At 38.8% G+C, this 144,179-nt stretch overlaps 1 protein-coding gene across 1 annotated transcript; it reads left to right on the top strand.

Moving 5' to 3' along the window:
* The first annotated feature begins 40,765 nt into the window (after nucleotides 1-40,765).
* On the top strand, nucleotides 40,766-121,736 carry ptprr (protein tyrosine phosphatase receptor type R). Its single transcript, XM_020535789.2, has 11 exons — nucleotides 40,766-40,883; nucleotides 41,119-41,204; nucleotides 46,685-46,933; nucleotides 94,834-95,011; nucleotides 104,718-104,802; nucleotides 109,482-109,561; nucleotides 110,157-110,294; nucleotides 110,891-111,001; nucleotides 113,732-113,889; nucleotides 114,912-115,025; nucleotides 118,872-121,736. The coding sequence occupies exons 3-11, from the start codon at nucleotides 46,797-46,799 to the stop codon at nucleotides 118,978-118,980; spliced, it is 1,110 nt and encodes a 369-aa protein (XP_020391378.1). The 5' UTR covers nucleotides 40,766-40,883; nucleotides 41,119-41,204; nucleotides 46,685-46,796; the 3' UTR covers nucleotides 118,981-121,736.
* Nucleotides 121,737-144,179: the final 22,443 nt, after the last annotated feature.

Raw genomic sequence — 144,179 nt, 5'->3', positions numbered from 1 at the left:
CTAAATGAGGAACATGAGTGACTACAGACATGAGCTGCCTTGCCACTCAGTTCCTAAGTATTCAGGTTGAAAGGCTGTTTGAAAATTTGCATTTTTTTCATTATTAATTTATTAATCATACCTATTCCTAGCAGTCTAGAGACCCAACATGTACTGCCAAGGTGATGAATTTATCAAAATTGCATTTTCCACTCAATTTCTTACATTGCATCTAATCCTACATAATGGAAATGGAGAAATATTTTGAAGAAATTTGGCACCTTTTAAACATTGTGCACTTTCATTTTTTTTCTTGAGACCATTTAACTGCATAATATGTAATATTTACTGCAAAGTTGAATTATTTTGTAATTCACTAGTGTTGAAATTCATATTAAAATTATAATTTTCTTTTAATAAAACTGTTTCCATTATATTATCACTTCAATACAAATGTTTATTTTGAACATATAATTGATTGCTGGATAGAATATTGGATGGCTTTCCCTGAATTCCAGCAGTTCAAGAATGCCCTTCAGTTATAGCACTGTCTGAACTTGTGCAATTAAACACTACTGTCAGGAATGATTGCTGTGCAAGAGTCTGCATGCTTAACATGACCTGTTAATCTGACACATTCACTCCTCAGGCAAAACTTAGTCAACGAACAAAACATAATAATCCTTTGAAAGGCAGTGCATTTTGAAACTATTATAATAATAATATATATGCTCATGCAAGTGTTATGGTGAAGTGAATTTCAATCTATTCTGGGCGCCACAGATTGAATTGTCTAACAATGTTTTATGTTATTACAAATGACTGTTGACAAATCCATCCTTTTGATGTATCACCATTTCTGAACCATATAATCTAAACATTGTCGTTTTTTAATGCTGTGCCTGCTGAACTGAAACTAGGACTGGAAGTACTCTCATAGTTTCACATTATTGCCAACGCTTTCAATTGAAATGGTAAACTTCTCATTTCTCATTTTTGACATTTATGATCTTACTTTTCAAAGCTAACAATATTAGCATTTATGTGAATCATGTCAAATTGTACACATGAATCACTATTATGGATAGAGCAGTTGATGACGAGCCTTCTTGACTGGTCAGTACTTGTACAAATTCTTTAACATCATGTGCTTCTGTTTTTGAAGCATCTTTACTAATTGTATCTCTTTTTCTGTGGAATATTTGGTAAACATGGGGAAATATTTCCTGATGGCTTTCTGACCTTAGTGCAGATGTGACACTTTCAAAATTGCAGGTTTGAAATGTCCATTTATCCTCCCATTTTTCCATTCAAGTCCATCAGAATGAGTTTGCCTCCCACAGATATGCTGTGCAGCATGTTCTTTCTTGCTGCTAACTTTGCAATTACATACATGATTACGAAAGTGTCAGGGCCATTATCAAGTTAAATCAACTTTTGCATTGACGTAGATGCAAAAATGGCACATCATTGGGAAAACAATTGCATTCTCAATAAGGCTCTGAGGTATGATTGCTTTCAGGGTGCTGTCTCACACTAATCAGAATTTCCCAAAATATGATGTAGAAATTCAGCCTAAGTGTCAGAGGTCTAGCAATTTTCACCTTATTTCTTTGTCTGCCTTTGTCTTTCATTGCCCTCTGTGCTTTTGATCATAATCTGACCAAAAATTCAGCTACTTATAACGAGCTATTGAAGTTAACCAATTATTTCAAATAAAAGTAAAGTATTGCAGATGCTGGAAATCTGAAATAAAAACAGGAAGTTATGAAGAAAGTCAGCAGTTCTGGCAGAATCAGTGGAGTGAGAAATAAAGTTGACATTTTGAATCTGATTCTCCTTCAGTTCCAAAAAGAGTCACTTCAGATTCGAAATGTTAACTCTGTTTTTCTCTCCACAAATGCTGTCAAAACTGCTGAGTTAGTCCAGCAGTTTCATTTTTCTTTCTTTCAGTCAATTACCTCAGTTACCTTTGTGTACTCTCCTTGGGAAAGAATATGACGAATCAATGGCCCACCTAATTGCCAACACACAAAGCACGTGCAGTGAAAGGAAGTACAGGCTTTCACTTTGTCAAATTTACTTTGGCCAATAAGGTAGGAGCTATCTGAAAATAGAGGAGATCTACCACAGAAGTGTAATTTCATATTTGATGCACTGAAGGAAGTCTTAAGATGAATTATGGCTGACTAAATGCTCCTTTTGATGGTAACCAAGGATTGTCAGTTATGCACTTGCACTGCTTAACTGATAATGTTGAGTCACATTGAAACTGCCGTTAAGGATAAATAAAATGCAATTCAAATGATGTGACATTTCCTGGGAGCAGCACAATTCAGAGACAATACCATTCATAGCTCGAGAAAGCCTTGTCCAACAGTCAAGACTATAATCTCCCTGCTGCAGCTGAGAAATCCTGCTTACTGTGAGAGTCAAATGATGCGGAGGATGGATTGTTCCTCTTGCTCACAAAATACCACAGAACTCCAGGAGCAGATGTTCCAAGCTCTTTCACGAAACAGTAACTTTCACACCATGTACCAGGGAATAATTAGTTTTACTTCTGTCTTGTTCAGGCTTGCCTGTTTCAGAATATTCAGTCTGCATTGAGTTCTGGTTCTGTTGCATACAATTATTTCAGCAATAAGAAAAAATGAAACAACTCTTACATTTGTATGGAAATATATTACGTTGAAATTTCTGTAAATGTTTCCCACAATTAGCTTATTTTCCATAGTTTTAGGCAAAAGTTCTTTTTGTGTTTGTTGAAAAATGAATGTTATTCAGGTATTCACATCCATTGGTTCCATATTGAGAGCTAAGTAACTTACCTTATTCGTTGCAAGTCATACGTTAGTATTGATATCCCTGATTGCAGCTGGGCAAGTAACGTCCTGAAGGCAAACCATTTTTCAAGTGTGGATCCTAAAGAGCAGAACATTAGAACATACGACATAGAAGTTAGAGCAAGTCATATGGCCCATCACAACTGATGTTTTAATTTAATCCCACCTTCTTGCACTATCCTTCTTTGCTTTAACCACCATAAAATCCAAAAATCAATTGTTACTTCTCTTGAATATATCCAATGGTCTCTTATTTGACATACAAACATTTATTGTCTGCTTCATACATGGGGAAAGGAAACCTCTTGTTAGTCCATATCTGGATGATTGATCTGGTTTGTATCCTGATGGTGAGTGACATAGGAAAGTGGTAAGTGATAGACGTTACCAAGGTTAGAATAGATGATTTGGGTGATGGATTAGAAAGGTGAAACGTTAACTCTATTTATTTTTCCATAGATACTGCCTGTCCTGCTGAATATTTCCTCTTTTTATTTCAGATTTCGAGTATCCTTAAAGTTCTGCTTTGCTGCAGCACTCAGGTCAAGTCACAATTTCTATGGGTGCAGCCACAATGACACTCAAGAGGCCCTTCCTAACACCAACCTGGAAGCATTATCACTACAATTAGCACAGAATGGAAAGGAGAAGGCCCATGGTCGGATTCTCAGGGCATCTATGACTGTTAGAAATGCTGCCTTCCCACCTTATCCTCAACTTGAGAGTTTTATTTTAAACTTCATGAAATTGAAGATTAAACTGAGATTCAATAAAGCATAGTATACTAATAGTACCAAAACATTTCAAAATTTATAATCAGCATATTTTAATCATAACAATCGAAGCTTTGATACCATACATCAGTAACAATCCTTTTTTTTTTGTCCCCTAATGTATTCGTCTTAATGGCTAATGACCAGCTACAGTAGCAGGGTCAAAAGCAATTCACAGTTATCTTTGGTAAGAGGAGGGATCAAACAGTGAACAGAAAATCCAGATGCTTCTTTGACCTTTCAATAGCCTCACTTTCTCAAAAAAAATGTTCTTCTACTTCTAATAGGATCATGGTACAACATTTTTCTAGCTTCCTACCAAAAGAAGTTTCAGAGCTCTAATTTGATTGTCTCACTAGCAACAGGAGTCCCATAGTTTTCCAATCTCAGAGAAATGGAAAGCAGTGTATACCTCTAACTAAAAGGATCATTTCTTCTTTTCACATTAATTTTATTATTTACAGAGGCACACCTCTAAAATAGAAAGGATCCGATACAAAATATTTTTATGACCATGATAGTAGATATGAAATAGATCTATGCACTGTCAGGAAATGACTTCAGGAAGTCCTGAACAAGAGGAGAGAAGCAATCATATGGAATTGGCTCAATTGAAATGAAGGTCAATGTTCTGTAGCGGGATGATAAAAATGGGATAGGGCCAGGCATTTGGCTAGCAATAATCTCTGGATCATCATTGTGCTGTAATAAATTTTGCAGCTCCTATTGACTCCATACTCAGGGAAGCATATTTCACAATGTCCATCTTCATTTTAAAGGGCTGACCGTGGTCTAATTATGGTTATGCTGCCTATGGAACACACATTAAGGGTCTAGGCCTGAAACGTCAGCCTTCCTGCTCCTCTGATGCTGCTTGGCCTGCTGTGTTCATCCAGCTGTACACCTTGTTATCTCTGACATGATGTCAGTTGTGTTTAGAGAAAATCAATTTGGTACAGAGGGCATGAAACAGACATCCTTTCTTGTATTTGCATATACAAAGAGTCTAACATCTGGTTTCAGTGCAGATCCGAAATGTTTTTTGAATCTATATCATAAGGTGTTAGGTCTGTCTCTATGAATGAAACACAGTATAGATCATCACAGGAAGTGATGTAATGTCATGGTATTTTGTTTTTTTCTCTCTCACGACCTGCCTCATAGAAAGTTGAATCTACAGTAAGATGTTTGTCAAATGAAGTGAATGTTTTCCGTACCTCAGCAGACTTTTAAAATATTCTTTAGAAGCACAATGAGATGAAGAATATTTTAAAACCAATGTGATGAATTGTGCAGTTCTGATCCAGAAATGTTATAAAACATGTGCCAACTGCCTAAATGGATGTATTTGCAACAATTTTGTTTCAGTAATAGAGCAAAATCAAATTCCTAAGCAATTTTTCAAAGGCTTATTGCACCTGTAAGACAACTGAGTCTGTGCTATGAATCAAAAACATTGTTACTTTCAAAATCCTCTACATAATTTTGTTCTATCAGTAAACCTCTAACTTTCAGCTACCTCACTGCTTTATCTGATCAACATCTTTAATCTCATTTCCGTTTTTTCGTTCCCCTCTAATTACATACCCTGCTTTTCTTAAAACACTGACTCATGCTCAGCTACAGCTCCCCAGGCACACGTTTTATTCCAGTCTTTCACCCAACCAAACACTCTTTATGTGTGGGTCTAGCCAAATTTGTCGGTAAGATAATTCTTTCTTTTATTTTAAGATATTTTCTAATAAATATTTTCCTTCATAAAAATAACCTGTCATAACCAGTAAATGATTTCACGTTGGCCTAACCGATTTTCATAGGACGCATTATTGTTTCCTGAGAATGTTAAAGATCTGTGTGTAAATTGACCAGAAGAGGTATATTATGAATGAGCTGTCTAGATTTACTTTCTGTAAATTTCATTTGCCAGTAGTTTTAATAGAACTGTTACTGAGCTTACATGTAACAGCACAGGATTGTTATTAAAGGAGCCACGTACAAATATCTCTTGGGTAAAATTATGTAAGATACCTATGGCGTGGGCTTGTAACCAATAGTAGGAAGGAAGTAGTAGGTGTTACCAAAGCTGTGGGCTCACAATCTGCAAAGGTGGGGAGTAATTCAAAAATATAATGAGGTCTTCTTCGGCCCAATACTCATATGTATGATACAATGATAATCCTTAGTAGATAAATCGTAGTCTTAAATATAGAGCAGATGTGACTTTTTTTGGGCATCCATTCAGCCTTTTGCCTATAGCTTGCTAAATAGTTCAAGCTTTTCTTGAATGATTTTAGCCATAGCGCTGCAGGACATGTAATTTCAGGAGGAGATGAAACCACATGCAAACAATGTACAAATTGGTTCATTTATATGAATTGCAGGGGCGTGACGGTACATTACTAAAATAAGGTGCCAATGCACTTAAGCAAATGAAGCACAATGTGGGAAAAAATGAGGCTATGTACTTTGGCAGGGAGAATAGACGAACTTAATGTAATTAATAGCATTGAATTCACTGACCTGATACCAAGTATAGAGGGACTGTCTTACGAGGAGAAGTTGAGTTGATTGAGCCTGTACTCATTGGAATTTGGAAGAATGAAAGTGACCTTATTCAACCATGAAATATTTTTGGGGACTTAACAGGGTAGATTCAGAAAGATTGTTTCCCCTTGTAGGAGAGTCTAGGACCAGACGGCATAATCTCAGAATAAGAGGTTTCATGTTTAAAACAGAGATGAAGAGGAATTTCATCTCTTCAAGGGTTGTGAATCTATGGAATTCCTTACATAGAGGGCTGTTGAGACTGGTCATTAACTATGTTTAAAGCTTAGATCGACAGAATTTTAATCTGTAAGAGAATCAAAGGGTGTTGGTGTTAAGACAGAAAAGTGGAGTTGAGAATTATCAGATCAGCCATGATCTCATTGAATGACAAAACAAACTTAATGGTTACAAGTTTGAGATTGAATGACATTGCCTCAGTATCATCAGTCTCCTGTCCCTCCTTGAATTCATGCTCCCAAAGATTGCAGTTCGTGGGCACATAAAGGAGAAAAGAACGTGTAGGGTTATAAAACAAAGACAGAAAACAGGGTTAATGTTTCTGGAGGAGGGTCACAAGACTCAAAATATTTATTCTGTACTCTCTTCACTGATGCTGCCAGACCTTCTGAGATTCTCTAGTAATTTCTGTTTTCATTCACAATTCCAGCATTGGCAGTTCTCTGTTTTATTTAAGTGTAGGTTTGTGATAAGGCAAGGAGAGGAAAGCTAGATATCCATGCTTACATCATCAACAACTCACATGTCATATAGGGTCTTGAAATGTGCAATCAGTAAGATGAAAAAATGGATGGGATAGGAGCATAGGATTACCTTCCATGATTTGAGTCCCACTGCTGGCCATGGTTGCAGCTGCTCCACTGATGCTCAGCATTGTCTGCACCATGGGGCTGATTACATGCCTGCTCCCCATTGGTTAGGTTTTGATCTCAATGGTAATGTGCCACCTCATCTTGCAAACTCTGCTGGCATTGTCATCCCTGATGCATTTGAGGAAGAAAGAAATTAATAAAGTTCAATTAAAATAGAACAGGTCACATTTGCATAGCACAATTCGCCACCTCAAAACGCTCCAAAATCTCTTTGCTGCCAATGAAGTATTTTGAAGTATAGTCACTTGAAATGTTGAAAACTCAAAGAAATCCCCATGCAATAGGGTTATCAGGCTTGCTTTGTTATTTACAAAGTCCTTGGCTTCCGACTTCTTACCTTATAAACAATCACAAGTTACTCTGTTAAAAAAGAACTTCAGCATAAAAAAGGAAAGGGATAGATAGGGAATTGAAAGGATGGAAATCTTGTTGGCAAAGAGCTAACATGTTCACGTGAACAAGTCAGAATTGAGCTAGTCTGGTTTTAAGTGAGTAACTGTTGCCTGTTTTGCCTTCTACCATTGAAACAATGGATGAGGGGGGTATGTCATTAGAAAAAGGTCTTCTCTCTTTTAAAGTGGTGGTAAAGTTTGTAGTCTTGAGCACCGTTCATTTCTTTTTTTCATTTTAGGCTCATTTTCTTTTTCCTGTGTTAGTTATTTACAAAAGGCTTCAACAACTTCAAATCAGATTCCATTATAGGGTAAATTTCTAGTCCATTGGTAAAAATTATACCTACAGTGACTAATCCAGTGACTAATACAGTCACTAATAAAAGTTACATTTTAAAATTTCATATTAAATTGTGCCAGATTCATGCTTTGCGGCTCACTGCATCAAAATGTGATTGTGGATAAACAAGATTTTCCATTTTGTAACACAGTGATCCACATGTAAGTTAGGATGAGCACAGATTTAATCAGCCATAGCTGGAGAAATAAATACTATTGCCATGATAATTGGCAACATCAACATATCCAGTCATTGCCAGAAATGCATGTTCAAAAAATGTTATTTGTTTTCTTCCTCTATTCTGAGTAATTTTTCTTGTCATTATTTGGGATCTGATTAGGAAAAAAATTTTTATGGTGTCTAGGTGAGGAGACAATTTGATTTGTGATAGCATGACTATGGGAAAATAAACTTCTCACAATAACATGCACTCTGGTGAAAAGGCAGATACTGTACCATTGGTTTGATTTCTGATTGTGATTTAATGTTTGCAGCAATCAACTTTAAAAATTGTCGTTACATTCCTGTCCTTTATCTCCAAAAGGGAAGACTGAAATCGCTTAAAACTTATAAACATTTCTTTAAATCGGAAGTTTTGAGATGCAGCACAGTAACTTATTTCCACAGCAATGAAAATGGACAGAAGGCTGTAGAAAACAAGTTCTGCTAGACAATAGAAAGATTGGAAAGATGGATTTGGTAAATAGTGGGCATGCTGAGCAGAAGGGTCTGATAACTAACAGCTGTAGTGGACAGATGAATTTGATAAATAACAGTTACACTTGACAGACAGAACTGGAAATAACAGTCATACAGGACAGATCAGCCTGGTGAGTAACAGTCATACTGAGCAAACCAATAAGAATCATACGAGACAGACAGGTCTGTTACGTAACAATCATGCTGCACAAGTAAATCTGGTTGATAACAGTCATACTGAACAGAGAGGACTGGAAATAATAGTCAGACTGAGCAGAAGTGTCTGATAAAAGCAAACATACTGGGCTGAACAGAGGATCTGGTAAGAAAAAAATAGTCATAATGAACAGACAGATCTGCAATATAACAATCACACAAAACAGAAGGGCATGAAAAATAACAGTCATACTGAACCATTGGTGTGCTAAATAACAGACATAGTGGGGAAATTTAGTAATTACTAGTTGGACTCCAGAAAGGGATTTTATAAATAACACACAGACAACGGAAAAGTATGATTAAACAGCAATCATTCTGGGCAGAGGGAGTTGTGGGAGGAGTCCAGTTAACGTCACAGATTAAGGTGAAAGATCTGATAAATTAAAGAACAAATAGCTCAATAACTGAAAAGACCACAAGATATAAAAGCATAATTAGATAATTTGGGCCATCCAGCCTGTTGGTAACCTTTGATCCCCTTAATAATCAGGAACCTATCTATCACTGTATTAAGTACAGTCCACGACTTGGCTTCTCAGCCTTCAGCAGCAATGAGGGCGGCACGGTGGCTCAGTGGTTAGCACTGCTGCCTCACAGCGCCAGGGACCTGGGTTCAATCCCACCCTTGGGTGACTGTCTGTGTGGAATTTGCACATTCTCCCCGTGTCTGCATGGGTTTCCTCTGGGTACTCCGGTTTCCTCCTACAATCCGAAGATGTATAGGTTAAGTGGATTGGCCATGCTAAATTGCCCATAGTGTTTGGGGATGTGTAGATTGGGTGGGTTATAGGGGGATGGGTCTGGGTGGGATGCTTTGAGGTTTGGTGTGGACTTGTTGGGCCGAAGGGCCTGTTTCCACACTGTAGGGATTCTATGACTCAATGAGTTCCACAGATTCAGCAGCTAAGAACAGAGGAAATTCCTCCTCATCTCAGTTCTAAAGGGGCCTTCAATCTGAGACTGTGCCCTTGGGTCCTAGTCTCTCCTGACAGTGAAAGCATCTTCCGAATGAATACTCGATTCAGGTGTCTCAGTGTTCTGTAAGTTTCAATGAGATCCCCTCTCATCCTTCTAAACTTCGAGTACATACTGAGAATCATCAACCATAGGGATTGTAATCAGGTCAGCCAGGTAGACCTCATAGAATATAAGTTCCCTGATTGGGGCTGTTAACCTGATCCAATCAGGGAACCCTAGCTGACAGATATAAACAGGAGAGTCAGATGTTTTGTTCACTCTGAGAGCTGGCTCTGAGGAAGCCGGACAAGTATCAATTACCGTGCACATGTGAATAAAGGGCAATTTGGTGACAGGATACTCTGTCAAATTATTTCATTAACTGCCCTTCATATGAGGTTCAAGAGCTCTAATAAAAGTCTGAATATATGAGGGTAGAGAATATTACAAGTAAAATTTCCTACCAACACTTGACAGCAAAGGTACATAGGAAAAAATGTTTTATTCAATAGATCTGCACTCCTGTGATTTGAAACTTGCAGTTTCAACATGACAAGAGTAAGACACCATGTTGCAGGGTATATTCTCCTATTCACTCCCAAAGCTGGTAGAATATTCGACAATATTCTTTGAACTAAAACTAACAGATAGCATACTTATCAGTGAGATATGTTGCACAGAAATAAAATATTTAAGTAACTACCAGAACAGTAAGTGATATAATGCTTTATAGTTCAAAAAAAACTCTCAAAATGTTCTTTCTCAACTGCCTTTGAATTGAGATTTTGATGGAATGTTTGCTCAGCAATTGATATCCACATATCTAGTGACTCTAGGCTGCTTCCAATGCAAATAGACTATCAAAACAAGGAGCAGAAAAGTCTTTTGATTTCTTTCAAGAATCTGTCTACCAGCAGGCAACCTCGTCCATTGATGAACATTCATAGGAAGATAGTAGATAGGCTTATGATGGGCTATTATTAGACGCATCACAGCTAGATAAGCAGGTGTACTTAATATGATCATCCACTCAGTTTACCTCTGCTCCTTTGGGCCCTTTCAAATCATCGATCTTTTTTTTATCCTAGTGTCATGTTCTCTCAAAAGGCTTGTCCATTTCATTCCATTGTCAGTTCATGGTTTATGATCAGTGATGAATAGATGCTTCCTTCCGATTTATCTTCCCACACTGTGAACCAGAATTTGTACAATATTCAATTTATTTGAAAATGAGCTGTTGGTATATCAGAGATTAGATAATGAAGGATTGCAGTGTAAATTAATTGAAGTTGTTACGCAATAATATCACTGCTGCGATTAGCAGATTGAAATTGTATTTTGGTATGTGTCTCTGAGATAACATTCAGAAATTATTACAATACTTCTGGAGACACAAGAGGCTAAATTTTCACTTGCTAACCGGATTGAGAATGGATGCAAGTGAGCATTGACAATTAGATTCCCAAAGGGTGTTACTGGATCCTGATAGTCCAGAACTCACAGCTATTGACGCAGGGACCGGTGGAGTGGGAAGGTAACCGGGTATCCAGGTACCTGCAATTGCTATTGAGCTCATAGAATCTGGTGACAAGCCTCAGTTGCCCAGGTTAAAATTTTGAAAAAGGTGGCACAGGAAATACATGATGTGATGTCTGGACACATCAGGATGCAGCTGGTGTGAAAGCAGCAGGGAGCCATAAGTGGTAAGCTATTGAGTCATAGAGTCATACAGCACAAAAACAGGCCCTTCAGCCCAACTCGTCCATGCTGACCAGGTTTCCTAAACTGAACTAGTCCCATTTGCCTTTGTTTGGCTCTTAGTCCTCTGAACACTTCCTATCAATGTGCCTGTCCAAATGTTTTTTAAATGTTGTAATTGCACCCGTCTGTACCACTTCCTCTGGCAACTTGTTCCATAAATGTATCACTGTCTGTGTGAAAAAGTTGCCCGTCAGGCCCCTTTTAAGTCTTTCCCCTGTCATCTTAAACCTATACTGTCTACTTTTGAACTCTCCTACCCTGGGAAAAATACCTTGGTACTCAGCGTATCTACACCCCACATGATTTTATAAATCTCTGTAATGTTACCCCTTAGCCTGCTACTCTTCAGGGAAAAGAGTCCCGCCTATCCAGCCTTTCCTTATGACTCAAACTTTCCAGCCTTAGTAACATCTTTGTAAATCCTTCTTGCACCATTTCCAGTTTATTAACATCTTTCCTATAGCAGGTTGACCAGATTTGCATGCAGTACTCCAAATGTGGCCTTACCAATATATTGCATAGCTGTAACATGACATCCTAACTGAAAACTCTGGCCAATAATGGCAAGTGTGCCAAATGCCTTCTTCATCACCCTGTTTACCATTGGTCAATATATTTAAGACATGGGGAAGAATTTTAAGCTGCTGCACTAGTTTTATCAACTCATTGGTGCTGAAAGATTTTTACTTGTGAGCAGTGAGTGCTGGATTCCTGAGGGGGCATGCAGCAACTGGTATCACTTAGGCAATAGGAGGTAGCAAAGCATTGGACAGCGTATTGATAAGGAGCTCCACTCGAGACATTGGCTTAAGATTTAGAGGGGGCCAGAGGAGCACAGGCAGCTGAACAGGGAGCTGACAGGGGAAGGATTGTGACCCAAGTCATCGGCTGAACTGTCCATGAATCAACTGCATTAAAATTGACAGATCTCCAGAGCTATAGAAGGCTGTAGATCTCCAGGAATATTGTCTTGAACTTTTGTGCTCAGATCCTCAACAGCCTTCATCCTCAGTCCCCATTGAAGTTCCCTGGCAGCATCAATAAAGGTCATTATTGTCCTGAATTTCTATGCATCCAGATTGTTCGAGAGATCAGTTGCACCTTGGTTGATACCTTGCAGTTGGGATCTCATGTATAGATGACCCATTCCAGAGAACAGAAAAATGACATTCATTTTGAGACAGATGTGCCAGTGTAGGCATAGAGGGTATTGGAATTTGCTGCCATTGATGGAGTCCTTCAAGCCTGTTGGTTAATTAATTGTACCCATGTTGTGATCAAAATATGAACAGACCAGTGAGCCAGACTGCTCAATGGAAAATGTTTTCACTCGCTGAATATCTGTCAATTCTGTGAAGCAGACATCCATCTACAAAATTCCCAGTGCTGACATCCAGGCTTAGTGGATGGTTACTGAGTGACGAGAGTAATCACCACGTTTAAGAAGGTTAACCACTTACCCTTGCTGTTCATTGGCATTTCCATCTTGTGGTTCATCATTCACTAGAAATACAACTGACCAGTCACCTTAATGAAGTTGCTGCAAAAGCAAGTCAGATGTTGGGTATTGTGTAATCAGTGACTAACCTCCTGACTTCCCAAAGTCTTTTCATCATTTTGAGTCCAAGTCTCCACCTGTCTGAATGAATCCAGCTCTATCAACGCTTAAGAAACTTTCTAACACTGAAGATAAAGCAACCAACTTGATCAGGAACACATCTATCATCTTAAATATTCTTTCCCTCTACCATTAGTACACAATAGTTACCATATGTACCTATCTATTAGATACCTATAGCCCACTAATGCCTTTTTTGACAATATTTCCCAAACCAGTGACCTCTATCTAAGTGCCTCTCCAGGTCACATACTAATCTGATTTGGAATTATATCACTGTTCCTCCAATATTACCAGATCAAAACTCATGGTCTAATAGAATGTAAGTATACGTTCATCACATAGACTCTAATGGTTAAGGAAGGCCTATCACCATCACCACCAACACGACCATCCCAATGATGAGTACTGACGGGCCATAAATATTGGCCTTATGATCAATGTTCACATTCCATTAATGAATTGGGAAAAAATTGTTTAATTTTTGTAAAACATCATAGAAACAATTAAGAATTTTTAGTTATTCATGTATAGAGATAAACATTTGCAAGCCTTTAGAAGAAAGTAGGGGGAAAGATTACACAGGAAGCAGTGAAATTCTGATTATGATCCTTGGGTCTTTTAATGAGTGAATTATGGCCTATTGAACACAAGGCTGTTTAACTTGTACCTATTTAGAGCTCGAATTTATTTTCACGCATGCATGAATTTCCATATTTTGGCCAAATGCTATAACCTTTAATCTTCACTCAGATGCAATATTTTCTACAGGAATAATGATGCAAAGAAAATGTTCTCAAACTCTTTGAAGTTGGAAACCTGAATTAATAATTAGCCTTATAAATCTGGCAGGCTTTAATAAATAATATGGTAAACAGATATTGAAGTAACCAACATAATGGATGACATGGATGGCATGTCTAAAATACATTTGAAATATTATCCTCAGATCAGGAGAAAGCTTTGATGAGGATTTTGCATGATGTGAGAGATTGAAACTGATACAATATAATTTCTGTTGATTTGAGATGAGAAATTATGCAATGTAATAGTTACAGAAGTGACTGAATACCCACTTCCCACAAGAAAAATCATTTCTCCAAACTATGCTGGATAAATCTCTGTTGAACTTGCCAACCAAGCTGTTACTCTTTCACTGCCCAATCTCCCCTACCATGTGCCTTCCCGCACTGCCAAATCAAACAGACCCACACCATCTAGTACATAGTCACTTTATATTTCTGATATAAGTGATTCCATTTAGCTATTGGCATACTGAATCAAACAGGAAATCTCCTTTCATGGTCCAGAACAGCAGAAGTAGGCTATTCAATCCATCAAGTCAACCTTCAGTGCGATCGTGGTTAATCTGATAGTCCGAAGTGGAGCAAACCTGAGGGTGATTGGTGGCAGCAGAACTTCCGGATACAAACGTGAGGAGCGGGACCCAGATTGAGGTCATTCAGAGCAGCAGCAGGAGATGAGTAGAGCGAAGCAAACCTGAATTGGGAGACCATTGGATCCAAGGCAAAGTTGGAAAAATAGATCCAAAATTGGCTTTGAAATAGGAATCAAAGGGTGATCGTGGACAGTTGTCTTTGTAATTAGAAGCCTGTGACCAACGGTGCACCTAGAAATCGGTGCTGGGACCCTTGCTGTTGTATTAATTAAGAACTTGGATGTGAATGTCAATGGTATGATTTGTAAGTTTGCAGATGACACAAAAATTGGTTGTGTTGTTGATAGTGAGCAGGTAGGCCTCAGGCTACAGTCTGGTATTGATCAGCTGGTAAATTGAGCACAGCAATGACAGATGAAATTTAATCCCATTAAGTACAAGGTGATGCAATTTGAGAGGTCTAATAATGGAAGAATATGCACAATGAATGGTAGCTCCCTTGGGAGTACTGAGAAACAAAGGGCCCTTGGTGTACAAGTACATGGATTCCTGAAGGTATTTGCACAAGGCAGTGAGAAAAGCATACAGATGCTTTCCTTCATTAGCTGGAGCTTAGAATATAGGAGCAAGGAAATCTTGTCACAACTTTATTAAACATAGGTTAGGCCACAAATAATGTGGCGACCACAGCTATACACAGTACTCTATCAGAAGAATGTGAGTGCAGTGGAGAGAGTACAGAGGAGATTCACCAGGATGTTGCCTGGGATGAAAAGTCTCAGTTATGAAGAGAGACTGAATAGGCTGAACTTGTTTACCTTGGAGCAGAAGAGGCTAAGAAGAGATCCGAGTGAAGTATGCAGAATTATGAGAGGAATAGACGGAGTAGATTGTGAGAATCTCTTCCACTTGGCAGATATGTCTAAAACTAGAAGGCATAAGTTTAAGGTCAGGAGCAAGTAGCTTAGAGGAGATCTGAGAAAAAAAACCTATTTCACCCAGACAGTGGTAGAAATACAGAATGTGTTGCCTGAGAGGGTGGTGAAGGCAAGTACTCTCGCGACATTTAAGAAGCATCTGAATGAGTGTTTAAAATGTTGGGGCAGAGTAGGCTATGCACTAAGTGCAGGCAGTTGGGATTGGTGTAGTTTGGTGTTTGTTAGTCAGCATTGACATGGTAGGCCGAAGGCCCTGTTTCTGTGCTGTATGACTCTATGACTCCTCAACTCCACTTTCTTTCCCTTTCCCCATAACCCTTGATTCCCTTACTGATTAATAATCAAACAAATAAGGACACACTTAGATTGAAAATAATGTCTTACAAGTTTTTTTTGGTCTATTTAAGTTGTTTTGAAAACTTTTAATTCAGGGTAATGTTTAAACTTAGGGACAGATCTTGAATTTCCATGATAGTATATAACACATGATCATGCATGAACAACCTGTTTGCTTCTCTTCCAATCTTTATTTCTAGTTATTTTAATGCAACCTCCATAGACTGTGGAGTGCACATTCTTGAGATGTGGACATTGTTGGTAAGGCCACAACTGATTTGTCATCTCAAGATGCCCTTGAAATGGTGGTGGTGATTTGCCTTCTGAACTACTGCTGTCCTTATGGTGAAGGAGCTTCCAGCGTGCTGTTCAATATGGAGTCCCAGGATTTTGACCAAGCAATGACTGTGGAATGGTGATACAAATACAGGATGCTATGTGGATTGGAAGGCTACCTGGTATCATTAGGAGTCTCATACATCTGCTGCCCTTGTTACTAGATTTGGGAAGAGCTATTGAAAAGGCCTTGATGAGTTCCTGCACTGCACATTTAAGATAGCCCATAGTGCAGCTTTATTGTTTGTCAGTGCATGTTTAAGGCTATTTCTGAACATTTACGGCATTAAATATTATTTGTGTTGCAATATTAGATTCTGAACTTTATTTTGTCTGAGAAAATATATGAAAGATTGTTCTTTCGAAACAAGGCATTATTGTGTTTTGTGCTTATTAAGATGAGACACTTTAGAAACAGGTAATAGAAAACTTGCATCTCAGATCACATATGCATGCATGTATATTTCTAATCAATTTCTAAGAGCATATACAAAAAAAATTTCTAAATGTATTGCTAGTGAGTGAATATTACCACCAAAAGATAATCTTATATTTAAAACTTTTGTAAATGCGGATGTTTTTAAGGGGTGGCTGTCAGTTACATTAAAAAACCTTCAAGTCCCTTTGCCAGACCCCATACGTTTTGTGCAAAACTAATGTTGTTTATTCTACTGATTGTTCAGAAATTAGCATGTGATCATTTTGAGTGCTAGAATATATGTTATTGGTTTCATTCTAAAATTACATTGAACACACAATTTTCTCTGTTTTTACAACAAATTCAATTGCACCTGATGTAAAGTTTTGGAAAGATTCATATGTTCTATGGTTGATGTTGTTTTCAGGAAGCTATGCAAAAAAAAGGAAGTTGCTTTTGTGGTTGCAACACATACTTCCAGTTACAGAAGATTGTCTAATCACCCATACATAAATTATAATTATAAAAGGTGGGTGGGTGATTTATGAAGATAATCTCTCAAAGGTCTGAATGTGTTCCTGCGACTCAAAACCATTCAGCTGATAAAATTTTTGAGAAAAGGAAACTATGAGATTAAAAATAAATTAGGTAAAAACTGTTCATGTTTTCAAGAGGCCGCTAACAGGATGCAAGATATCTATCAAACTTAATGGGAAACTTATTGAAACATGTAAAACTGGTCATTCAATGATGGAATAGAGAGATAATAAGGTATAGTGTAGGAAGATGTAGATGTTTAATAATAGTAACAAATAAAATATTGTCTCGTATGAATTAGATAATTACCAAATTTTCCAAAATATCAGAATTACATCTGAAAAAAATTAATTTTCATCAAATTAAAGCAATTTTTCACAAACTTGCTCATGGACTGCAAATATTTAACCCCTACACGACTCATTCCTCCAAGACATTCCAGCTAATGCAGTTAATTAAAACAGATTTTTCTTTTAGTTTCTGAAGTTTTTAGTCACAGACAGTTTTTAACAATTGCTGACACCTCAGGTTTGCTTTGTGCAACAGAAATCATATTTCTGTCCGCCATTGAATCAGGATGCTCTTGGTCATTTTGGCATGAGATTCCTCCATTTATTGCAAGTCATTGTTTGGATAGCTGGTTTACGATGCAGAGTAACCCAACAGCACAGGTTCAATTCCCACATGAGCTGAGGTAACCATGAAGGTCTCATTTTCTCAACATCGCCCCTGACATGAGGCATAGTGACCCTCAGGTTAAACTCACCACTGGCAGCCCGGAGAGAGCAGACCGATGGTCCCGTGGAATTATGGCGCCTTTACCTTTTATCTATTGATTGCAAGTGAAACAGATTTAAGTGCTATCAGTGATGTGAGTCCATATGTATTAATAATATCACAGAACTGAATATTTTGAAGCTGCTTGTCCTTCCATTCGAAGCCATGATGTCACACTACATAAAAAGTGTATTCTCCATCGCTGGGTTGCAAAGGGTGGAATGTAAAGCAATTCAGGTGCTTTTTAGATTTCAAAGTTGTCATAACCTAACCCAAATCCTAACACTAACTCTAACCCCAGACCTAACCCTAACCCTATTCCTAAGCCTTGTGTCATTTGCATTCTCTGAGGAGTTGTGAATCACATTCCAATATTAAACGTAATGCTCAGTAAATCAGGTCATTTTTTTCTCAGAAGCAACCAGTGGGTTTTGAGACATTTTATGCAAGATATAATGCACATGTGAGGAACAGCAAAGATGGCCAAAGTTATATATCAGGCTTATTCTCAATCCCACTGAATCTTATTTTGAAAGCAGAACTGAGAGTTTCGTTTGTATACAGAACATTGAATCAATTTTTCAATACAAAGAATGCTTTTGCCTACTTTGCACTGAAGTAAACAGAAAGCAATGAAAGGTAATAATGGCCCACTGGGTTTCATGTTCCTGGGACTGCAGACCCAATCAGAGGCTGGCACTGTTCTGCAAGTGAGGATTTGGGAAGATGCCTCCATTTTGTGGACGCATCTGCAGAAGTGTTTAGTTTTATAAAACAAATAAGGATGGTTAGTGTGGCTGTAGCTGGGGCCCATTGATGTTTGTAGCTCTGTTTGGTATTGTGGAGATGACAGGTGAACTGAAATGTGTGCCCTTTAGCCAGCAAACAGCAGGCCATATCCTGGGCTTTGGGCTAATGGGAGGACTGTTCCTACTGTCATTCCCATTCTGTCCACAATTGGACAGTTACAAATGCAAAATGGCTACCCACTACTGCTGGATAGGTAGTGGTTGCCTTTTCTACCCCACGTGCAGCAAGACTGGCCTGAGGTGCAAAAGCATCAGCAAATCAGCATGATGCCCCTTTTCAAATTTTCCTCTCGGTCCTGCCTTCAAGTCACAGGCTCCAAAAGGCTCTGCCGAGCTAGTCTAGCCCAGGTGACTGACCAATGCAATAGTCGGGAGTGTAAAGTGCTTCCTTGCAGTGTTGAGTTTATTGCTGGGATCAATTCAAGTCATACATTACTGTTTCAGTAAACTGCACTGAGTGTTCGTACGTGAACCAGAAGAAGAAAACAGTGAGTTAATCAATTAAAATATAAGCTGTCCATCATAAAAACTACCACCTTAATGACATCTTTTTGCAATTGACTTGAAAATGTTGTGGTCTAACTTGTACATTTGCATTATTGATTTTCGTCCGTTGATCGGTGGTGATACACTAGTTTAATTTCTTTTATATTATGTATTGGAAAAGACAATGTGGAAATCAGTGTTACAGCTGTGCTACTATTAGCCACCATGTATTTCCATGAGGTAAAAAGTAAGGGGGCAGGCTGAATACTTAGAACTGATGGGTTGACCATTGCCCAGCATGTGTGCACATAAACCTGCATTTCTTAAAACATGACTCAATGTGCCCTGAGAGATATGGATTGTTTTCATTGTGATGTCTTGTTTTCATATGGGCCGAATCTAAAGTACACTTCAAGGAATGATCTTGTTTGCACAGGGAAGTTCGGTTATGAACTGTTACTCATTCTGATAAGTAAAAGTCAAGTGTACCAGTGGAACAAGAGTTGTGGTTAACTCAATTGCACCAATGTTATGTGAAAGGTGAAAACCTTTCAATATTATTATCAAATCATCTCTGTTTCCTTTTACCTACCAAATGAAAATAAATTTTATTGACGATCATCATGATATGAAACATTGGGTTGTACGTGAATCTTTAAACATGGCAAATAGAACCTAATCCTGAGGGGCCGAAGAACTAAACTTTTGTCAAAGCAGGTTAAGATTGGACCTAGTGTAAATCATGAGACCAAACCTTGAACTCGTTACTGGGCTGGCTTTATTGCAGAAATAGGTATCTCCTACACCCCACAGTTTTCATGGAGTTGGGCCAGATTTTCAAGGACTCGTACTTCACAGCCCCTCAGACTTGTCATGACCCACTGTCTGGAAACCTCCTGCTGATTATCACGTAACTTCCTCCCTTGGCTGATGAATCAGTGCTCTTCCATGTTGAACAACATTTGGAGGAAGGACAGAGGGTGGCAAGGGAGCAAAATGGACTTTGAGTGAGGTATTTCAATGTCCGCTACCAAGAGTGACTTGGCAGCAGAGCTAGTGATTGAGCTGATTGGGTCTAAAGAATGTAGCTGCTGGACTGGGTCTGCAGCAGGTGGTGAGGGTAACCAACAAGAGGGAGAAACATATTTGAACTCATTCTTACTAATCTGCCAGCTGCAGATGCATCTGTCCATGACAGTATCGGTAAGAGTGACTATTGCACAGTCCTTGTGGAGACGAAGTCCCACCTTCACATTGAGATTATCCTCCATCGTGTTGTGTGGCACTATCACTATGCTAAATGAGACAGACAGCGAACAGCTCTAGCAACTCAAGACTGGGCATTCATGAGGTGCTGTGAGCCATCAACAGCAGCAGAATTGTACTCCAGCACAATCGGCAACCTCATGGCCCAGTATATTCCCCCACTCAACACTAGTTCAATAGTATGCAGGAGGGCATGCCAAGAGCTGCACTATCTGAAAATGATATGTCAACATGCTGAAGCTTGAATGGACTACTTGCATTCCAAGCAGCATAAGCAGCAAACGAAGGAGCTAAGTGATCCCACCATCAATGGATCAGATCAAAGTTCTGCAGTTGCCATATCCAGTTATGAATGATGGTAGACAATGAAATAATTCACTGAAAGAGGAAGTTCCACAAATATCTCTCAATGATGGAAGAATCCAACTCATCAGTTTAAAAGATAAAATGGAAGCATCTGCAACAATCTTCAGCCATAAGTGTCAAGTAGACGATCTATCTTTGTCTCCTCCAGTGGACCCCAGATGCCAGTCTTCAGCCAATATGATTCACACCAAGTGATATCAAGAAATGCTTTGTGACATTGGATACTAAATGGCTCTGGGCCCTGACACCATTCCTGCAAGACTTGTGCTCCAGAACTTGCCACTCCCCTAGCCAAGCTCTTCTGGTACAATAACAACACTGGCATCTACAAAAAACATAGAAAATTTCCCAGATATACACTTTGCACAAAAATCAGGACAAATTCAATGCCACCAATTACACCCCATCAATCTACTCTCGATAATCAATAAAGTGATGGAAGGTGTCATCAACAGTGCTGTCCAGCAGTACCTGCTCAAAAGTAACCTCTCATTGATGCCCAGTTTGTGTTCTGCCAGGGTCACTCAACTCCTAACCTTATTAAAACCTTGATTCAAACATGGACAAAAGTGTTAAATTCTAAAAATGAGGATAAGAGTGACAGCCCTTGACATGAAGGGCACATTTGAAGAGAATGGCATCAAAGAGCTATAGCAAAGCTTGAGTCAATGGGTATCAGGGAGCAAACTCTCTACTAGTTGGAGTCATACCTTGCATGCAGGAAGATGGCTGTGGCTATTGGAGATCAGTCATCTCAGCTCCAGGACATCTCTGCAGGAGTTCCTCAGGCTAGTGTCCTAGGCACAACCATCATCAGCAACTTCATCAATGACCTTCCCTCCATCATGAGGTCAGAAGTGGGGATGTTCACCAATGATTGCAAATTGTTCAGCATCACTTGCAACTGCTCAGATACTGAAGCAGTCCGTGTTCAAATGCAACAAGCTTCGGACAATACCCAGGCTTGTGCGGAAAATGGCAGGTAATATCCATGCCACACAAATGCCAGGCTATGATCATTTCTAATAAGAGAAACCTAACCGCCATCCCTTGAAATTCAATGGTGTTACCAACGCTGAATCACCTGTACCTTGTTATAGAGTCATTGAGTCATAGAGTCATACACCACAGAAACAAACCCTTTGGTCCAATCAGTCCATGCTGACCATAATCCCAGACTAAACTAGTTCCACATGCCTATGCTTGGCCCATATCCTTCTAAACACTTCTTATTCATTTACTTAACTAAATGTTTTTTAAACATTGTAACTGTACTCACACCCACGACTTCCTCTGGAAGTTTATTTCACATACAAACTATTCTCTGTGTAAAACAAAATGCCTCTCTTGTCTTTTTTAAATCTTTCTCTTGTCACCTTAAAAATATGCCCCCTAGGCTTGAAATCCCCCACCCTAGACAAAAGATACCTGCCATTCACCTTATCTATATCCCTCACTATTTTGTTAACATCTATAAGGTCACATCTCAACCTCCTATCCTCCAGCCTATACAACCGATGTTTTAGGTAGGCTCACAATGCCATTAGGAGAGGGTTTCAAGAAATAATGGTGAAGGACAGGATCTTGAAGGGTAAAGCTTGAGGAAGTTATTGAGATGTTGCAGGGGATGGTGGGATGGAGTCATAGAGTGATTTGTATGCAAAACTGAGACATTGACTTAACAGAAGCCACTACAGGTCAGTAAACAACAAATAATTGGACTATTTTTGAGGCATTCAAGGCATCCCTCTTTCTAGGGATTAAGCCTCCTGTATAAACAAGTTGGGACTTAATGTTGTATCAAAGTTAGAAATCAAGTTACCCTGTGAAGAGTACATGTCTTTAGGAGAAACGATCTTCTTGTAGAGCTTCTTATTGCTTCCACCCCGAATCAACAACACTTACTACCAATACTTACTGCAACACCACAAGATAAATGACCCAATTTTTTTTTCCCAAAGATGGATGAGCTGCTTGCGGAGGAAAGTGAGACAACAGCTGTCAATGCCAATCCTGGCTCCAGATTTGGACCGCAATTTTTTTTAATTTAATGTAATTAAAATGTCAATTAGATATCCTCGTCTCACGCTTGTTCTTACCCTTCAGCATGTCTTCTCCTAATGTTCTTTCTTCTAACAATAACTTATAATTGTTGTGCACTTTATTTACTATTTACTTATTGCACGTTAGTATTATTGTGTTTCTTCCATTTCATTTCCTCAACATCTCCAAAATTGCTAAACAAGCCTGTATGTACCTGAATTGAAACAGCTTTGTCAGAAACAACAAGGGTTTCCACTATATGCATGTTCAGGTGATGTGTGAAGCCTAGAATGGTGTCATTGACAGATTCTCTAACTCAGCCACAATATTTTGACAGTCAGACTCAGACATGAGGTTAGAAAATAAAATATGATCAGAGTAGCTGGCAGCTTGCTTGATATAAATCCTGTTGAAACAGCATTATCTCTGATGTGGGATTTTGGTGAGATTTATTTTCAACAGTCAACGTACTTCATAGTTTGAAGCCTTAGTTCATCATTCTGAAGCCAAACTTATAAGCATGAATTCACGGCATTACAACTGTGATAAATACACCAAACATGCAGCTATTAAAGCTGTCTATTCTTAACACAGATGACACCAGGTGCAACAATAATAACCTTGGCCAATTTTCTCCCTTCTCTTCCTGAAGGTAAAGCCTTCTCGTTAGATTATGTATCCATGGGTGGTAGCCATCAGCTAATAACTTCCAAGATGGCCACTTTTGATATGTAAAGCAGTGTAATCAATGGGCCTGATCTGTTCGACAATGGGATCATCACCATTCAGTTTGATCCTGTCTGCTGACACAATGAGGTGTCAAGGCTTTTGTGTGCTTGCTGGCAAGCTGCTGAGAGATCCCCACTGCCTCTTCCATTCAGCAAACAGCAGTATCACGGCCACCCTTAGAATCAAGACTACAGGGACAAAGTCCTTCCCAGCAAGAAGACGGCAGTGCCATGGCAGGGGGATGGGGGTGTGGGTGTAAGTTATGGCTCCTGGTGAAAGAAACCCCCTCCCCAGACTCCCAGGATTCTTCAAGGACCCAGACCTAGGTAAGTGATGTGATAATGAAGATGTATTCTTGGGTTGGTTATCATGGAGAGAGAAGGTTAGGATTCAGCAGAAAGGGCAGGGAGCAGACTCTCAGTGGCCGTCTATTGCCTAATGTCTAGTGGATGCTGGAGGGATTTCAAAGCCCCACAACACACGCTCAAATCCCTCCATCCCACCTTAATGGAGCTGACAATGTGGCCACAATGTAACACTTATCATATCAGGGTAGGGTCAGAAATTCAAACCACCTGTAGTGCCCCTCCTCCCGAGGTGAACGAAGTTGCCCCATCCTCGATCCAAGAACAATGCCCCCCATCCCCAACTCAAGCACAGCAGATTCTTAAGAGGTCTAGGACCCAGTTATTAGGCCCTAAAGTAACTCTCTGTTCCAAACTCTAATCGCGCTTGCCACACATGATAGGCCTCTCTGGGGCTTGATTAATCCCAGTAGCAGTGAGCCAAGAATGTTTAGGTGATATTTAATTGACCATCCTCGAGCCAGATATCCAAATGTAGCAAGGCTTGAACAATATTCAGGCTTGGGCTGATGAGTGGCAAGTAACATTTGTGCCACACAAATGCCAGGCAATTACCATCACCAATAAGAGAAAATCAAACCACCACTCCTTGACATTCAATGGCATTACCATCACTGATCTCCTATTATCAACATCCCAGGGGATTACCATCAGAAACTGAACTGGACTAGCCATATAAGTACATTGGTTAGAAGAGCAGGTAAGAGGCTAAGAATATTTCAGTGAGTAACTTACCTCCTGACTCTACAAAGCCTGGCCACTATCTTCAAGGCACAAATCAGGAGTATAATAGAATGTTCTCCACTTGTCTGGAAATGTGCAACTCCAGCAACACTCAAGAACCTTGATACCTTCCAGGACAAAAGAGCCTGGTTGATTGGCACCACATTCACAAGCATTCACCTCCTCTAACACCAAAGCTCAGTAGCAGCCATTTGCACTATCTACAAGATGCACTATCAGAATTCACTAAGGCTCCTTAGACATCACTTTCCAAATCAATGGCCACTTCCAACTAGAAGGACAAAAACAGCAGATACATAGGAACATCACCAGCTGCAAGTACCCCTCTAAGCCACTCACCATCCTGACTTGGAAATATATCGCCATTCCTTCAGTGTCACTGAGTAAAAATCTTGCAATTCCCTCCCTAAGGGCATTGTGGGTCAGGCCATAGCACATGGATTGCAGTGGTTCAAAAAGGCAGCTCACCATCATCTTCTCAAGGAAAACTAGAGATGGGCAATAAATGCCTGCCCAGCCAATGACATCCATGCCCCATGAGTGAATAAAAAAATAACTTAAATGCTTCAAATAGTGGTGGAGCTGGATGGTCTACAATGGGCCCTTCTGCTAGGAACTTAATTCTTGCAGAGAAAAGAAGGCATCAGGGTTTAGATACACCATGATCCCAACTAATTAAATGTCCTTCCTGCTTCCAATCTAATGGAGCAGACAATTCTATACATAAAAGCTGCTGCTTATTTTTCATAGCTGTCTATATATTATGTAAATCACAGAGTATAAATTGATCCAGTATATAAGAAATCCCTAAAAATTATGTTTTTGCATATATTTGGTAGATAAGGTGACAGCTCTCGCCCATTGTGTTATGATGTGCTGTATTCACATCAGTAATCAATTCCAAACTTTCATCTCACAAATGCACAACTTCCCTACCTGCACCACATTGAGTGCAAAGGAATGAGCTGTTGGTACAGGCTGCACTGCGAAGACATGCAGCGGGTTAAGACGCACTCACTCCTTGTATCAGATGCTGATGATATTTCCAAATGGTGACCTCCCAAATACATGTAGATGGAACATTTTAGACTTGGTGTAGAAGTTGGCTCTTGTCTCAGGAGTGATTAATCAAGATTTAAAAGGTTGTCTCATATGCTGACATCTATGGAAAATGATTGATCTTATTAACCTTGTACAAGTGTAACATTTTCACAACTTTTTAGAGTCAGGTATTAAGTATTTGTAAAATGTGAGAAAAACACTAATAAAACATCTGAAGCAAAAAACATAGGGCAATAGCTCACGTAGACTCATTTGAAGTTGAACGTTGCCTAATTCAATGCTATTTGATGGAAAGCCAAGATCAGAAGCAACTTTGGTCTTCAAGCAAACTATTCATGTCATGAGTTGACATCTGATCACTGCGAAGATAGTCTGTCAGTGGCAGTAAATGATGCTTTCAGTTGCCATGTATTTGCTATATTCACAATTGTGCATCTCAGTTAGTTGGCCATATCAAATTTTATTAGCCAGATGACAGCTGTTTGGCTTAGGTTGCAAATCAGTAGATCACGATTCCTAAAATAAGACAAGAGCACCAGAAATTCAGCTTGATTTTATTTTCTGTAGCTAATGTTTGAACATGGAACTGTGTATCTCGATAGAATCCAGTCATAAGAAAGGAAAAGAACAATGCATTTATCTTTCATGTCCCCAGGATGTTTAAAAATGCATTGCTTGCTAATAATTACTGAATTGTAGCCATTGCAAATATTGTGGAGAATATGTGTCCACAAAAAAAAAGCTGAGATTAATGAAAAGGTAAGTTAATTGTATTGATTTTGATTACCTCAGATCTACAACACACTAACAGGCCATTCAACCCAATTGACCTACATCAGTTCAATGCACCACGTAAACCTCCTGCACTCCCCTACTGCAAACTCTATTAATTAAACCCTTCTAAACATTTCATCCCAAGTGCCCATCCATTCTTTTAAATGCACCTGTGACAATTGCCTCATCTGTTCCTGATGATAGCATATCTCACATTCTGAGTACATTTGAGGTATTTTTGATTTATTAGAGGGCATTTTATATTAATGGTTTCTAATTTTAGACCCCTTTAAAGTGGAAAAAAATTCTCCATGTCAGCCCAATCATTATCATAAAGACACTATCACCTCAACACTTAGCTTTTTATTCCTTTCCAAGAAGCCAATTAAAACAAATGTCAGTCTTTGCTAATACCACATAAAATCTCAGCTCTGGTATTATTCTCATGAATCTTTTTTGCACCATTACTAATGCTTCAATATGCACTTTATAATTTTGAGCCCAGAACAGTCCACAGTACTCTACGTTATATATAACCAAACTTCTGTACAGGTATAACATGAATTTTTTGCAAGATTGTCGATATATTATACAGAAGAAGAGATTAAGTTAGAGTGAAATTGATGACAGAGACAGATACAGATAGAGAACAATAAATATAGAGACAAAGAAGCCTGCAGTCAAATGAGGCAAGAGCATATTCAAACATGAATTTAGAGCTTTGCTTAGTGAAAATCTGAAAATTTTGGAAATACTTAACAGCACTCATAAAGATGGAAAGCCAGCATGGAATTTTCCCATTTTTTTTTAGAAGCGTGATGGCTTCTTTGGAATATTGTAGCAGACCACAGACAGAATGATCAGAGAGGCATCCAGGTGAGGAATTAAAATGACAAGAGACAGGAAGCTGAGGTCGCACTTGCAGAATAAGCTGTTCAAGAAAACCACAGCCCAATCCATGTTTGGGCTTTCCAATGTGGAGAAGACAACATCATGAGCAGCAAATAGATGATACTAAATCAAAGATGTGCAGCTTAGGTGGATTGGCCATGCTAAATTGCCCGTAGTGTTCAGGGGGTGTGTAGCTTAGGTGGGTTATAGGGGGATGGGTCTGGGTGGGATGCTTCAAGGGTCAGTGTGGACTCGTTGGGATGAAGGGCCTGTTTCCACATGTATGATTCTATGATTCTCTCATAAATTGAAAGAAGTACAGTAAATCACTGTTTCACTTGGAAAGATTGAATTTTTCAAACTATTTTTCCCTCTGGTGAGCAGATTTGTGGTCAAAAAAGTAGGTGTGAAGGTGAATGCATGAATTTATAATAAGTAAAGCACCAATGTGCTTGTGCATAACTAAAAGTTAGAAAGGTGAGAGTTATCAGTTATTTCTGAATGACAGAGATGGGGGGAGAAAGAAAACTATTTTCTTCTGATTTTTTTGTTTTGAGATTGAATTTTGAAAATTTAAACTAAACGCTCTTCAAGAAAATCAGGAATGAAAAAAAGAGTCAAAAATGAAGTCTTCCCAGTCAGGACAACATCAACAGAATCAATGGAAAGGGCCTATCTTTGTTGTCTCTTCAGTAAGTGCTTAGGTTGCATATGAATGTACTTTTTTGAACGTAGATTGCTCAATGACAGCTATGTCCATGTGGCTCATTTTTACAAAGGAAATATTAAACTGGCATCAGTCCCTCTATTTTCATATTCAAAGAGCAATAATATCTGTTTTATGTACTGGTTTACAGGCAACTTCTGCTATCACCACTACAGTGCAGATTGCATGATCAGTTTGTGCTGTCTGCTACTTTGGATGCCATGGTATCCATTCTGTTTGTGAAAAAAAAAGCACCATGTAATGTCTGGGCCAGTGGCTGATGCAATGAACTATCCTGTGTTTTCCAAACTCGATGTGCACTGTACTTTTCATTGCACCACAGAGCTCAGGGCATTGAAATGCAGTGAACTATAACCTGCAGAGGGCACTGTACACTCTTTGATCTGTTGCTATAGCGCAGTTTTACTTTGGGAGAAGTGACTAACCATCAGAGGGAACAATCTGCTCTTTTGGCTAATTTAACACATTTAATCTGAACGGGAGAGATTAAAGTATTGCTCCACATTTCAAAATGTATCATCCCATGTGCTCTGTAAACTGGAAAAGAATATACAATGGCAAGTCAACTTGTAAGGAGAGACATGGCAAAAAGCACTTTTGTTGAAGCCGTTTCAAAGTCTTAGAGACACACTCGGTGTCTGAGTTGCATCTGAACTGGAAACGTCCTAAACATGGGTGAACCCTAATAAGCCAGGTCAGATAGTAGCAAAGTGTGACATTCCCAACCCATTCAATCCCTCAGAAACTGGTCTACTACTCAGCAGTAGGTCTCACTTTACCTCACTGTGGCATACTGTGTACTATGTGCAGGCAAGTACTGGGTTCCAGCTTAAGCTAAGGGGCAAAGTTTAATCATATCCCGGTACTGGCTTCACATGGCTGCAGCTTATAGGCGACAATATAATGAAATTATTTTTAAAAAGTAAGAAAAAAATCTTGATTATCATTTGTGTGACCAAAAGATAAAATTCCGTTCCGCTCATCTTGTAACTGACAGCTACAAATACATTTTCATGGCAGACGTTGTTAGCGCACAAAACTGCAAGTATACTGAAGTACTTCATACGTCATCTCCAGTTTATTTTTGTACCGCAAGACCTCTGGGTCAGCAGCGTTACAGAATTTTAATTAGGAGTAAATGTAATGAGGGATACATTCACAATGCAGTTCTAGTACAAATTCAACCTGGATCAGGAAACTGAAGGGCATTACTTGGCTTCAGTTTAGAGTCAGTTTGAGCTGTCATGCCAAAAGGCTAGCAATAGTGGAAAGTTAGTTGCTTAGCAGCCCCTAGTCTGGGTGTGTCTCCTGTTATCAACCTGTTTTACAGCATTTTTTCAGGTATGCATTATTTCAATGCAAAGCCAGTTTAAGCATAGAAGAGAAATGTCACCAGTGTTGAGCGCTGCATTGGGATGCTATGCATCATCCTCATAAATAGTTGGCCCACAACAGCAGAGAAGCTGACATTTGAGAGCAAGGCAAGCTGTGTAAATGATAGGCGTTATTCATTTTTCCAGCAATCAGGAAAGCAGCTGTATAAACATCACATGTCTTCTGTGTTCCTAATATATAATGGAACTTCTTGCACTGGACAGACTGCAAATTGTATTTTATTTAAATGGGGCAAGTAAATTGAATCTCACCAAAAAAACTGTGTACTTGTGGTTTATAACTGTATGACACTACACATGGGCATTTTTCCCAAAATGTTCTCAGGAATCACCTGAATTGACTTTAAAGGGGAAATTTCAACCTGAACAGGTCAATGGGGCTTGCAAAAGGGCAGCAAAGTAAAATACCTGAAATTTACAGTACAATGGAAAACTGGCAGCAATCTGCCATTTCCTGCTTTCAACTGCTTGGTAACCATACAATTGGATGCATGCAGGAATGGGAGAGATGATGTGACAGTCATGATGTATAAATATCTTATTATTAGTTATTTTAAGTGGGATTTTGGAAATTAAATCCATGCTCATGGGATTTGCAGTTTTGTGGAACATAGTAGTAAAATCAAAGCAAGGAGACAATGGGATTTGAAGAGTCTATAGGTGTCATGCAAGAAACCCTTTGAATACTGAGACGCTATACCCATTTCCTTTCCTGGGTGAAAGTCTTTTGCTCACATGCCTAGTTCTGAGAATGTGGTTTTATTGTTTTGGAGGTCATTTCTATTACATTAAATTTAGTACCCTCTTCATTTCCCAGATGTCAGCTTTCAGTTCTATATGGGTGCTGCTAATGCAGTTTATCCTTGAACCTTAGATGAAGAAAATTGGGACTAACGATAGCAATAGTACCAGCAGCAAGAGCAGCAAGTTCAGCCTTCTCATAAATATCTGTCACTCTGCAGAAGCAAGAGTGGAGCTTGTAGCAGGTGAGACCCTCAATACTTATAGGCAAATGATTAAACAAGACAAAAGCTGAGTTCCAACATGTATTCAGTGCTGGCCATATCTGATGCTCCAAGCAAATGACTCCTACTTTTTCTATGGATGTAGACAGCATGGTGATGACCTGTTACATCATGGCATTCATGCTAGAGATGAGCCATTCCAATCTCTTTCCAAACATGTACTTGTCTCTCTCCAAACGTTCCGCTGGGAACATTGGCAAGACCTGATAAACTTTATGCTGATTTTGCTGCATAATTAGATGCTTCATTGATGAAGGGACTTAACATCAGAGTCCAGTTGAGCGGATCTTGAAATATTCTGCCTATTCTGCTATCTCTCCTATTCACATGTAATGTCTGGGATTCCATGTGAGAATGCACTTGCAAGATCATTTGGTATGACAAGTGATTTGCAAGAGCAGGCTTTAGAAGGCAGAGTGAGGAGGGTTGCTTTTGATACACCAGGATATAATTAGATATATCATTCTGCTTACCTTTCCTGACTTGATTAGAATGAAAACTTCTGAGTACTTTTTTTTATTTGTGCCATAGGTTTTATTGCTTAGACCATCCCTAACTGCCTAGAGATGTTGATTTTGACCTGCCTCCTTGAATCCTTGCAGATCTTATGGTGTAGGGACACCCACAGTGTTGTTAGGGACAACACTGTGTTCCTGGATTTTGATCCGCTGACAGTGAATGAAATGACAAAGTTCCAAGACAAGATGGTGTGTGGCTTTGTGGGGGTTCTCCCAGGTAATGGGTATAGACATTGTAACACTGTAATCCTGCTATTCTCCTCCTCAGTGACTAGAAGCCAGGCTTTTCTGTTTTCTATGGCAATTTTCTTCTTCCCAGCATTGGAGAACTTTAACAAGGATAGAAAATCCCTTTAGAAAGAAAACCTGAGAAAATACTTTTTATTAGCAAATTGCAGATGAGGAAAGGCATTTAGTAATCTCTCTTACTCTATCAAAAAAAACCTAAGGAAGTTTAGGCATCTATTGTTTAAATCCAGGCCATCTCACACAAGAGAACATCAGTCCCACTAATGCACACGAGTAGAGTTGAAACTGGCTTCTTCAAAGGCAAAAACACAAAATGTGTCTGCAGTTTGGGACATAATCCACAGAGAGTGACTTGCAGTTGAATAGCAGTCATCAATCCCCACTCCTTCACCTGTTACTTTTGTAGCAACAAGATCATAGTCCTGTCAATTTTGACGTGCCTGAAGAGTTATTGTTTGAAGTTCCCTTTACATCTTTAGGTAGGACATTCCATGGGACTCTCTTTCTCTTTCCAAATAACTGCTTGATTTACATCTGCAGGTAGCTTGCGTTCTAGCAGCCGTCTTCTAAAAAAGTAACATACTTTGGAATGATAATTTTAAAATGTCTGCAGTACTTTGGGCTTCTGGCCTGTGGTCATGGCAAAATGCTAATTACATTAGGAAAGAAAATTTTCATTTTCCAACCTCCAGCATCATCTCTTAGGGAGACAAAATTAAACTGCTGTTTTCCAACATTGTGAATCATTACTGTTCTGTTTGCGCAACTATACAATGCTTCAAGTTTCAACCTAGCAGAGTACTTTCTATGTCATTAAACAGAAATGGATCATTACGGCATGTCGTCATGCCCACTCACCTTAAACAGTCAAGAAACATTGAAATTGGATGCAAATGCAGAGGGCGTGCTAAAAGATGACTAAAAAGCACATATCTGAAAATTTTGGATTCTTGATCCAGGCTCCACTTCTGCTTGTGGGTCAATGTGATTAAACCAATACTCAGGATCTGAAATTGCTAGCTTTGTTAGTTTTAGTGAAATCAATATGAGTAAAATATGTGCAATAAAGTACAAATGTGTGTTTTATATTGCTGTGTTCCTTCCTCATCACAAAAAGTGTAGCATACTAGGGCAGAAAATAAGTAGAAAAAAGAAAATTTTGTTTAGTAGAGAGATTAACATTGGCAATGTTATTTCAGATAGTGTAGTGAAAGCAAGAGCAGGTAAGTGCATTGGAATCTTTTTAGGATGCAGCTAAGTGTAGTGATGAGAAAATTGTAAGTTTTTATGGAATATTTGAGATAGATGGACTCCCTGATCTGTATTTTGCGAAACAGAAGTTCTCTTTTTTTTCTTTTCACAAGAGATTTTCTCCCCCCTCACTGCAGTCATCTGTTTGATAAATTATGTAGAAACATAAAAAATGGGAGCAGGTGTAGGCCATTCAGCCCTGTGAGCGGATTCCGCTATTCAACATGATCATGGCTGATTATCCACCTCAGTACCTTGTTCCTGTTTTCGCACCATACCCTCTGGTTGCTTTAGCCCTAAGAACTATATCTATCTCCTTCTTAAAAACATACAATATTTTGGTCTCACCATGTGGCAGAGACTGCCATATGCTCACCACTCTCTGGGTGAAGAAATTTCTCTTCGCCTCAGTCTAAAATGGCCTACCCTGTATTCTTAGACTATGTTTTGGACTCCTTGGGCAATAGGAACATCCTTCCTATGTTTATCCTGTCTAGTTACGTTAGAATTTTATAGATTTCTATGAGATTCCCTGCTCAGTCTTCTAAATGCCTTTGAATATAATCCTAACTGACCCAGTTTCTCTTCATACATCAGTTCTGACATCCCAGGAATCAGTCTGATAAACCTTTGTTACACTCCCTCCATAGAGAAAACATCCTTCCTCAGATAAGGAGACCAAAACTGCACGCTATACTCCAGGTGTGGTCTCACCACAGTCCTGTATAATTCCAGCAGGACATCCATGCTCCTGTACTCAAATCCTCTCGCAATGAAGGCCAACATACCATTTGCCTTCTCACTACCCACTTCCCCTGCATGCTGCTTTTAGCAACTGGTGTACAAATATATCCACCTCCCCCTGTTCCACTTTATCACTATTCAGATAATAATCCCACTTTCTGTTTTTGTTGCCTAAGTGGATAACCTGACATTTATCCACATTATACTTCATCTGTTATATATATTTTGATTTTCCAGTCATAATGCACCATCAAGATTTAGCATTAATAATTTAGCATATGATAGTTTCAGTTTGAAAATGCTTCATTTTTGTAGGGGTTAGTATTATTCTTCTATTACTAATCTGTGACTATTATTGAAAGACATAAATAATAGTTCAATATTTCATATTTCTCTTCAGTTTCTAGGTAAAACAATAATGTCGCCAGAAAATGTTTCTGTAATGCCTTGTTTACAATATGATACAACAACACTTGGAAAAATACAATATTCAGAAATTGTTCAGGTAAAACAAATGAACAAGTAAAAGATTTTTGATAGAGAACTTGTAATACATTGGTTGATTTGCATATTAAATGAAACAATTTTACAATTAAAATAATAAAATGGTCAAGGTCATAAAAGTCCTATTCAACATCTACTAGCTAAGACTTTGAAAGTAATAACACAGTGCGGAGAATTTCTGATGGTTCATTTTCCTACCAGGGGAAAGGTTTGGGGAACAGAAGTCCATCCGGCTACTCTGCAGCTTTTTCAGTCTCCAAGGAATGTCAAGTGACTGGAGATAGCCTTTCATCCAGTTGAAGCTCCAGTCCAAGACAGCTGTTGGCCAATTTAATTGGTGTACAGCTGTATAGAGTCAACTATGGCCATTGCTGGGTTTAAAAGCAAACCCCACAGTCAAAGTGTTCGAGACTCGTAGCACCAGGATGTCTGGGGCCTTGCAGTGAGGAGGAGTGGATATGAAGCTGGGGTCAAAGGAACAGGACAGTCAGGTTAGTGATTTTAAAGGTCAAAAAAAGAGGGAGCACCCATATATTTATGTATGTATATCCATGCAAACGCACACATGCACTCACAAGCACACACATATACGTGCCTCTAATCAGCCTGGAGAAGGTCGTGGTGAATTCCTTCCCTCAACCGCTGCAGTCCTTGAAAACACCCACAAATCTGTGAGAAAAGAATTTCTAGGATTTTGGGCCAATGACAATGAAGCAATGGTGATACAGTTGAAAACCAGAATGATGTGTGATTTGGAGGGCAACCTGTGCCTTCTGCACTTGTCCTTCTAGTAGTAGAGATCACAGGTTTGGAAGGTGCTGCTAAGGAGCGTTGGTGAGGCTCTTTAATGCATCTTGTAGATAATACATACTACTGCCTCCATGTATCAGTGGTAAAAGGAGTGAATGTTGGAAGTGGTGAGGAGGTGACAATCAATTGTTGGCTATTTAGTCCTGAATGGTGTCAAGCTTCTTGAGTGTTTTTGGAGGTACATCTATCCAAGCAAGCAGAGAGTATTCACCCACCCCTCTGATTTGTGCCTTGTAAATGGTACTCAGGCATTGGAGAGACAGGAGGTGAGTACCTCACCACAGAATTCCTAATCTTTGACCTGCTCCTGTGTCTGGTATGTGCATGGCTGGTCCAGTTCTGTTTCTGGGTTTGTCAAAACAATGAATTCGAATCACGCTTATTTAATTTATGCTTACTTGTCATTGGTATGCATTTATACTCTGGACTCAATGATATGTCCTTAAAGGACTTTTTTCCACTTCTACACTTTTCTTAAGTACTAATACCCTGATCAACTTGCTTAAACTTTTAACTTGTTGCTTTAAATTTGACCCTTTGTATATCTGATACTCGTTTATCCCCAGACAAGCTACTTCATGGTCACTATATCAATGAAATGTCACCACTTCTATATCCAAGGTTACTATCTGATTCACTTGTTATTTATTTACCTCTATAAAGAAAAAGTGATGCTTAACTAAAACATGATGAAAATGTCCCAGTGCTGCAAGGGTTCAATTTTACATCCAAAATAAGCAATCACTGGTGACTTTCTCACCCTTCACTACAAGACTGTCTGCAACTATTTGGATTAATTTCAGCAGTTCTCTATGACCTTTTAAGTTTATTTCTTCCCCTAAAGTGTTTTATGTAAGAGTGAACATTAGAAAGATTTGGGATTCATGCAATCTGGCAGACAGTGTGAGATTATATTCCTTTTTTCATTTCTTCAAAATGCAGCCAAGGTAATTAGCAACTGTATTTAAAACTGAAGTTTAAAATGATTAGAATATTTGTTAATTTAAAAAAATGCACAAGTAATCCAAATAATATTGACCCAAATCATTCGTGTTTAGGTATAAATTAGGTAAATGTGATGGATTATATTACTTCAAATTAAATAATCCTTCCCAACATCATTGGAAAATTTAGGATGGGAACAATTCTTTAATGTCACTATAAGTCTTTGAAAGATTGCTTTGGCTGTCACAGTAACATACCACAGATGAACTACCAAACACCCTTGCCTGCTTATTCTGTTAAGGGTGGAATGTTAATGATTTGGCACCCCACGCCACATATTACTTGTTTAACCACTGAGGTCATGGGAATCTGTTGAATAATGTACCAAATGATTCACTATAACTGCCATTGGACCAAAAAATCTCTTAGAGATGTACTGCAGAGAAACAGACCCTTTGGTCCAACTCATCCATGGCATTGTTTCTCTGTTTGTCTGTTCTGATCCTCTGATTTCTCCTTTCACCATGTGGCAAAATTCAAGTGCTTTCCCCGCCACTAGCTTATCTTAAAAAAAAAGAATAAGTATTACTAAGATGCCACAACCTACAAATATGATTCTACAAGTTGGAAGTGTTTATCAAATATTGCCTTATGGTCTTTTTCTTACATTTAAAAAAAAGGTCATAAGATATGAGTATCGCCTGCAACTACAGCCTTTTTGTCCTTAGTTGCCTTTGGAAGGTGGTGATGAGCTGCCTCCTTCAACCATTGCCATTTAGCTGGTGTGGGCATATACACAGTGGTGTTGGAAATGGAGTTCCAGAATTTGGGTCCACTGACATTGAAGCAACAGTGATATGGTTCAAAATCAGGATGATGTATCACTTGGAGGGGACACCCACGTGCTTGTACTTCAAAGTGTCTACCTCCCTTGTCCTTTGACATAGGAGAGGCCACAGATTGCATAGCATCCCTACGATGTGGAAGCAGGCCATTCAGCCTATTGAGTCCACACTGATCCTGCAAAGGGCATCCCACACAAACACACCCCCCTACCCTATTCCTGTAACCGTACATATCCCATGGCCAATCCACCTAACCTTCTTTGAACTGTAGGAGGGAACAGAGTAGCCAGAGGAAACCTATGCAGACATAGGGAGAATGGGGAAACTCCACACAGACAATCACCCGAGGGTGGAATTGAACCTGTGTCCCTGGCGCCGTGAGGCAACAGTGCTAACCACTGACCCATTATGCCACACCAGGTCCAGATGTGGCCTCCTCTACATCGGGGAAACCAAGCGGAGGCTTGGGGACTGCTTTGCGGAACACCTACGCTCGGTTCGCACTAAACAACTGCACCTCCCAGTCGCGAACCATTTCAACTCCACCTCCCATTCCTTAGATGACATGTCCATCCTGGGCCTCCTGCAGTGCGACAACGATGTCACCTGAAGGTTGCAGGAACAGCACCTCATATTTCACTTGAGAACCCTGTAGCCCAATGGTATCAATGTGGACTTCACAAGTTTCAAAATCTCCCCTCCCCCTACCGCATCCCAAAACCAGCCCAGCTTGTCCCCACCTCCCTAACCTGTTCTTCCTCCCACCTATCCCCTCCTCCCACCTCAAGCCCTACCCCCATCTCCTACCTACTAGCCTCATCCCGCCCTCTTGACCTGTCCGTCCTCCCTGGACTGACCTATCCCCTCCCTAACTCCCCACCTACACTCACCTTTACTGGCTCCACCCCCACCTCTTTGACCTGTCTGTGTCCTCTCCACCTATCTTCCCCATTATCCATCTTCTATCCGCCTCCCCCTCTCTCTCTATTTATTTCAGAACCCCCTTCCCCTCCCCCATTTCTGAAGAAAGGTCTAGGCCCGAAACCTCAGCCTTCCTGCTCCTCTGATGCTGCTTGGCCTGCTGTGTTCATCCAGCTCTACATCTTGTTATCTCAGATTCTCCAGCATCTGCAGTTCCTACTATCTCTGAAACCATAACTATCTTCCTGATTGTGTCACTAGATAGCATCTTCCACCACTTAGATAATAACTAGCAGTAGAACAGCAATTGGCCGGTTTGGATTTGTCTAGCAATCAAGCATGTAAGAGTTAAACAATTTTTCTGCTTCAGTTTAAAAAAAAAGTGCCCTATATCTCCAGGTGATTTATTTGACCTGGCTTTAAACTGAGAAGCAGCAAGAAATGCAGAAGCACTTCTTATAGCCTCAAAAGGCAGTAGATTTGGCCGGTGAAATGGTTTTGTTGAACAAAATGCAATATTCAGCACTAACATAGAATCAATCATTTGTTATAAATGTTCAGAACTGCATCTGGAAGATATTTTTGAGTGTTGGGCAATTTCAGCTGAAATGATAACCCAGCCAATTCTTTTTTCCTTTATTCATTCACAGGATGAGGGTATTGCTGGCTAGACAGCATTTGTTACCCATCCCTAATCACCCAGAGGGCAGTTAAGAGTCAACCACATTGCTGAGGGTCTGGAGTCACATGTAGGTCAGACCAGGTAAGGATGGCAGTTTCCTTCCCTGAGGATTATTAGTGAACCAGATGGGTTTTTTCCCACAATCAACAATGGATTCATGGTCATCATTAGATTCTTAATTCTAGATATTTATTGAATTCAAATTTCACCATCTGCTATGGCGGGATTTGAACCTGGGTCCCAGGATGTTTCCTGGGTCTCTGGGTTAACAGTCCAGTGATAATACCACAAGGCCATCACTTCTCCTTATCATCCCAGACAAGATCAAATCTGAAGAATGTTCCCAACCCAAAACGGCAATATTCCTGCTCCTCTGATGCCACCTGGTCTGCTGTGTTCCTCCAGCTTCACACTTTGTTATCACTGACTCCAGCATCTGCAGTTCTTGCTATCTCAAATCAGTTTTTGCCTTGCACCGTGCACCTTTGGGGGCCCCATGCTGGGTCCATATGCACCTGGGAAAAAATGGAAGCCAGTTTTTGTTTCAATTACGTTGAACTTGATTGCAATTATTGCAAAAATGGGGAATAGATTGGAGACACTGGTTAATGATAATCACAGCAATCCGCATACTCGGAATAATTTGTTCACATAACAGAAGAAAAATATTGGGGGTGGTGCAAGGGGCCAGAACTGGTCAAAGGGAGGATTAAGCACCAGTATGATTCTCCCTAGGTCCTGCATTCCCAAGAAATTACTCTGTGCTCCAAGATAATATCGGAATGCAGTGAAGTTGATTTATGTTTTATCTCATTAAATACTACCATGCTTATTTTTCCTCCAAAGGATTGGTCCAGAAGATAACCGTTTTCATGACTCAGTTGTTAATCGCTTCATGATTGACCGTGCTGAGTTGGAACAAATTGATTGGTGTCTTTCTTCCCTTGCTTTCTCATCTGAACTCTCTCCTTCCCTTTGCTCCTTGTACTTTGGAGACTTCTTTCGCTTTCACAAGAAACTGCACCCAGGAGTTGAGTCAAAAACTGAAAAAGCTGATCTCTGATATGTGAATCAGAGGAGCCAATCAGTGATGTCTACACAATTAGATGCAGTAATGCAGTTCAGCCACTAACTACAAAGTGAAAAAGTAAGAAATGCCCTATCTTGACAGAGTGCCAATTCAACCAGTTCTGCATGAAACAAAATTTACTGAACATATCTCAGACAAATTCCAAACCAATATAATGTATGGCAGTCATGACCGTATCAGGTTAAGTGATAGCAATTGCATTCTGATGTGTTTTAATGTTGTTAAATGTCTGGACCTTTGTTCCAATTTTGCAATCAAACATGTTTACTGAGTATAGTCATAGAGTCATAACGTCATACGGCATAGAAACAGACTCATCAGCCTAAGCAATCCATGTCGACCATGTTCCCAAACTAAACTAGTCCCACCTATTTGAACTTAGCCCATATCCCTCCAAACTGCTCTATTTATGAACTTATCCAAATGTCTTTTAAACATTGTAACTGTACCTGCAACCACCACTTTCTCTGGCAGTTCATTCCACACATGAAACACTCTCTGTGTAAAAAAAGTTGCCTTTCATGTCTTTTTTTGTTCATTTTTCTCCCCCTAACAATATGCCTCCTAGTTTTGAACTCCTCCACCCTAGGGAAAAGACCCTTGTCATTCATCTTATTTATGCCCCTTATGATTTTATAAACATCAATAAGGTCACCACTCAATCTCCTACGCTCTAAAGAAAAAAGCCCCAGCCTCTCCAGTGTATTTTTATAACTCAAACCCTCCATTCCTGACAACATGCTGGTAATTATTTTCTGAACTCTCTCCAGTTTAACAATGTCCTTCCCATAACAATAATAAAACTTAGTAAGGCTTATGCTGAATCACTCTGTGATTATGTGACTATGTGTTTTTGTTTTGTTAACAAAATGGAAGAAAGAAATTAGGGATAGTAGGAACTGCAGATGCTGGAGAATCTGAGATAACAATGTGTAGAGCTGGATGAACACAGCAGGCCAAGCAGCATCAAAGGAGCAGGAAGGCTGAGGTTTCGGACATAGACCCACTCTCAACCAGAGCTTGAGCTGACAGCAAGATGCAAAGGTGATTTTATCCATTTTCAGATAATTGGAAGAAATCCAAATGGAAGATCTGAAAGAAATTCATTTCTTTCTCAAATAAAACTAGAACACATTTCCTTATTCCCAGTCACACAAAGTACATGCTGATTTTACAAATTGAGTTATATATTAAGAAAGATTTGCAATGTAAATATTTCAACTGAGGTGCACCTTCAACTCCAAATGCTGAGCTTCATATATTTTCCTTCAAAATCAAGAAACATTATGGGTTAACTATATGTTGCACATGGTTAGTATAAAAACATGTTTCCAGTATGAGAAATATTCTTAAGCGTTGCAGTTAAGCGCCATATTTCTATATGTAAGTTATGTTGGTTTCTTAATTTAAAAGAGGAAACTTATATCTTAAACTAAATGTTTCTGAGTCATAAACTGGTGGTTTGGTGTTTGTGTTTTTTTTTTAAATACATCAATAAATGTGTAAAGCTAACACACTTGGCAACTGATTCACATGGGCATTCAAAATGTTGCAACATCCTAAAATAGATGTATTAGGCTTTTCCACCAATATTTCACCTTTCTTTTGCTTTGAACATTTAATGTGACCCTTTGTTTCACCTTTTCAGCTTGCAAATGAAGTAGAATGATAAAAGTGCGTAGGCCCGTGTGTAGGTGGTGTGGGAGGAAGCAGCAGTGAGAAGTAACTCTCTGCTGATAAGCAGCGAAGCAGCTTCCTGTACATTCAGGAAAATGTAGCAGTGTACATTATAGGCAGGGATTACCACAGAGTGAGAGAGAGAGAGAGTGAAAAGGGGAAAAAATACCAATTTTCTGCTGAATATTTTAACTTTAACTGTAGGTGAGTACATAGAGCAGCAAACAGAGAATACAAGGGGGGCAGAAATTTGGCTTTGCCTTGAGTGGGTTTAAACTTGAGAAGTTGTGCAGTTGAACTGGTTTCAAAGTCCAATTTTGCTGCTCCTGTGAGCATTGCAGTGTGAAGTGTGCCGATGGAATTGTGAAACTCTTTAAAGTACATGCCTGTTCCTGCCCTTTTTCTGCCTCATTCTATTGTGTACTCTCTGCACTTTTAGAAATAAACTTCATGGACTCGGTTTGAGCAACAGTCAGCTGCTGCCATGCTGGTGTAAAACACATTTTAAATACATTCTTTTTGTTGGTAAGTAGCTTTTTGAACTATTTCCTCTTTTCATTTGATTAAAATGATGTAGCACTTTGCTTTATAACAGTGATAGAAGAATGATTACTTGTATCGTAATTATATGTTAAGAAAATAGAGTAAGATTAATCCAACATAATTTGAGAAAAGACAAATATAACTGCATTTTCTTTTGTAGAATGTAACAAGTTTATTCACTTGTTTATCTGTCTGGTATCATCTGAATGGAGCAGAATTTGCTGGGACGAAATTCTCAGATTCATAAATAGATTTTTATACTGAATGCAACAGAATGTACAAATGACTTTAATTATAGTTTTTTTTTTCAAACTATATGCCCACTGATAAAAGTAGATCCACTGCGTTGTTACTAACTTCCTTTGTGAACTGATAGAACTGCTTTGCTCTGAAAATTGTTTAAGCATTCTGAGGCTTTTTTATCAAAGGCAGACCAATGAAGGAGGGCCATATGGATGAAATGTTTTTTTTCTCTGCTTTCACCTTTGGTGTAATTTAACAACAGACTATTTCTAGATTTGCTTTAAACATGATTGCATTCATATCAAAAATAAGCCTTATGTAGGATTGAAACTTTTAAAACTCATGCTTAAAGTTACCGTAATTAAATTAAATTTGAATATATTTATAAAAGGAACAGACGGTTGAAGTATAAGTACTTTCTCTTAAGTTATGACCAGTATGAACAATATATCCATTATGATATGTTTATCTACAATATGTTAATAATTTTCACAAGACGCTATCTCCTAGTTTATGAGACTGAAAAATGGAGGATTATACAATGGTAAACTGAAATTCAAATGAACTAGTTGTTAGTCAAGAATAGATACACACTTTCCTATCTTCTGTTTCAACATCTTGCTTATGTTTAACACTAGCAAGCATTCATGATCATTGCCATAAGCTTGGTAGAATTAAAATTTGCTATCGATAATCAATTTGTACAACATTCCGGATACACTCATCCTATGGGAGACAGTCCAGCTCCGAGAGACTCCAAAAAATCCTTTCCAATTACCATGATGAATTATAATCTTGCACACAGTTTTGTTTCTAGAATGGTCAACCCCTTTTAAGTAAGTACGGAATATTCTCTTAGGGAAACGGCGTGTAAAATCCAAAATCTTTTTAATTTCATCATACTATCCATTTGCAATGAAATTCTTCCAGCTGTAAATTCCTGTTAAATGAAGAACAGCTGCTTGATTTTTATTCCTTTCTAAGTGTCAGCTATAAATGACCAAATGCTATATCATGCTTAGAAAAGAGCAACAAGTCCAATTGCAAGTGTGAACAGGGATAATCAATAAGAGTATTGGAAAAATTGTTTTATACAATATAGACTAGCCAATTAAGATAACATCACTGATACATGTAAAATATTACATGGCTTTAAATATTACCATTAGTGACCTCAGATAAGACTGGGGGTGTGTAAGCAGTGGGTATCAAACAAACAATATGAATCTAACTTGAAACTTATATAAAACAAAAAAGAGTGATAAGAAATTCAGAATAAGCAATAGCATTAATTATCCACATTATGAGAGGCTGAAAATGTAACTGAATGCAATAAGAGTGGAAAGATAACTTTTGATGGCATTTTCATGTTCTTATTTTCCGTTACATTATTATGATCTTAGTTGGATGTAGTGCAAAGGAATACTAGTAATGGAGCAATTGTATAGTCTATTTGTTTCAGAGATACAGCATTTGTGTGCCTTTTATTAAGCTGTCCCACGTTACATGACTTGAATCATACACGTGATGTGCACAGAATAGTGCCAGATTTTATTTCAGTATTGAATAGAATATTTAACTTTGCAGTAAAACAAGCTACAGTGATCAATCACACATCCAGCCTGACCATACTGATGTTGAATTTTCAATTCTGTTCAATGTTTTTAATTACCATCTCCATTAGATCAAAAAACCTATAGATCTACATATACATGTTGATATACGTGTCTCATTCACAAAACATACTAGAAACTAAATATTGTTTTAAGACTTGAGCTTTGCAGGAGTATCTCCTTTTTCTCTGTTAGAGTAACTATTGTGGTGGTTTAAAATGCCTCAAATGTTATTTCATTGCTCTTTTCTCTTTATTTCACATTTTCTTTACTCTAAAGGTAATATCCAACTTCAAAAATACATGCAATCTAACAATCATTCTTATCCTGAATTATGGCATGTCTTTAGAACATTCTCTTGCAAGATGACTATTAATGTATGAATCCTGTAATAAACCTTTTTCCACGAAAGCAATTTACAAGACTTTGTGTGCAAATGAATCTGCTTTTGATCTGTGCATCACAAAATATACAAAAAGATCTATTGCCAGAGATTTATGGACTAATATAGTACACAAAGTGATAGTTTGGCTCATTGTGCCAAAGAGCTAATCACTTAGCCCCACTCCCTTGTTCTTTCTGCAAAACCGTATATTTTCTCTTTCAAGTATTTATCCTGTTCCGTTAAAAACCACCACTAAATCTTCTTCCATCTCCACTTCAGCTGGTGTATTCCCGATCACAACTACTCATTGCATAAAGAAACGTTTCCTAATATTGCCCCAGCTTCCTTTGCCATACACCTTAGATCTGGGTCCCCTGATTGTCAACCCTTCCATGAAGTTTCTGCTGTTCATGATCTCGAACAACTTTAGCAAACCATCTCTTCAACATTTTTCTTCTAACGAGAACATCTCCAATTTCTTCACACAAGTGAAGCTCTTCACTTTGGTACCATAAGGCATGAATATCCTTCCCAATGTATGGTGTTGTTAAAAATTACCATAACACCCATTTTTTTTGTACTCCATGTTTTGATTAAAAGCCATGGATGCTATTCACTTTTTTTAACATCTTTCTCAAGTTGTCTTGCCACTTCCAAAAATTTGTGCATGTACAGGTATCTCAATTCCTGTATTGCCCTCCAAATCCCACCACCCCACACATGCATTCCATCATTTTCTTTGTGTTACTTCTCCTTTGATATCAAAATTAATCAGTTCACACTTCTCTGCATAAAATTTCACCAGCCACTTGCCCAATCTTTTCACAAGCCTGGCTATATCCTCTTGTCTGTTTGAGTTTCCTTATTATTTACTGGATTTGTAAGTTCCATGTTATCTACAAATTTTTAAATTATGATCTGTATACTAAGGCATTAACAATTATCTAAAAGGGCAGTGATCTTGGTACTGACCCCTGAGAAATATAATTTAATCTTTCCTTTGACATTAACAACTCCCTGGTGGCTTTAGTTTATTAGCCCATGCTTTACTGTGTACTAATTAATAGTGGTAATGTCACTGGACTAGTAATTCAAAACCCAAAACGTGGAGACATTGATTCAAGTCACACCACGATGAATGGTAAAAATTGAATCCAATACAAATCTGGAATAAAAAGCTAGCTTTATGGTGACCACTACTGATGTTTGTAAAACCTCATCCAGTTCATTAATGTCCTTTAAGGGAAGGAATCTGTATTCTGGCCTATATGTGATTGTAGATCCACAGTAATGCAGTTGACTCTTAACTACCCACTGGGGCAATGACTGTTGGCTCAGGCAGCAATGCTATGTCCTATGAATGAATATTCAAATAAAGCTAAAATTTAGAGAACTCTACTATCAACATGTTAATTGGTGTGCCCTATTATATTGAAGAATAGTGATTCACCCACACTAATATATATTTCAAAATCCAATTTATACACAAAAACCTACTTGAATCCTGATTGCTCACAGGTTTGTGATTCCCTACCTTTCGCCAAATTTTAAGTAACCTGCCAATATTCACAATAAAAGTCAAATACTTTGACGAAACACCAAGTAGTAACTGGTGTCTATGGGAGTTAGTACATTCAGGAGACAACAAGGCAAGTGAAAATAGGACAGGAGAAAAGTAAAATTCCCCAGTTTTAACTAAAAACATATATTTGTTATGTCAGGAATTAATTTTATCCACTAATTTTCCAACACCTACTTAAACCTCATGACTACTGACATTTTAGATCTTGAAAAAAATAATTAATTTGTGAAACAAAATATAAAGGCTCTGCCCAGGACCATAAGAAACTACAGAAGGTTGTGTGCACAGCCCAGACCATCAGAGAAGCCAACCTTCCATCCATGGACTCCATTTACACGCTCACTGCTGCAAAAAGGCTGCCAACATCATCAAAGACCCATCGCAACCCAGTAATGCTCTCTTATAGCCTCTTCCGTCAGGCAGAAGATACGAAGCTTGAACACACGCACCAGCAGGTTCAGGAACAGCTTCTTCCTGGCTGTTATTGGCCTGATGTATGGACTCTCTAACTTCACTAGTGCTGATCTTGCTAGTGTTGCTCTTGCCCAGCGCACGCCCTGTGCCACGTAACCTGTACACCTCTGTCAAAGTTTTCTTTTCCACCCTATGATCTGTATGTCCTTGCTTACTATGATCTGCCTGTACTGCTCGTAAACAAATCTTTTCACTGTGCTTAGATACACATGACGGTAAATAAGTCAAATCAACATCCTGGTAGATTTTTTCTGTACCCACTCCAGACCCTCCATATCCTTCTGGTAGTGTGGAGACCAGAACTGTGCACAATATTCCAAATGTGGCCTAACTAATGTTCTACACAGCTGCAGCATGACTTGACAATTTTTGTACGTTATGCCCCAACCAGTGAGTTTTGTTCTCCTTTTGATGCAATTCCATTTCAACATAAATTGAACACCAACTGTAATGCACTACAAAGACATTGCAGTCAGGAAACAAAAAGAATATAGAAATTGTGCTGCTTTTAACCATATCACTAAATAAGTAGTAGTTGTGCTCTCCACCATTGCACATCGCAGTTTAAAATTAAGAATGTCTTCAATTACTGAAATCCATATCAGACATTCCAAATTTTTACTCTACATTCAAGGTTACTTTATAAAAGCCAAAACAATACAAATATAATCTTGTAGAAGGCTGGTTAACCATAGTAGCTTATCAAATAACGTCTGTAACTAACTATATGACTAACATTTATTGAATCACTTTGAATAAAATCTTGAAATCCTGAATCACCCAAACCTGATCCCTTTCATCAAACTTTAGGTAAAGGAATTGCAGGAGGCAGGAGAAGCTTATGCAAACTTGATATTTTTAAGTTTATATTTTGCTTTGTTGAAATTTCAGCATTAACATTAAAGATTATGACATGTTTGTTTCAATATCTGTATTCAGTGAGCAGCTTGGAAGAATTATTGCTAGCTTATGCAATAATTGCACAATAGCCTTTAAGGAAGATATAACAAAGTATTGTTTTAAAAGGTATTATAATTGTATGGATATAGATATCCTCAAAGATATTAAATATTCCGCACACTAAACTGCAATTTGACTTGGAACTTTGTGATGAGTATGCAATGTTTTTCACCACAACAAATTTTTCATTTCTAATAATTTACAGATGAATTGCCATTTAAGGGTGCCTTTGCATCCAAACTAGCCACAGCATCGTGGAGCCAGCAGGTAGTCTCATCGCAGGCCTGCTTTGTTCTGAAGTATATGCAGCACACAGCATGGTACAACCTGGGCTAGCTTCCATTCCAGCATATACTGCGAGCTGCCAAGGTCAACATACAACAGAGAGCATGGACCCTTCATCAACATTTTCCACATCATTCAAATCAGTGAAACACACACGTCTTCAGGAAAGGTGAGATTGGAATGACTCAGCAGCAGAGGAATCACTTTTGTATAGAACAATTTCATTCGATAGAATAGATATGAAATAAATTTTTGAACATTTAGAGTTGAAACAATGTGTGGAAATGATATAATAGAACTTTTGTATGGTAAATATTTGCGATCATGAACTTTTATGGAAGAAATTCTTGATAATAATTCCTGTTATCATCTGAAACTCCCAAACAACATAAGAATTGAAATTTTGAAATCAATATCAATTCTATTGGTCCTGTGAAGATGCTATGAGTTTGCCTGTTGAATGGGCAAACTATGTTAGATCCCCACTCTATGCTCATTTAGATAATGTCATTCCAAGAAAAAGTAGAGAAACAATGTGGGGGAGAAGCAGATTTGTTGGTGAAACTGTGTGACTCTCACAGGAATCAGCCTATAATGCTGTCTAGCCCAGGGAATTGAGATAACTCTGTGTAGGGATACTTTGAATTACTTTACCCCCTACAACTTGGCTTCTGCGTCACAGAAGAGAAAGATTAGCCAGGGTTCTGCTGCTGGTTGCAACTGGAAGCTGACTTGTGGATTTCTAGCTAGGATCTGGCTTGTCGGTGATTCCCTCCATGGCAACAAAGTATGCTGATTCGCATCCTGCTGATTTCTTTCCATCTGCTGTGTAGTTCATTTGATATCATTAGCATCCGTCTCTGTTGAAGAATTATGGGATAAACAGACAAAATGAAATAATTTGTCCCAAGACCTTAGAACTCCCCAGGAGCTCCATCAGGCCTCTTTATTTGTTAACTTAGTACATCTTACATGTTTGCAAATTAGCAAAACTGTTCGCTGCAATGACAACAAAACATTTCTGTCAATGCTAGTCACTTTCCTGTCGACTGGATAAGGCAAGGATACATGGAACTCTGTTACTATTTGCACATAGAAATATTTGATGATCTCCACAATATCCCTTTTAACAGTAAGCTTTGGGCAGCATCAGTGCAACCTGTGAAGTGGTCCTCCACTCAGGAGACAGGGAGCTGCTATATTTAGTGGAGATGCATTGAAAAATAAGGAACATGGTCAAGCATAAAAGAACAGGGGCTGTGTGGGTGTTGTACTTGTTCCAAGTTTCCTTGATCTTCTATGTCAAATATTTACTTAGTACCTCAATTTTGAATGCGTGCAGGTACAAGTATGCTTCCTTTGCTGACTCCTGCCCCTCGTAACTGTACTGATAATAGAGAATGCTGAGAAATTATTTTCAGTTCTTGACTTGTCCTATTGCAAAACTGCAGCACCTATTTTCCTTCAGTCTCTGAGAGGTGCTGTTGACACTGAGAACCCAACATGCATACTTGATTAACCTGCCACATAGGAAGGACATCACAAAGGACATGTAGACCTGGAATTAGCAGTGGCCAAAACTACTTGCAATATGCAATAGAATATAAGAATATATTTATAGAAAAGTATACATAATATAGAATACAATAGAAACATGACAATAAATGAAAACACAGCCATGAAGTCTATGCACTATTCAATCAGAAAAAAAAGTTTCAGCTGCCAGCATTTAGTAATTTTAAACCTTCCTTTTCATATGACAACATGCTTTTGTTTATGGTGTTCAGACAATGGATCCACATTTAACCAAAAACGCACCAGTCATGGAACCGATAGGATCGTGATTTCACCCTTTGTTAAAATCAGATCTGATGGGAAATTGGACCTCAGTCTGCACTTCACAGTTTCCTGTCAGGTGAAATAGTTAAAACGGCTCCAAAATATTTTGTTGAAATTCTTTCAAAGTGAACATTTGGTGCTTATTTCCATGAAGTGGTTCTTGGTTAGAAAACCTACCCTCCTTTATATATTGGTCTTCTATTGGGACGAAAAGACTATTTCTACCACTTTGCAGCTTCCTGGTTGAAATTGGGTTGTGAATGAGTCAAAATTTCCACCGTATTAAACTCTTCAAAACCATTGAGATCACAGGCACCCGCAACCCTATAGTCATAATTTCATCAATCTTCCTCATGACCAGTGCCTCAAGCTAAATATGAAAGTGTGGAACTTTGATGCAATGTTAGACCAGGTGCAAAATTTCCCTTGCTTCAGTAAGTAGGACAGCTTTTTCTTTACCTTCCACATTCCACTGCTTCCATCTCCATCACTCTTCTCCTGGTCAGAATCTAATCCATAGATTTATGACCTACAAATTAAGTCCCTCAAATTGTCAGAAATGTTTAACAGGTGAGGCAGCATCTGTGTAGAGGAAATGTCACTTTCAACTAGATTTTCACCAAGTTGGCTACTGGTCCCTTTCTAAATTCCTGACCACGTTCTCAGGCTTTCCAGTTTTGGGGTGTGCCTTTTATAGGTTTGATGGATATGGGCTGGATGGGTCATGAACCCTTACCCAGCACTCATAAACTGCATTGCAGAAATATGCATGTTCTACTCTGCACATGCCCAAAGGTGGAATTGAACCGGGGTCCCTGCCACTGTGAGGCAGCAGTGCTAACCACTGAGCCACTGTGCTGCCCCAATTCAATTTTTTGAACGAAAATACTTCCTGTTGACAGGCAAAAACTCAGGGACAGTATCCATTTGTGGCTTACTAAAGAAGTTGAGGATAGTGTTATATTTAAAGAAGGGATTTAATAACTTTGCAAAGAATAGTAATAACTCTAAGGATTGGGTGTGCTTTTGAAACCAGCAAAAGTGCATTAAATATTGACTGAAAAAAAGGAATCTGAGAGTAACTGAGCGATGAACCATGGAGAAAGGGGAGGGACAGTACAGTACTGTCTTGTTTGGCTGGGCCCAAGGGACTACCACAAAAGGAGGCACCCACCTTTCTTCCTATTTTTTACCACAAATTGAGAAAGTAGCAAGTTGGTCACTCACATTCCATTATCCTTTTCCCACTGTATTACAGCAGGAGAAGCAGAAACAAGTTTTAGAAATGTTATTTGCAGCTCAATAGCTCTAATGGCAAGCAAGCTGGCTGACACCTTGACCACCTACCATAATATTGCGCCAGCTCAGAGATGGGTGAGAAGATACTGGGCTAGCCACATATTTTACATACCACCTACCCCTCCACCTTCAAATCTGGTGGGGGATAGGGCATAAAATTTCCCTGTAGATTTGCTGCTGATACGAAGCTAAATGCGAATGTAAGTTGTGAGGTGGACATAAAGAGGCTGCACTGAGATATAAACAGATTAATTCAGTAAGCAACAAATGGCAAACGGAATATAATGCTGGAAGTGTGAAGTCATAAGAATGGAAAATCAGAATGTTAATCTTTATTAAATTTCCCATTACCTCTCTCAGCTCTGAGGCAAACAATCCCCACTTCTCAACCCCTGTGATAGAAGAAAGTGTTTCCTGCCCCATCCCAATGAACAATGTTCAGTGGGGCAGAATATCACAGCTCAGTCTGATTCAATATGTATATATTTAGCCCTAACAGAATATCTAACATGAGATCCCAGTTTTCTTATTTACTAACTTCTAAATCTGAGGTGCTGGGACTAATTGAATTGCCCAATCAGTTCTCCACTAGGATCATCATTGTCAATACTGACCTAATCTGGTACTGATCGAATCAAGTCCTTCTGCTCTGCAGCTTGATGAGCTAGGTCAGAAGTCACATGACACCAGGTTATGGTCCAACAGGTTTATTTGGAATCACACAAGCTTTCAGAGTGCAGCCCCTTCGTCAGGTGCAGTGAGAGAGGAAAACACGCAGACACAGTTTACAGGCAGAGAGATCAAATGATCATACAACTGGTGTGAGTGGAGAGGCAGATAATAAGTCTCTGCAGGTGATCAAGAATGTTAGACAGTAAGTAAAGTATTTGTAAAGTCAATGTTAGTGCTGTGCTGTCATGACAATCAGGCAGAGCGATGGGAATATACAAAAGGTGACATCTCAGGTCATATACTGAATTGTAGGTGTGAGACCTTGTTCAGAATCTGTCTCAGAGTTTTAACCTGGATTCAGGCTGGTTTTATTCAGAAAGTTGGAATTTATAAAATGCCACAATACTGAATGTAACTACAAATTGTGTGCTTTTTTCCAAAAAAAGAATGTGAGGGGAGAGAGAGAGAATGAGAGTGTGTGTGTGTGTATGTGTGCATGTATGAAAGTGTGTGTGTGTGTGTATATGTGTGAGTAAGTGTGAGAGAGTGTAATAAGTAATTCAAAACTTTACCAACTAATTAAGGTAGAGAGATCATAACAGTTTATCAAGGTGATGGTGTCAAAACAAGAAAGTAAGGAAGATTTTACAGCTACAGAGCAGTGTGGTGGGGTCAGCTGTAGCACAATATGAGCCCAAGATCACTGTTGAGGCTGTTTTCATGGGCACGGAACTTGGCTATCAGTCCCTGCTTGGTGATTTTGCATTGTTATGTAATTCCGAGTCTGCCTCGGAGGACACTTACCTAAAGATCCGAGGCTGAATGCCCTTGAACGCTGGAGGGTTCCCCAACTGGGAGGAAACATTCCTGTCTGGCGATTGTTGCATGGTGTCCATTCATCCATTGTTTTACCATCTGCATGGTTTCACCAATATACCATACATTAAGGCATCCTTGCCTGCAGCATATAAGGTGGACAAAATTGGCCGAGTCACATGAGTATCTGCCGTGTACATAACATGTGATGGTAGTATCCATGTCAATGATCTGGCATGTCTTGCAGAGGTTGCCATGACAGGGTTGTGTGGTGTTGTGGTCGATGTTGTCCTGAAGGCTGGATAGCTTGCTGCGAGCAATGGTCTGTTTAAGCTAATGTGGCCGTTTGAAGGCGAGAAGTGGGGGCGTAGGGAAAATCTTGACGAGATGCTCATCCTCATGGATGACATGTTGAAGGCTGTGAAGAACATGGCATAGTTTCTCTGCTCCAGGGAACTACTGGACGACGAAGTGTACTGTACCAATTGTATACTGTGTCTGTCTTCTGAGGAGGTTGTTGCAGTTTTTCGCTAAGGCACATTGGAACTGGCGATCGATGGGTTGAACATCATATTGTGTTCTAATGAGGGCATCTTTCAAAACCTTCAGGTGCCCGTCACGTTCCTCCTCATCTGAGCAGATCCTGTGTATGCGCAGGCCTCGTTTGTAGGGTATGGCTTCTTTAATATGTTTGGGGTGGAAGCTAGAGATGTGCAGCATCGTGAGGTTATCCATGGACTTGCAGTAGAGTGAGGTACTGAGGTGTGTGTACCTGATGGAGATGTGTGTGTGTGTCGTCAGTGATGATGAACATCTCACCAAGATCTTGCTACGCCTCCACTTCTCACCTTTAAACAACCACTAAACCTTAAACAGACCATTGTTTGCATCAAACTACCCAGCCTTCAGGACAACATCGACCACAATACCACACAACCCTGTCATGGCAACCTCTGCAAGACGTGTCAGATCATTGATTTGGATACAATTATCAGACGTGGGAAGACCACCCACCACATACACGGCAGACACTCATGTGACTCGGCCAATGATGCCCACCTCATATGCTGCAGGCAAGGATGCCCCGATGCACAGTATATTGACGCGACCATGCAGATGCTACTACAATGGACGAATGGATGCCACGCAACAATCACCAGACAGCAATGTTCCCTCCCAGTTAGGGAACAATTCAGCAGTCAAGGGCATTCAGCCTTTGATCTTCAGGTAAGCATCCTCCAAGGCAGACTCCGAATTACATAACAATGCAGAGTCGCCGAGCAGATACTGATAGCCATGTTTCATACCCATGAAGACGGCCTCACCAGTGATCTTGGGATTGCAGTACAGGTGACCCCACCACACTGTTCTGTATCTGTAAAATCTTCCTTACTTTCCTGTTTTGACAGCATCACCTTGATAAATTGCTGTGATCTCTCCAACTTAATTAGTTGGTGCAGTTTTGAATTGCTTATTACACTGTCTCACGCACACTCTTTCACACACACACACACACTCTTTCACACACATACATACACACACACACTCTCATCCACACACACTCACACACAGACCCTTTCTCACTCACACACTCTCTCAAACGTACACACACACATTCTCTCTCTCAAGCGCGCGCACACATACACACACACTCGCACTCTCACACACACACACACGCACAAATACACATAAATCTATGGGGTGAATCATTTCATTCAAGATATTGTTTATTTGCAGATACATTCTATTTTGTTCAAAAACACAAATTGTAGTCACAGTCAGTCAGTGTGGCATGTTATGCTTTCTGAATGTGTGGCTTACTGAATAAAACCAGCCTGAGTCCAGGTTAAAACTTGAGACAGATTCTGAACAAGGTCTCACACCTACAATTCAGTATCTGACCTGAGATGTCACCTTTTGTATATTCCTGTGGCTCTGCCTGATTGTCATGACAGCACAGCACTGACATTGACTTTACAAGTACTTTGCTTATCATCTAACACTTTTGGTCACCTGCAGTGACATCTTCTGACACTCCACTTACACTAGTTGTATGATCTGTCTATAACTGTGTCTATGTGCTTTCGTCTCTCTCTACCCCTTCAAAGAGGCTACGCTCTGAAAGCTTGTGTGATTTCAAGTAATCCTGTTGAACTATAACCTGGTGTCAACTGACTTCTGACTTTATCCACCCAGTCCAACACAGGCACCTCCACTTAATGAGCTGAGCCTTTTTTGACATTTTTTAAAATTCTGATAGAGTCCAAGGTGAATTTTCAAAGAACAGCAATAAGTTTATGAAAAGTCTTCCTCACTTCTGAACATTACTGTAATTTGACCCTGAATCTGGGTGCTTGAGGCACATATTAGATACATCACAGATTTCAGCTAAGTGAGATTGCTCCAATTATGAAGGCTTCTTGAGATGTGTTAGAAAAGAAACTAATATCTGGCTGAATGTGTTATTTACTGTTGTCACTCTCCATTCTAATCCAGGTTTCAGTTCAACCATAGGTTCCAATAGTTAACAATTGAGATTATATCTGTGCCTCCCTTGGGTAAACCTCCTAGTCAACATTGTAATAGGCACTTCAAATAGGATGTATTTGTTTTCAAAGTATTAGTCTTCAAATGCTATACGTTAATAATACAGCATTTCAACAAACACAGTTATTAACTAATCAAACAGCAAAAAGATGTCAGATTACAATTTAAGGGAATTTACCATGATGCATATCTCAAAAAGATTGGCTCGATTATCTTTTGATATGTAATCTTTTGACTGTCAAAAAGTGGTGCATTTAACATAGCTAGATTAGCTCATGTTTTAATTTATCATTCTAAAATAATTTCCAATCTGAAAAACAATTTTGATCCCACATTTGGTTTTCCATACAGTAGAACGACATGAGAATCTATAGACATGAACTCCTGCAAGGGTGAGAAAGAGTGTAGTTTAGAGTAGACATCACTAATGTCAAAAAGTTATAAAGTCAGAACTACAAAACAAATACCTCAAGATAACTGATTCTGACACTTGGGAGTTCTATAGAAAACAAGGGAAAAAGCAGTGGTGTCCAATTTTTTTTTAAAAGTCGGATCCACCTGACTGATATTTTTAATGGGCAACCCTTTCAGTTGACTGTTGGTGACTGCAGCTATGGACTCACAGCCATTTTACGTTTAGCAGGAGGAGGGGCCTTGTGTGATCCATCATGGCCATCCCCCTACCTGGTCTGAGCCCACATGATCCAGGACAATGTGGGCTGCCCATATAGCCTACCAGAAGTTCCAGTAGCATATGGATGGGTTCTTAATAGCTAGCTCCTTTAACTGCAGATCATTAATAGCAATGGGCTGCTCATTGTTTGCCAATCAAACCCGCACTTCCTGCCTTGAAATGCCTTGGGGTTGGGATTGAAAGGGGAACTGGTATGGAGGCAGGTGTGCAAAATTGAACACCTATTTACCTCTGATCTGGAGTCCGACCACTTTTAAAGATTCCGCACATGAGTTCAGCTTCCATGTATTTGCTAATGCCATCTATCTCTTCCTCTTCGCAAACTCTCAGGATCCCTGTATGAGATCTGTGCTGTGACATTATTTATCTGAAATCCTGTTTTGGAACACTCATAGTTTCCACTAGCTATATCCTAGACGGGCGGAAATCATCAGCTTGGATCCTACCTCAAACTACTTTTTCGATATTGATTCCATCTTCCTTGCAATCATCTCAGGCTGAATTAAATCATCCATGAACTCTGTACCCAAAATAAAATGAGATGAACTCTATTTCCTCCTTTGTAACATTTCTGTCCTCCAGACTCATTCCAACTCCTCTTTCATTGAAACCCTATTTTTCTTTGTTACCTCCAAACTTAATTCCTTAATTAATTAATACATAATCTCTAACATCTACCTTCTTTGTAAATCATAGAATTCCTGCAGTGCAGAAAGAGGCCATTCGGCCCATTGAGTCCATACCAACCCTCCAAAGAGCATCTAAACCGGACCCACCCCCATACCCTATCCTTGTAATCCTGCATTTCCCATGGCTAATCCATCTCATCTGTACATCCCTGGACACTACGGGGCAATTTAGTATGGCTAATTCAGCTAACTTGCACATTTTGGACTGTGGGAGGAAACTGGACCACCATGCAGACATGGGGAGAACATTGCAAACTCCCCACAGTCACCACATAGTTTCTCCACACAGAACCCGGGTCCATGGTGCTGTGATAGTAGGAACTGCAGATGCTGGAGAATCTGAGATAACAAGGTGTAGAGCTGGATGAACACAGCAGGCCAAGCAGCATCAGAGGAGCAGGAAGGCTGACGTTTCGGGCTTCTTTCTTTTACTTGAAAGCGTACTTTAAACCATAAAGACTAAATACATCATTGGTATACATAAATAGACATTATTAATAATATCCATAGACATATAAAAATGAATTAATCCAGACATTAAAATAATTAATAATATTCTGTCTTATTGACTTGTTTTTATCAAATATGCACTTTTTATTTAAACTTTGGCACTTGATTTAAAATCATTCATTTCTCCCGCTCCCCACCCCCGTAAAATTATTTTGCTCACCTCTTTACCAATCCAGAAATGAGTCAGCAGACTCCAGTTTTGTTTTGCGTCATTCCTGATGAACATGTGATGCATTTAGTTTTCTAGTTCCTGTAACAGTCACAGTGGGTTGCTGTGCAGATCTGACCATCTCTAAGCATGGGCAGTGAAGATTTCTCGAAAAAAAAGCTATTCCTTTGCTGGTGCTTTTAATACTAGTCTTCTGACTTCAGCAACAAACAGACAAGCCCTGATCCAGATGTGTTGTGATCTTTAACTTCTGTGCAGAAATTATTAAATAGCTCTGATGTTTTGCATTATTGCTATAACCCTCAGAAAATCTGTACATAAATCAAAAGATAATACATTTTCAAAGCCCTGCACATATTTACCTGGACTACAAAAATACATGTATTTCTATAGAATGCGAACTTAGTAAACCATCCCAAAATCCTTCAGGTGCTTTATTAAACAAAATTTGACATTGAACCCTCTAAGGAAATGTTATGACAAGTAAGGTCAGTTTATAGGATTTCTTATGGAAATAGACAGAGGTAGAGAAGCAAAGAGGATGGGAATTCTAAAATTTAGAACTTAGTGAACTGTGGGTATAGCTACCAATTGTGGAACAATTAAAATTAGGGATACACAAACAGCCAGAATCAGAGGAACACAGAGATCTTGCAGAGTTTCAAAATTGAAGGAAGGGGCAATGTCATAGAAGGCTTTTAAAACAGAATTGAGAAATTTGAAATTAAAGTGATGCATGTCTCAGATATAATGTGAGTATAGCGATGGTGGGAAAGTAAGATTTCGTATGATATAGAATATGGAGAGCAGAGTTTTGGCTAAGCTCAAGTTTGTAGACAGTGTGACATAGAAGGTTAACCCAGAGATTATTGGAATAATGGAATTGAAGGATAACAAGGATTATGAAATAAATGCACTGCAGTACACGTTTCAAGAAATATAAGGAAATTGATTAAAATGACTATTTTTGTGTATGGGTTTATTGCAATTAGGATTGCATTATTCATTGAAGTTAGGTTTTGTTTGATAGATGTATGCGAATGCTGAAAGAAAAATATAAAGGAAGTATGCAAAGAAAGTACCATGATTGGATCAGATAGACGGTTGTAACATGGAGTATGCACTGTCGCAGCTTAAATTAAGTGCTCCTCCTGCGAGCTAGAATGATTCAATATCAAAAAGCAGGTTTAAAAAGAAAGACTACATTGTTTAAAAGTGGTGTTCACAACCTCAGATCATCTCAAAGCATTTTATGAAATAATTTGTGAAATTTCATCCCTATTGTGTTACAAAATATGGTAGGCAATTTCCACATAGAAAGCCCTCACAAACAGCAATGTGATAATGAGCAGATAATCTTTGCTTTGTGATATTGGCAAAATATTAGCCATTACACCAGTGAGAATTCATCAGTACTCTTTGAATAGGTCCAAGGGTGTTTTATGGTCATCTGAGAAGACGGTCATTGAAAACTCAGTGAGTTTGTGTAATCATATCAGAGTGTCAGCTGAGGGAGGTTGAGGCAAGCCTAGCTCCTTTGTATAAAGAACACTTTAGAACATAGTGGGAAGGTATCTTGTGTTATTTATTTCTCTTGAAACATAAATAGATTCAAACATGGTTTGCAATTTCATTAAATTCGATGGTCAGTGGTATGTTCCCTGCCCAAACTCTACAAGCAACAGAATAAACTGTTATAAGAATATTAACAACAAGAAACTAAATTTATTATCTGAGGGACCTGGATACAGGAATTTATTTCATTTTTATTGTAAGGCAGTTCACAATTCATTCCTGGTAAGTGAAAAGCTGCTCTACTGACTGTATAGGATGAGTTACTCAGCCAGTCAGCAGCATGAAAATACACCGACCAGTACCTTTGCAGGAGTTATTATGGTCGCCCCAATGACATTATCATTTTTAGAGGTTTCAACAGAAACAACCAAGCATTTGCACTTCTATGAATGTGCATCTTATGGGCTAGATTTAAAGCATATTTGTTGACCCTCTATGCTTTTTGCTGACAGTAACAGGATACTGTCTAGGTGGCCAGACAATGCAACAGGCATCTTTGACAGCACACCCTTATGTGCTCTGCTATAGATCACTTTTTCAAGATCCTCCTCAGAATTCTCTACAGCAGTATGTGTCTGCCACCTCTGTCTGTGGGTAGCTGGAACATGAACCATCTTTTATCGTTTGTCTGGCTGCAGCCCACTACCATACCAATGAGAAATCACAATCTGATCCCAATTCCATATTAATCTCCCAATGTTTCTGATTGTTTAACAAGTTTAACCAACATAGGTTAGCCAAACCAGCACAAACTAAGAATCAAGGCTAAACTTTTCCTCATCTGTGTAAATCAGAGTCAAACATTTCAGTTATTCACCAGTAACTGTTAAGGTAGTTATTTATTGGAAATTGTTTTGTGTGCTTCACAGCAATGTTGCAATGGTACAGAATTCTTTCACAAACAACCAGCATTCTTTCACAATTTTTGATCCTAAACTGGAACCAAACACATATCTCAGAGATGGAGGGTTGTCTTTCATTCTTTTTCAAGGAGAAAGGCATGCACAAGCCTGCTCAAGGAAATATTATGACAAGCCCCAAGGTGTCTGACATTAGCAAGAATCTGTCAGCAGTGGATAAATTTATTAATTTCGGTAGCTCACTATCTCAAGCTGCCTATAGCTATAACAAGACACATGCAAAAATGATCAAAGCAATTGCAATCTTTGGCAGACTTCAGCGGCCATCTTCTTGAAACTTACAACACTTGGAGTGCATAGGCCAAAGTCATGCCAAGAACTCACTTTCATTTGAGCTGCAATTGGAAGCTTCTGAAGCTTAGATGGAAGAACAAAATATGAAATACTGAGGTGCTCAACCAAGTTGACATCCCAAGTGTCTTCACCATATTGAAACAATTGCAACTGGTCATGTAACCAGAATCCACGACACTGGCTTACCAAGAGCATGAGTCTCAGGTGTACTGGAAATGCCAAAAAACAAATCTCAGAAGTTTTGAATTAACTCGAAGTCCTACGAAAAAGTCACTCAGAATCATAACCAGACACTTAAAACTAAGAAAAAGAAGCAGTGGGTCTTCCTTCAAAACCAAATGCATATCAAAGGCAGAGAGAAAATGCAAGTAGCGGAAATTCTGAGTCAACAACTCATCCACGACTCAACTGTCTGACAGTATCTTATCCTATTTACCTCCAAAATCTCAATACAAGGATTAGTCTCAGCATCATCTATGTTCCCACCAGATCCTAGCAAGCTTCTCAAATGATGAACGTGGTCATCTTGGCTTTACAGATTCAACAAGAATGGAAGAGAAGGATAATTAAAAAGTAACATATTTTAAAACAGTTTTTTTTTAGTTTTAAGCACCTCACCTCTAATCAGCTTAACCTCAAGAACTATCAGCAGACATCAGTCAGTCCACCCACACATGTCAGGACATATGGCACAAACTTAATCACCACAATGTTGGGTTTGGTATGTGGTTAATGAGCACATGACTCAACATATCCGCATTAATCTTGTTATTGCAGAACATTTAATGGTAACATTTCCCTTTCAAATTACAAAATGTTCCACTTCAGTGCAGACACCAAGGATATCTTAACACATGCTTCCAGCGACAAATTACTCAAACTGATGGGCCTGACAGTATTGAAGCTATGGAAAATAAATGCAACAAGGACCTACTTTAGGCATTCACAAATTTTGGGAGTTAACACTTTCTTTAAGCTACCAGACATTTTCTTAGTAATTGTTTGCACAATTAGATACTTGGTCAATTCTTGACTGAATTATTAAGCAATATGCTGAAATAATTAGAGCATGTAATTTAAGAGCCTCTGTTTGCTATCATGTTAATCAGGTGAAAGCTGACAATCTTGGACCCATCTTTTGAAAGAAACAAGCAAAGAAAATCAAGTGTAGAACCTGGAGTGAGAGGTGTTGATGAAGGGGAGGCTGAATACTGGTTGAGTTCATTTTTGTTTACATCTCAATTGTACTTCAATGTAGGAGCATTGACAGAATATATAGTTCTTTCATTCGGATGTGTCATCCCAGCAACGACACAGCTGGAAATAAATGGACCTTTAAGCATGTAATTCTGTAGATCATTCATCATTGAGTCTTTTACATGAAATGTGGTAATAAAAAGACACAGCATATAAGAGAGAAACTTATAATTTATGACAGAAGAAGGCAAGCTGCTTCTGGCGAAAATCAGTATTTGTCAGTAAAGCACTAAGGTGTAACAACAGCAATAAAACAGGTCTTATATTTCCAGTTGCTAAGACCCGCTACCAACAAGCTCTTATACCTAAAACAATTTGATTTGGCTAAGAAGTGACTTCATTGGTTCAGTCCAAAGAAACACAGGATTTGTTTTTATTCATTCATGTGATGCAGGTTTTGCTGGCTGGAGCTGTATTTTCTGCCCATCCTTATCAGTAAGACGTTGGTGGTGAACTGGGTTCTTGAATCACTGCAGTCCATTTGGTATAGATACACTCACAACGCTCACATGAGGGACTTCAAGATTTTGACCCAATGAGAGTAAAGGAATCATACAATATTTCCAAGTCAGGATGATGAGGCCTTGGGAGGGGACCTTGCAGGTGATGGTGTTCCATAAGTATGCTGCCTTTGTCCCTTTAGATGTCATGTGGATGGTGCTAGTGAAGGTACATTTTTGGTGATCGGTGAATTTTTGTGGTGCTTCTTGTAGGTGGTACACACTGTCATTACCATGCACCACTGTGGACGTGGTGCTCGGCTGCTTTGTTCTGGATGGTGTCAAGCTTCTTGAGTGTTGTTGGAGTGGCACTCATCCAGGGGCAAGTGGGGAAAATTCCATCATATTCCTTGTGCCTTGTAGATGGTGGACAGGTTTTGGAGTAGGAGGTGAGTTACTCGCTGCAGTATTCCTAGCCTCTGGCCTGATCTTATAGCCACTGTGTTTATGTGATGAATCCAGTTGAATTTCTAGTTATCATGTGATTGTAGTGCATTCAACAATGAGAATGCCATTACATGTTAATGAACAATGGCTTGTTGGAGATGGTCATTTCTTGGCATCTGGGATTCACGAAAGTTAACTGACATTTGTCAGCCTAAGCCTGGATATCATGTAGGTTTTGCTGCATTTGAACATGGACTGCTTCAGTATCTGAGGAGCCATGAATAGCTCCAAACATCGTGCATTCATCAGTGAACCTCCATGCCTAACCTTATAATAGAAGGAAATTCATTGAAGAAGCAGCTGAAGATTTTTGGACCTGGTACACTGCCCTGAGGAATTCCTGCAGAGACATCCAGGAGATGACATGACTGATATCCAAAAACCGCACGCATTTTCCTCAGCATCAGTTATAACTTCAACAAAGGCAGAGGTTTCCCCCTTATTTCCATTGACTGTAATTTTGCTTGGGCCTCTTCATGCCACCCTTGGTTAAAAATGGTCTTGATGTTAAGGGGAGTTACTTCCACCTACCTTCAGTCCAGCTCATTTGTTCATGTTTGAACCAAGGCTGTAATGAGGTCAGGAACTGAGTGGCCCTTGCAAAACCCTGAGATATAATCCACTGGACGTGGTTGTAGTATCTTCACCAGCTCGACTTCTCATTTTTAGGCATCACAGAAGCACAGAGTTATTATGGCGCAGAAAAATGCCATTCAGCCCATTGTGGCTATTACAGCTCTATTAACTGCATGCCCGGTGTGCCTATTAGTATGTATGTATGTTGCTGCTCCTGGCATGCCCTCTGCAATCATAATTAGACCCTGGCTTCGAGATTAATGATCGGGTGGGAGATACACCAGGCCAATAGGTTGCAGAATGTGCTTTGAGATTCCTCTAAGCTGCGCAGGAGCACAGCCACTCTGAGGTTCCACACATGTTGATCATCGGTCCAATGCATCACCTTCTGGTTTCAGCAGTCAGTTCCACACATGGACCTCAGAGGTGTGTGCATCGAAAAACAAAATAGAGGAATTATTGGCTCACAGTGCTGGATCTATTCAAAAGCTATTTTATTGAGTACAGTGGTAGTGACACACTGGACGATGGAGGGAATCCTCAAAATGAAGTTGCGACTTTGTCTCCACAAGGTATGTGTGGTGGTCAGTCCCTCCAATATCATCATGGGTAGATATATATGTGACAGGCAGATTGCTCAAGATGAAGTCAAATATGTTTTTGCCTCTGGTTGGTTCCCTCACCACCTGACACAGACCCAGTCTAGCAGCTCTGTCCCTTAGGGCTCGAACAGTTTGGACACTAATGGTTTGCTGAGCCACTTTTGGTGATGGATGTTGAAGAACCCCCAAGAGTACATTCTGCAACCTTACCACCCTCAGTGCTTTGTCAAAGTGCTCCTTAACATGGAGGATGATTATTCAGCCGAGTGTGGATAGTAATCTGCAGAAGATTCACCTGCCCACATATGACCAGATGCCTTGAGACTTCATCGAACCCAGAATCGATGTTGAAGACTCCCAGGGCAACCTCCCTCCTGACAGTATACCACTGTGCCACCACCTCTGCTGGGTCTGACCTACCACCAGGACAAGTGATATCCTGGGACGGTGATGGTGTTGTCTGGGACATTGGCTGTAAGGTACGATTGTGTAAGTATGACGATGTCAGATTGTGGCTTCACTTGTGAGACAGCCCTCCCAATTTTGGCACTGGCCTCTTGATGTGTGTAGGGAGAACTTTGTAGGATCTATAGGGCTGTGTTGTCATATCTGGTGCCTAGTTACAAGCTGTCTGTCCAGTTTCATTCCTTTTTGAGACTTTTAAGCTTTTTAGGTGTGGGTAAGATTAACAACCTATATATGGTCGTGCTATTTGTAAAGTTTTTGACCAGAAGCATAAAATGTATACATCCAATCAATTAGCAGCTGAAACCCACAATCTTTGAACCAGTCTGAAAGACTGACATGACAAATTAGTTCCTACTCTAAGTTGACATGTTATTGAATACATTGCTTCAACAAAAAAGACACCTTCTGGATAGAATCTGAAATGCAATCACATTGCATTGCCCATTGAGATGGAGTTTAAAAGGGTATTTTAATGGTGTTGTTCTTCCAGTGGTAAGTCAAAGCGCTGGCACTATGCATCGGAAAATCAGATTGAGTTGCTGATTTTTGTTACTTACACCATAAAATTGATCCCCACTTAAAGGGTCAAGGGAACTACATAGAAAACAAACAGTTCTGCCAATGACCTGTTTCAAACAATACATTGAAAATAAGATGAATTATTCATACACGTCAATGCAATTTGTAAAGGCCTTGATGAAGGAAAAACATTGCTATGTTGTCACATAACAGGAATTACACATTGCAGGATAATTCATTGTGTGAAGTTCTTTGCAGAAGTGATACATTGCTTCAAAAATGCATACATTTGTGCTGTATTTTTTGCCTAAACTAATAAACAGGGAAGATTCATCAGTGCATGTTGACAAAGTTAGATGTTTGGGGGTGGGGCAGGCCTGGGAATCTATAGATGGCACTTTAACGGACTTATAGGCCTTAAGTAATTAATACAGCCACATGGATGAATGAGTATTTCAACAATTGAGGTTGACTACATAATTCTTCAGCAATTCTTTAGAATTCTTCACAGATTTGTGACCACATCATAAAAAGAATGTTTATTGCATTAAATGACTGGTAATAATTTATTCCAATGAATATATAGGGTAGATTTTTAACTGAAAAGAAATTCTTTTTGGCAAATCAAAGTTAAAATTGCTTTGTAATGCAACAAGTGAAAACAGGATAATTCTTTCTTCAGAACTATTAAAAGTTGGGCTGAACTTGAACTATCTTGTTAACAATAAATACTTGATCTTTAATTCTGTTTTTGCTTCCAGTATTACTGGATCAGAGATGTGTTCAGCGACTGCTGTTGTATTACAAAAGGTACATGTGTCACCAGCCCACAACAAGGTGGTTGATTCTTAACTGCCCTCTGGCCAATTAAGGATGGACTAAAAGTAAGCTAATGCTAAAGCACTAAAAAACTGGCATCAACTAAATTAGTGCATATTCATCTGCATGTGATGTTAATTTAGTGCATGATAGAGGATCTCTTCCTTCATAAAATAATGGCATTTATAAATATACTGCAATCTCTTTGATCTGTAAAACTATTGTTTGGAAAGACCAATTGTCTGGAAATTAATTAAACAAATTTGCTGTTTCTTAGAGATCATTGGCAACAACTTACTGCAGCATCAGGGAAGTATAACCATGGGAAATACAATATTTGGATAAGTATAACAATTTTCTTCTAGAGTCATAGAGGTGTGAAGCCCCTTCAGTCCAACTCGCCCATGCCAACCAGATTTCCTAAATTAATCTAGTCCCATTGGCCAGCATTTGGCCCATATCCCTCTAAACCCTTCCTGTTCATATACCCACCCAGATGCCTTTTAAATGTTGTAATTGTACCAGCTTCCACCTCTTCCTCTGGCAGCTTATTCCACACACACACCAGCCTCAGCATGAAAAAGTTGCCCCTTAGGTCCTTTTTAAATCTTTCTCCTCTTACTTTAAATCTATGCCCTCTAGTTTCAGACTCCACCACCCCAGGGGAAAGACCTTGTCTATTTACCCTATCCACACCCCTCATAATTCTATAAACCTCGATAAGTTGACCCCTCAGCCTCCGATGCTCCTGGGAAAATAGCCCCAACCTGTTCAGCTTCTCCCTATAGCTCAAATTCTCCAACCCTGGCAACATCCTTGTAAGTCTTTTCTGAGCCTTATTCTTTATAATGTTTGATCACTGTTACATTGTTCAGGTAAATATTCGTAACTGCACTGTTTTCTGGTTCGCACCTCATGACCTGCATTTTAATGTCACTGTACAATCCAGAAAATTCCAAAATCCAGAAAAGACTTGGTCATTCATAAGCATTCCAGACTTGAGACAGTGTGTAAGGAATTGAAAAGTGCAGTTTCAAATTCCGAAACAAAGGGAGAGAGAAGGCAAAAAATGAAGGTACATAAACAAATAAAAGAGCGACAGATCAACAGAAAAATACACAACATCTGAAAAAGGATGTGATAAGAAGGGAGGGACACATAGGGACAATTGCATCATCCACTTAAACACATTTAATGCAATAACATGATTCTACTGCAGATGGCCAAAGTTTCAATTGAAAGACTGTCTTAAGGAAGAAAGAAAGGAAGTGAGACAAAATGGGTATTTCAGAGATTAGACCTTTCAAAGGTAAAGGAATGGAATGATTAAAATTGAGGGTCATCAAGAAAATGGAGGAGCACAGATATCTGAGAGAGTTGTAGGTTTTGAGGAGGCTGTGAAGGTAGAGAAGGGTGGAGAATAGAAGGGTTTGAAAATGTGGATGGGAAATTTAATATCAAATATTTGCTTATCTGACTGCCAACTTGGGTCAGCAAGCACAGGAGTGATTGTTTGGATTATTTCAAATTTATAAAGGATGGAATGGGGGAGGTTGGTCAGAAATATTTTAAAATTCTCAATTTATAGGTAACGAAGACATGAATGAGTGTTGCAGCAGCAGATAATCAGAATCAGGTTATTTTACTGTCATGAAAATAGGTTACCTTACTGAAGGCATGGAAATATGGTTGGAAGTTTATCAATTACAACCCGATGGACTTTGGTGAGGGAAGCCAAGTTGTAGATGTTGCAGTAGTTGTAAGGTTAGGGGTTTCCAGCAGTGTGTTTCTTTCTAAAGAGACGGATGGTGACAGCAGATATGAAGAAGAAGTAAATAGAACTTGAAAAACCAAGACCCCAACCTTCCATCAATGACAACAATCCACTTTCTTCCAATGTACAAATCTGCAAAATTAATACTAAATTTTATCCATGGTTTTAGAAGTAGATTAGACCATATTGATAAACTCTTGAAGGTTTGATATTGTAGTTTCTTGATTTTGTGCTGTTAATTCTGGGAATACTATACCTTTTCCTGAAGGAGTTGTTTGGATTTCATAATTCCTTGGGAAACCTCCATGTGCTATATCTACAACCCATTGCCTAAATAAGTGAGGAATGACAATACAGTTGCTGTATAACACAAGATCTAATATGATTGTAACAATGCACATATTTTGTACGTTATAAAGAACTCGTATTGTGCAATTCTTGTTTATTTGTTCATGAGATGAGGGTGTTGCAGTCTATGTCAGCAGTTACTGCCCGTAACAAATAGGCCTTGGAATAGTGGCTAAATAAAAACTGAAAGAACTGCAGATGCAACAAAGTTGCTGGAAAAGCTCAGCAGGTCTGGCAACGTCTGTGAAGGGAAAACGGAGTTAACGTTTAGGGTCTGGTGATCAAGGGTCACCTCTGTTAACTCTGTTTTTTCCTTCACAGATGCTGCCAGTCCTGCTGAGCTTTTCCAGCAACTTTGTTTTTATTTTGGAATAGTGGTGATTGGCCTTCTTGACTGCTGCAATCTTTGGGGTGTAGGTACATGCATAGCGCTATTAGAAAGGGAGCTCCAGGATTTTGATCTGACACCAGTGAATGAATAGTAACGTAACTACAAGTCAGGATGGTGTATGGCTTGGTGGGGAACTCACAGGTCATGGTGTTCCAACACCGTCCTACTAGGTGGTAGAGATTGCAGGTTTGGAAGATGCTGTTGAAAGATTTTTGGTGAGTTACTGCAGAGCATCTTGTAGATGGTACATACTGTGGGCAGGCTGATGAAGGGAATGAATGTCAAATGTGATAAATGGGATGCCAATCAAACAGGCTATTTTGTCTATGATAGTGATGAACATCTTGACTGTTGTTGGAGCTACACTCATCCAGGCAAGTAAGGACTATGCCATTACACTCCTAACTTACATCTTGTAGATGGTGAACAGGCATTTGGGGATGGACAGGTTACCTGACTTGTCCTTCTGCAGAAGAACTGCACCTAAATCTACTGGGCTTGCGTACATGGCTAGCTGGATCATTTTCCTAGGGTCAAAATAGGCATTTTTCTGATGACTGTTGATTTGGTGTGCAGTCTTTTAGTGAGATTTAGTCCACTCCCATTGGTGGCCATTTTTATCCAATCTCATAATTGGGGACAGCATATACTATAATGTGGTCAGGGATGGAGTGACTTCAGTATGTGTCACATCCTAGCACACTCGAGGCTTCTTTCGTATTTGTAGGATCTGCAACATTTACAATAGTTTCAACTTTCTATGAATCAGGTGACACTTTTTCATCTCTGAACAAATGACTGAATAAATCAATTCTGCTTTTATTACTACAGCACCTGTTTTTATTCAAGGTGTTGTTGTATACTGTAAACCATTGTAAACATGTACGTAGGCGTTTCCTGAATTCATTTTCCATGCAATTGTAGTTGAGAATGTTGTCACTGATGTCCAATGTGCCTTCAAGTCCTTGAAGCACGGACTGAAACACATGACCTGATTCCAAAGTTGAAACTCTTATATTGAAAACATCTGCTAAAAATGGAGAATAGTGAAAAATACCTCAATACTTCTGCAAGTTCAATCTGTTGGTAGCCTCTATTAATATCAAATATAGTGAAAAATTTGGCTCCAGTCCCATATCATCATTGATTGTCAATGTCAAGTGCCATATTCTTGAATGGCTTGGTTTGGTAACTCCCGACTCTAATCTGGTTTTCGATCTTGGATGGCTTGCTGCCTTGCATAGTTGAGTTCCTCAGGGTAGGCTCAACCCCAACATATTCCAAGAATGACAAAGTCGGATAGTTGATGAAGTTCCTCCTCTGTCTGCTTTCTACCATTAAATTGCATTCATTGACCTCTGCATGACTGTAAGCCACTTTGGGTCCATGTGCATCTTGCAATTAAAAACGTTCAGTTTATTGATATCAGCGAAACGGTCAACTTACTGTTCAAGAATGTTGCTGCTAAGTGTAAATGACAGCCTTTATGTGCAAGTGTGTTGCTGTGTGGAAATTCATAAGTATTAGGAATTCTCCAGAAATGGCATATTATAGATAGTAGGAACTGCAGATGCTGGAGAATCCAAGACAACAAGGTGCAGGGCTGGATGAACACAGCAGGCCAAGCAGCATAGATAGTGTTTCCTTTGAATGAGACTGGTGTTTCAAAGTCCCAAGAACTTTCAGTGGTTTGTCATTCCTGTAAGGCAAAATGCTTTCATGTTTCCTGATTTACAGAAGATGGGACAATCTGGAAGTTTGTTGAACATTGTTCAATGACGTTAACAGAAACTTCCGGATTAAGGAGACCATTTACTTCCAAGCTGTCAATTGTCACTATCCCACACGTGGCTGCTTTTTATGTCTGAAGGAAAGCACAAAAGTATATTTAGGGTCATCTGTCTCCAGTTTGGCAACATTCTTATACGTATGTCACACCCTCTGGTGATAATGGTCCTTACTTGATCTTTACTGATGACTGACAAACAAAAGCAAAATTATTGCATTTCCCACAGGCTTCACACTGTATGCCAGCAGCAAGATTTCTATTCAGTGTAGATAGGTCACCACAGTGGAAACTTCCTGTGGACAAATTGTAACTCAGTGCTGTTGTTGCTTTCCAAGTGTTTCCTGGCAGATATGAGGTAAACAATTTTCACCGGAGTTAAACATAATTGTGATAGCTACTGCTGCAGCCTCAACTTCACTAACTCTGGGCTCAAAAAAATAGTAGTGATCTCATTAGCTCCAGAAGCTCTGAAAACTTTCAATCTTTCTGGAGTGCTTTTTGGCACAATTCATTGAAGAGACGCTAATCAATTATTTGTAGTTGAAATTTCCTTTGACATGTTTAACCTCGCCTATTCAAAATAAATGCAAAATATTTCAGATGCTGGAGATCTGAAATAAAAATAGAGAGTGTTAAAGAAACTCAGCAGGTCTAATAGCACCTGTGGAGAGAGAAACAGAGTTAATGTTTTGAGTCCAATGAGTTTTCTTTGGATCACTCAAGTGACATTTGTCTCCTAGCTGCCTCAGACATGTGTGATACTAGTCAATTGCCTCATTTATCTCTTGCTTAATACATTGAAAGACAATTAATTGCAAACTAAAATACCTCTTTTATATATAACAACAGGCCAGACTCTCAATGTGTTCCCTTCTAAATCTCCAACTTAAAATTCTGTCTGCACAAAGTAGTATTAGGGCTGGGGGCATGTCTCATAGTTCTAGTTCCACTACCCCAAGCATTACGAACAAAATAAAGTTACTTTTGCAGTTATCAAAATGACCAACTAAATGCAACAAATCTATTATCCAGGTATATTTATAAAGCTAATTATGGGTTTATTACAAAATCAAACTTCTTCACTAAAGGTGTATTTATTGGTTAACATTCAGAATCAACAATAAATGCTTATCCCTCTATATATATCAAAACACACACACCCACTCTCTTGCGCTCTTCAAGAGAAAGCAAAAAAAAAGACTTCTCTGCTGAGATTAGTTTTTTAGTCAAGTGTTATTCTTGAAGGCAAAAGGATAAAGAGTAGAAGTTTGCTGCTGTGATGTTCTGGCAAGAGTTGTACGCTTATTCATGGCAAGTGGGCATCGCTGGCTAGGCCAGCATTTATTGCCCATCCCTAATTGCCCAGAAGGCAGTTAAGTGTCAACCACATCGCTGTGGGTCTGGACTTTCATGTAGGTTTGACGAAGTAAAGATGGCAGTTTCCTTCCCTAAAGGACATTAATGAACCAGATGGTGTTTTTCCTGACAATGGACAATGGTTTCACGGTCATCATTGGACTCCTAATTCCAGATATTCATTGAATTCAAATTCCACCATCTGCCATGGCAGGACTCAAACCCGGGTCCCAGAACATTACCAGAGTCTCTGGATTAATAGCTTAGTGATAATATAACTAGGCTATTGATTCCTCCCTCACTCCCCTTTGTGTTCAAGTCACTAACCAAGCATAGTTGTCTCTGAAGTCGTAAATAGCTTGCTCAGAAAATGCAATCCTGAGATAATCCTTCAATCACTCTTTCAAAAGAGCAAGTAAGTTTCACTGTGAACAGCTGTAGAGTGTTGACTTGTTAGAAATAGGACAGATTGCTTGGGCAACATGTTCTAAACAAGCTTCTCTCTAACTCAGTAGTTTCTTAACAGGCTTTCCTCTAACTGCGCCAGAAAAAAGTCTCCAAGCAAGTCACTGTTCAAAACAGCCCCAGCAGGCTTTACAACAAAGCAAACCATTCATCTCATTTCTAGAAAGCATTATTAAAAAACTCCAATGTGCACAGTGAATTTTCGAGAACCTTTCAGGATGCTGGTGACAGGATAGGTAGGAAGGGTTCAGGCTCCTGAGCCTGTCTGCTTCTGATCACTAAGCCTGCTGCATCCTTTTTATTTTATTATTTTCATTTATTTATGTATACATATCTTCTTTTCGTTTCATTGGAGGAAGGATGTTTCGGGAGACTGCTGCAGTGGCGAAGGCAGTGTAATCCATTCCTCATGGCCGTTACGACCACGACCTGATGGGTCCTGTGGAGCGGGGGTCTGCTTCAGCGGCTTCAATGCCTTTGGCAGTGTGGTGGGTTCAGACCCAGATTCCAACAACCTGAGATTGGCAGCTTCGATGTTGGCTTTCTGCAGCAGTAAAGAATATGGTTCCAATCTTTCCCTTGACCTTGGGAACCCCTAAGCCATGAGTTGAATGAAGATGGACATCATCCCAATCGTTTTTTATATATGTGTGATTTATGTTATTAACATAGCCGCTGGTGTATGGTGACTTAAATACATTTCACTGTTTTATTTGTGGAAATACAAGTGACAATAAATTTCTATTCTATTCAAAAGTACTTCTTTTAAAACACTTCAAGTATTTTCTCAAAATTTGTAATGAATTCCTTTTCCCACAATCTTTCAAAACTTGTATTGTCCAAGCAGTATTAAATATAAATAGTTTTCATAAGGTGGATAAGTACATTCTAAAAGCTCCAAACCTGAAAGCAGTGCTTCCAATTTCTCAGCAAATTCCTCACCAGTGTGAGGTTTGTTCGAAGAAATAGTAAGATTCAGAAAGAAAAAAAATTGCACATGCTGTTAAAACATGGATTCTTTTATTTTTCCACTCTTTTATAGGTCTTAAGTGGGCAAAGTGCTCAATGTAATTTTTCAAAACACTACATGATGCGTGGGAATATAACTTAGATTCTGTGGCCATCACTGAGTTATACTTGTGAAACAAAGAACCAGGACTTATGTAACATGAACACTTTCCACTTGTCAGAAGTTTCCAATTGACAATTCTGCAAAACGTAAATGATTCCAACTGCTCATGTGCAATATCTAACACTGACATTCATCCCAAGATTTCCCAGTTGTTCTTTCAAGGTTGTCACATGAAATCACCTGCAAACAGGAAGCCTTTAATTGATCATTTCAGGTTATCCACAATTCTTAGCTTCATGCACTATCTAGATCCAAACCACAAAGCTTTTTGAGCCATGCATGATATCTAAAGTTCCCATCAATTTGTGTAAATACCTTAACCTAATTAGTTACTAATTTTGATTTGGATAAATCTGGCAATGATGCAATAGTATGAATAGCAAGCCTTTCCAAATATATTTGTTATCCATTCCTAATTATTCTTGACAAGGTAGTGGTGAGCTGCCTTTTTAAAGCACAACCATTCATTGTAGGTATATCCAGACTGCTATTGGGAAGAATATTGTTGTTTTTGATCAAGAAAAACAAGGGAACAGTAAAATAGCATGGGTCAGGATGGTATGTAACTTGGAGGAGTACTATATTTTCACATGATTCTGCTCTCCTTGTCCTGTTAGGTTGTAGAGGTTGTGGCTTTAGAAAGTGCTTTTGAAGGAGACTTCGTGAGTTGCTGCAGTGCATCTTGTAGATCGTAACTCATGTAGCTTATAGATGCCAGGCATGTTTTAGAGATCCATGAAGTGAGTTACTATGTATCTCTGACTTGGTCTTGTAGCCACAGAATTGGTATGGCTAGTACAAATACTTTGCTAGTCAGTGGTAATGCACAGCATGTAAATAGTGGGGAATTTCACAATGTGTTGAATGACATGGAGAGATGGTTAGGTTCTCTCATGTTGGAATAGTTAGTTGCTGGCAATTTTGTAGCATGAATATTACTTCCACTTGTCAAACTAAGCTTGAATGTTGCCTAGGTCTTGCTGCATGCAGGCAGTATCTTAGAAGTTGTGAGCAGAGTTGAACATTATGTGATCATTGATAGACATTCCACTTCTGACCTTCTGACAGAGGAAAGGTCTTTGATGAAGTTGCTGGAGTTAGTTGGCGAAACAGAAAGACAAACTGATGTCTTAGAAGTGAAATGATTGGCCTTCAGTGATAGCTACTATCTTCCATTGGGCTAGGTATGACTCCAACATGTGGCAAACATAAGCCCCCATTCCCATTTACTTTGATTTTCTTAAGGTTCTTGAAATTATGCTCATTTAGTCTCATCTCACTACATAAATGAATATGTAACATATCCCAAACTTTTCAAATTTTTAATTTAAGTTTTTTTTGTGCCACATTTTACACTTGTCAGGTCATGCATATGAATGATCCTGATTTTCTGGACTGCTGACAGTGATTTATTTTCATCTGTGGACAAGTGTCTTGGCTCCACTGGTTTCTCTTACAAACAACAGGGCTGAGATCAGGAATTATCCTGCGAAATTTCAGTCCTGTGCTTTACCATTGAGCCATTCTGCTCTTGACTACATGACTCCAATGAGAGTAACCAATTTATTTCAACGTTTAATGTACTCATACTATTTAAGCCCTTAAGCTGATTTTGTAATGATGAGTAATGCCAATGTAGAAGTATGAGCATGAACCTTCACTAAAGTATCTGACAGCCATCTTAACAAGACTTGCGCTTGAGAACTTCAATTTGGAAAGAAATAGCAGGAAAGTAAATAACCACTGTCTTAAATAATTAAAGAAAGAAACCATACTGAAAAAAAACAAAATTTAGAGACAGATGTGAAAAATTTAAGGACCACATCATTTCTCTGCGTATATGTCACAACAATTTGAATAAAAATAAACACAGATGTATCAGTCTAAAACAAATGAAATGCTACATTTCTTTCTCTGTTATAATGCCAAAGAGCCTTTTGCAGATATTTATGAATAGAGACTACATGTGTGGTAAGAAATTTTAGTTTATTTGAAACAGAGCTGTTGCCATCTTAGTGATGGCAGATACTATTGTCTGCAGGATCTTAGTTGCAGAAAAATAAATAAATCCATTCAAGGACCATCCACTAGTGATTACTGAAGTCAAATGAACTGAGAGAAGCAGTAATTGTTTACAAAATGAAAAGCTGATGAGGAAGTGTTTTTGTAAATACTGGCTTCTGCTTAGTCCTCGGGAATGATTAATGGGTTATGCTGAGCACACATAACATTAGGTCATTTCCATTCCACAGCTGAGAGGAACCTGACATTTGCATTAATGGGAAATTCTCCATCAATAAGATGGCAACAGCTCAACATCATGTAAATTGACATTTCCTACTGTGTTAACATTTAATAATGCAGTAAGTGTGAGCACCACGTAGACACATCATGGCCTGACAGCTTTTGAGAGTAAGTTGCTACATCAGTGTTTTTTCAAAATCATGGAGTTTCTGGTTGACAACTTGCATCTCAAACTTCAGCTCTCAACAGTTTCAAGGTCTGAAGCCAAAAAAAACCTGGCTACACTTGCTCAATTTGTTTGGCATTTATTTTGTAAAGTTACAAAAAAGTATGGTCTTTGACATTGTTCTCAGTAAAAGCTGAGGATATCAAGTTTCACAAAAAGAAACTTATGCAAAAAATGGATCTTAATTCCTTGGAACATTGTTATTAAACAATGAAATTTCAAGATCAAAGATGCTAAAGCAGAATGCTTTGCTCGAGATTGGAAGATTTATACATCCAGTTTACACAGGGCACACTATACATTAGTTGTTGCATAACTTGAATGGCAATTAGCCAAGGAAAGATAATCATCATTCAACAATAACTACGACAAATAGGCTATGTAAAGGCATCATATTAGCCACATAGACTTAGGTTCTTATTCAGTCCTTACTTTTCTTTCAGTTTTAATTCAAAGATTAACTTTAAGGATTAGAAGTCTTCTTTTATCTTTACGATACAACAAAGGGAAGTAGACCAAATGGAAACAATTGCACACATATTAAAGCTTGCATATTTTGGCCTTCATTAATATCTGAAATTAAGATTTAGGTAGGCTGTATAATTGGAGTGATTTGTGATAAATAGCTAAGACAAACACCAACCTCAGTGTCTCAAATTTCAACAGCATGTTCCTGCTGAATTGTTAGGAAGAGCAGGAGAAGACAAAAACAGGTAAGAAAATAGTATATATTGGATTTTCAGAAAAGGGAGGTGATTGACAATACCTGAGATGATTCACTCGTCGAATGTCTGTGCCACATTTTCACTGACTGATGTATGTGTAACAATTCATAGCATTAATATCTTATTTACACGGGCAAAGTTTCACAAAGTGTTTAGTAAGCAAAACAGCAAGCCACTAAATTTGATGATGTAAGTATTTTGGCCTAGGTATTCCGATGGCTAGAATGTTGTTGGAGGAGTGCAGACTGCAGTTGCATCCCAGGACACATTTTACCAAAAGTGCTCATCAGGACATTTCTCAAGAATACAAATTGATGCGAAAAAACAATATTTAAACAATATGAATGGAGATTGCAAATTGGTTGACAAGAGGACTCTTATTTGTATGGCCCATGAGCATGCTGCCATTAATGCTGATTAACAGTTAACAGCCAGGTTTTGTTTAAATTTTAAACCACGTATTCTGATTGGTCGGAGCATTGTCCTGAGAAATCTACCAGTGAATGACTGTCACCTATTTTGTTGAGTGAATCTCTTTTCCCCTTACTTGATGCGTGACAGTGTGGTCATATGTTTTGGATAATATAGAGGAGTAAAGATTTATACTTTCAGATGACAAATCATTTGTCTTAATCAATTTTGTATCTTTGCTGGGCAGAATTTTCTTATATAATAAATTGATAATTTTGTGTTTGCTGAAGAAATCTGATTGATGGAACTTTTCATTTTAAGTCTTATACAGAAAACAAAAGATTGACCAGATTGGGACGTAGAAAAAATATGTTCTTAATTTATTGCTGTTACCCGTAGAGCACTGGGACTAGAGAAAGACAGAGCACTCCTCCCATCACAGTCTTAACAATACCTGATTTTACCTAATATACTTACTTATCTTACCCACCTCTTGCTGTTTGTTCTTACTCATAGCATACCAAATTTAGACTTGTGCATTTAGTTTCAACATCCAGAATTACCAGACTGACAACCTCAGAAAATAAAGTGATGTTTTCAGCACAAGAATCACTTTCAAACAACAGCACAGTTTATACACATTCAGAACATTGAGACAAACTCTTCCTAATGGACATTTTTAAGACATACTGTGAGTTAGAATAAGTTTATATTAAAATGGAACTACCCAAGAGAAATGGATTAGCAGATTAGAATTTATGCTTTGGTTGCTACTGGTGAAATGGTCATTCAGTCATTCAAAATCAGATCACTCGTGTTGGTGGATTGACTCTGTGATGTAAAGTGTTTATGTCATTGTGAGCAACTCAGTTCCAGTGTATTATTCAAATTCTAGTTTAGAGTTTCTGCTTTGATTGCAATAGGTGGGCTTATGCAAAAGGTACCATAAATTGAATCTATTTTGGAAACTATTCTTATTTAGTTGCAATGAAATATATTTGCATATTGATAATTCTAATGTTATTCATGAATGAGCACAATTGAGCAACATATTTGAATAGTGATAATGTGGTAGAGTTCAAATAATACACTGAAACTGAGTTGTGCTAAATGCAATATGTGCTGGTTATGCCATTAGCAATGGAATTGTTCTTAAAAAGACAATGCAGTTAAGTGAAATTTTCAAGTCAATCTGTTTAGTGTTTGCTTAGATGGCCTACCTCGGCTTTCCTGTTCCTTGTTGTCTTGTCAAATCCGATAATTTACATTGTCTTAAAGGTTTTCTATTTTTTTCACAGGAAGCTTAACAACCTGCAAAAAATACAAAATCTGATAAAGTACCACAAAAGCTTTTAGAAATATGTAGTGTTACTTTCAGTTTGACAGAAATAAATATGAATGAAAAAGGCAATTTTAAAGTCTCTGCTTAATCACTAGCAGCAGCTTTCAGAGGCACACATTGAATGGAGCAGCCTAAAGCAAACTAATCTGACACTCCAATACAAATGTATGGTGGCTATAATGGAAAATGTTATGCTTTTGTTATTCCATTTTTTTATTTAGTACTCACAAATTGATAAAATATAAAGCTGTTTTAAGAAAGGTTGTAATCAGTTTCCACTATATGGCAATAAACTTGTGAGTTATTGCATACTTGTTATTTGTTTAGAAATACTGATGACCCAAACAACACTTATTATCTTAGCTTTTTATCAGCATAGTTGATTATTAATGATATGCGTAGTGTAGGACCTCAATGTTAATGTCATGCCTAAAGTAGTCACAACAAGTGACACTCAACTCAACATTTTAACATGTTAAAGAGAAACAGGACAATGATAGTCTGCATTAAGCCACTACGCTCTTCAACTTATTTTGAGATCATCATCAACTGCTTTTGAGAAATGAATTGCTCAAAACATAATCAAACTGAAGTTCTTCAATCAGCCTAAATTAACAATTATCAGGTGCAACAGTGACAAAACGCAAGAGCAAAACCTTTACTTCAACATCAAATGTTGGGGGCTCCTGTACTACAGTGGTCATGTCCCTACCTCTGGGCCAGCAGGTTCAGGTCCCAGCTTCTCCAGAGATGTGTATTAATATCTCTGAGCAGGTTGAATAAAATAAATAAAACTTCTACCCTATTGTTGCATAGCGACGGAAGTGATGTTTTAAAATGTTAATTTTAGAAACAAATAATGGCATTATGTCCATGGCTGTCACTATGTCCATGGCTGTCACCAGATCATTATTTTATGATATAACAAGAGCAAGGTGAATTTTGTAGGGTAGTATGGGTCTCAAATTTGCTCAGGGATTCCACTGAAAACTTGCAGTAATTTTGGCAGGAGGCCGGTGGAACCCATTAGAAAATGCCAAGAACTGGTTGCGATGAAACCCAGCAATTTCTAGGATTTTCCAACCTACTTTGTAAGGGCTGCAAACTCAGCCAGACCATTTTAAAGTTAGGGACAGAATTGCTTACTAGGAACTTCCTAGTTTAAGAAACTTATTCCAAGTGCTGGAAAGAGGGGATTAGAGTAGGCTAGTTTATAAAGCTGGCACAAACATGATGAGTTGAATGACTTATTTTGGTGCTGCCCAGTTTTCATGCCCAGTTAATTCAGAACTCAGCTAGAGGCCTGGACTTTACAACCACCTTTGAATCTCCTCAGGCTCAAAAACTGGGAATGAAGAGAGATTTTATAGAAATGTTATGGTGTGGTATTACATAAAACAGAAACAGGTATAGATCCAAGTTGGAAAAAGTCAAGTTTGGGACTAATGTCAAGAAAAGAGTTCAAACAAAATCATTCAGAAGTCTAACAGATAATACAATGGAGAGTACCAAGATTTATTTCATGGACGGAAGAGCTAATTGATGCTGAATGTGTTTCCTTATCGTTTCTTGCAATTTCTTACAAGAAAATACCAACAAACAAAGACACATTTTAAAAATTGCAGGTTGTTTGAACCTTTTGTGGTGGATCTCTTTTAGTCAGACTCAGCAGTTATTCTGTGGCAGTGATGGCAGCCAAATTCCCATTTATATTTGGCTGATTATTTTTCTTTTACTGTCTCTTTGGTTCTCTTTCAGAACATAAGAATATGATGATTCATTCATTTTCTTTCCCAGGTTATGTCTTTGCAGCATTTCTCAGACTTTCAGTTCCTCTTTATTAGACCACCTTGAGTGCAAATCTTGAATTACAACTGATTGGCAATTGGCCGTTAGTGAAGTATTCTGGGAAACATATTTATAATGGACAGAGCCAGCATTGTTTGTCACAAATAAGAAACTATTTTCTACAGATGCATGTTAAATGACAGCCAGAATCAAAACTTCAAAACTCAAAAACTTCAGCAACCAACTATTTTGAGGTTCTCCTAGCTAAACGTCGAGAAACTGCTAATTTGCTGGAAAAGTAAACCAGCAGCAGCTGTGCAATAGAAGTACCAGACTTCCTGTATATACCAAGCATTGAGACTCAACAGTGATGCACGTGTAGGCATCCAATAGACAGATTGGACAACAGTGTACAAGACAGTGTTGATGAATGAACATTACTTAAGAAACAGTGAGGAGGAAGTTTAAGGTGAAGAAAGCATTTCTTTAATATCTTCATCACATTCTATATTTTATGCTCATTGAATTAGGAATGCAATAAAAAAGGAATAAACAGGCTGGATATTAGTGCTGCTTTTATGTACTGTGCAAATCTGCTGATGTTAATAGTTTTCAGATTTATCAGGCACAGTGATTTTATTCAATGAAAATGGATTCTGCTGCTATAGCAGTTTGTCAGAATAGACATAACTGCCACCTACACAGTTAGAAAGAAAGCAGTTATTAATGGATACTTTGTCACAGCAGGAACTTGAAAGTCAGTTTCTCTATTAACTACTTAAAAGCCCAAATTCCATGCCAGAAACCTTTCCAAAATAAATTAATACTATTACAGTCGGGTTGCAGGTGGGGTTGGGGGACTAGACTGTCTCCCTTCATTTACCTATCCTCAAGAGATATCAACAGATTTTTCTTATTTTGGGAAAGGATATACTTGTCAATTCAATAACACAGTTAAATTCTATGATTACTAAAGGACCAGTCAGGTAGGTTCACTTGACTTTATGATACTTAACCAAATTGTAGTAAAATAATAAAATTCACCCCAAGTTTTGTACACAGTTATTTGATTTCACGTTCACTCAAATACAGATCACAGATTGGAGCAGGAGAGGCCAAATTAGAGTCATACAAGTGTAAAAAGACTGTGCCGTCAAGCTTGATGGCTTGCCTTTCTTCAGGTTGAGCTTGGTGGTCTCAGTGCTCCAATTTAAAATACAGAAACTGAGTTGGTTGTTCTTCTAGAGACAGGAGCTGGGTTGAATTCACTTTAAAAATCCATCTGTAGCAATACAACCCTGGATTATTACAGTCTTTATATAGAGGCCTGAGGTTTGAAAGATATGTTGGAGAGAGAGGGAGATAGGAATTCTCTTAGGTCGTCTCTATAAGCTGTTTGTCCTCAGTCTTGCAGGACAAAACATGTCCTGAAAACAAATGAGGGGTTGTCTTATGATGTGATTTTCCTTTTCCAAACAGTAGGGAGGTTCAAATAAAGACAATGTAGGAGTAAATTACTGCAGATACTGGAGTCTGTACTGAAAACAAAAGATACTTGACATCACAGCGGGTTAGGCAGCATCCATGGAGACAATGCAAGCTAATGTTTCAAGTCTAGATGACTTTTTATCAGAACTCGCTTGAATAGCTCACCTCTAGGGCCTAAAGAAAGGGACAGAATGTGTGATTGTTATTTTGCACCAAGGAACCATAAATGTGTGGGGAAATTTGATAATAGAACAAACTTAAAAGCTTTGTATTTTAGTTCACAGAAAATTCAGAATAAGATTAACGAACTGATGGCAAGTCAAGGTAAATGAATATGATCTCACAGCCAATATGGAAACATGGTTACAAGGAAATCAAAACTGCATTCAGTGATATTTCTCCTCATGGAGAGACAGGAGGGATAGAAAATATGGTCGGATAACTCTATAAATAAAAAATGAAATGAGGACAGTTGGGAGAGGTGATCTGGGCTCAGATGATGTAGAATCCATTTAGACAGCAGTAAAAAACAGCAAGCAAAAGTAGATATTGGCAGGAGCAGGATAGAGACCCCCAAATAGTAGCAACTCTGTGGGAAAGGCTATAAATCAACAAATAAAAAGGAGCATGTAAAAAGAATACAGCAATAATTATGGGTGACTTTAATCTTCATGTTGATTGGATTAATCAAATTGGAAAGGGTAACCATGACAACAAATTCATAGAGTACATTGGTATTAGTTTCCTGAAGCAATAAGTCAGGGAGCAGACTATCTTGGATCTGGTATTAGGTAATGAAGCAAGTTGGAAAAAATGGCCTTAAATAAAAGACTCCTTTAAAAGTAGTGATCATAACATGGCAGAATTTAATATTCAGTTAATATTCAGTGTGAGAGAGAATATTCACTCTCTCAGTCAGAGTGAGGAACTTTGTTTGGAAACAACTCTGTTTAACTTAAATGAAGGAAATTACAATGAAATGTGGAGCGTATTAGCTAAAGTGAACTGGATGGATAGATTAGCAGGAATGACAGTAAGCAAACAGTGGCTGAAATTTAAGGAGATAACTCATGACTCTTAGCAAAAATATATCCCAGTAAGGGAGAAAGATTCTAAGAGAGAGATAAACCAACCATGCTAACCAAAGAATTTAAGGGTAATAGTAAGTTGAAAGAAAAAGCAAACAAGGAGGTAAAAATCAGTGTTAGCCCCAAAGAATGGAATAAATTCTGAATCCGGCAAAAAAGACCAAAAAGATAACAAAGATAGAGAAAATAAACTACGAGTGCAAACCAGCAAAGAAAATAAAAACTGAAAATGAGTGCCTGTTTAAACATATTAAAAATGAAGAGAAGTAAAAGTGAACACAAGACCCTTAGAAAATTAATCTGGAGAGAAGGTTATGGGGAACTAGAAAATGGTAACAAAGAGTTAAACAGAGGATTGGAAAATTGCTAATGTAACACCCCTATTCAAAAAGGGAGAGAGGCAAGCATCCAGAAACTATAAGTTGATTAGTTTAGCAGTCTATTATATGAAAAGTATTAGAGTTGACTATTAAGGAAATAATAGCAGAACATTTGGAAAATCATAATCTAATCAAGCAAAGTCAGCTTCATGAAAGGCTTCATGAGAGGAAAATTGTGTCTGCCTAATTAATTTGAGTTTTTTGAAGAAGTCCCAACCAGTGTGGACAGAGGGGAACCAGTAGATAAGTTGTATTTGGTTTCAATAGGGCGTTCAACAAAGTATCTTGCAGAAGCTCATAAGATAAGAACCCAATATGTTGCGGGTAGAATGTTGGCATGGATAGAAACTTGGCCCATGGACAGGAAACAGCAAGTGGGGACAGATTTTTTTTTTCAGGTTTAGTGACCTGTGACCAACAGGGTTTCACAGGGATCAGTGCTGGAGCCACAACTGTTTATAATATATTTTAAAAACTCATAGGCCGGAAGTGAATGTACTGTAGCTAAATTTGCAGACAACATGAAAATAGATGGAAAGGCAAGCTATGAGAGGGATACAAATAGTTTAAAGAGAGATATTGATAGGTTATTAAGTGGCCAAAACATTGGTAAATTTGGTATAATGTGGGAAATTTTAAATTTGTTCATTTTGTAAGGGAGAATAAAAACAGAATGCTATTTAAATGGAGAAAAACTGCAGAAAGCTGCAGCACAAAGGGACTTGGTGATACTTGTGCATGAAACACAGTGCAGCAGGTAATCAAGAAGTCTAATGGAATGTTGGCCATTATTTCAAGGGGGTTGGAATAAAAAGCTAATGAAGTTTAAGTGCAATTGTACATGGTGCTGCTGAGATCAGATCTAGAGTACTGTGAGCAGTTTTGGTCCCTTTATTGAAGGAAAGATATTTCATTGGAAGTAGTTCAGAGAAGCTTCATTAGGATGATCCCTGGTATGAAGGGATTATTTTATGAGGAGAAGCTAAACTGATTGTGACTCCAATCATTGGAGTTTAGAAAAATGAGACGTGATCTCATTGAAATATAAAGGATTCTTAAGGGACCAGAGCAGATAAAAAAGGATGTTTCCCTTATGGGAAAGTCTAGGACCAGAGGCCATAGTCTCAGAATAAAAGACTGCCAATTTGAGACTGAGATGAGGAGGAAATTCTTTTCTCAGAGGGCTGAGAGTCTTTGGAACTCCTTGCCACAGAGAGCTGTGGGGCAGAGTCCTAGTGTATATTCAAGGCTGAGATAGGTATATTCTTGATCAATAGGGGAATTGAGGGTTATGAAAATAACACAGGAAAGTGGGCATGAGGGGTGTCGGATCAGCCATGATCCTATTGAATGGCAGAGCAGGTTCATGGGTTTGAACTGTCTACTCATATTCTTATTTCTTATGGCCTCTGGCCTTATCCCTCTTAATTCGTCCAAGGACAAGGCTTTTCATAAAGCTTTTCATAAGGTATCTCAATGTGCTCTACATAAACATTATTATCAAATGTAGATACCTTCGCAATTTTAAATCTTTGAGATACAGAAATCTTTTTCAAAGTTGCTTTTTCTTTAATAGCTTTTGAAAGAATAATTTGCCTCCCACTCCATTTTCATAATACAGTTGTGGGAATATCATGGAACAATCCTCAAAATTTATTATGACTAGGTAAGGAGCAGAAATTAGCTTCCCTCTTTTTGATGCCTGGTCAGTTACAAAAAAGTATATTTATACAATTTTTACCACACAGCTATCATGCTTCAATTAAAAAATAATTAACTAGATTAAAATGAAGAAGCTGAGTTATAAAGTTTTCATAAGTTTACGAGATACTCTTGAAGATAATAATAAAAATGCAACATCAAACATCGGTAATTATCTTAAAAATAAAGGAGGAGGGTGTGCAGTACAGACACAAAGTTAAAAACAATTGTAGTTTGAAATTCTGAGAGTCTTTGAGGATTTAGATTTTACACGTAAGGCCAATTGATTGTAGATCATGTTCCTGGTGAACAGTAGTTTTCCCTAGTTGCTATTTCACGAGGCACTGACTTCAAGATTGAGAAACAATGGGAAAAAGTAACTTTTTGGCTTCTGTTATCAGTTCACATTTCTTTGCTCATTTCTCAAAAGCTTTGCCTGAATCATCATTTCATTGTCGATTCTGGTGTCATGTGTCTTTTATTTTTCAAACTAGTTGATCTCCAGGTGACTTGCATTCCAATGTGTAATTTCCAGAAAAATATGGATATACCACAAGATACAAATCTGAGTTTCAGCACCTTTTATAATGATGTTAATTTCAGTTCAGACTAATCCTTATGTACTGACAGTATTGTGATTTTGGTTCAAACTGGTCACGTGATCACAGCAGGTATTCTAGATCAGTATTTTTCTTTATTGAAAGTTACTTTAGTCCGTGAAGGTCCCAGGTATTAAATTCAAATCATGTAAGTAGAATATTGATTGTCTGTTTTCACTATTATCATGACAATATATTTGTAAAACTACAGGAATACCAGTGGTGAACAAAGTTATAGCAGGTGTGTCCTTGAATTAAAATAGCATGAAAGAAATTACCTTAAAAATGTTGCCTACATTTTCTGCTGAAATTCACTCAAAATCAGCACAAAGGGTCATGTTATTTTTAAAGCAAATTGTGTTCAACATAAAGTTCCTGTAATCTTTTATGTTATTTTTAAAACATCATGCAAGAATCAGGCTCTGCTCACAAACAGTCACAGCCCCTGTACCCAGAGTGAATTGATGCTAATTATGTTTGTTTTCAAGGTTTAAGTAGATTCCACAAATTAAACTAGATTTTCCAGGCACATGAACGGCTACATTTTGAAAGGTTTTTGGATGATATCTTTTAAATTACTGAGGATCTGACTACTGTAATCTATCTAGAGGACTTTACAGGTGTACAGCACCAAAAAAGGCTCTTTGGTCCATTGAGTCTGCATTGGTTAAGTGGTTAGTTAGGCTAGTATATTTCCTGAATTTTCAGAAAATTTTCAGCAATTTAAAATTGGGTTACGATATGGTACTGATTTTATTCATATCTTCAACCGTATTAGTCAAGATTCACCAAGTTAATACTTTTATTGTTACAAGGAATATTTTGTCAATGCATGTGAACATGTTGCCTGATTGTGCTGGATATTGGCAGATAGTTCTGTTTGGTGATATGTAAATAAATTTGAATATTGACTCAGGATTGGGGATGGAAGGGAATATGCTTTTCAAAACAGATGTAAATTTCAATTGATTCAATACCTACAGCCTTTTTGTAGGAAGTGCTATATTTTGTCCTACTGGGGGCAAAAAGCTACCTTGTTTCACACATAAAAGGCTGAGCTTGAGTTTTGACGTTATGCCTCCTTTGTTCTGAAATGTGCTACCAGAGGAAATAATTTCCTTCTACCTACACTTTCAAATTCTTTTATCTTTCTAAACATGTGACTCTGGATACAGGTCCGGACCTAATTCAGGAAAAAAAAAATTGCACAAATGGAAAGCCAACTCTAGTCCAACCACCTTCCTCATTTAGGCTTTGTGCTGTACCTCGATCAGGAGAATCAGGCTATTGATATCAATATTCTAATCACTGAAGTAACATTGGATCCACAGGTCTCCCCCATTTCCTGAACTTACCATTGAAACAGGTGAGAAGGCAGATGCAATTCAAGATATTGAGACATGACAGGAAAATAAAACTTATACGTAAAGAAATAACACATTCTTTGTGCGAAGGGTTTTATTGACAGCACTTGTGCTGAGAGGTTACTTTGGCAAATTTGGAATCTTTGGCTGTGCTATGAGACCTGCACATCTAATCTGCATTTCAGATTCCTGATCCATCAGATCAGCTTGGGTGATGCTTAAGCTATGCTAATTTGGACCTTAGGCGAAGACCAAGTTGAGCAATACCAGCATGAACAGAGGCCGCAACCAACTGCTGCTCAGAGACCTGAGGCCATACTGAAGAGAGAGATCGGTAGATAAGTGCACACGCCCAGAGTTCGTCTCTAGCACGCAGGTTTACAGACAGAGGAGAGTTTCCTCAACATGTTAGAACATCAAATATCTCAGGAGACATTGCCTGTTATTGTCAGGTGGTGTCAGAGATCAGCAGCCTGCTAGGGTAAGACCCATTACCAATTGGTGGCCACCCAATACTGGTAGCTCTCAAAGTTATTTTACACACTCAACATCTTTGCTATGGATATTAGCAGGATCTCAGAGTTGCCAAGCCACAAACACATAGCAGATGACTGATGGCTTGTTTACCAGGGTTGCCAATGATGCTGACCTTTCCTTTGATGACATCAGTCAAAGTAAGTGGGTGCTCAGGTTTGCAACTTTCCATATGCCCAGAGCAACTTTGACTATAGGCACATGGCAATTGAAACACCCCCAGACTACCAAGAAGTACTCATCAACTGCAAGGGCTTGTAGTCCTGCAATGTGCAGCTAGTGTCCAACCGCAAAACGGTTTTGTGCGCGATCTCCACCTACATGCTTTTATTTTGCTATCTTTCCTATACTTGTTATGTCAACATCTCAAAGCAGATTGCTTCCTGGCTGCTCAGAGATGAGGGATACTTACTTAGAATGTGACTGACGACGCCCATGAGGATCCCAACCAAAGACACTAGGAGTAACACAGTGAAAGCCATAGGCCAATTGGATGTGGCACTGAACAAATTTACAGCATGCTAGAGATGTGATTCAGGTTCCTGGACACATCTGGAGGTGGTTTGCAGTACACAGCAGACAGAGTCTCCTGAATGATGGTAGTGTGCTGCATGTGCACACAGTTGTGTAGTACTGAAGTTTGTTCCTGTGACAGTCTCTTCAGATGATTCTGAGGAAGAGGAGGAGGAGGAGGAAATGGAACATGATGTGGTTAGTGTACTGCCACAGTACACGTTATTCCCCAGGATGCCCTCATTTTTGTGAGGTTCACAGTTTCCACCAGCCCACCCATCTGAAAACTGCATTTAAAAAAAAGCTATTTGCACCCCGTACCAGTGCTACCCTCTACCCAAGACCTGAGGAAGCAGTCCTGCAAACAACCAACCTTTCACACTTGCTTGCTGTCAATTCATTACCATAAATGGAAGGGTCACTTGCTAGGCAGGAACCAAAAGCAAAATAAGCAAACTATGAAAGTGATGGAAAGAGAAATATATACGTAGCTCAAAAATAAAACAGAAACTAAACATTAGAATGTATGTCACATAGCCACACACATAGCTTTGTTCAACCACAAATCTTTTACTCTTTACTGGCACTTTCAGGTTCTGCAACCTTTACAAATTCTGCTGTTATAGAGACTGGCTTCTCATATCTCTGCCATGACAGTTCTTGCCTATGCCATCCAGGTTTTGGAGCCTGTGAGGGTCCTCCAAAAGCCTGCCATATCTGAATTTGTGCAAATACATTCACAGCTAACAGAACACAAAGCAACATGTCAAGAACTGACATGGGTTGGGAGTGTGGGGTGAGAAGTAGAAATGCTCTCTGAGCCAAGATCCTGTTTCAATTTCCCCTCTCACCATTATTCTTCTCATGGTCCATTTAATGGCTAGCAATGAGCTAGAGAATACTTTGCTGCAGATAAATGAGATGAGGAACAATCAAGCTTGTGACATTGTTTATGATGGAAAATAATAGTATTCATTCCATTGTGGAGGGCTTGTACGGTGTCATTTCATCGCTATGTTTCATGCTTCATTTTCTTGAGTGAGGGCATCATCATTTCGACCTGTAATAACATGCCACTCATGCTTGCAATGGGCTCCTATATGCTCCCAAAAGCATGCATATTGTAGTACAGCACACATTTTTTACTATTGCTCCAGAACTGTCTGGTTCATTGTTGGTGTTCAAGACACAGCATCAGTGTTAAGCTAAGCAAAGTTTGAAGCATATTGCAAATTCTGTTGGGGAATTGTACTGCTGTGTTTGCTCTCAGTTCCTACTCTTGCACACTAGTGTAAATCAGCATCAGTAAAGTCAACAATCTGCTTCACTAGTACCGGTAAATCTTGAGTATCTGAGCTGGCCCATGGTCTGCACGTATCTCGTGATGGTGCAGCTTCTGAGTCAATGATGTCTTCTTGGAAATTGACAACTTACTTCAGAAGTGAGATGTTTAAGTCCAAGAAAAAGTATAAAGCTATAATTTCGAGATGCCAAGGTAGGAATGTTTTAAGTGATCATTATGTACAAGATCATACTTCACTTGTTGCTGATAGGAAGCAATGTTGCATTCCATGAGGCTTCATAATCTTTAATTCTGTCTCCATCTTCAGTAAGCATGCACATCATGACTGGAAGGTCACCTCCAGTTCTCTGCCTCTCCTTGTGCTCTGTCCCTCCTTGGAGGACACCAAAAACAAATCACAATGACTTCAGGTATTGGCATGTTTAAATGAATGCTTGCAAATATTTGTTGAGGGTGGTTAAAAGGGACAACAATATCATTACACAAAGATGAGAGTGAGTGCCAGTCATGGATAAGAAGATGGGGATGTGAGGGAATGCATAAACAAAGAAGGATGGCCGGTTAGAATGAGGAGTGATATATTGGAGTGAGTTTAAGTACAGAGGTTGGGATGAAAAATCATACTCCAGGTAAAAAGTGACACCTTCCTTTTACTATTCTCACGTTTCCTGTTCTGTTTATGCCACAAAAGCACTTTTGACATTGAATCCACATACATAGCACTCGATTCCTGTAGCTGAATGCATGAGTAACCTCCAGCCAAGCCTTCTTTGTTTCATTCCCATCAGTCAGCAAGGATTATTCCCTGCAGGCCCCAGAAACACAATAAATAAACCAAAGGGCATTTTTTTCAACATCTGGACTGCAGCTTAGAATTTCTTCTCTTGTACTCGCAATTTAATTGAATCGCAGTTTGGAATGTCCCTTTAAATATTGAATCATAATTGTTTCTTTCAGGTCATTGTCATGTTTATGCTAGTTACCTTGAAAGCATGTAAATAGTTTAGTAATATACTTATTGGCCAGTCATGCCCTACTTATGTCCATGTTGTCCATGGGTTTGTATGAGACTCCCTATGGACTATCCCTCATTCACTCCGCTAAACTCATTTGCTCCCAACCTGCCACAATCCCTGAGGAAAATGGGGCAGCAAGGTGGTCACTGAAAATAAATAATGCGATGATTTGACAAGCTCTACCTTCCCACTACATGGTCAACAGGGAAGAGAGAGTCATCCCATTGAGGGAAAAGGTTGGACAGGTTGGTAGAGGAAAATCTCACAGGTGGAAGAAGGCCTCTCTCCCCCATTTTGTCATCCTTTCCAACACAACTCTGTCTGAATTGGCAGAATGCAAGCAAAATTCCAGGCTGCTAAGCCAGTCATAATATGTGCATTTCTCTGTAATGCAGCCTAATATTGTCAATGACATCTTATCAAATAGCATATTGGTGTGATTTTGTTTCCTTTCAAATCTGAAGATAGACCATGTATTTAGGTGTTTCTTGAGACATTTGCATCAATTCAATCAAACGTAGTATTTTGTTATCATTGATTGTCTTAAATGGAGATAACAGGGACTTCACACAGACTTTCAGTTTCCTCATCAAAAGCTTTGAAGTTCTATAATTGTTGTAGAATGATTTTTCTAAAATCACAATTGCATTCAGGCCTCCGAATATCTGCAGCAAGTAGAGTATAAAGTGATGACATGATAAACCAAGATTTCTTGAATATAAACTCAAAAAAATTAAGACCATGCCAGGCTGTTATAACCTGCCATTCCACTAGTAAACGCCAAGAGTATTGCTTTTGTAAGGTAACCTAAGGCTACCTAAGGGCGGCAGGCAGAGTGCTGACCACGTTCCCTGTTTGTGGTTCTGATGGAGCCATTTTAACATTCTGTTTTACTGTACATCAATAAATGAGGCAAACTTCCTTTGCGGCTGCACCCCTTCCTTAGTGTTTAGAAAATGGGACAATACACTGTCACAGTAACTTCTAAGATAGAACATCATCCAAAACATGTAACCAGTCTGAAGGAAGACATGATGTGGTGGTAGTGGTGGTTGGGGGCAGGGTGGGGGAGATATCAGCACCAGTTAAAACATACAATGGCAAGATAACGATGTAATATTCCATTCTCACTGACCTGAACTTATACGCAAATTTATTCTGAAGCATAAACAATGTTCTTGGGCATGAGAGGAGTTAAAGGAAGCTGCAATATCCAGCTGTTAATACCCCACCTCCCTAGCTGTGAAATGTTAAAACAGGTATATGTTTACTTCAAAATGCAATGGTTCTTGTATTATTGCACAGATCTCAGAAACACAGCATAATGTGTCAGTTCAATGTCATCATTAAATGTGATGCTCCAGTATAATATGTTCCATCTTACCTTCTGTACAACTAATCTATTAGTAGGTCAAAAAGCCAGTTGGTTGGACAGTTAGCCAGCTGTGTCAGTCAGTTAGTCAGCCATGCAAATAATGTAATTGTCATCTAAGTAAGCATATATTCTATCAGAGATAGTAGGAACTACAGATGCTGGAGAATCCGAGACAACAAGGTGCAGAGCTGGATGACCACAGCAGGCCAAGCAGCATCATAGGAGCAGAAAGGCTGACGGTTCGGGCCTAGACCCTTCATCAGAAAAGGGGGAGGGGAATGGGGTTCTGAAAGAAATAGGGAGAGAGTGGGAGGCGGATAGAAGATGGATAGAGGAGAGGCTAGGTGGAGAAGAAACAAACAGGTCGAAGAAGCGGGGATGGAGCCAGTAAAGGTGAGTGTAGGTGGGGAGTTAGGGAGGGGATAGGTCAGTCCAGGGAGGACGGACAGGTCAAGGGGGCGGGATGAGGTTAGTAGGTAGGAGATGGGGGTGCGGCTTGAGGTGGGAGGAGGGGATAGGTGGGAGGAAGAACAGGTTAGGGAGGTGGGAACGAGCTGGACTGGTTTTGGGATGCGGTAGGGGTAGGGGAGATTTTGAAGCTTGTGAAATCCACATTGATCTAGACAGGATATGTAAAACTGAGATATCATGTTAGTGTACATAGTTGTTCATAAATTCAAAATATCCGGTCTTGATAAGGACCTGAGCTTCTGTGCTATAGGTTAAATGGGATAACAGATAGAAAACCACATTATGGTGGTAACAAGTGAGGTCTAGAAGATGGTGACAGAAATAAGCACAAGGAGCTATTCACAGCAGGTTAATATTGCTGCAGTAGCAGCTGTGAGAAGCTTTTTCTTTCCCCTTATAGTTATCTGAATGTGTCGGGGCACGTTTCAATTTTGCTCTGTCTGAGCAAATTTCAGAAAGTTACAGTTGCTGTCTGAATGTGATGCTGAAGTTCACATCTAACAACCACGACTGATAATACAGCAACCTCAGTAGACTCTCTCCCTGTCAGAAAAGAAACACAAAGTATGTCCGACTTTTAAAAGAAAATGCTGTGCAAGAGACCGAAGACAGCTCCAAGTTGTCAAAGTGATTCTAGACTGAAGTACAGCCCAAAATGTGAGAAAATATTTTCTAGATACTGTTAAGTCCTTTCCTGTGCACAGTCAACTCCACTGTTTTGATTTCTTTAGAAACAGTGCAAAAGTAGAAAAAAGGCTGATATGATGTCGCTCTGATACTTCTTTGCAGAAATGTCACTTTTAGTCATTATTCACTGACTTCTTTTAAAAGAAAATACTATGAGAAAGAAAACGGCAACCTCTAAAGCAACAATAAGGAGAGAAACATAAATAGAGAAGCCAATAAAATAAAAAAAGCAAAACAGATCCTTCACATACAGGCATCCTTTTTTTCAAAATGTTCAAAGCTGTATGGTAAGAATGGAAAGCAAACATCTGAATAAGGAATGGCACTCCAGTGACATTCTATCAGAATTTCAATTATCCAAAGAAATAATGAATCTTCACTTCACAGATCAACAGATAGTTGATAAAGAAAAACAGTGAAACATATTCTCACATTGGGAAGGAAAATATTGTGAATAATAAAACTTTTTCATACTTCTTTGATGGACACAAAGATCTCAACAACAATTCAACTTTTAACAGATTTTTGAGTTCATATTATTCCTCCAATAACCAACGAAGGATATCAACCAATTTATAGACAGATAGGGACACAGACATCCAGAATGTGATTTTCCCAAATTAATTTCCCCGCAATGCTGATGGAGCCGGCCACTGAACCTAACGTCCGTCAAATCTTTCTGGAAGTCACACCTGCACAGCCTAAAGATTGTATGATTGACATACTGCTTAAGGAAGGATGTAATTCTAAAGCAATGGTTGCAGGACAGCAGCATCAGCAAGTGCTTAACTCTGCAATAATTATTGCAACTGTCAATGCTGTCAGCAAAATAACCAAAACATAGATTGTCACAACCAGAAAAACGGTGTCCAGCTATGTAAGCTATGTTCTGTAACAGGACATTGGGCCACAATGTGTAAGAAGCCTGAGTGCTCAGAGGAAACCAAAGTGCAACACAATTTTCAACAGCAGCGTGTGAAGTAGAAACAACCAAAGAACTTCCATCCATGGTGTTTCCAGCATAATGTTCAAAAGGTAACTGCAATGTTACAATTTGCAGATTTTGTGCAGGCATACAGTGCGTGTGATGAATTTGACACACCTTCTGTAACGGCAGTGCGGGTCCACCTATAAGACGTGGACTGCAGCAGTTTGAGGAGGAAGCTCACCATTACCCTCTCAAGGGCAACTAAGTACAGGTAATAAATGCTGGACCAGCCAGCAATTCCCACATCCCATGACAGCTCAGACAAAGTATACCAACATGGAAAGGGAAGTGTACACTTCAGTTTCAGAGTGAAAAGACTTCAATATACCTATTCAGCAAGTATTTCATTGTTCAGACCAACCACAAGCTATTGCATATGATCTATTAGAAACCTCTCACAAGTACATCTCCATGACCACAATTTCTACTAATAAAGACCTAAGGGTATGATTTTGAAATACAGTGCAAATCAGGCTCAGAGGTAACTGTTCCCAATACCCTTAGACAATTTCTAAATCCCACTCAGAACAAGGATACTCCTCTGTACCGGTATAGCATTTCCACATTGATTTGATAATAGACAAGCCAAGCAAATTCAGCAACCTACCATTAGTGCAATAACTTTGACACATTAGCCACCATTTTATTATGCTTGGTGTTCCTCAACAAATTGTGTCCAACAATGATTTGCAATACACTCATGCCATTTTCCAAGACATGTACAGTGAGTAGAGTATCCAACACATTACATCCTCTCCTCACTATGCTCAATCAAATAGTCTGGCAAAATGCACCATCCATATGGTAAGATCCATGATCACTATTTTCAAAACTACTTGCCAAGATATTTTGATAGCCATATTAAATCTTTGTGTGCTCCTCAGCTTGGAAGAAAGAGCCACATAATTCTTCCCTTACACACTCCTACCACCCATACACATGGTGTATAATACATTGTTGGACAGAATGGAGCAAAATAATACAAGACCATAACCAATACCATGTAGGCAATTATGTCAATTTAAATCAGCTCAAATGCATCACCGTTCTAGATGTTCACATAAATACATGGGTTCATGGAACAAAACTGTGATTCTGTATCCAGCCTACATTGTCACAAACAATAGCCGAAGCTTATAATAATACAGATGGCACACCTGAATTATACTTGACTAATTATCTGTCCTACTAGGTGATGATTTTGATACTGAAGGTACCACATCAGACAACAACCAGACATCTAGGATGTATTACGCACATCCATCCGCAATGACAGAAAGTACAATGTAGAATGATGCTGAATCATGATAATTGTATAAGGACCATCTACTGCTATTGTACACTGCTAAAGTTATTGTACAAAGGTGTATCTGTCTGTGTATTTATCGGAACAGGTTTACTATTTTTAAAAGGGAAGAGAGGGATGTTGCATTATTACACAGATGTCAGGAAGGCATAATATGTTTGGATGACATCTCAATATGTGACACTATTGTACGAAAATTTGCCAATGAGTCTTTCAGTAAACTTGCAGCCATTTCTGGATTTGAACATGTAACCAGCATGTTGCAATACCTATGGTCAAATAGGAAAGCTGGGCATGGGCTCCAGATCAAAATGTTGACTTTTATATAGCCTTGGTAAACTACTGATCCATGCAACTTCAGTGCAGCTAATACAATCAACATTGTTGCTGATATAAAGCTGAAGATTTAACTCATAATTTTACTGTAGAGGTTGACTTCACAGTTGAGTCCACAGGACTACAAAATGTAAGAAAGTGTAATCTTATTGGGAGCAAAGGGCTACTTACTTTACTGAATGTCTCCATGCATAATGGTTGCCACACTTGGTCAAGGGTGATGATACATTTCAGGGATTTCAAACCAGCATATATGATTGTTCAAGTGTCAGAGACCAACAACAAGCATATATTGTGAGTACATCTAAGGGAGTTGAATGCAGGAACAGCAGTAAACATGTCTCATTGCAGACAAATCATCCACTGTTGCTTGATTGGGGTGAATCCAATGGGGAACACCATGACAAAATTGATTTACAGATCCTACATGCTGAAGATCAGAACCAGGATTAACAGTGCTCAAGCCAAAGACCTATATTTCTTTTTAAGTTCAAATAGTTGGTGTCTGGAAGAATTGTGAAACCTCCAGGTTGCCTGACAATTTGTGATGTCAGAGACTTGAGGGGAAATGGGACAGTAGTAAATGTAATTGTGGTTACATACACAAATGTTAACAATGGAAACAAAAAGCATGGAGAAGGAGAAATGCGGTACAGGGTAATAATACCAGTTAATTTTGAGACTCCACCCAAGCTGAAGCCATCGTATCCTGTTGCGTAGTGAAGGGAAGAACCTAGCTCAAAATCTCAATGGAGACAGATGTGTCATCATTGTCTTCTGATAGTCTTTGTTATTACAGCTATCTAGACAATGTAACTTGCATCTGTCACTATCATGCAATAAATTATATTTTGTGAAGACAAGCCCCTCTTCTTGTTAACAGTAATGAGTGGTTCATGATTTACCATTGTTAATTAAGTAGGCCCTTAGAAACAGTATAGAGTAGTAGTTTCCCTACCTCTGAACCAGGAGATCTGGGTTCAAATCCCACCCACCCTAGAGGTATGTAATAGCATCTCTAAATAGGTTGATTAGAAACTATCTAGAAAGGAGAATTCTCAACATGTCCAGGCAGTGAATTGTGGAGGTATTATGGTGCTTGACTGTCTGCCCCTGTTCAGTGGTTATGTTCATACTTGGTTGTCCATGGAGAGGAATCTTGAGAAGACCATCAGCATGCTATTGGCCTTTAGTAACCAGGGGTCACTGGGACAGCCAGGGTGCATTATCATTCTAGTGATGACATTCTAATCTAAGTTTTCTTTGTAAGTTCCTGTTGAAAGAATGCATCACCAGGGGCTGTCTGAACTGATTTAATATTTATTTACAATAAGTGGAAAGGAAGAACGGTGGCAACATTCTACATCAAAATTAGCTGATAGTGGTTGATTCTGCAGCATGTACAACAAGTTGGAAATTCAGTCACCTGAAATGCTAGCTCTATTTCTCAACTTGCTTTATATTTCCAACATTTTCTGTTTATATTTTAAATATGTAATGCCGTTGAAAAGATTAACAGTTTGACATAACAAAGTAGAATTTCCTTGGTAATTTTGTTGCTCATCGACTTCACTTCAATGAAGAATCAGCAGAAATCCTTTCTCTTGTACAAAAGTGGTAAAATTGCGAAGTTAAGACAGTGGAGCAGAAGTCCCAAGCAAATTCCCATTATGACTCTTAAGTAAATATAACACTTTCCCTTTTTTATATATTTTAGGAGAGGCTCGAATGTATCTCTTACACTGGATGTGAGTGCTTTGGGTAATATAGAACCCATCAAGTCTACCCCTCGAGAAATAACTCTACTGTACCTCAAAACCACCAGTTCTGTGTTAAACCAGGAGCAACTCAAGGAAGCCACGAATAACACACAAGAACTGGAAGCTGAATTTTCGGTAAAGTATTTTCAAGTTATAAGTTGGAAAATAGATTGTATTGAATAACATTTCATTGTTTTGTGCAGCAGTTGTTGGAGCATTACTTGTCTGCTCAGACCCCTTGTGGGGGAAAATCAAGAGCTCAGCAATGCAACATATTTATATCACTAAAGAAAAGTCACTGGACTCAAACATTAACTTTATTTCCCTATCCACAAATGCTGCCAGACCTGCTGAGTTCCTCCAGCAATGTCTGTTTGTGTGTGCTATTTATAACACCTATTGGTTCTCGTTGTTGTATTGTATAGAGCATTGTTTCCGTGGAAATGAAAACTTGAATGCCAACAAGCAACCAAAAATTGAGATGCAAAGAAATAATTTATCTAAGAAGGAAAGGAATTATGTGGTTGACTATAGTCTTCATAAATGACTTAATAAAGAATAGGAATTCGTGCAACACTTAATTTTGTTTCATTACTCACAGTCCTATGACACATATAACTTCCTTACTCAACTTGATTAGGCAAACAAGACTTTTTCCAATTTTTGTAGCAGCCAGTGAATGTTTCCTATAGTAAGGGTGTCCAACCTATGGTCCAGCATATGACCCCAAGCGAGCACAGTGCAGACCTTGAGTGGACCCAGCGCATGGACCTCGAGTGGGTCCAGCAGAGAGGACAGTGGACCCAGTGCAGACCTTGAGTGAGCCCTTACTTAATTTTCCGGGATGAGCACAGGACCTGGTATCGGATTTGGCAGCTGCTACATTGGCAGAGGCGATGTCAACGAGGTAGGTTCAGAGGCAAAAGGTTGCACCTAAGAATTGGTGACTTCATCGTTGGTTGGGTCCAGCACTGACGGTGGTGAAATGGTGGCAGAAGGGCATCACAACAGCATCGATGAGGTGGGCCCAGAGGCGAGAGATGCGACTCCAATGTTGGTTGGACCAGTGCAGGTTATGATCAGGCAGTGGTGGAGAAGTATAAGCCCAGCAGGGAAAGATGGCACCTAAAGATTGGCGACATCGACGTTAGTTGGGTCCAGTGTAGATGGCAGTGAAGCAGTGGAGGAGGAATGGCAGCACAAGCATCATTGATGGTGATAAGCTGTTTCAGGACTAATGGACTCTCTTTGATCTTTCTTTTTTTTCCTTATTCTTAAATTATTTAAAATGGCACCAAATTGTGGCAACAAATGAAAGCTTTTTCACAGTATTTTATTGTATTCTTACTGTAAAATGCACATGACAATAAAATCATTCATTCATTCATACATTCACAGACCACATATGGCCCACCAGAGCATATCATACAACCTGACCTCTGCTTTACTGATAAATGACATTACAGTTCTTTCAGAGGGTTCCCATAATTAATAATAGCTTTCCATTAGAAGAAAATGTAAAAGTGAAAGTTTATTTTTTAAATATTATGTTTATTTGAAGCTGGAGTTTCAAATACAGGTAAATGCAAGTGAAAGGTTTTGCAAGATGCTACTCTCAGTCAGAGTCCCTTTCTTTCCTGAAGATCAGGAATTGGGGCTCATTCCTTTCCCCCCTCTGAAGAAGCTAAGCTTCTTAAACAAATGATGAAATCAGGCTTCCTTACAAAGCTGTGTTGGTTGGGACATTCTATTTCTATTATGATCTCATTTAAATGATCAATATGTTGCTTTTGATTTTTGTTTTGATTAAATTTATGTTTATTTCTGTGGCAACTATTATCTTTCTGAAATTTGGTCACCTGGGAAGGACAGAAATTAAGATATGGCATCCCAGGGTGGTTACCACTGTCCTTCCTACACATTGCAAACATAGGTTATTGAAATCATTCCAGGTAAAAATACTTCAAGCTGTAGCTTATTTTTTTTTTTAATTGTGTTCAGCTTTCTGAAGGGATTTTCCAAAATAAAAAAATAAAAATAAATAGAGGCTGCAGTTTGCTGCCATGATATGAATCCAGTGCTGTCATCTTGATCTTGACAGTCTGAGATGGTCTTCTGTACCCAGTGCTCACCTATTAGAACCAACTGTTAATCATATCCTGTCTGCCTTGTAGAGCCGGATGCAGCTAAGCTCTGTCATCCACAAGGAAAACTTGCTCGTCTCTCTCGTTCTTATCCTCAGATGATTGCTCCCATTCCCCGGTTCCTCAGCAACAATGATATTGCCTCATTGCCTGTCACAATTGTGCAGTTCACAGCAGGCCAAGATGAGAACCTTGAACACCCTCTGTTCCTGTACCATTGAGCCTGTATTGTCTTTCCATGTTTCTTCTACCAAAATGCAATAACTTACATTTCTTTGCATTAAAATTCATTTGCTAGGTATCTGCCCATTTGGCTAACTTGCCAATGTTACTCTAAAGTTGCTCAGCATATGCCGACAATTTGTTACTCTTCCTAGCTTAGTATCATCTTCAGATTTAAAGATTCTACTCTCAACGTGCATCTCCAAATCATGTATATGAATCAGCAAAAGCAAGGATCCTAACACTGATCCCTGGGGAACATCACTTCCAACTCATCTCTAATCTGAGAAATGCCCATCTATACCTACCCTCTGTTTCCTATCCTTTAGCCAATTTATAATCCATGCTGCCAAGAACCCAGCAATCCCAAATATTTCTAATCTACTAACCAACTTGACATGTGCTACCCAATCAAATACTTTCTGAAAGTCCAAATATACAACATCCATAGCACTATCCTTATCTACTGTCTGTGCTACATCATCAAAGATCTCATTTAAATTTGTTGGACATGACTTGCTCTTGACAAAGCCACGATGACTCTCTAGTATTAATTTATTTTTTCTCCTTGTTTATTTATTCTATCCTGTATTATGACCTCCATCAGTTTTCCCACTATTGAGGTCAAGCTGACAGGTTTGTAGTTTCCTGATGTAGCGATGCTCCCCTTGTCCCACAGTAGCATTGACAATTCCACTGGCATTAGGATATTTCTGGTCAGTATTCACCTGTCTTTTAAGTTATTGCTGCTAACCGCTGCATTTCTGAGATGGCAATGTTAGATTTGCAAGCATTAATGGAATGGCGCAAGTCACATTGACTGGCTTCTGAAATCTAAGCATGTTCACCCTGCATGTATTGCCAACGGGTGAAGAAATGTTTGTAAATGAAATGTTCCTGGGATTTACAAACTTATGCTTCACATATTTGTCCCCTTAATGTCCTAATATCCAGCAGACATGCTATCCACACTTGTGCCCATCAAATTGGCACTGATTGTGCCTACTCTGGGCATTGTCTGAGCAATTTTACACCAGCATTTAGCATCTAGAGAACGGCAAGTGATAGAAGGGAATGCAGCTGCTGGACACCATTAGCATCCAGCCCTGCCTGGTTGCCAAGTAACCCTCAAAGCCTCCATGTCCCATTTTATCTTGCACTATTGTGACAGCCCATTTCCATCTATTACCCACAAAATACCCAGAACTTCACCTCCAACTATCCTCTCTGCCTCCTGAAATCTGATGTAAATGAATGTCCGCCCTGCTTCTCCATGCTTCCCCTGTGGAGATCACGTTGGTGGTACCTACCAATAAAATCCCAAGTCCTGTAGCCTACCATGTCATCTGATGTTGTTCCACATGTCCTTCCCATACACCTTGATTATTCCTCAAGCACTGTCCTTATTCTCATCTCTGCAAATGCCTCTGCTTTAGTGTCCTGCACCTAAGCCTTGATACCAAACTTGTTTTGTAAGTGTTGCCCCTACATGCACCCTTCTTATTAATTGATGGATCGATGCCTCACACTGCATTTAGAGTCATAGAGTCATACAGCACTGAAGCAGACACTTCGATCCAACTCATCCACACCAGACCAGGTTTCCCAAACTAAACAGTCCCACTTGCCTGCGTCTGGCCCATATCCCTAGTAGTTGCTGGATCTAATTGTACAAAGGAGATGAATTATCACAATTGCCAAGATTACCACAGTCACCCATCCCAAATCAAGTGTCAGACTCATTTCTGTACTGAAGTCCAAGCAAATTAAAACAAAGCTGTGTATTTTAGTGGCTATTTCTACAGTCAGTAACCTGGGAAATACTCAGTGATCCTCCTAGCCAGTTGCTTACCCGTACTCCTCTCACTATTGGTGACGTTGTTACCTGAGAGTTCTGCTGGGATCCAGGTTTGAGGTTCCCTGTTGATCACCAGGAATCAATGCTGGTGGTGGAATTACTGCATCCATTGTGCAGGCAATGGTCACCTGGATGTTGGGCTTGTGCCAGATCTTGGATTTGCTTTGATGAGCAACTCCTAAACAACATGAGTGACTAAACCCAGACTGCTGTGTTTATAAATCCCATTTGATGATACGGGACTCTTCTGCCTGCTGGAGCTAGTCCTGATCATTGCCCACTCCCTGGACTGTGGTTAGGCAGATCCCCTGTTGACTGACCATGGCCAAGCCTATGGACTGTGTGTAGACAGTACCCCTTACTGACGATACTGGGATCCCTGACCGACACAGTTCTATACCCTTCCCTATCATCCCACACTTTCATTGGCTTGAGAACTAGCCACCACCCAGTTTCCAATCTCACCATTTTGTTGAGTGAACATGCAAGTGTGTTTGATGGCACATGCTGTAGGAGTTAGATTGATGCTTTGGTGTGCTGCGCAGCAAGAGGTGTTCCTCCTTCCTTCCAGAAAGCTCCCTACCGATAAGCAGCTCATCTATGTGTCTGCGTTCGAGAACATATCAGCATCACAGTGCTAGTAGCCTTAGCACTGACTGAAGTTGAATGGGGATGGCATGGTGAGGCAAGGCAAGGCAAGGCATGGATGCTGTTAAAATAATGAGTAATTGAGTAGCCCTGAGCTACAACATAGTCCAATCAGTGAGGTGGTGCCTCTCCCTGCAGGCAATGTGTCCTTGCTGCAGCCTTTCACTGCTAGTTGTCAGGGCATCCAGAACTCAGTTTTCAATTCCACCCATAACAGGGAGGGGCTTCTTGCAACAGTTTTCTAAATGTCACTCAGACTGTGCTTTCTACATGGCCTGTAAGTGAATTGGAGAGGTGCCAGGATGGTCGTGAGGGGTTGGCAAATGTTGGATGCCAATGTCCATGAAGGAGGAGTGGGCACGGCTGATGGTGGCCAAGGACTGTGCCCTGAGATGTGGTTTGAAACTGAGCAGCATGGAGACTCCTTGCAGCCAGCAGTGAGCTGAAATCACCAAGAACCTACACAGATTTCCATGTTGGGATTCCTCAATGTCTAGCTCGTTTGCCGCATTTGGTCAGGTAGGAAGCCGAATTCGAATAAGGCAAGCTGTGGTGTTTAACAAGCTATAAAACTCCTTAATTGGCAACTTGTTGCTGCCTAGTGAGAAAATCGCCTCACTGCTTGTCAGAAGTATAAATGATGGAGTAAAATGCTCCTGAAATAAGCCTCACTGGACTTTTCATCTGATGCTGCCACAAATCTTCTCATTGCCATGTCATCCACAATGCTATAAGATTCCGCCTTTTGGATTTGTCTCAAGGCACTTTCAAACTTTGAAGATCAATACATATCCTAGAAAAATGGTATGAAATGATTTCCAGAGAGATTCAGTCTGTAACTTAGAGTGCATTATTTGTCTAGATTAAAATAATTGCACTTTTGTGCATAAGCAATAGACCAGCTATGGTGCATTTCCTTACAGAAAATCTGTGCCACAAGGCCCAAATATTCAGGGCTTTACAAACTCACCATCATATGCAGCTGCCATGTGTGGAGGAGATTCTGTCTCTGGTTTAGAGTTTTATCTGAGTTTTATTAAATATTGGTTAGTGATAGGACAATCCCATTTTATACCTCCCGGAATTTTGAACACGAGCAAAGGGCTAACAAACCTGCCAGAGGTTAAAGCAAACCAAAAGCATCAAAAATCAATCTGTAAATAGCCCATGAACAATGGATCCAATGTTTCCAAATTAACAGGCTTCTTTTTCCACATTGTTCAAATCCATTATTTTAACTGTGATTAAATCCTCAATTTGTTTTGTACTTTTTCAAATTAAGCAAGCTAGAAAATCTAGTGCTGTTAATATTTATGGAACAGACAGTTCCAAGAGTCGCTCGGGAGCATTTTTCAATTCCACCGATAACAGGGAGGGGCTTCTTGCAACATTTTCCCAAATGTCACTCAGGAAAGTTCAGGGGTCACTGAAGAGGTCAAAAGTTCCAGTTCGTTGGAGAAGGACGCAAACAAGAACAGAAGCAATCTTCATGTTAGGTCATTTGCAGTTGAATATATGGTCCTATATAGTGAGGTCTCAGGGAAGTCCGAAAGAAGCCATGTGAACTGAAAAGCCCACAGGCATTATTTGCTGGATGCAACTGAGCAAAATTAGAACTCAGGAAAAACCCACGGTCAGTTTTAGGTTGGTGAAGCTAACTGTCAGTGAGGGGCTAAAACTAGGTTTGTAAGTGAGTATTTGAGTGCAGTTTTCAGAGTCCAGGAGAGCATAGTTCCAGGAAAGGAGGGTGATTGACCAGAATGGACCGAATGGAGGCAGTTGTTGAGGCAGTCTATCCTGCAGTGGTTCTTGGGAGGGAGTTTTAAGGCCAAATTGGTGCTAGTGAAGAATTGCAATCCCTTGCAAAATTTAATGAGTTTTGATGACCCACTGTCACATTCACATCTTGGAAGATTTCCTTGGAAATCCATGGGATCTGTCTTGGTCACATTGCTTCTTGATGTGTGCTGTGTGGTATTGATCTCACCCATTACTTATTATCTGGGTTATTATAAAAATGTTGTACATATGTTCTAGATTGTAATACTGGCTCCAAATTTGTACCATAAAGTGTACTTGTTGCTTGTTCAAAGCCATGGAATCTTGTGGCTTTTTTCTCTGAGCAAGTCCTCCAGATCTCATACTTTGTTTACTCCAAAAATAGAAGTTACTCGTTTCCATCCAGATCAGGACATAAATTTGGCGGTCTGGGCAGGGGTCATAACATTGTAAAATAGATAATTAAAGTAGTTCATGATAAAAACCTGTTACCTCACTTGAACTCTTTAAAACTAAGCCACAAATGTGGAAGCAATACAAAACAGTTGCAGAACTTGAACATATATATTCGAATCTTCTAAGCTTTACAAACAAGCTGCCTCATGTAGGTTAAACCAGATATATACTATCTGTTCCAATGCCATTTTGTATTTTCCTTTTCACCACATGGATATAGTTAAAGGACCCACACTGGTGCCCTCCTAAACACAACTGGTCTCAACCAAATAAATGAGTATTATATTGAATGTGTTTGAACATCAGATATTAACTATTTAACGAATATCTTCTTCAAGGGGATCCTGCTGTGTGTTCTGATTATATGGTTGTCATGTTCTCACTGCTATGAATACCTCTTCTTTTTTTGACTACATCTTATGGACCGTTTCCTAATACTAAGTTTACGGAGTAACATTACTGACAGACATCTGTACCTACCAATGTGGACTCAATGATCAAGCACTTAGCCCTGTAAATATATATGGGTACTCATGCTGGTGATAATTTCACTCCTGAACACTATTATCTCCCCATCTCGTTCAGTACATAAATTATTAAAGTAAATTTAAAACTGAATTCAAGGAAAGGAAAGAACAAAACAAGGGGTCTATTTTATAATAACTATTTAGGTCTGGGTTTTAATTAAATGCCCACAAGATATACATAGTCAATATAGTATATATCTTTCCTCATTATCAGCATTATAACCACAGAATCTGATCAGTGTCAAGACACTTATGAAAAGGAGAATTTTGAATACAAAAACGTAGAAACATATGAGTATCTGGAATTGATTCATTTAAGTCTAACATTTAAGAGACTGTTATATACTTGACAGACGTGATCAGAGTTATCCAGGAGTAAAAATTATGATTGAAAGAAAATTTGAAACTGATTTAAGACAGATTTTTTTTTTGGCAGTCAAATAGAGCATTATACATTTGATACATCATGCAACAGAAAAATAAACAAATGTCTTAAAATGTGTGGTTTGACAAGCCTTCAAGTGCCACTACTGCACATGTCCTTTTGTCTAAATTATTGTCTGACCAGACATTGGCCCCACCTAGTGGCCACACTGGGTTACTCAGTTCCTTGTTTCTAGTTTTAGTTTCTCTCAATTTCTATTAGGACATGGTGACAGATGTTTTGCTAAATGCGCATATTCAAGTTTTGCTGGCCTCTGAGGTGTGCCATGGTGTGTCTGAACAGGTTGATTAAAATTAGCGTCTTTTTCATTATTGCATGATAGTGTCATGTCATAGTTGCTGTATGGCTGAGTTGCATCCGGCTGAGCATTATCTTTTCTTAACTAAGCCTGAGTGATGCAAGTCTTTCGGAGGGATTTCCACCACAAGGTCTTGCAGGTTTTCTTGCCATACTGAACTCGTCTCATTAACTACCTCTCCTGCCCCATTGGAATCCATCACGTCTGCTTCTGGGCCCCAGATTACCACAGGCCATTCCTAGAACAACTCGACATTGAGCAGCTTTCCTGGATTCACCAACATCCCTTGCACCCGCGTCATCTTTAACAACATGTTGAGCACATGGACAAGAACTCCCAGTCCAAAGTTTGTCTGCACAGTCCCTGACATTTGCCCTGGACCTGGCAGACAGGGAAAATTGGCGCTGTGTGGGCAGGGACCTAGAGGACCCAGGTGGTGAAGTGGTGGGACTTCCACATCCCCCAGGATCTGCAGTGGAGGCCATGACACCAGACTGTGCCAATCTAGTCTGAGCTTGCCACCCTGGTCCGGTTTCGGATCTGAAACATCAGCTTTCCTGATCCTCTGATGCTGCCTGGTCTGCTGTGTTCCTCCAGCTCCACACTGCGTTATCCCTTACAGACACACATGCATGCACACACACATAGACACACACAGAGGGAAAAAAAACAACTACCTGGGTGTTATGGATGAAGGGAAAACTGGAAAACAGCTCAGTAGTTTCTGTTCACAGGATCTGCTGAGATGGTTCTTGTGCTGATCAGAATGATGCTTCTTGGTCTTTTGTCCCCACATGCTTTAACTTGTTTGCAGGAAACAAGGGTTGGCTGGTGCACACCTATAAATGATCCCTGACATATTACTTAAATTGCTGAAGGAAAGACAGACTGCTCCAACAGTTCAACTAGGCTAAAGTGGTTGTTACTGCAGCGAGAGCTCCTGAACAGATGGAGTTATTAAGGCTTCTCACTGTCTTGTTCACAACCCCAAGCTGTTCAGCTACCCAAGAACAAATCACATAGTCATTGGCAAGCAGGGGGCTTTTTGTCATCAATAATTGGTCACTAGTCCACATACCAATCAACTAATTGTTGCCAGCCAAATCTTCATTCGTACATAGCCCTTAGCTTGAGCTCATCTGCAAGTTACGCTTCAAATACTACTTAAACAAGGAGCTATATAAATAGTGCTTACAGTGAATTAATTGCTAATAAAAGTACAGCAATCTTTCAGGATTCTTTCATTTTTATAACAGTTACTTTTCCCATATCAGTCCACAATTAAAAATACAGAAGAATAAAGAGATATGATATTTTATATTTTATCTTTTATCACTGAAGTAAATTTACTTACTCTTCTAATCAACACAATATTAACAGTAACATTTTCAGGAGCTCAGTACTTTTGTTAAATGTGCAATAACTCAGATTGCATTCTGATATGTACTTTACCTCCCTCTTCAGAGAATTCCACCCAATTTTATTGATGCTGATGAGTTGAATATCCCAGGACATGCTTCTAAAAACAGATATAAAACAATTTTGCCAAGTAAGTCTGAAATATAAATGCTATTTAACAGCAATCCTTATTGTAAATTGGTGCATTTTATCAAAGCTTCCTTTCTCTAGACTGGAAATGTGAATTTGAATGAAATGTCATTGAATTATTGTAGCATTCTTTAATATTATCACTGCTATAAAAACAAAATGCATGCCCAAATATGATGTCGTTATTTTCTTAATATCTGTATTTCTTTATACAATTCACTGACAGTCAGAACTATTGAGATTAAAAGCATTTTAATTTTAAAGCATAATAATTTTACCAAAGCAAACAAACTGGATCTATTTGCTGTTTATTGACCTGAGTGATTAAAATTGAAAATAGCATAATAAATGATATGGTTACCAGTTTATATTTATGTTTTTTTTGTTCTCAAAACAATTCAAAGAATCCCTTCTATGTAAAAAAAACTAATATGGACTAGTATTTAAGAATCATATCATATCAAAAAGAAAGGAAGGAGGAATAAAAGAAAGAGGGAAAGCTAAACAGAAAAAGATCTAAAGGAAGAAACAGAGAGACTGTAAGAAAGAAAGTGTTGATGAGAGAGGCAAAGCAATGTGATGAATTTTTTTCATTTCACTGCAATATCTTTGTAGACAACAACAACCACGATCATATTGAATTGTGGAGCAAGCTCAAAGGGCCAATTGACCGATTTCTGCTCCTATATTCTATATTTCAATGTTTATAATACCATCACTACCAGTATTTTGTGGCTGCAGTATTTACTATTTATAGGATGCACTGCAATAAGTTACTGAAGCTTTTATGGTGCAGCTGTCAAATCCAGAACTACTCTCTTATAGAAGGTTAAGAACAGTGGATGAATTGCAGCACAGTTATGTCCTTGTTCCAGTCCAAAGTCACCCATCATCCTGACCTAGACATATTTTCATTCATTTGTTGTCATGCATCTAACCATGGAGTGTAGCCTTGATGGGAGTGCAATCAGCTCTTGCAGCAATTCAATCAGTTAGCTCATGGAAACCTTCTCACAGGTAACTAGGGTTGGGTAATAAATACTGTGATCTTTGCACATATCCTAAAAATGAATTAAAAAGCTAACAACGATTCACTGTTAAAATTATGCCACTACTCAGGCATTTTAGCTAGCATAATATATAAGTGTACTAAAACAAAAATGATCAAAGATTACAGAATGCACAATTTAGAAATAATCTCATCAATTGAAATTTGAGTCACCCACGCACATACCCATTAATTGGGAAACAACATCTTATTAGAACATATAACATAGCATAGTACGGCACAGTACAGGCCCTTCGGTCCACAATGTTGTGCTGACCTATTATCCTTCTCTAAGATCAAAACTAATCTGCAAACCCTTCATTACACTATCATCCATGTGACTATTCAAGAGTCGCTTAAATGTCCCTAATGTATCTGACTCTACTACCACTGCTGGCAGTGCGTTCCACGTACCCCACCATTCTTGGTAAAGAACCTACCTCTGACATCTTCCCTATACCTTCCTCCAATCACCTTAAAATTATGCCCCCTCGTAATAGTCATTTCTGCCCTGGGAAAAAGCCTCTGACTATCCATTCTATCTATGCCTCTCATCATCTTGCACACCTCTATCAAGTCACCTCTCATCCTTCTTCACTCCAATGAGAAAAGCCCTAGCTCCTTCAACCTTTCCTCATAAGACCTGCCCTCCATTCCAGGCAGCATCCTGGTAAATCTCCTCTGCACCCTCTCTAAAGCTTCCACATTCTTCCTATAATGAGGTGACCAGAACTGAACACAATATTCCAAGTGTGGTCTAACCAGGGTTTTATAGAGCTGCAGTATAACCTTGCGGCTCTTAGACTCAATCCCTCTACCAATGAAAGCCATAGAGATATTGTATGGAGAATTGAACAGTTTTTCTTTTCTCATATTTAAAGTAATATATCTGATGTTATCCAGACTTGCACTGTATGTCACATTTATTACCTGTTTTTCTATCTATAGTTCTCTTGATTTTACTTCCATACATAAAGATTTTTAGTCATTGTTTTCTTTTAAACTTATATTCCTCTTTTCTAGTTGATGGATAATATAGCTACACTATGAATAAACTTAAACTAAAATTAGCCTTGGAATAGCGAGCACAAAGATAAAGTGAGATGAGGAAAAGTGCCTGTAGAAGTTCAATTAATAGATAAACCAAACTTAGGTATGACAAGACGCATACAAAATCAATCTGAAGACAGAACCACATTAATTACATCAAATCTGGCCACAAGCACATGTACTAAAGCAGAGAAGCTCATGGCCATGCAAATCAAATCAGATTAATCAAGTTTGGCAAGTTCAACAATATAAGATATACAATTTCGTACAACTTGATCAAATATTTCAGAATCAGCAAAAATAATAAACTTCAGTTAAAGATACGTCAATTGGGAATATATTTGATCTAATGTAACAAATCATATAACCACACAATTCTTTATCTAAATGGAACTCAAATATAAACTTTTATTTAAGAGAGTCGCTTAAATGTCCCTAATGTTTTATTTAACAAAATGGTCCCAGTTTCCTTTGCTTTTAATATCAGTGACAGTCATCAATCTGTCACCAAATTCCACATGGGGAACAGTACATTTTAATACTTAATACTGTGTGTCTAAATTTCTTTCCTACATTCTTGTTTAAGGTTTGAGTTTCAATAACATGTTTCTTATGAACTTTTGGGAGGATACACTTCTTCACCATTATATTTATGCCATGTTAATGGAAATCCAGTTAGAGAACAGATCTCAGTTACCACAGACTGAACTGTTTTATGGTGGAATTGAAATAGACAGATTATCTTGAGCTCTCTTAAACTTGCTCTTGAACTTAGTTGGTGAATGGATGACGAATGACATTGTGTGCCTAATTGGTCAGTAACAATCCATTGTGTACTTATATTTACAGTGAGCATTACCATTATTAACAAAAATATATAGACCCACTCCACATGACACATTTTCCTACAGCTGTTCTGATCTTGTTCTAAAGTGCCATGACTACTTCCATACTATTCTTGTGTTCTTTTTTTAATACAACAGAGTATCTATATTTATATAGATATAGATAGTTCTGAGGAAGGGTCACTGGACCTGAAATGTTAACTCTGTTTTCTCCTTCACGGATGCTGCCAGACCTGCTGAGCTTTTCCAGCAACTTTGTTTTTGTTCTATATTTATAGGTTTGTTTTTCACTGTTACTTACTAAAGATTTGTATTTAATCATGTCACACAAGTCACAGTCAGTGCAAAGATATGCTGGCTTGGTGGATTAACCATGCTAAATTTGGGTTACGGAGGTAGGGTCTGAGTGGGATAATCTTTAGAGGGTTGGTGCAGACTCAGTGAGCCAAAGACCTCTTTCTGCGCTGTACAGATGCTATGATCTATGATGCAAAACAAGGAAACTTTTCCAAGTATCCATTCCAGCCAACAGGCATTCTCATTTCAGCGCATTTCAGGATTCTTGTTAGATTAGTCAAAGTTCCCTCTCTTCTGTATCAATGAAGGATATTCTGTTCAATTTGATTAATGGCAACATTAGAAGAACACACTATGCACACTTGGGGCAGGTTTTAAGCACAAAAAACTAACAGTGTTTGGATCAGATGGAAGGTGTAAGTGTTAAAAACCCTGACTCCCAACTTGCCTCCAGCTTGCCCACTCTACTTTATTAGAAGCAGGGTGACAAACTCACACCCATAAAGCAGGCTGTCGATTTAAATATTATAATGAGACTGTATGAATCTGTCATATGGACTATTTCAAATTTGATTCTAAACCAGGGATTTCTCGAGCTTCAGGAAACCCATTGGCTAAACTGAGAGCAAGACTGCTGTCCCAGGATCTAACTGCTTTTCTACTCATATGCTGAGTTCAGCGCTTTTGCCTGCCCAGCTCGATGGTCAACGCATTTTTGAGCCTCCCAATCTCCCCCAGACCTCCCATCGGTATCTAATCTACAGGCTTCCAATCTCTGACCATTCCCCAAATCTGATTGTTCAGGCGTCTAATACCTTACTCTAGTATACCCCTTTAATGATCAGTCTCCCCACTTCTCCAAGTCACTCCTTACCTGATCCTGTAAACTCTTCTGCAATGTTTCCTGTCAGACTGTCAATGAGGCTGACATCCAGGCAGGGAACCAGTCGGTGATGTCACACAGAAGTCGTGCAATAAGAACTCCACAGCATATTGGAAATCCCAGTTCCTGGTTTGCCCATATGTTACCTGGCCTCGTTCCTGGGAGATCAAAATGTTTTTTTCTTAAATCTCCAAGATTATCCAATAGCAGCCAAATTAGATTATTTTTGTGTTGTAATTTCTGTCCATTTAACATTTGTCCAATACATTCCAGGTAGATTTCACTTGGGCCATTTTATTAATTATATCTTCCATCTGTGATTTTATTTGGTATTGTCTGTAACTACTCTCTACATGTGTAATAACAACAGTGTCTCACTCAACTAGGAATCCAGTTGGAGACATCAAGTGACAACTCTAAGCCCAGAGGTTAAGGGTATCCTTTACCTCTTCAAACATTCAGATTACTGAATAACTTTATTTTGCATGATTTGTTTAGATTTTGACCAGTTCCTGCAATGTTTGATATTCCTTTTAAAATTGTCTTGCCATTTTTAGACCCACAGACCCGAGTCTGCCTCAAATCAGAAAAGAATGATAATCACCTGAACTCCTATATTAATGCTAACTACATTCGGGTAAGATTATTTATGTGTTATTGTAATAGAACATAGAAAAATTTACTTGTCTAACCTCATATCTTGGCTCAGTTTAACTGAGCTCAGTATTAATTTTGCACATGTCCTTTCAATAAATACCTAACAAGTTCTAAATTCCATTTTGTTCCAACTAGTAGTGGGAGACATTGTTGCCTATTTTAATCTTGCGCAAGTAATTCTCAATGGTGTCAGTTAGATATGGCTTTCATCTTTCCTCCTGTTTGTTCTGTGATCTATCTCAAAACCTTCTAAAGTTATAGCTTATCTTCCTATTTCCAATGTCCTGGACACATTTTCCTTATTTAAAGAAAGTCGTCTTTCATTTGTCTTTATAAATATTTTTCTATAGATTTGGTTTCCTACATAGATGTACCAGGAATTCTTTTTATGCATAATGATTTATACTAGCATATCAAGTCACCCCAGTGCAGTCCTATTACTTAACTGGTTTATTGTGTTATTGTGAGCATTGACCTCCTGTCATTCCCTGCACAATTTCAATCCTACATGAATGGATAGAATTTCGTACAAGTGTGCCTATTATTGACCACTTTTGTTTATCTCTTTCATACAGGGATATGGAGGAAAGGAGAAAGCATACATTGCTACCCAAGGCCCTATGATAAATACAGTAAATGACTTCTGGGAAATGGTTTGGCAGGATGATTGTCCAATTATTGTGATGATTACAAAGTTAAAAGAAAAGAACGAGGTATGTGAATATGAAAGCTTTTTTTTTTACTCAATTTGACATTTAAAGCGAAACAGTGTTAAAAGATTAATGTCTATATGGTTGGCAAGTGAAATCTGATTATAGAGACATTGCGCTGGAGAATGCACCAGTTAATGATGATTGACAGTAAATGCCAGGCTTTGTTTAAATATTAAACCAAGCAACTTGACTCTGATCGGTAAAGCATTGCCCCGTGAAATCAACCAGCGAATGGCTGTAACCTATTTTGCTGAGTCAAAACAAGCACAATGTATGCACATGTTCTTTCTGTCTTCAACAAACAGGGTCCTTGTATTTATAAATGTATGTGTATTGGAAGCTACACGCATTAACACAGAGGCCGTTCTACTTATCAGAATCCACTTGTCAATCAATAGGCACTCTCCTGCAGTCTAAATGTTGGTTCTCCTTAAATTACCTAAATCATCATTTGATTTTGTTCAATTATTCTAAATGCACCATTATCATTTAGAAAAACTTATCATACAAACTGTTGAGAACATTTGATATGAGCAGAGGATATCAAAATGTAAAGTTATTCACACTCTCTTACACTTGGCTTCTTATATTTTCAGAAATGTGTTGTCTATTGGCCAGAAAATCAGGACACCTTTGGCAGATTTGAAATTGTTGTAAACAATACGAAGGAATGTGATGGATACACTATTCGGGATTTAAGTATTAAGGTACTAAAGCAATAATCGATTTACTCAGTTAATACTTGCAAAATGTAGCAGGTGGATTCAATCTTGTTAATTATGATTTTGCATATTCTCCGTTTTCAAAATAAATGGTCCAGAATTTTTTACTGTCAAAGTAATGAGAGGCTAATTCCGCTCACTTTTATTAGTTTACACATGATACAGTAATTACAGGCAAGGGGCAAATATACAGGTGAATGCAAATATTCAGATGCTCCTTTGTGAATTGTAACTCGTTGCAGTTAGCTTTACAATGCAGCCTCTGCCTCCCAGGCTAACAATGAAATGCACTGGGTGGTGTGAAGTTGCATATTTATATAATAACTACAAAGAAAATTGCATAGAATGCAAAGTTCTTTACATTTACACTTGCATGGATTCTGTTCAGAGAATGTTCACTTGGAAGATTCCTGATATGAAAGGGTTGCTATAAGAGGAATAGTTGAGCAATCTGCTCATTGGAAGTTAGAAGAGTAAGCGATGATCATATTTAAAAATATAATACCCTGAGAGGACTGATGGAGTGGATGCTGAAAGGATCCTTCTCTTGTAAAATATATTAAAACTATGGAACATAGTTTAAAAATAAGAGTCTCCCATTGAAGATGAAAATGAGGTGAATTTCTTTTTCTTAAAGGGCTATGGGTTTGTGGAATTTACTTTCTCGCAGAGCAGTACTTATCCTCAAAAAGGGGAAAGAAAGAAACAAACAGAGGCAAATCCTCCAAGCCATTGTCAAGTTCTGTCTAATATTAAAAATCAGTAGAATGGCTAACATTTCAAAGTAGGAGAATGAAGATGAATACATGGTAGAAAGAGAAGGCTGGTGATGGGGAGAAATTTAAAGAACAAAGTGAACAAACAATTTGTAGACAAAAAAGACTGCAGATACTAGAATCCAAAGTAGACAGACAGGAGGCTGGAAGAACACAGCAGGCCAGGCAGCATCTGGAGGAAGGGAGCAGTCAACGTTTCAGGTATTACCCTTCTTTAGGACTGAATGTAGGGGTGGGGGAAACTGCAGATAAAGTTGGGGGGGGCGGCATGAAGGCAGAATGGTGGTGATAGGTGGAGACTGGTGGTAGATACGACCTGGTTGGTCGATGGGCGGGATGAATCCGGTTGGTGGCTGGAAGAGAGGGTCAGAAGGTGGAATGGAAGGGAGGAGGTGGGGCTGGAAGGGGAGCCGGGGAATGGGGAGGGCAAGGTTATTTGAAACTGGACAACTCAATAAGGTGTTGCTCTTCAAATTTGCATTCCGAGTTGCTGCAACACTGGAGGAAGCCAAGGACGGACATGTCAGAGGGGGAGTGGGACAGGGAGTTGAAATGGGCGGTGACTGGGAGGTTGGATTGGCCGTTACGGGCCAGGCGGAGACGCTCAGCGAAACGGTCACCTAGTCTACGTTTGGTCTCACCAACATAGAGAAGACCACATCGGGAGCGCCGGGTGCAGTAGACTAGGTTGGAGGAGATACAGGTGAAGCTCTGTCTCACTTGGAAGGACTGTTTAGGGCCATGAATGGAGGTGAAGGAAGTGGTGTGTGGGCAGGTGTTACATCTTTTATGGTTACAGGGGAAGGTACCAGGTAGGGTGGAGTGGCTAGTGGGGAGTGGCGAAGGGAACGTTCCTTGCAGAAGGCAGAGAGAGGTGGGAGTGAAAGATGTTCCGGATGGTGGGGTCTAATTAGTGTTGGCTGAAGCGTTTGAGAACGATACGTTGGATGCAGAGGCTGGTGGGGTGCAAAGTGAGGGCGAGGGGGACCTATCTTTATTATGTTTGGAGGAAGAGTGGTGGTCAAGAGCTGTGGAGCAGGGAATGGAGGAGGGCTGTCTGGATGACAGAGGGGGAGAAAAGAGCATTGTTTGAAAAAGGCGGACATCCGGGATGCTGGGGAGTCAAACATCTCCTCGTCAGAGCAGATGCAATGGAGACGGAAGAATTGGGAAAACTGGATGAAATTTTTGCAGGATACAGGGTGGGAGGAGGTGTAGTCTTGTAGCTATGGGAGTCTGTAGGTTTACAGTAAATGTTTGTCCATAAACTGTCACCGGAAATGGAAACGGAGAGGTCAGGAAAGGGGATGGAGGTGTCTGAGATAGACCAAGTGAATTTGAGGGCGGGGTGGAAGTTGTTAGCGAAGTCGATGACCTGCTCCAGCTCAGCCTGGGTGCAGGATGCAGCACCTACGTACTCATCGATGTAACAGCAGAAGAGTTAAAGAACAGTACTGGTGTACGCACTAAAGAGGGGCTGTTCCACAGAACCAACAAACAAACAGGTGTAGCTGGGGCCATGGGAGTGCCCATGGCCACCTCCTGGATTTGGAGAAAGTAGGAAGGATTGAAGGAAAACTTATTGAGTGTGAGGACTAGTTCGGCGAGGCGGAGGAGGGTATTTGTGGGGTGGCACTGGAGGGTCTGTTGGAGAGGAGAAAACTGAGGGCCTGCAGGCCATCCTTGTCGGGTATGGACATGTATAGGAATTGAATGCCCATAGTAAAGATGAAGTGCTGGGGGCCTGGGAACTTGAAGTTACCAAATAGGTGGAGGGTGTGGTTTGTGTCCCGGATGTAGGTGGGGAGTACCTGGACCAAGGGGGAGAGAATGGAGTCAAGGTAAAAAATAACAATTTACTTTGGCCCGGTAACTATTTCCTGGGGTCTCTGGGCAAACTCTGGAAGGACAATAAGTAAATTTACTTGTTTCTTTTTAGGATGGGAAACAGTCTAGAAATGTAAAGCACTACTGGTACTCATCCTGGCCAGATCACAAGACTCCAGATACAGCACAATCACTCTTGGATCTCATACATGAAGTTGAAGAAAGTAGACAAGCTGCAGGAAACAGGGGTCCCATTATAGTTCATTGCAGGTGAGAAACCATTTTAAGTAACTCCCAGGTGTAGCAAATCTACCCAAAATAGGCAGAGGAAACATAACAATATGTGACTGTGAGTGCTTGGTGAGTCGAGGAAGATGCGAGTTTGACTACTTTGTGTTATTTTTGCCTCATCTTAGTTTTTATCACAAAAAAATGCTAGCACGTTTTCCAACAAGCAATATCACTCAGAAATATGAAAATTCATTCTCCATTGCCATTAGGAAAGGAAAATGGCTAAGCAGTCACATATATCCTCATTATTGAAATGTCATTGTACAGTCAATGCAATAAGATTTCAATTTATAATGCTTGGAGAAATAATGTCTGCACCTTTATCAGAATGGCAGCATTGACTGTATTTGGTTTGCGCTTATGCATCATTGTACTGTGATTTGAAATCAAGGGATGAATTTTGGATTTGGGCTTGGACTCCAATGTCAAGACCAAATATGAGATTCAATCTCTCACTTGGTCACTGAGCAGTAATCTTCCCCGAATCATCCAATTAGTGGGCAGAGGGCATTTCACTGTCCCAAAACCCTTCATCATGAAAGGAGCTGCAGCCTGGCCAGGAGGAGATTTGGCACTTCCATATTGACGTACTTTCTCAGCAATTTTAAAGAAATTTTAAAAAAGGAATGTTTTGTTTTGGCTAGACCATCATTGTGAAGAGGAGTGCCCAGTGATTATAGCTGTGATCATGTATTTGAAGACGGCTCATGGTCAGCTCAGAACAGAGCCTCCAACTTACATTGTGTCACCTCCAGGCAGCTGGCTTGTTCCTGATGCTGAAGGTGTCTTGCAAGGTGGCTGTGAATTCAAGTTGTTCTGATAGTTAACTGAATTAACCTGTAAACTACCTTAGCAACTTATTTCCAATCTTATCCCTGTTAATGTAAAGTGCAAATTTATGTATCTGCCTGTCTCTATTTTGCCCCCATATTGGCATCAAATTCAGTGCTAATTTCCACCTCATGAATCCTTTTAATGTTGAAAGTAATTGTTGCATTTAGTGCAGGGATTGGGAGGACAGGCTGTTTCATTGCTACAAGCATCGGGTGTCAACAGATAAAAGAGACCAACGAAGTGGACATTCTTGGAATTGTGTGTCAGATGCGGACAGACAGGTCAGTGTTGATGCTTTCAAGATTTCTAAAATCAATATTCAATATGTTGTGTGACTTAAGGAGTGGATAGAAATTTTTTAGACAGTAACATTTCCAATTTTAGCTTCAGATGTCAATGTCATGTACTGTTAACATAGAATATAGCACACCTACTTACCAGTTGCAACATGCAATAAGATGCCATCCTATCAACATCAGAAACACTTCATCTCATTTTATTGAAATTCCACATAATCCATTGTTTGTACAAGTCAGGATTCAATTTCTGCCAAATTATTGCATGCAATCATGTTGCTTCATCTGCCTTCAAAACAAACACATTTCAAAATAAACTTTATTGTTGTACCATGCCTTCACATATTCTGAGAATATGAAAGGCACTACGTCTGACTATTGCCTAATATTCTTCACTTTTCAGATTGCATACCGCTTCTATCTGTGTCCATGCTAAGTAAACTCTACCTCCAAGTTACTTACTAAAGCACTTTCAAACTCTCAACTATCCAACCTTTGTCCTCTGTTCAACATAATAATCTTTCAATTATTAATCTGTTCAGCAAATCCCTATTGTTGACTCAGTAAGACACCAATTTTCTCCCACTCTGACCATTCCCAGTAGAATTGTCTCCAATTTCATGCCTTCAAGCCCAAAGGATGCAGATTTAACTGTGTTTGATGCACAATAGGTGAGATATTCAGCATTAGATTTGACTGAGAATGTTGATCATGACTGTGCCACATGCTTCACTTTTAAAATGACTCTCCACTCCAGGAAGTTTTCCCTACAGTCGTTCCTTTTCCATGGTCCCTTTTTCCTAAATCCCAACAAGTGCAATAAGCTTTTAGGTTTCATGTTGCTAAGATTGTTACTATCCTCTTGTCCATCCCGACATTTGGCTTGTCAAGGGTCTTCTCACCACAGTTCTGAATCAGTGTCTTTTTGTAGCGTCTCTCACATCATATTGTATCTGAGTTATTCTTGTTCATGAGACTCTTAGCCTACCCCTAGACCCCATTCTGACAAAGGAAGGTGAATATTAATGTTAATTGATGTACTTGTGTCAAAATATTTCATGATTGTTTTGCTGGTTTAAGATTTAATTTGCTGAAATTGGTTGTCTCAATAAAACTGACCATGACCTCATGTCAAAAATTGAGAGATTCAGCCAATTACTCTAGTCCTGGAACTTTCTCTAAATTATACTTATTTTCCTTGGCACACAGGTCTAAAAAATACAATTTAAAAGTTTTCATATTAAAAGTTACTTAATTTATACAAACTGACTAGAATGCGCCAATTAAAATAGAAAATGTTAGTTATTTTAAGCCAGTTTCAAAAGCTTAAGTCTAATTGCTAACCTATTAAGTATGTTTATTTTTGTTGAACTATCAATTTTCAGCCTGATTAATAAAATTATGTGAGGTTACTACTCTTAAATACATCAAAGTTTCTTTTTTATGAAAAACTAATCTGTTATATTCTGTTACTTTGTCCAATTGCAAGACTAACAGAAGGCTTGAGTTCATGAATATGCCAATTAATTTTATTGGAAACTTGAATCATAGCCTAACCAGCATCATTCTCAACACAATTTCAGTGCAATTTTCCAATTGCGTGTAAAATGGAAACACTATCATTTTGCTCACTACTTCCAAATCCAAATGATTTATATACATTGAGAATAAAAATTGTCCAAACAATGGCAAACATTGAAACCTTAAATCTATTGAAAACTCATTTGCCTTAATTCATTGTATCATGTCCATCAACCAACTGTCTTCCAATGATTCCACTTTTCTTCTTATATTCTGGATTGTTTTCCAATAAGTGTCTTGTGAGACACCTCATCAACACTTTGTAACAATACAATTAAATCTCACCTTTAGTAAGGCTCATTCTATTGTTTCTTCAAAGATGAACTCTCAAGTTGATGTTTACCATATCTGTACTGTTCTTGATTAAGAGATGCATTTATAAAAGCTCACTAATTTCACTTTGAATTATTGATTCTTTGTCTGAATTTTTACTCCTGAGTGGGGAGCATGAGATGTTCAATTTTACAGCAAAAGCAGAAATTGCTGGAGAAACTCAATAGGTCTGGCAGCGTCTTCTTCTGCAGTTCTAAAGCAAAGTCTTGAAATGTTACCTCTATTTTCTCTCCAAGATGCTGCCACATTTGCTGAGTTCCTCCAGCTATTTCTGTTTTTGCTCAAATTTCCAGCATCTGTAGTTCTTTGTTTTATTTTTAGTGAAGTTTTCCAGTTCCACCTTGGGAGAAACTTCCCCAAAGAGTGGAAATTTCATTCTGTGGTGAGAACAGGGACAGTTATAGATGGAGTCATTTTCTTCATGAGATCAGGATTAGAATCTGGTCTATATATTTGAAGTGCTCCCTTTTCAGTTGCAAGAGTTTTGCATGGAAATTACAATCACTGTCAGACATAAGTAGCGATGATTGGTATGAGAGGTTATTTAATGCAGTGAAGTCAGTAGTAGATATCTTAAATCTATTAAATTTCATCTCAGCATGGTCTCTGAGTTCTGCCTCTGCTGTGTTCCAATTGAGTTAGAATAGACAGTGTAAGGGCAAATGCTAGTGAGTGGGGTCATGAGTTGGCAAAGGTACTGTTAGGGGCTATGGGTTTGAATGGGTTTCATGTGTTTTCAAGTATTACTTAGTTGGCACAGAAGATATAAGGGGCCATGGAGATGAATGGAGGGACACATGTTGCCATTGACTTAATCAGGGGCCATTGAAAGTGGATAGGTGACATGCATTGGCCTGAGATGGCATGGATGGTTCGTGGGAACTAGTTAAGAGAGAAGAAATAGTGCAAAAGGCTGAGGACCATAATGGAACAATGCAAATAAAATGAGGTCCCAAAGAACAGAAGTGGGCCTTTTAACAAGCACCCCCTTTACACTCACCATCTTTGTGTCCACCATCTCACTATTTCCAGGGACAGCAAACCTGACTCCAGCGTGTACCCACTCTCCATGATCTCACAATCGAGGGTGTTTTTTTTCTGGTGGGTTGGGGGAGTAAGAAATTTCCCCAGCTCTGCAAGCTCCCCTTATGAGTGAAAATCTGGGCCAGGGATTAAGAAGCACTTAATAAGGTAGAGGCTGTTTTCCTCACTGTTTATTCTCCTGGAATGCTGTAGAGATGCTCGATGTTGACATCCACTAAAGTGAGGAGTTTCCTACATTTCAAATATCTACATCTTTTACTCTGACAAGTTCAACAGTCTTCCCTAAGATTTATGAATGACAAGTAGTTTGGATTTGGGACTCTGTGTCTGTTTCCATAAATGCTGACAGATATCCTGTGTATTTCCAGCATCTACAGTATTTTGCTTTTATTTTCAAAATAATCACTTTCTAATAGGAAATTATGCTTTAAAGTTGCTGGTTGGAAATAATATAAGGAGCTCAAATTTATCTAAAATTACCTGGTATCAAAATGCAAAACATCGATCTTATTTCTTAAATGTATTTCTAAAAAATGATCAATTCTTCATCTCACATTCTTTATTTGCTTATTTTAGGCATTTCTGTGCAATATAATTCACTCCTTTACAATAGAATTCAAGATCATGAACAAAATGTCCTTCCACTGCTCGCATATCCAGTAAAGATCCAATTACTTTAAGTTACACTATTGCATTAAAATGGATCACAGCACACCAGAACAGAGTTACTGTGTTCAATCAATAATCTGACATCTGATTTCCGTGTTCTGAAACTCACAGCTGAATTAATTTGAAATAATATTAGCTGTGTAAAGATCTCATATGACCTTGTTTCACAAATATTATATGGCTTACCCAACTTCTTTCTTTTAGGGGTGGAATGATCCAGACAAGTGAGCAATATCAATTCTTGCATCAAACATTATCTCTTTATCAAAGCAATCTCTCAAAGAAATCTGATTCAACTTCAACTTCAAAGTGAAGCGCATCTCTATTTGATAAGACAATGGTGAATGTTTCAAATAAAATGTATCTAGAGAACAAAAGAGTATAATATCACGAATGTGACAGCAGAAAATATACTTCAGCAATTGCATTACTTTAATTTTATGGTACAGTAGATTTCCATTTATCTGTAATGTAAGATATTAAAGCTGTGATCCTTAAATGTTTATCAGCGGTTCAGTGGCAATTCCAACAGCATTTCAGAATAAGATTCTGACCATTTTTCTGATTAGATTTTATATAATGGTCATCTATCTTTAACACATCACCTTTATGTTTTACACTGTATTTGCTATTTAACAAAGCACAGAGAACCCTATAGAAATATAAAAAGGATGAAGATTTATTTCATCCAAATTTATGCTCTTAAGTCTAATTCAAAATGTGTTAAGGTTCCATCAAGTTTTTTTTAAAATTAATTTGCAACACACAACATTTACTTAACTAGGAAGATTATTGTAGTGGGGAATGACGTATTGACCTTTTGTCAGTTCAGCAACCACATCACTGCAAGTGCCACAATCATTAAAGTGCTATGACAAAGTGCCTCAACCCAGCTTCAAGGAATATCCCATACAAAACTGCTGTACAGTAGCAGTTATAGAGCTGTTTTCTTTAAAAGGTGTTTTATACATTGAAGAGAGACTTCTGTAAGTAAAAAAAAATGCTTGAATACCATTCATTTTCAATTTTAGTGATTTAGAGCACAACAATATCGCAATAATGCGATGATTCATGTATGTGGTCCAATCATCATCACCCTTTCTCTAATACTGACAAAATCTTTCCTTACTCAAAAACACCAGTATGCCCTGAAATGTACATAAATTTTGTGTGGTGTTTTTATTTTATAAGGGATGGCATTGAAAACAGTTGGAAAACTGAACAATTAGATAAAATAAGGAAGAGTGAGGATCTTGGAAATTATATCCTTTCTGTAGCATTTCAAATCCCAAAAGAGATTGTGAAACATCCAGTAAAGCCTGTGTCAAGAGGATCAAGTTGCTTTGCCAACTATTTGGATAAACATTGACTTGTGGCGGAATTATTTCATCCTTTGTAGAGATGCATTTCCTCATCAGTCAAATAACAAGTAGCACTGAAGGAATCTGAAAGTGTCACATACTGACCCCTCCCGCCCTGAGACATATGTGCATTTTGCTTGTTGGAGGATATGAATACAATTGTTGGGTAGGGAGTAATCACAAGCCACTAAGAACTTGATGAGATTACTGTGCCTGCCAATTCATTCAGTTATTCTCCCCTCAGCAGTATTTATGTTTTCACGTTTTATTTCAATCATTAGAACCCACTTGAGCAGAACAGAGATTTTCAAATGCCAAGCACCAATTTTCTAACAAATGATGTGAATACAAACTTACATATTTTCCAGTCCAGTCAAGTTGATTGCTTTAGGCTACAAGTGACTGAATATATTAGTCACTACTTTTAATGCAGAAAGTTATTAAACCGTTGTAATCTGCTATTGCATTGTATTTTTCTGAATTATTTGCCAACAGGGCCCTGGGTCAGTTATTTACATATATTGACATCAGTTGTCCCCATGGAAAATCTAAAATCCAGAACTTGGTGGTGTGGGAAAATTTGAAAATTGAAATCTTTGCCCTGCCATCAGTCAGTATAGCATCTAATTGTAGTTACCACGATTGTTAGTTGGAATGGACATTTAGCATGTTTATCAGTAAGTGATGCCAGAAATTACTGCAGAAGTCTCCTTCAATGAAATAATTATCCTTAGCTCTGCCTTCATTTCAGGTAAAATATAACTGAGCTTCATTTCATAATTTTATACTTTTTTTAGTAAATACCAGAATAAATGGAAAGTTATTGTAAATAATGCATTGCAACTTCCAAAATGGAGACCAATTTATTTTTATATGTACTTTTCATATTGCAAATTAAAATAACAACATTTTTACAGCTTTTAATAAAAATCATAAATTTTTTTTTAAAAATTCAGTACTTAATGAAATTATCTAAACTGGATTTAATTTTGTTTAGGGTCTTTATTTTTTGTGAAGCAAAATGGAAAAATATTCTGATTTGCACATTAGATATTGTGCTCTTCTGTGTAACATAATGGAGTTTGTAATGTTGAAAAATGTATTGAATAAGTTGTGATTTTTCTCTTTTGTGTTATTTCTTTGAGTGTGCTGCTAAATTGTTGTATTGATAAGAAACTTAAATTTGCACAGCTTGATTCTTTTACCTATAGTGTTTACACTGGTTATAGGCAAATATGATTTAATATTATGTTACAAAAGAATGGATTTCCTCCAGTCAATAATTTTAGAAAAACAATTCTCTGTACTATGACTACCCTCTTCTTTTATGTAAACTCATTGAAAACAGGATTTTTATTCCCATGTCTGTATGTAATTGACGTTTAGAAATAGATAAAGGCAGATGGTTAAAATGAAAACATAGGGTATACCTGAGCAGAAACTTGAGACCAAATTCTCAAACATTCTTACATAAATTCCGAAGCATGATCTGATTTTGCACTGAGATTTTATTTTTACTGAATGCTGTCAAAACTTGGGACACACTCAATTCGGCTGTGGATTTGTAACCCAATCCCCCACCTCTCTGGTGCTGCACTTGGATAACTAGTCAGCCGAATTACATATTTGTGATGTCCACTTTGAGAGCAATATATTCCATTTGTCAACTCAGTTTGTGTAAGGCACAAATAAAAGGACATTAGATTTATTTTGTTACTAACTTTCCATGGAATGTTTACTCTGCCAAATGCCACATAAATAATGGAGGAACAATCCATGTTAATGAGACCAGAAGTCTGTGTGTTGTGTCTGTTTGATGGTGTTGCCTTTCATAACCCTATGGATGAGATATTGATGAGACTGTCTGGATATAACTGTTACTCTCTTGTCACAGGAGAGAAATGATTTGATCAGTTTGAACACACTGTCCTGACTTGCCCTTCACTGTTGCTGGGCTATAATGCTGGAAGCCTCCTCATAGTCTTTCGGATGTACCTACACAACATGGTTTGCAGCAGTTCAAGAAGGTGGCTCATCCCCACCTCCTCAAGGGTAGTTAGGGATAGGTAATGAATGCTATACTTCTGAGTGATACTCATATCCAATGAATAAATAAACCGCTGTTACATTAAGGGCTGACAGGCCATCTCTGTCATGCTGCATTTCCAACATGTTGATGGAATCCTTTCTAGCAGATGGCTTATTGTCTGTTTAAAGGCATAAAATACAGGTGCATTCACGAAAACAACAATGTCTTGAAACATCAACAACTAAAGCAGAAATATAATCCTAAGATAAAGTATGGTAATAGTATTCCCCAGATAAGGCTAAAAAATTTTGAATTTGAAATATCCAAAGATTGTCTAATATAAAAACTTTGTCATTCCATTTATCATGTTGTTTTTATCTTTGCAATTGTCCATAAGGTGAAAGAAACAAAAAAAAAGCTTGTGTTTGTTTAGATCAAACAGCTGACTAACTTAGTTCTAAGATGCATTTACTAATAAGCACAGAGAGGGGGAAATGCAACAATTTAGGGCAATGTAGCTGCACTTTTAACTTTGGTGAATGTATACTTTTTGTTTTTCACACATCTAAGTCTCCAACTAAGACTTCCAATTCTTCAGTTTCACTTTAAATCATTCTTTAAGTCCAAGCCAGGTTACACGAATGCCATTTATATCTATTAATTATTATTGTAAAATAGTGAGTAAAATGTTCTGATCATTGCCATTGTTAAATAAAATGACTACTTGCCTTTGTATTAGAAAGCTTATTTTGAGATGGTGAAAAGTTCTTTTCCAGTACCAAATTCTTGACTGCCATTTTTGAAGAATTCTATTATTTATAATGTATGAAATAAAAAAACAATTCTATATAACATTTTTGTTGTCATGGTTGTTGATTGTACTCCAAGTCTGCAGGGTTTTCTGCTTATGGTGAGAAAAAATACAGACATTAATCTGAATTTTCCCTTATACAGTTATGTGTGATGATGCTGCCACTTTGAAAAGGTTATTTTGTCCTTGGTTTATTTTTGAAGAGAGGCTGTAAAGGCAGAGGTACTGAACTGGCCACTGTAAACGACTTACGTAAATAACTTAGAAGGCCTTTAGGTTATTTTTTTAAACAGTTGAAACAATGAAAGGGGAATAGCCAGTTCTCACAGACCAGGCTTCTTAGTTTCTTTTAGCTTTAGCAGTAAGAAGCTGTTTGGGTTCCAGGAAGATTTGGAGCTATAATGAATGATTCCTATTTGTTACTTTCCCTGAAATCTTCCTTGATGTTTTTTCCTTCTGGATTGGACAACTGCATGTAAGAATGTGTATCTGAATTTACCTTTTGCCAAGGGGTCTGTTTATGGAATGTTACTATATTGGAACAGTTAATTAGCATTAGGTACTGTACCTATTATTCAGTTAAGTTTTCCAATGGTTAAGTTATTCTAAATTCCTCTTTCTTTTGTTTGTATTTTAACTGTAGTGTTTAAATAAATTGTGTTTCACTTAACGTTGAATAGCTTGGCCAGTTGCATCGCATCTGGAACATTCACTTCACATCCACCTTTAAACTAAGAAAATGTTAGTGTCTGGGCTACCTTCTTAAACTATTTCGAGTGGGTCTGGTCTGGTCCAAAACACATGATAGTAACAAAATAATGACATTCAATGTTTGGCTTCCATCATGTGATTTAAATATGTGGGAATTACATGGACTAAAATGGTTTCAAAAGGAAACAAAAAGCATTGACTTAAAAATGTCTGCAGTAATTATTTGACTACAGGTTGTGCTACGGTTCAGGAAACTATCATTTACATATATTGCATATTATGTTACCATCCCTTTTCTCTCTGGAGCACTATTTCCTTTTTAACAATTTACTTGTGTTCAAGTGAGTTTGATGTCATGCCTTTATTAGATTTCCTCTGGGTTAAACAAGTAGTAAAATTGATATTCCTTTCATTCACTGTTTAGGAATGAGAAAGAACTGAAATTAACAGTGTTATCCAAAAAGGACTGAAACCAAATAGACAAGAAGACGCTGATACCCCTTATTTTGGCTTACATTGGTACAATAATTTTCACATATTGGAGATGAAAGGCACCACCTGTAACTTTCTAGCCTGAAGAAGAGTTGTATTGGTCTCAAACCTTTATATCTCTTCCTCTGTCCACAGTTGCTGCCAGAGATTCTCTAGCATTTATGCTTTTATGACTACTCTTTTTGTCTGGTTTCCAGCATCTGCCGTAGTTTGCTTTCATTAAAAATAAGAAGCTCAGTCATTGGAAAACACAAACCAGCTGGATTTCAGGAGATAGTAGGAACTGCAGATGCTGGAGAATTCGGGTCTAGGCCCGAAACGTCAGCCTCTCTGCTCCTGTGATGCTGCTTGGATTTCAGGAGGTTGCTTTTGGCAGATCAGAAGAGATGGATTTATGATGAGAACTGAAGAAGTGTTTCTCTCTCTCTGACTCTCTATCTCTGTCTCTTTCTCTCTGGAAGAATGAGGTCTGGTAACAAAGCAAATTGGGAAACATCTGAATACAGAGAACTTAAGGATATCTACAATATTCACAGCTGCCATTGATCCAGAACATCCCTAACCAAATGTGGCCTCAAATTAAAACCTAATACCTCAAGAATAAACTTAAAACTGTTATTTTTTTTTTTGGCTGGGCACTACCCTTTTTAACATTTTACTTATGTCAGTCTGTGTTTGAATGTTTTAATAGTCTTTGTTATTTTTTCTCTGAGTCAGACAACAAAGAGAATTTTTCTTCCTTTCACTTAAGAAAACCTTGTAATTGGCTCCTTATCGTTTCCGGTGATCCAGTTAACTGCATTTTCACAGGAGAAAGGTAGAGCTGCACACTCTATCAATATTAAACCTTTGTTGTGGCCAACTTAGGAAGTTGAAAAGAGGGAAGCTGATTCACCTCGCATCAACTGGTCACAATAACACCTATGGATTACATTGCATCTTGGCATAGGAATTTTAGGAATGATTCAAACTGAAATCTATTCCTAGAAGAAATAAAGCTTTCAACAAGGTTTGTATATCTGGTTTTCAGAAGTAAGCAAATTTCAGGCTTTTTGGCCAGAAGTCCCAAAATGTTACACACTTTAGTTCCCATGTCCTAGACTGTAGGTCCCCTTCCTTCCTCCCAATAGACAATGGTGATGCTAGTAGCATTTTTTTTCTGAATGCAGTGAAAACATTAACACAATTGTATTGACACAGAATGCAATATGACAGGATGACAATTAGTTCCACTAGACTTTTTCACTCTCTGTAAGTAAATAAATTCTGAAAACCTCACAGATGATCTTTATACACCTTGATATGTGAGCAAGATGTATAAAGCAGAGAGGATATATGAATGACGACAGGACAATATCAATCTATTTAATTCTGGAGACAGCCATACCCCTTAGATTAATTACATCAAATTTTGCCTGTGGAAAGGGGCAGGAGGATACGACCACAAGTGAGGCAGGTATGGTGATCCAGAATTTAAGTTTGGAAGACCTTTGGCCAGTGTCCTTATCCAATAGGTACAAGGTTTCTTCTCCCTGTGTGGATGAGAGCACAGGGAGGATGAGGAAAATGATCACAGCACTTATCCAGTTATGATGGTCTATATGGATTCCAACAACACAAGTAGAATCAGGAAAGACATTCTGCTATGGGATTATGATCAGAACCATAAAGGTAATAATCACTACCAGAACTATGTGCAAATTGGTGTAAAATAAATAAGATTAGAGAGGTAAAGACATAGTTCAGATTTATGTGGCCCTGACACTCATACTACAAAGAGAGAGATGTTCCATTGTTTGGGTTTCATTTGAATGGTGTTGGGACCAGTGACCTAGAGGATCATATAACTAGGTTTGTAGGTAAGCCTTTAAACTAAATCATGTTGGTGAGCATTCAATTGAAGGGAAGTTTAAAAAATCAAAAAGAAACTGAAGAGCTGAGGTGCAGTGTACGATAGAAGCAAACAATATTCAAAGTGTGACAGGAAGGGTAGAAATGTATGTAAAAGAATACAGAGCAAGTAATAATGGTTAAAAAAAAAAGCTTAAAGCTTTTCATCTGAATGTACACAACATTTGTAACAAGATAGATTAGTTTTCAGCACAAATAGAAATAAATGAACATGATGATCTCTATTACCAAGTCACAGAGGTCAAGGAAATGTGGTAGCTTTGTTCTGAAGGAAATAGGTGTAGGAAAGAAATAGGTGAGGAGATTGTAAAGGCATTGCTAGTGATCTTTTCAGGAATCATTGGAGTCAGGAAGGGTCCCAGAGAACTGGAAAATTAAACACCCCTGTTTAAGAAAAGAGGGAGGCAGAAGACAGGAAAGTATAGTTTGGTTAGCCTGATCTCTGTCATTTGTAAGATTTTAGAGCCCATTACTAAGGATGAGATTGTGGAGTATTGGAAGTACATGGGAAAATAGGGGTGAGTTAGCATGGCTTCATCAAGGAGAAGTCATGCCTGACAGATCTGTTAAAAATCTTTGAGGAGGTAATGAGTGTGTTAGTCAAAGGAGAGGCAATGGACGTAATATATTTGGATTTTCAGAAGGCCTTTGACAAAGTGCCGTACAGGAGGCTGCTAAATAGGTTAAAAGCCCAGCGTGTTAGGGGCAAGGTACGAGCATGGATAGAGGATTGGCTGACTCGGAGAAGGCAGAGAGTGAGAATAAAGGGTCTTTCTCAGAATGGCAACCAGTGACTAGTGGGTTCAAATTATACATTAAGGATCTGGATGAAGGCACTGAAGGCATTGTTGTTAAATTTGCAGATGACAGAAAGATAAGTGGAGGGACAGGTAGTGTTGAGGAAGCCAGGAGGCAGCAGAAGGACTTAGAGAGGCTAGGAGAGTGTGCAAAGAAGTAGTAGGTGGAATATAATGTGGGAAAGTGTGAGATTATGTGCTTTGGTAGTAAGAATAGAAGTCTAGACTATTTTTTAAAAGGGGAAAAGCTTCAAAAATCTGAGAGTCCTAGTTCAGGATTCTGTCAATGTTCACATGCAAGTTCAGTTGGCAGTTAGGAAGGCAAATACAATGTTAGCATTCTTTTCAAGGAGGCCAGAATATAAGTGCAGAGATGTACTGCTGAGGCTGTTTAGGACTCTGGTCAGAATAGGTTTGGAATATTGTGAGCAGTTTTTGACCCAATATCTAAGGAAGAATGCTTTGGTATTGAAGGTGGTCCAGAGGAGGTTTACGAGAATAATCCTGGGAATGAAGGGCTTGTCATAAGAGAAGTGTTTGAAGACTCTGGCTCTGTATGTGGTGGAGTTTAGAAAAAAAGAAAATATTAAATGTTGATGAATTGATAAATCTAAAATACTTTGATATCTTTCAATTCTTCACTTGTTTTTGCGCTTTTAAAATGATTTAGTGTTTAGAGATATTTTCCAACATGCACTTGTTAAAAAAAAATTAGTAAGTACAGTCACCACTAGAATATGGTCTTTAAGTAAGCTGACATGTATGTGACAGATATAAATCAACAGCGCTGCAAAGGCCAAAGATGACAGCAGTTGATCACATAAACAGATGTTGTACTTACCATACATTCTGTCCTGGATGAAAATCTGACTGCTGCTGTAAATCTATGATACATAATCTTTCTCATAAATTGTAAAATCTTTCTTGTATCTACAAATAGATATATGTATGTTCGACCATATGCTTGAATTCTATTTAGGGCTAGAAATGTCATTTCTAAAACTTACTTTGTAACAAGCATGATCAGATTTTACAGAGCACTTTGTATCATTAAACATTTTGCTTCTCTTCTGTAAGTTTTGGAGTACAAATCCATCTTAGGTGGCTTTGAAAATGTTTGATGACAAATCATCCTCTTCCTATTTTCTCTTCCGCCCATTACAGATATGTACGCCATTAGCTCATATCGCTGTTCAATAGCTGCTTGTTGTTCTCTGGCATGTCTCCCTGAATGCATTAGGAAGCTATCAATTATGGCGGGATATCATAGTTGAATCCAATACAGATCCCACCAGACATGGGATTGCAAAGAAGAAGAAGAAACAAATGTTATAGCAATTAGCAACAGGAACTCTGGCTGACTTCTTCTGTTCCTATCCTCCATTCCTATTCATACTGCACTTAAAGAAACTGCCTAATTTCACTGTCTTCGTTGAAGTTAAAATGAGATAATTCAGCAAGGAAGGCAACTGAACTGTAAATTCTCCTGGTGTCTATAGCACAGTTTAATAGAACTTTTTAAAAATGTATTAATGGGATGTGGGTGTCTTTGGCTAGTGCGTTTATTGTGCATAGCATTTACCACAAGAGCACAAGATATGTGAGAAGTAGGCCATTCAGCCCATTAAGTCTGTACATCATTCAATGAGATCACGACTGATCTGATAATCCTTAACTCACCTACCAACATCTAAATCAATCACAAATCACAACTAACATTCAATGTTCCACCTCACTCTCAAATACTTAGCATTATGACATTTGTTTAATGCTATTGCACCTCCTTATCACTGCCATTTACTCATTTACCACTGCTGCACTCAAACTCATATCTTAGTTTGCACACACTGCCAACCATGACAGTCACATCACACAAACAAGTTGCACCCCACTGCCAGGTTTTCCTCTGTTTAAGAGGATAAATCCAATGGCTAGCCAGAGGCAAAATAAGCTAACAAGAGGTGTGCAGGGCATAGGTGCATGCCTTTATCCCAGTGGAGAATATAAAAGACCCCTATCATTGGCATAATCATCATTAAGAGGTTTGGTTGAAATTATGATTGTGTTCTCATACTTAAGCCTCCTTCTAACACTCACTCATCCTCATTCTCTTCTGATTTATAAATTGGCTGGTGGTGTGGACATGACCCTCTTGCTTTGTTCCTCTCTTTCATTGTGCCTGTCACTTTTCAGACCCCCAAGGACTACCACTTGGTCTGGTAGTGCTGGAAGAGCAACAAATGGAAGAAAATATTAAAGAAACGTTATTATTCTTTTTCACACTCATAGCTACAAATGCAAATACTGACATGATTCATACTCCAGAGGATAACTTAAACAGGGCATCTATAATTAGTGAGATTCCAGGCATGAGTGGCTTGCAGCTAGAGAGGTCAAGTGTAGTACTGGTTCCAGCTTGCAGGAGCATAAGGGCATGAAAGAGTTCTGTTGCAGAGAGCTCAGATAAGCACATTGATCGGTTAGACTGCAGAAGACTGCATGTTTACACAGTGAAATGTAAGTTGTATTAGCAGAAAATCTTCAGACAATGTCAAAGAGCACAGAGGAGACTGGTACCAACTTGTTACAAATTTTAAACAGAGCCTTGAGTCATTGTTTCTAATCCCAAAATTGTTGTCAAATCCACCAGTAAACTTGTGGACCCACCTTTTAGCAGTATCTGTTGCCTGAAACCCCAGATCCCATTACAGAAAAGTAGAAGCTCAGAGCCTTGTTTTCTTTTCTTCTTTACTCATTCGCAGGATGAGGGTGTCACCGGCTAGACCAGCATTTATTGTCTATCCCTAATTGCCCAGAGGGCAGTTAAAAGTGAACTACATTGCTGTGGGTCTGGAGTCACATGTAGGCCAGACCAGGTAGGGAGGACAGTTTTCTTCCCTAAAGGACATTAGTGAACCAGATGGGTTTTTTCCCAAAAATTGGCAATGGATTCACGGTCATCATTAGATTGTTAATTCCAGATATTTATTGAATTCAAATTCCACCATCTGCCACGGCAGGATTTGAACTCAGGTCCCCAGAGCATTATCTGGGTCTCCAGATTTACAGTCCAGCGATAATATCACTAGGTCATCACCTCCCCTTGTGATGAACGTTTGGCCTTCCTGCCATCATGATCGTGCATAGCTTTGTTCAAAGTGCTTGCAGGGTGGCATAGCAGTCGAGCAATCTATCTGACAACTTTCTATGAGGATTATTCCTGATGAATGGTAGTGGCTCCATGGAGGATGATCATGCTGTTCCTTTCTCAGGAAGACAGTTTTTGTCCTCACACCACTGGGACAGTGTTCAAGCTATTGCCTGTCAACCAACCAACCCAAGCTTCTGGTGGCCATGTGAGATGGTGCAGCTTGCAGTCAGGTCTTTGAATAACATTGGAACCTTTCGTAAAGCAATGTCTTACCTATCGAGTGATACTGGTTAATGAGACTGCAGTGCTCTTTTGCTCAGCAATGCCACAAGAGAATCCAGGAAAGGCAGCCATCAGAGATATAAGATAAGGGAATGACCTACATCATTGGCTGCAGAGTACTGGATATGAATTATAAAATGGTATGAATATGTCAAAACAAGGGCAGAGGGATGGCTTTCGGTGGGCCCCCAGCTTTCCCAATTCCATGTCCTTCAATCAGGCGTTAAGTAACTTAAGAACACCTCCTTCCAGCCCAGGAGACAACAGGTTTAATTGTCATACATACACACACACTGCATGGCAGGGGCCTGCCTACAACAGGATTAATACCAAGAGCAGTTGGTGGTGCTTAGGTGACTCTGAATTTTACACTTAAGGAACTCACTTTGTAGTGAAGTAGGAATAATGACAATGGATTTTCTTGCCTTGGACTTACTCGTGGTGGACAGGGAATGGCCATGAGGTGAACATCTCCCACACCCTCCTAACCTCCAAACACACCACTAGAGAGGGCAGAAGATTCTGCTCACAATGCACCATTTTGTACGAGATGTAAAATCAAGCCAAGCTAGAGGTGACCCTTTAAGTGGGTAATAAATTGCAATCCCAGGGATGATTCAAAAGGATTAATTAGCTGGCACAAGCATTTTAAAAGGGCTGGTCCATTCTTGCTCCTCAGCGTCTCTCCAAAATAGTTGGAAGCAAGTGCTTAAGAATAACTTTGAGAAAAGACAAAAGTGACTTTGAAATTTAACCATTCAACATTCACTTCAGATCATCATTGGACCAGAGGCCTAAATATGGTGAAGATCCCTCTTTCTTTTGTTTCAAGTGGAGTGATGGCCTCATGTCAGTTGGGTCTTGAGGAACAAATAAATCGTAAAATTTGAGAGAAGATATGTTTGTCTATCTCGATGTTCATCTTTAAAAATCAGACACTGAGCAGACAATAATCTTTCCAAATTATTTTGTTTGAGTACTTCAAAATGTTGTATTTTGGAGCACGCCAACACCTTTCATTGGAATGCTGCTCCCAGGACACTTTGTACAGGGACAAGCACAGATAGTCATAGAGTCATAGAGGTCTGCAGCACAAAAATAGGCCCTTCAGCCTATTGAGTCTGCATCAGTCAAAAACAGCTGCCTAACTATTCTAATCCCATTTTCGAGCACTGGCGTGCCTTTATGTCTCAAGTGCATATTGAAAGACTTTTTAAAGATTACAGACAGTGCATTCCAGATTCTCACCACCCTCTGGGTGAAAAGCTTTTCCTCACATCCCCTCTAAACTTCCTGCATCTTATCTTTAGATCTATGTGTCCTAGCCGTTGATCCCTCCACCAAGGGGAAAAATTTCTTCCTGTGTACCCTGTCTATGCCCTCATAATTTTATACATCTCATGTTTACCCCTCAGACTCCTCTGCTCCAAGGAAAACTACCCTAAACCATCCAATTTCTTTTCATAACTTAAACTCTCCAGCCCAAACAATATCCTGGTAAATCTCCTCTACACTCTCTCGAATACAATCACATGATTCATAGAATGTAGATTCCAGAACTGCACACAATACTCTAGCTGTGACCTAACCAACATTTTATACACTCAGCTCAAGGATTTGACTAAGTTTCAGCTCAAAGATCCTTGTCTGCCCTCTTACTACTCACCTATTTTGAGCCGACTTTGAATAATTACAGACTCACTGTCTTGTCTTGTCTTTTGGCACATTGCCTCCTGAGCCAGAGCTTAAAGGCACACAAATTGACTTGCCTTATACAAAGCCAAGAAGCTTGCCGTGGTTGTCAGCAGTCAGTAATCATCAGTCAAGGGAGTAGATAGATTGCTACATGGCATCTCACATCTACACTACGTCTCAGCAGCAGTGTATCAAACATTCTGCATGTTCTTCAATCAAATGACCATGTCACAAAGTCTAAGGAGAATAGTCCTCAGTCAAATCAGACAGCTCACTTCAGACAGGCTGTCTCAGTACAGTACATTATAGGCACCACCCAATCTTAGTGCAGGGGCTTGAATACAGTCAGTTGACTACAGTCTTGATTTGAATACAGTCAGTGGGCCATGGTCAGTCCTTTAGTGCAGTGCAAACATGTTCGGGGGAGTCACAGGAAGTTGGAGGCTTGCACGCAGATCGGTTAGGGATCTGGTCATTCATTAGTGGTTACAGCTGTCCATCCAAGTCGACCAAGAGTCAGGGCCAAGGCCAATCCTGGGATCATCTGAATAAAATTCATGGGGATTGGATTGAGTTATTATCATGGTACACTATGGTATTAGTGAAGCTAGGGAGATAAGTGCCTGGGGTTGCAGGCAGCAACCTGGGATGCTGAGCGAGCAAGAATTATGAAGAAGGGAAATTCAACAAGTAATGCTAGGTGATGTGGAGGTGATCATGCATTGTAGAACATGGGACGTTGTAGGATCTGTGTCTGTACCACTGTGCCCTCAAGCAGGGGTGTGGGTTGGTGGCAATGCAGCACAATGTGAGCATGACTTAAGTAGAGGACCCTGGGCTCAGGATGGCACAATAAAAGCTGTACATATAACTCCAGATGGTATGTGGAAACATGTTGAGAATCAGTACTGATGAGCTGGCTAATGAGTGCCAAGGAGCAAGGAACATGGAAGTTCAGGGATGCCCTTTGGTTACCAGACTGAGCCTGAGTTTTACTGTGCCAAGCAGGACATTAGTAACCTTCTCTATTCATTAGATGCAAGACACAGAAAATGGCAGTAACCAAATTTGGAGCAGACAGGGTTAACTTTTTTTTTTCATCTGAGCATGGTTGCAATGTGAGCAATGTGAGTCTCCTTCCATGGACAATTGCATTTATCAGTCATGTTCATGGTGCAAGTTGAAGTCACCTGTAATCATAGCGTGCATGTGAAGTGTAGGGGCTGAGAATGCAAACACTGGTCACACGCAATCTTGACCATGTCAATGGTCATTGAGGACTGAAAATAGTTATCTCTGTGAAGTAATCATGAGTCTCTTTAAATGTGGCACCTGTCGGCCATAAAATACAAAGATAATGCGAGATCGCATAGGCTACACAAGGGCACAGAATTGATTCCCTGTCACCTTGAGCTATAAGTATTCAGCAACATGCACAATAAAGACTTTCTTTGGTGACACGGAGCTGGGAGGAGAAGGCTTCAGTCCTCATACAGCACTTATACTCACTTACTGTCTCTTTGTGAAACGCTTGCCGCTGCATTGCTTAGAATAGCATCCTATGTCACGTTCCATGTGGAAGCATTCCATGGATCTCCTTGTCAGTCTGCTCCATATCCCACTGTATGGAGGAGAATGTTAGACCACAATTTGTGACTGGTGCAAATGTTTACTGCTCAGATAAATAAAGTCAGATTCTGTTTCATATGTGCTCCTTACAGGGTCATTACAAGCATGACTGATGCTTCCAGCCAGAGGAAGACTTATCATTACTGTTGCTGTGGTGCAATGAAGGTGCAAAACATGGAAGAGGAACAAATGCTCCAGCAAGCCCAGGACCAACAACAACCTCCAGTGAATGCCTCGTGGCCTCCACATGAAGATGTATCTGAAGGTCCCCTAAGGATGACCAAGAGTACAGGAAGGTCCAGTGTCTATCATGCTTGATGGCATTTTCTCCAGATAAGTGAGACTAGTGGCCAAAGGCCAAGGATGCTGTGGGACACTGTCACAAAATGACGCCAGTTGCTGGTAGGGGATCTGCAATATGAAGGAGTCAGTGGGTATCCTATTCAAATGGCTGTCCCGGTTGTAACTGTGCTTTTATGCAACTGGCTTCTTCTACTGGGGACCCATGTTGCATCTCTCAATGTGGGGTCCCACAATTATATGAAGGCAGTTACCAGTGCAGTTTGTGACAGGTAACACCATTTCATCTCATTTCCCTGTGATAAGGTCAGTGCTTCAGTCCAGACAGTATCTCCCAGGTGAGGGGCACAATCGGCTGCCCGTGCATCTTAAGAGGGCCAAATCATAAAGCAGGCTGAGTCCATCAATTAAAAAGTGTTTCATTCCATCAATGTGCAAGTGATCTGTGGTCATCAATACAATATCCTTGAAGACTGTATCACATACTCGGGAGCTGCCATGATGTCTATGTCCTTGAGAACTTAGATGTTCCTGCTGTGTTTCAAGGATTGAATGCCTCTTAATGGTGACTGGAAGACAAAGTCTACCCTTCCATGAACATTACTGTTGACTTTGTTACCCAATCTCCTGACTCAGGCCAAGTGTCGATGCAATGTGGTTGCATAATCTTAGCGTGCTGTGCCCTATACAACTGGAAAAGGCAAAGAGGGCATTTGATGGGCTCCAAAGAATTAGAGAGCTGGAGCTGTCTTCTGAGGAGGAAGATGACAATATTGAGCAAGGGGAACATCCATTTCCAGGATTCAATATCAAATGTAAAAAGCCAGACAGGACTTACTTGACACACAGTTCCCATTGCTGACAACTGGGTGCAGAGATCATTCATTGACTTTATATTTGTTGGCACTCAAAAGACAAGCAGCTTCCATTTTATTATTTGTTCATTTTTGCCATTGCTGCATAAAAGTAAATGCCTGAAGCAGTTAAATAATTTCTCGTATGGGATGGTCCCATATTAAACAATGAGAAGATGATGGGCTACCTTGGTCATTGCAGAAAGAGGAGCACTGACATGGACAGGGTTGTAAGATGGGATGAGGCGATGAGGATGGGTAAGATGTGTTGCTTGGTTCTTAAATAACAATCATTGTATACATGTGCAAGACATTTGTGCTTTTTTTTATTAACAATGTTTTACATGCATGTGTCAAATCGAACAATGTGAATCTACTTGACTTTTATCCTCTCTCACACATGGAAAGTTGAGCCTGAAAAAGTTTCATCCTCATGTTATTAACTCTGTGTATATGGGCCTGTGGATGGCCCAGCATGGATGATTAATTTAACTCCCAAATCCTGCTCAAACTTCCACCATCAGCAATACTGACAAATCTTAGTTCCCTTTCCAGGGGAATGTTAATGGACCTGAAATGGTTAGGTTGTAGCTACTTGCAGCTTTTAGACCATAACCACCTTTAATGTGCATGATTATTGCAGAAAATATGGAGGCATGGGATTGAGGGTGATTTAGCGGTTTGGATCAGAAATTGGCTAGCTGTAAGAAGACAGAGGGTGGTGGTTGATGGGAAATGTTCATCCTGGAGTTCAGTTACTAGTGGTGTACCTCAAGGATCTGTTTTGGGTCCACTGCTGTTTGTCATTTTTATAAATGACCTGGATGAGGGCGTAGAAGGATGGGTTAGTAAATTTGCGGATGACACCAAAGTCGGTAGAGTTGTGGATAGTGCGGAAGGATGTTGCAGGTTACAGAGGGACATAGATAAGCTGCAGAGCTGGGCTGAGAGATGGTAAATGGAGTTTAATGCGGAAAAGTGTGAAGTGATTCACTTTGGAAGGAGTAACAGGAATGCAGAGTACTGGGCTAATGGTAAGATTCTTGGTAGTGTGGATGAGCAGAGAGATCTCGGTGTCCATCACTGAAAGTTGCCACCCAGGTTGGTAGCGTTGTTAAGAAGACGCACGGTGTGTTAGGTTTTATTGGTAGATGGATTGAGTTTCGGAGCCATGAGGTCATGTTGCAGCTGTACAAAACTCTGGTGCGGCCGCACTTGGAGTGTTGCGTACAGTTCTGGTCACAGCATTATAGGAAGGATGTGGAAGCATTGGAAAGGGTGCAGAGGAGATTTACCAGGATGTTGCCTGGTATGGAGGGAAGGTCTTATGAGGAAAGGCTAAGGGACTTAAGGCTGTTTTCGTTAGAGAGAAGAAGGTTAAGAGGTGACTTAATAGAGACATACAAGATGATCAGAGGATTAGATAGGGTGGACAGTGGGAACCTCTTTCCTCAGATGGTGATGGCTAGCACGAGGGGACATAGCTTTAAATTAAAGGGTGATAGATATAGGACAGATGTCAGAGGTAGGTTCTTGACTCAGAGAGTAGTAAGGGCGTGGAATGCCCTGCCTGCAAAAGTAGCAGACTCGCCAACTTTAAGGGCATTTAAATGGTCATTGGATAAACATATGGATGATAATGGAATAGTTTAGGTTAGATGGACTTCAGATTGGTTTCACAGGTCGGCGCAACATCGAGGGCCGAAGGGACTGTACTGCGCTGTAATGTTCTATGTTCTATGTTCTATGATTGTTTATCATCGAATAAATTATCTTAAGGGACTGCTCACGCAATAATGTTTGATATTTTCACAGCACCTGAGCACAAACAAACAGATCTGGGCTTATTTCATTTGCGCTGCATATTCTCAAAACCCAACATCTGGAAAAAGATTTTGTGAAAGATAGTGTTTGTTAACTTTCACTAACTCTTTCACCAACTACCCTCCCTCTTTCGAGCATTATTACCCCTCCCCCCACACCCCCCGACAACACTTAATGGATTTCTCCTTTCATTTCCCATCCCCTCTGTCCTTTTCAATCAGCTCCCTTTTTTGATTATTGGCTCATTTACTATATCCCTGAACATTACCCTTCTCCATTATTCCATGCCTATTAAGATTGTCATTCCCGGCTTTACCCTTACAACCCCACCCCATTCAAATCCACTATTCTCTTGCTCTCCTCAGCACATCAATTCACCTCACTAATTTTTCCACATTTCATATCCAACCCCCACTCTTCGCTGTCCCCCCCTTTTAAGTTCAGCTCTACCTTACTTGGACAGGCTGGTGGGGCCTGTTCAATCTTTAATTCTGTAACTGTAAGTGTTTCAGTACAGGATTGAAGATTACATTTGCTTGAGAATTCTCTTGAGCTGATCAATTTGGAGAGGCTTCAGCCTTTCATTTACAGAAAGTAATGCCTTTTCCTGAAGGGAGACTGTTTGGTGAAGGAGTTTGTACTCGCCAGAGCTTGGAAGAAGCAGGGTTTGAGGTGTTAATGAGAATTCCTGACATGCTAACAAATGCAAAAGAGATTCCCACTGATTACGATTGGGAAATACAAACCATCTGAAAAGTTCTGAAACTTAATAGCTAAAGTTTAAACCAGCTGTTGGGGGACAGGAATTTTGCTTTCTGCTCGATGAAATTATCCTTACCCAACATTTTGAAAGCTCTGGGGAGGATGTGGTGCTAGAAACTTCTGCTGTCTGTTTCCCAGGTCTCTTCTTACCTTTTCTGACCTGGGTGATATTCCATGCTATGGGCCTGGGTCCTTCAGCTTGGTTACTTAGTAATGAGGGATCAAAAGCACTAGGATGCCAACTCTTTCTGTGGAATGGTTGACTAATGGAGGATGTACGGGATTGTGTTTCCACATTCTAGTGTAATGTCTATTGCTCTAAGCACAATGTCTGGTTTTCAATGTTATTCTGCGACTGGGCAGAAGAATCCTGTATGCACTAATCACTACATTAGCTATCAATTTAAGATAATTAGTTGACTTCATAATGTGACTCATTTATGCTTGTTGGGGGTAATGTATAAACATTACTCAGTGACCCATTCTCTGCAAACAAGTGGAATATATTCAAGCCTTGGGCCTTTTTGAATTATCCTGGAGCTTAAGTAATTTATAGTTACTTTCTCCATGGCAGCTCCTCTGTCAATCAGAGTTGACCAACAAACAAACCAGCAGCCTTTTTCTTCTCTTATATAAATAGTCATGATCATTTGAAATTTTTCATTATTGCATTTGAGAGAGAGCAAGATGAAAAGCTTTGCCAAAATATTCCTCTTTTGAGCAATAGTCAAGTTTTGTAGCACCATGGGACTTCCCATAATATTTTGTTACATTATTGATGGCAATGTTAATGGTTAACTTTTTTTTTTCTATATTTCTGGTGGTGAAGCTTTTCAAGTGATCAGAAAGCATTTTGTCTGATGATCTAAACACTTAAATGATTACTTTAGAATCCTTAAATGATTTATTTTATTGTTTTGTTTGTGTCCCAATATGCCACAAATAACAAACGCAGAAGGGCGCAAAGTATAAATCAAGTAAAATGCAGACAGCATGCAGATCGGGTCATGGGTGTTTATGTTATGTGCAGGCAGCTGCTTTTGGTGTCATATATCAAATTTATTTGATAGGATACCAATTATGAATGTGTCCACTGTTTCCAAACAGCAGTGTCCTCTCGATTTCCTTGTGTCAGTAACATTCTTCAATTATTCTACACAGTGAAGCAAGCTATCATCCATCTTTATTCATTTCATCAAGCAAATCTGAATAGAGCATGCAAGATTGTCGGCTGAGATGGTGAATAACTTTTTATACATGTCAATGATTAGTAATGGGAAGCAGCCAGGAATGGTAAAGTGGAAGTAGAGAGGTAGAATTGATGAAATCACATCTAAAGTGCTGAGCACAATTTTGAACATTTTATTTAAGAAAGATTGTAATTCCAATAGACATAGTTAAGAGGAGATGATTCCTGAGATGAAGAAATTGTCTTATGAGCAAAGCTTGGACAGGTTGCTTCCATATCCATCAGTGTTCAGAAGAATTAGAGATGATTTTTTTGAAACACGTAAGACCCTGAAGGGACTTGGGAAGTTGGAGGCTGAAAGGATATTTCTACTTGAGTTGGAGAGGAGAACTATGGGAGGCAATTTAAAAATAAGAGGTCTCTCAATTAAGTTGAAAATGAAGTGGATTTTGTTTCTCTCAGAGGGTCAATAGTCTGTAGGATTTTCTTCCCTAAAGAGCATTAGAACCAGGGTAATAAGTAATTGTAAGGCTGAACTAGTTAGGTTCTCAATTGACAAGCAACTCAAAAGGTTTAGGGGGTAGAGTGCAAAAGAGAGACTACAATCAGATCAGTCATGATCTTATCAAACAGCAGAGAAGGCTCATGGGGCAAAATATCTAACTCCTGCCTCTAATTCATACGCTTACATGTATCATGTACTGAAGATGTTCCGACAGTATGTCCATAAGCTTGGAGATTACCATGTGTCTGTTACAGTCTGCCTCCAGAAAAGACCAGTAAACATGTATAGTGCTGTCAGACACATGCTATGCAAATTAATTTCTCTAAACTGTGATGTATAAATCAAGGATTGTGAACAACATGTAGAGAAAGCAAACTAAAGGGTGAGAAAGAAAAATCACATTAAGACAGAAATGAAAAGAGAGCAAGAAATAGTAAAACGAAAGAATCTTTTTTCAATCTCCAGTAGTAATGAAATTATAAAGGAACAAAATTTCATACTTATAAAATTAGATTATCTCAAGCAGAGAACAAATTTTTAAACTGCTATAATAGCCACCCCTGGCTATGTAACTGCCACTGCCCAAGAGAGTGCCCTGGAAAAATGCTGAATATTGAATGGGAGTTTTGGTGTGTTTGTTTAATGAGATTTCTAAACTGTATCTCCATTTATTAGAGGTTTAAAACATACCGTGAGTTACAACTTTAAAAACAATTCCTGTAACTGTTTTTGTTTACATTCTAAAGTATAATAAGAAAGCATTTCATCCAGAAGAAGGCTTAAAATTACGCATAATCGGCAAGTTAGTAACTGAAATTCTGCAATTATTCCTTCAATTAGAGTGGAATAAAAATAACACAAAAATAAACCTCTAATACTTGTAAGTTGAATAGTTAGAGAAAAAGTATTTCTTTTCTTAATAAGTACATAAATTCTACACAGTTGGTAGTTTTATTGCATTGTGATATGAATAAATTATAAATGTGAAGAACTTTGTTATTCTGAAATGAAAATCTGTTTCAAGTTTTGATTAAATGTATCATAAAAAATGAGAAATTGTGGTGAACAAAGTCAACAAATTATTGAAATATTTCTCATAATCTCACAACTGCAAAGGCAAAGATCTCATATGAATCTCATGGTAGGTTTCAATTACTTCCTTCTGCTTGGTGCCAGATAATGCAGATAATTTCAAAACACATCTCATTATTTAAAAAGAAAATTGAAGTTACATTTTGTTTAATGCGATTTCTATTTTGTGCCAAAGTTTTGTCTTGTCCAATAATGTTAATCTCTAGCTTAGTAAACTCCATTCCTTTTTTGGTGACTAACAAACTTAGTAATTTCACAAGTGTCAAATCAACAATAAATGTCTATGGTAACATCTCTAAATATAACAGCAAATGGAATCTGGTAATTTAAACAGATTGAACTATCAGTTTTTTTAATACAAAGCATAAGGAGAGACCACCAGACTTAACTTTGTAATGTAGAGTACTTGCATGGTTGTACAGGATTTGAAGATGCTGAAGAAAGAAAGACACAAGAATATCAAATTTAAATGGCAAGCTAATTTATGCTGCTTGAGAAAAGGGATATTGATTGTTTGAAGAGACCAATAAGAGTTGAATTATCATTTTTGGTTTTAACCGGAAGGTTGAATGGTTTTGGTGCATTCACCACAGCAACAGCTCAACTAATCAGAGTCTATTTGCCAATCAATCCCCACCTTTCTTTCTCAGAATCAAGTTGTTGTGCCCTTTAAAATTTGATATTCTTGCATTGATGTTGGCAAGTCAAAAGGTTTCAATAGTGGAGTTCCTTTTTCAGCAATACTTAAGTATTGTATAAGTCTGGTTTTAGTATAGCTTACATTGCAATAAAAGTTACATTAATTATGGTTTCAGATCTGTGAAATCAAAAGTGTATTGAAAGAGAGAGGATTCACAAAAATTCTACTTTATTTAAACATGTTTTGACCCATAATTATGAAGGGATTGCTTAAAGGATTCATAGAAAGATCAAATGAAGTATGTCATTAGTTAATTATCAAAAGCAGGTGCTGAATATTGGGGGCTGGAAAGAGAAAGTGAAAATGAGGGTTTTCATGGTGCTGTGGTAGTGTTTCTACCTCTGAGAGACGAGGACTTGGCTTAAGCCCCACCTTCTTCAGAGATGTGCCGTAACATTCCTAACAGGTTGAGTAGAAAATAGACATGTTAAAAAAAATGATAATAAGGGGTCTTGCGGCATTGTGATATTGTCCCTGCCTCTGAGTGTGGAGATCCATTTTCGAGTCTTACCTGCACCAGAGGTACTTATTAACATCTCTGAGAACGTTGATTGGGGAAAAAAAATCGGAGTGTGAAAATCAACTTGATTGGTTGGATGACATGAATAACAGGGGATTTAGCACTTAACCAAAATGCACTTTTTGAGTGGGGTGAAGAAGTTCAAGTTACAAGGTGAACACTAGAACTTGCATGGAGTTTACAAATATGTAGTATACCAATAAGCACTGTAAAACTAAACTGCAGTTTTTTGTGCTGAAACAATTATTATGGACATTTTTTAAATAAATATTTGTGGTTACACAATTGAAAAGGAAGAAAGCATTCGTTTCTTTCTATTTGAATGCAAATTTTCCCTTTGAAGCTTCAGTGGTTAGCACTGCTGTCTCACAGCGCCAGGGACCCAGGTTCGATTACACCCTCAGGCGACTGTCTGTGCGGAGTTTGCACATTCTCCCTGTGTCTGCATGGGTTTCCGCCAGGTGCTCCAGTTTCCTTCCACAGTTCAAAGATGTGCAGGATAGGTGGATTGGCCATGCTAAATTGCCCATAATGTTCAGGGATGTGTAGATTAGGTGTGTTAGCCACAGGAAATGCAGAGTTACAGGGAGGGGGTGGGGGATAGGTCTGGGTGGGATGCTCTGCAGAGGGTTAGTGTGGACTTCTTGGGTCAAAGGGCCTGTTTCCACACTGTAGGGATTCTGTGATTCTATGATTCTACACGGACTTATGAGGTCAGCCCAAATCTGACTTACCCTGTCTCCCAAGATGGAGAGATATTTGGTACAGCAGCTAATAGATTACAGAATTGTTCAATAGTTCAGCTGATAACTGAAAAAAAATGCGGAGTGATGGCACATTTTTTATGGGTGAAAACAACGAGTAATCCTTTAGTTCAAAGGATTAAAATATGTCAGTTTGAAACTAACTGCTAATGTAGAGTAGCTTGACATCATTAGGGGATCCATTGAATAACATTTTTATATTTTATTTTAACTATTTCTTGACACATAAAAAATATATTTCTTGTCATTCGTATAATCAGAAGGTGAATAAGTTTAATATATCTGTAAGTATGTGCTAATGCAAAAGTATTTTCTGATTAGAAGAGGCTACTACAACAAACGTTTTATTAACTGGCACCTAGGGGACCAGGAGTGGTTGATCAAATATTCTGGATAATCAAGAGCTCCACATAATCAATGTAAAGACGCATATTAAATAATAGAAACATAATGCAGGGAGTACATGTATCACTGTTATACTTTATTTACGGCATAAATCACTTCAATAATAACGCAACTTTGCCTTAAGTAAAACTTACGGGCAGAGACCCTTCTTAGTTACCCTCAACTGACTACACGGACAGCACAGTACTTGAGGAGTAATTGACTTGAAATTGAATCAACTATTTAAATTTCATGTGGCCATTTGATTAAACAACAGGTATATTTACATTGAGGTAAATAAATTTTAAAAATTCTAACTGAACAAAATAATACAGTAAACTTTGCAGTATTTGAAGTATATAACTTTTGCCGGTTTATTGAGAATGCTAGTTCATAAGGTGTTGGTTAAAGCAAAGCTTGCTGTAAATTGCAAGTAGCATGCTAACTCTAAAAGACCAGGACTCTATCACATTTAGTTGAGGTGTGTAGTAAGTTAGATGGTATTAGCCAGCTGATAGCAAAGTAAAACTTTTCAACATGGGAGAAGAGAACTAAAAACGTGAAGAGTTTCCAGTTTTGAATGTTAATATGTTTTCCATGTGCTGGCCATAATGGCTTCTGCCTCTGAACAGAAAGCAACAACTCCAGAGCTCATGTGACTATGGACACAGTATAAAAATAACACTGCGCTAGTGCAATTTCCCAAACATTCCCTTTTTCATGAAAAAATTGCATGTCCCATCATTTCCAGGTACAAGTTACACAATACACATGATCTGTCACAAACATTAGGCTGGATAGGCTGTGACTTTTTTCACTGGAGCATAGCAGGTTGAGGGGTGACCTTATAGAGGTTTATAAAATCATAAGGGGCATAGATAAGGTGAATAGCAAAGGTCTTTTTTCCTAGAGTGGGGGAGTTCAAAACTAGGGGCCAATTTTTAAGGTGACAGAAGAAAGATTTAAAGTAGACCTGAGAGGCAACTTTCTCACACAGAGAGTTGTTCGTATGTGGAATGAAGTGCCAGAGGAAGTGGTAGACTCAGGTACACTTTCAACATTTAAAAGACATTTGGATAGGCACATGAATAGGAAAGGTTTAGAGTGATATGGGCCAAATGCAAGCAAGTGGGACCAGTTTACTTTGGGGAACTTGGTTCGGCATGGACGAGTTGGACCGAAGAGTCTGTTTACATGCAGTATGACTATTATTTTATGATTAACTTCTGTCCAATTGAGATAGTCAATGTTTCAGAAACTTGATGCATAAACCAAGTGTTTACCTAGTGTCTTTGGTCTTCTGCTTCTAGTTCAAATGAGTAAATATTCCTGATGCCTTCAAAATGCTCCTTCTCTTCAATTTCTCTACAAACAACTCACCTATGACTGTACCAGGTACCTCCATATTGGCTAAAGCATGATGTGTCCCTGGACCAAATGGACTCAGCACATAATTCACTGACAAACCCATGCTACATTTCAGTTGTATCGATAATAAACTGAGAAGATCATGATTGTGTGATCCAACCCGTCCTGGGGAATTAATGGATATGACACCATCCAACATGCTCAACTCTATTCTTTAACTTCAAAATAGAAAATCTAGGCCATGAGCTTCAAAGCATTCAGATCTTCTTGTAGTCCATACACGGATTGTTGTTCGCTGATAATGTGGTGTCAATCTTCAATTGCAACTTCTTATTCTTGAGCTTGAGGTTCCTCTGATAAACCCTCCCTGGCAACCACACA

Source organism: Rhincodon typus, chromosome 25 (assembly GCF_021869965.1).
Source record: "Rhincodon typus isolate 14 chromosome 25, sRhiTyp1.1, whole genome shotgun sequence".
NCBI classification, from domain to species: Eukaryota; Metazoa; Chordata; class Chondrichthyes; order Orectolobiformes; family Rhincodontidae; genus Rhincodon; species Rhincodon typus.
Note: the sequence above shows the minus strand (reverse complement) of the source record. Positions and strands in the feature narration are given on the sequence as shown.

Coding starts and splice junctions, on each gene's coding strand:
- ptprr (XM_020535789.2), top strand. CDS start 46,797: ATGGTACAACCTGGGCTAGCTTCCATTCCAGCATATACTGCGAGCTGC. Junction 109,562..110,156: donor TTAATGCTAACTACATTCGG/GTAAGATTATTT, acceptor TCTTTCATACAG/GGATATGGAGGAAAGGAGAA. Junction 110,295..110,890: donor AGTTAAAAGAAAAGAACGAG/GTATGTGAATAT, acceptor TTATATTTTCAG/AAATGTGTTGTCTATTGGCC.